General features: G+C 53.6%; 4 protein-coding genes across 4 annotated transcripts; 3 read left to right on the forward strand and 1 right to left on the reverse strand.

The window, feature by feature from the left end:
* The first annotated feature begins 9849 nt into the window (after nt 1-9849).
* On the forward strand, nt 9850-10692 carry TMEM203 (transmembrane protein 203). Its single transcript, XM_044992759.1, has one exon. The coding sequence runs from the start codon at nt 9929-9931 to the stop codon at nt 10343-10345; it is 417 nt and encodes a 138-aa protein (XP_044848694.1). The 5' UTR covers nt 9850-9928; the 3' UTR covers nt 10346-10692.
* Nucleotides 10693-16173: 5481 nt separating this feature from the next.
* On the forward strand, nt 16174-41533 carry TPRN (taperin). Its single transcript, XM_044993095.1, has 4 exons — nt 16174-18363; nt 38133-38319; nt 38907-39037; nt 39661-41533. The coding sequence occupies exons 1-4, from the start codon at nt 16174-16176 to the stop codon at nt 39721-39723; spliced, it is 2571 nt and encodes an 856-aa protein (XP_044849030.1). The 3' UTR covers nt 39724-41533.
* Nucleotides 41534-45711: 4178 nt separating this feature from the next.
* On the reverse strand, nt 45712-53712 carry SSNA1 (SS nuclear autoantigen 1). The gene is made up of 3 exons (XM_044992233.1): nt 53583-53712; nt 53114-53313; nt 45712-45948 (listed from the first exon to the last, which is right to left on the reverse strand). The coding sequence occupies exons 1-3, from the start codon at nt 53632-53634 to the stop codon at nt 45847-45849; spliced, it is 354 nt and encodes a 117-aa protein (XP_044848168.1). The 5' UTR covers nt 53635-53712; the 3' UTR covers nt 45712-45846.
* A 750-nt stretch (nt 53713-54462) lies between these two features.
* ANAPC2 (anaphase promoting complex subunit 2) lies at nt 54463-77817 on the forward strand. Its single transcript, XM_044992231.1, has 13 exons — nt 54463-54607; nt 56624-57246; nt 59088-59220; nt 64842-65016; nt 65215-65334; nt 66104-66221; nt 71193-71374; nt 71575-71716; nt 72650-72725; nt 73381-73584; nt 75123-75252; nt 76251-76486; nt 77253-77817. Exons 1-13 carry the CDS (start codon nt 54521-54523, stop codon nt 77463-77465), a joined length of 2439 nt encoding a protein of 812 aa, XP_044848166.1. The 5' UTR covers nt 54463-54520; the 3' UTR covers nt 77466-77817.
* Nucleotides 77818-139930: the final 62113 nt, after the last annotated feature.

The following is a 139930-nucleotide window of genomic DNA, read 5'->3' on the forward strand; positions in this document are numbered from 1 at the left end:
TCGGAGCTCTCACCCCCTCACCCCTCTGCTCCAGCCCTTAGCCCCCTCCTGCACCCCAGCCCCGCCCCAGAGTCCGCAACCCCAGCCGGAGCCCTCACCCCCTCATACCCCAGCCCTGTGCCCCCACCCACACTCTGAACCCCTCCGCCCGCCCCCATCACATGAATTTTATTACAGGCACCAGTACGGAGATGAGGTGTCACACACCACCTCCATATTGGTGCCCATAACAAAATTCATTCCGCACCTGCGTGGTAAAAATGAGAGGGGGCACTGGTGTGGGAGCAGGGAGCCGTCCGGTGCCAGAGGCTGCTCTAGGCTCAGGCAGAGCCAGTCAAGCCCCTGCCCTGCTCTCCCTGGGGCTCCCAGCAGGGAAGCAGCTGACTGAGCAGCCAGAGCTACTCTCTTGCCCCACCTCAACGCAGCACGCAGCCAGCAGGGGGTGCTGCTGAGCAGCTGCAGCAGGTTCTTGGAGTGCCCCTGGGGCTTCGTGGGAAGCAACGAACCCAATCTCCTCCCCATAGCAGTGGAGATTGAACCCACTGCCTCTTGTCCTGCCCTCTGTGGCAAGAGAGAACAACTTTTATCCATCTGTTTTCTGGCAGCCTTTCAAGCATTTGAAGACTGCTATCACGTCCCCTCTTTTCTAAACTAAACGTACCCGGTTCCTTCAGAACCTTGCTCACCTGCCTGGCATTCCATCCCGTTGATCATCTTTGTTGCTCACCTCTGGATCCTCCCGTTTCTCCACATCCTTTCTATACCCTGGTGACCAAAAGTGGACACAGTAGCCCAGCTGATGCCTAACCAGCACTGAGTAGTACTCGATCATCTCCTGAGACCTGCTCTGTTAAAGCAACCTAAACTCGCAATTGCTTTTTTTGCAACAGCATCGCATTGCTGACTCATGTTGCGGTTGTGATCCACCACGGCTCCCAGAGCCTTCTCAGCAGTGCTGCTGCCAAGCCAGTTCTCCCTGTAGCAGGGTGCTGGTGCAAAGGCACCTAATTAGCCCCTGCTCAGCCAGCCCCAATCAGGGGAAATAGATTGGGGCTGGGGAGAAGCCTGGTGCCTGGCCGTTAGAACGGGCTGTACCTGAGGGTTCAGGGGCTATACAGGCTGGCTGGCAGCCAGAAGGGGGAATGGCCAGGGGAAGGTCAGTCTCCAGGCTGAGGGCAGACTCGGCGGCAGAGGAGATTGTCAGGCCTGCGAGCTGTATATCACTGGTGGTTGGAAAATGTGGCGCTGAAGAACTAGAGGCCTCTCTGAGTTTTATTGGGGCAGCCAGTGGGCCCCAGGAAGAGGGGCGGGCACAGGACCTTGTTACACTCCCCATTCTGTATTTGTGCATTTGGTTTTTCTTCCCTAAGTGCAGCATCTTACATTTGTCTTTGTTGAATTTCATTTGGTTGTCTATAGCCCAGTTCTCCAATTTATTGAGATCCCTCTGAATTGTAGCTCTAGCCTCCAACGTGTTGGCAACCCCCCTAGCTTTGAGTCATCTGCCAATCTGATCAGTGTGCTCGCTAGTCCTACATCCAGGTCATCAATAAAGATGTTAAATAGCACCGGACCCAGAACAGATCCCTGTGGAACCCCACTGGAGACCCCCCTCCAGCCTGACATCATCCCATTAATAGTTACTCTTTGTTTGCGGTTCTTTAACCAATGATGTACCCACTTAATGGTAGTTCTGCCAAACCTGCATTTCTCCTGCTTACCTATCAGAATGTCACGTGGGATTGTATCAAAAGCTTTGCTGAAGTCCATGTACATAAATTATGTCCACCGCATTCCTCCTATCCCCCAAACCTGGCTGTTTGATCAGGTAGCAAGTTACCAGGATGGCTCCCACCCACTTCCTCCCACTTATGTGTAGCCAGGAGATTCTGACAACTTCATCTGGATGATTTTGCAATTGCCATCTATGCCTTTGTCACAATGATGCAGCGTGCTCTATATTTTAAACCCATCTGGAAACCGAATCTGACATAAAAGTCAACCACCTGTTTGTGAAGTATCTCACTGTGGGATCTGCCTGTGTGAGGCCTGGTCTACACTATGCGTTTAAACCGGTTTTAGGAGCATTAAACCGATTTAATGCCACAACCGTCCACACTAAGAGGCCCTTTATATCGATATAAAGGGCTCTTTAAATCAATTTCTGTACTCCTCCCTAACGAGAGTAGTGCTAATATCGGAATTGCCATATCAGATTAGGGTTAGTGTGGCCGCAAATCGACGGTATTGGCCTCCGGGTGGTATCCCACAGTGCACCACTGACTGCTCTGGACAGCAATCTGAACTCGGATGCAGTGGCCAGGTAGACAGGAAAAGCCCCGCGAACTTTTGAATATTTCCTGTTTGCCCAGCGTGGAGCTCCGATCAGCACGTGTGGCAATGCAGTTAAAAATCAAAATAAAGAAAGAGCTCCCGCATGGACCATGCGGATGTGATCGCTGTAAGGGCAGGCAAATCTGTTCTATCAGAGCTCCGTTACAGAAGACGAAATTCAAAATCATTTTTAAAAAATCTCCAGACAGACGCCATAGCAGGGACTCAGCGCGCTGCTGCGTGACAAGCGTAACGGAAAGCCAAAGAATCAAATGGACGCTCATGGAGGGAGGGAGCGGGGACTGGAGGACTCAAGCTATCCCACAGGTCCTGCAGTCTCCGAAAAGCATTTGCATTCTTGGCTGAGTTCCAAATGCTTCTAGGGTCAAACACAGTGTCCGCAGTGGTTCAGGGCATAGCTCAGCAATTTACGCACCCCACCCCCACCCCCGGAAGTGAAAGGGAAAACAATCCTCTCTTGACTCTTTTACATGTCACCGTATCTTTACTGAATGCCGCAGATAGACGCGATGCTGCAGCAGTCAACACCAACATCCTCGCTCCCCCCACCATGGGTGGCTGATGGTACAATATGGCTGATATCCAGCATCATCATCAGCCTTTTGGCAGATATTGTAGTGCAAAAGGACTGGTAACCATGCTGACTAGCATCCGTGAGGTCGATCAAGGGCGCCTGTGTAAAAAACTCCTAATTTTTCCTGGTAGATGGTGCAGTATGGCTGGTAACCGTCTTCATCATAGCAACAGGGGGCTGAGCTCCATCAGCCCCCGCCCTTCATGTGTAAAGAAAAGATTAAATTGTCCCTGGACTAGCAGCGGGATGCTGGGCTCCTCTCCCCCACACTGCTTAATGTCCTGTCTGGGCTATCATAGCAGCTGGAGGCTGCCTTCCACTCATTTCTCACTAACAAGTCCTGCATTCTTTATTACTTCATCACACAAGTGGGGGGACACTGCTACAGTAGCCCAGGAAGGCTGGGGGAGAACAGAATCAACAGGTGGGGTTGTTGCAGGAGCACCCCCTGTGAATAGCATACAGCTCATCATTTCTGCGGGATCTGACACAGAGCAGCTGTGCTCTCTGGTTCTATGATACACTGGTTCTAAAGTACACTTTACCCATATTCTAGGCAGGACTGATTCTATTTTTAGATACCAAAAAGGAGGGATTGACTCAGGGAGTCATTCCCAATTTTGGCTTTTGCGCCCCCGACTGATCTCAGCCAGGGGCACTTATGACAGTAGCAGAAGGTGCAGTGAAAAGGACTGGTAACCATGATCATCTTTGTGCCAATTTATGGCATGGTAGATGGTGCAGTATGGCTAGTAACCATCTCTGCTGTCATGCAAAAGCAAATGCATGCTGCTGTGTAGCGCTGCTGAATCACCTCTGTCAGCGGCATCTAGTACACATACGGTGACAGTCACGAAAGGCAAAACAGGCTCCATGCTTGCCATGCTATGGCGTCTGCCAGGGCAATCCAGGGAAAAAAGGCGCGAAATGCTTGTCTGCCGTTGCTTTCCCAGAGGAAGGAGTGACTGACGACATTTACCCAGAACCACCCGCGACAATGATTTTTGCCCCATCAGGCACTGGGATCTCAACCCGGAAATTCCAAGGGGCGGGGGAGGCTGCGGGAACTATGGGATAGCTACGGAATAGCTACCCACAGTGCAACACTCCAGAAATCGACGCTAGCCTCGGACCGCGGACGCACACCACCGATTTAATGTGTTTAGTGTGGCCGCGCGCACTCGATTTTATACAATCTGTTTTGCTAAACCGGTTTATGTAAATTCGGAATAATCCCGTAGTGTAGACGTACCCTGAGACACTTGTCTTCTCTCCTGGAGATATCCCACCACAGGGGCAGTCAGCAGAGGGGCTTGAGCTAGAGTCTGCTAGATATAAATGAGAGGGATTTGCCGACAGGGCATTCTCCGTGAGGGGCTGACACACAGAGGTGGCTCACTGCTCTAAGGCAGCAACAGCTGTCAGGCCTGACACACACACTACACCTAACGTTGCTATGATATAGACCCCAAATGATGCAATGTAATGTACCACTGGAAAACTCACAACTCACTGATCATTAATATTAGTGTGTGGTGTATGTACAGGTAACATGCAAAATTACAAATGTGCTGAAACTATGTTCTTAAAATGGCAGGCAAGCAGGTCATAGGGTACCCCAACCTAGACAAAGGAATGTGGTTCCGCCAGCTTGAATGTGTCTCCAAGGTAAATCAAGAGATACTGGAAATGTGTTTACATTAACATACACAAAGTCATGAACCTACCATTGAGAGGCACCAGCATGTATCCACTGATTGTATACAATATGACTGTATTATAAAAGTGTATTGAATAAAGTCTTTTATGAATGCCTGCGACACACTGGTGACTAATATTGTGAACCGTCTGTGCTCACACTATATGAGGAATTATGGACATTCACTGATATGATGCTTTAAAGCCTGTGACCAAAAACGGGGGAAATGTGTTTTCTCCCAGACAGGATGGAAGGCAGCTACCTTACCTGTCACCAATCCATGTAAATTAAGCATACAATGGAATACAATGGAAGCCCAATTTACATATAAATCAGCAGGGGGGTGGGTAGCACACAGGAAGGGAAGAACAGCAAGAAGCCTTCCTGGCTCTTGAAAGAGACACAATGCATTTGGGGATGATATAAGGGGGGTAAAAAGACATTTAAGGTATCATTCATCTGGGGTATTCAAGGGCCCGGAGCCCTTGAAATCACAGAGTGCTGGGTCCTTCAACCAAGGGGGTTGAAATCTCTGGGAACTAAGTTTAGGTAGGAAACTTACTGAGGCAAAGATTGTAATTTGCTGAAACTAAGTTTAAATCTCATATCTCATCTCAAAAAAGATATACTGGCATTAGAAAAAGTTCCGAAAAGGGCAACTAAAATGATTAGGGGTTAGGAACGGGTCCCCATATGAGGAGAGATTAAAGATGCTAGGACTTTTCAGCTTCGAAAAGAGGAGACTAAGGGGGGATATGATAGAGGTCTATAAAATCATGAGTGGTGTGGAGAAAGTGAATAAGGAAAAGTTATTTACTTGTTTCCATAATATAAGAACTAGGGGCCACCAAATGAAATTAATGGGCAGCAGGTTTAAAACAAATAAAAGGAAGTTCTTCTTCATACAGCACACAGTCAACCTGTGGAACTCCTTCGCTGAGGAGGTTGTGAAGGCTAGGACTATAACAGGGTTTAAAGAGAACTAGATAAATCAATGGAGGTTAAGTCCATAAATGGCTATTAGCCAGGATGGGTAAGAATGGTGTCCCTAGCCTCTGTTCGTCAGAGGATGGAGATGGATGGCAGGAGAGAGATCACTTGATCATTACCTGTTAGGTTCACTCCCTCTGGGGGACCTGGCATTGGCCACTGTCGGTAGACAGATACTGGGCTGGATGGACCTTTGGTCTGACCCGGTACGGCCGTTCTTATGTTCTTAAATCTTAAAGTGTATTTCTACATTTGTTTGTTTGTAACCCTGTCTTTATTCCCTATACCTAGTATCAGTTAAACCTTTTCTTTAATAAACTTTTTTTTTTCTAAACCACCTCAATACTGTGATTGAAATGAGTGGTTGTTAAACACCAGTTGGATTAATGAGCTGCTGTTTCTGTCTCTTTAAAGAAGCTGCACATTTAATAACTGTGAATAATTTGGACAATTGTAATGTCAAGCCTGAACTGAACAAAAGTATTGTCAATGCTAGGCCTCAAACTTCTGGAAGTTTCACAAAGCAAGCCTTGTAAAGTTAGCTTTAAAAAGCAAGCTTTGCAAAAGGAAACAGACTTGTGGTCAAAACGTGCTGCAACCAGATATCTCACTTTGTAGGAGTCAGCACCTTGTGTTAAGTTGTACCCCCCCCCAGGCACAGCTTGTCTAACTCACATTAACCACATTTAAAACAACTGGCTACAAGGAGATAAGTAAACATAAATTATACAATCAAAGCGACACAAGGAGATAAGTAAGCATAAATTATACAGGCAAAGCGACAGCACAGACCACACTGAGAATCTGGCCTACCCTGACTGGTCGGTCTGTTTTAAAACACGGCTGAACAGACAAGATAAAAAGAACAAAGGACTGTGTGTGTGTTGGTCATAAGGGAAACCTGACCCACACCCCTTGAACTGAAGGGATGTGCATTTCTCGACTGTCTGTACCTGGCCAGTGCAGAAAATGGCCGACTGAAGGGTAACGTATTTTTGGGTGTATGCAGGGTAAGTTTATGGAGTAAAGAAGTCTGGTTGCTTGAGCTGAATTGATCTCAAGTCTGTATCGATACTATAGTGTTAAGAATAGTAGTAAGTAGTTGATGAATAATAACTTTACATGTACTTGTGCTTGTCTTCAGTATAACTTGCCATTTACATTAATCCTTATTCAGTGTTGGTCTTTATTCTTGCTTTTCTTATTTTGTCTGTGTTGCCTTTATAATCGAAAATCATTACAAACCTTTTTTTGAGGAATAATCAGTAGTTTTCATTTTTCTTATACGGGCACTACTCAACCGCATTACATCTGTGTTGGGTGGTGGGAACTGGCTATCACCCAGGACACAACTAGGCCCCTGATGCATGTCCCCCTCTTCCTTCATCTCCGCAATAACGGCTGTGTTCCAGGAGATGGCGCCAGAGGGAGACAGTTTTGCGGAAATTTGGGACCAGGTGGGAGGTGCAGGGGATCATTCTGCAAAAACACTAACTGGGCAGTGGAAGCCAGGGTATGACCTGCATGCTTGTCTGCTGGCTAGTGATGTATGGGCTGTGAAACGTAGCAGCATAGCATTTAAGAGACCCAGAGCTGCAGAGCAGGGGGTGATACAACCCCTTACTGGTCTGGGTTGAATCCCAAAATGTCACAGGCTGTCAACTTTGGACCGGGCTCTGGGCCCATCTACTCTCCCTGGCATTTGAAAGGGCAAGGATTATGAGGGTAGAATTGTTCAATCTTTATTTTCTGCTACATCCGTGCTGGAACTGTAGCAGCTGTAGAACTTGGACCTGTATTTTGGCAAAGCTCCTACAGCAAGGAATAGAATCACAGAATCATAGAACTGAAAGGGACCTGGAGAGGTCATCTCGTCCAGTCCCCTCCACTCATGGCAGGACTGATGATCTAGACCATCCCTGACAGGTGTTTCTCTAACCTGCTCTTAAAAGTCTCCAATGATGGAGATTCCACAACCTCCCTAGGCAATTTATTCCAGTGCTTAACCAGCCTGACAGTTAGGAAGTTTTTCCTAATATCCAACCTAAACCGCCCTTGCTGCAGTTTAAGCCCATTGATTCTTGTCCTGTCCTCAGAGGTTAAGAAGAACAATTTTTCTCCCTCCTCCTTGTAACAACCTTTTATGTACTTGAAAACTGTTATCATGTCCCCTCTCAGTCTTCTCTTTGCCAGACTAAACAAACCCAATTTTTTCTATCTTCCCTCAGATCATGTTTTCTAGACTGTTAATCATTTTTGTTGCTCTTCTCTGGACTCTCTCCAATTTGTCCACATCCTTCCTGACATGTGGCGCCCAGAACTGGACACAATACTCCAGTTGAGACCTAATCAGAGCGGAGTAGAGTGGAAGAATTACTTCTCATGTCCTGCTTACAACACTCCTGCTAATACATCCCAGAATGATGTTCACTTTTTTTTGCAGCAGTGTTACACTGTTGACTCATATTTAGCCTGTGGTCCACTATGGCCCCCAGATCCCTTTCCGCAGTACTACTTCCTAGGCAGTCATTTCCCACTTTGTATGTGTGCAACTGATTGGTCCTTCCTGGAGTCCTTTGCATTTGTCCTTATTGAATTTCATCCTATTTACTTCAGACCCTTTCTCCAGTTTATCCAGATCATTTTGAATTTTAATCCTATCCTCCAAAGCACTTGCAACGCCCCCACCCCAGCTTGGTATCATCCACAAACTTTATAAGTGTACTCTCTATGCCATTATCTAAAGCACTGATGAAGATATTGAACAGAACTGGACCCAGAACTGATCCCTGCAGGACCCCACTCGTTATGCCCTTCCAGCATGACTGTGAACCACTGATAATTACTCTCTGGGAACAGTTTTCCCACCAATTTTGCACCCACCTTATAATAGCTCCACCTAGGCTGCAGTTGCCCAGTTTATGAAAGATTTATAATAGATGCTTTTTATTTATAACAGATGCTTTTATCTTTTTGTCCCTCTATAAAATGAAATAAATCAATCTAGAGTTAAGGTTGGTAGGTGACAAAGCCAAAGGTTGGTAGGTGACAAACCCGCTTACCAGGAAGTCCACGGCTAAGAAAGTGTAAGTATTAAAGTATATAAATGATAAGTGAAGTTAAGGTAGGTGATGGTCAGACAAAGCTTTGTAATGGGGCATTAAGGCAGAGAGCACATATCAGCAACTTGAAGGCAAAACTCCTTACAAAAACATTGCAGTTATTGTAAAGAACAGCAATGCAGTACTCCACCCCCGGCCTTCCTGACCTATCAGCCGCTTTCAACATAGTCAGTTGGGGGCAGGTATTTGTACCTGGTAGTGTGGGTCCCTTCTGAGGGCCCTAAACACCACCTTGACCCTTCCTCTCTCCACTGTGTAATAACAGAGCTAATTTAGACTGAAGTAAGAGTCTTGTTACATGCTGCAGAGCTGAAATCACTGATACCTAGGTCTAAGCACTAAAAAAAAACCCCTATATACTCCTCTTCTTGAAACCTTGTCCTGCCTTGGCTTGTGACTCTCCTCCCTGGCTCTTTTCCTGGCTCTCTAATCCAGGGGTGGCCAACCTGTGGCTCCGGAGCCATATGCGGCTTTTCAGAAGTTAACATGTGGCTCCTTGTACAGGCACCGACTCCGGGGCTGGAGCTACAGGCGCCAACTTTCCAATGTGCTGGGGGTGCTCACTGCTCAACCCCTGGCTCTGCCAGCGGCCCTGCCCCCACTGCGCCCCCTCCTGAGCCTGCCGCGCCCGCGCTCCTCCCCCCAGCCTCCTGCACGCCAGCCAGCGGGAGGTGCTGCCGGCAGGTGCGAGGCCCTGGGAGTTGGGGGGGGGGGGAAGAGCAGCTGACGGGGGAGGGGGCTGCTGACGTGTTACTGTGGCTCTCCGGCAATGTAACATTGGTAAATTCTGGCACCTGCTCAGGCTCAGGCCACCCCTGGGCTAATGGATCCTTCAGTGGGTCCTTGGGCGGCTCTGCGCCACCCCCCCGGCCGGGCTGCGCCTTGGGCCCCTCCCCACCCGGAGATCCCGCTCCCCCAGCGCCGCAGGGACCTGCCCGGCCGCCCCCCGCTCGCGGACACGCCCCCCGGCCCAGCGGCCGCGCCGAGCCCTGCCGCGCGCAGCCAGACCGCGGGCTCCGCCGGACCCACCTGTGCGCCCGCCCGGCCGCGCGCCCCTTCCGCTTCCGGTGACGCCATCAGCGCGCGCCGCCGAGGGGCCGGAAGTCAGGGCCGGTGGGCGGGCGCTGCGCTGCGCTGACCCGGCCCGCGGCCTGTCCCTGGGGCTGAGCCGAGCCGGGGCGCGGCGCGATGCTGTTCTCGCTGCGGGAGCTGGTGCAGTGGCTGGGCTTCGCCACCTTCGAGATCTTCCTGCACGTGCTGGCGCTGCTGGTCTCCTCCGTCCTGCTCGTGCTGAAGCTGGACGGCGGCGGCGGCGGCGCGGAGCTGTCCTGGTGGCACGTGTTCGTCCCCTTCTTCGCCGCCGACGGCCTGAGCACCTACTTCACCACCATCGTCTCCGTGCGCCTCTTCCAGGACGGGGAGAAGCGCCTGGCCGTCCTGCGCCTCTTCTGGATCCTCACCATCCTCAGCCTCAAGTTCGTCTTCGAGATGCTTTTGTGCCAGAAGCTCGTCGAGCAGACCAGGGAGCTCTGGTACGGACTCATCATGTCCCCCGTCTTCATCCTGCTCCAGCTCCTCATGATCCGAGCCTGCAGGGTCAACTGAAGACCCGGGGCCCTGGGGCTTTGTACCTCCCATGGTAGGCAGAGGAGCACTGGCCCGCCACTGAAGTATTAACCCCCAACCGAAGAGTTCATCAAGCTTTGCTGCTTAGGTTTTGGCAACTTTCTAGTCATTCTCTTGGGCCATATAAGTCTGAGGTGTGAGAAGAAGCTTTTGTACTGTATTTAAATTATTACATAATATTGGCCCTGGGTTTTCCCAAAATATATATTTATGTTGTGTCATTCAGCTAAGGGGCATGTCACACCTTGTCGTTCATGTTAAAATGTCATGAAATGCAAACATAACCTGCTCGTGTCACTTGTTTTGTAATAAAAATGTATAGGGGATATATAGTAGTCTCCTTTATAAGCTCTCTTCTTTACAAAGCCAGTGGTCATAACCTTTGCCTGGGAATGTGTGTTACTCTAGGGCTGATTATGCCTTGACCAAGAAATTTGGACCATGACAAAAAATAATTGACTATTGCTTCCCATTGGGTTAGTTAAATCTGCCACAGACTTTTTTGCAAAAGTCAAAGTGACATAGCCAAAAAGCAAATGCAGCTGTTGGTGTACCAGTCCCACACAATCAACTTGTGAAAAACTGTGCTCCAACATGTATGCAGGGTTCATGACCTCAGATGGGGGCAGGGAGGAAAAAACACAGTCTTTATAGAACAAGAACTGAAGCAGTTTGACAGGGGTGTTTTCTGTGTAGCTCAGTGTCTTGAATGTAGGTACCACAAGAAACTCCCAGTACAGAAGAGACTCTGAATTGTCAAATAGCCTGACGTTCTGAAGTGTGGGTTCATCCTTTATTCTGCTTTGAGTCTCATGATTGCAGCCAATGGGAATATTTCCCCCATTTCATAGCTACTTCAGTGCCTAGGGTTAGTGGCTATAGAGTAACTGGCTGTTTGCTGTGAATTTGAGATAGCCCATTACTGTTTTTTTTATAGTGTCATTTATTTTGTGTACTCCATTTCTGTTTGGAGGATGGATCATGTTCTGCTCAGCTGTTACGGTGCCTCCCAACTGAGGTTTGATCCTGCACTTTGTGGTTTAGTAACTGTTCCTATGTGCAACTGCCGTGTCTTGGAGACTGTAGTCACTCTTCATATTTGAGAATATAAACCATTTTTGCATGTTCTCAAAATTTTAAAATGTGGTCTATGTTAATTTCCTTTGAATTTGGAGGGGTTCTGCTTCCCTGCCTCTCCCCCACTGTGCTCCTTCAAACGGGGTGAGTGAAGGATACAGTTAAGTTTTGTTGCAACTCCAATTGTTATTTTCTTCTTTTTAAAGTATTTCTTCTGTTCCTCCCCTTCCAGCCTTTTATTTATTTATTTATTTAATTAAACTGGTTCCAGGTGCTTCTAATACAGGAAGCTTTGCAGCTGTATATATTCCCATAGTGTTTTCCAAGGTAGTAACATGCAGGTCATCAGCATCTCATGATCTTTATTTCATACCTGTGAACTGCCGAGGAAGAGTGCTACTGTACTAGAATGTTGCCTTAGTACCCAAGGAAAACAAGCTGAGATTTTCCCACAAGACAGAGAGAAAAAGTTTCATGGGCCTGAACTAAACGGAGAGCCCTGCATTGGACCAGGTAAACCTATCTAGGAATGCTACATGGGAGAGATGGAAAATGACCTATTACATTACACCCAGGCAGTCCTATCCCCTGTGGGGTGGAAGGTGGCTGTGTGGGATTGGACATTGCCAGGCAGTCCGGCCCCCTGCCTTGGCAGAGGCTGTGTGCCCGGCCATTGCACCTCTGCTATCACACCGGTGTAAATGTCCTGCCTTTGCACCTTGCTGTTACACAGTTGAGTCCTTGGCCCAGTGGTGCCATGCAGTCTTCCCTAACAGATCCTGGCTGTATGGAATTCAGAGGGACCCCTTGGTGGTAGTGCTTTGGTTCCCATAGCATGGGATATGCACAGGATTAATACCTTGATGGCTGGATGATCTTGATAAAGCAGAAGTCCAGTGTGGCCAGAAGGTTTCCACACATTATCAGCACTAAACAAGCACTACCTGGTGAGTGCATTTGAGTATGCATGGTGGTCACATTAATTTTCATTCTGCAAACGCAGACTGGTGTTAGCCCCCGCTTCAATGATGCCTACAAGAACCTAACCATCTACTAACAGCCAAGCAGAAGGTTAACCTGGGAAAGTGAAAATAGCTGTATATCATTTGAGCTTTGTAGCATCAGGATGTGGCAAATTATTAGCCCTCCCCCCAGTTCCAACCTCTCTCTCTTTTTGTTTCCTTCAGAGTGTAAGCTCTTTGGGACAGAGGCAGGTCTTTTGTATAGCAGCACCCTGATGTTACCCAAAACAAACACTAAATCTTCCTGCTTTGCAGAAATTTCTGTGCAGCTGAGCGTAATCGGTCTGTGCAGGTATGCAAAAGTCCCTGTGCTCAAGACTCACTAACAGGATCAAGTGCCTCCTGCAGTCAACAAAGGGCTATTTTTCTACCTTTTCTGTAAGAGGAAGTGAAACTGCTCTTGTTTAAGCAGCAGGCTGTACCTGGGTGTGGCTCATTAAAGACTGCAGGTGCTGAAGCAGGTACCAGTACAAAGATCACTTATATAACTTGCTGCAGACACATGCTGTCAGCTCCCCCTGCAACCTCTCATATACGGGTAAGATTTCAGAATGGATTGTACATAACTCCAGTTATGTGAGTCCTCTTATGCATGGCTAAATGATTTCATGAACTCCTGATTAGCCAAAGAAATTTGGTGTCAAGGATAATGCCTTTACTACAACTGGAATGGCAAAGGCTGGTGCTGTATGTTCTGGTGCCTGAATAATAAAAAATGCATGAAAAGTCATAGGCAAATGTTTCCTGTTTTCCTATGTGTTGATTTCCAGCAGCATTTTGCTGACCTGGGGCACAGTAAGACTTTGCCTTCATCCCCACCACAGCTGTTCAGCTCCCAAAGGGTGCCCCTCTCTGCCATTATGGTAAACAGCATCCACTGCTGGAGACATGCTTGCGCCACCACAGGCTTGGCTCCAGGAGACACACCAGGGAGCTATGGCATGAACAGAAGTGAGGCCTCGGGTGGCCTGTTCACACTCTCACCTGTACAGTCAGGAAGCTGAGGAGAGCGCCTCTTGGGGCCTGCATTTCTTTCCCCCACTTTTCGACAGCACAGGCATGTGTTGGAGCAGCCTGTTCCTCATCATGCTGGCCAATCAGAGACCAGAAAATGTGTCTGAGACCCTGTTTTCCTCACCACCTTCTTTTGAACAGAAGAGTGTTGGGTTTTTCAGGCGTGGTGTGCAGTACACTTTGGATGGGCCAGGCTCAGCTGTTGATCGTACAGAGCTAATTCTTACATGCCTGTGCTGGGTTTAAACCTTAGAAAAATGAACTGAGGCCAACATTTTCCCATTGGGATATCCCAAGTCAGGCACCTAAATGAATGGGATGGTACTTAGAAGCGCTTAACCAGGCCTCAGCTCCCTTTGATGGTAATGATACCTCCCATTGAACTCTGTACCTTTCACACCAGGCCAATTACTTAGATCCCCCAAGGTTTTTTTTGGGGGGGGGGGGTGGGATTTCCAGAATCATTTAAGCAAGCTTGGAGCACAAAGTCCCAGTGACTTGTAATGGGGTATGTGCTCCCAACACCCTGGGGTGCTGTTGGAAATCTCACCCCTAACTAGGCACCTGTGGTGGAAAATGTTAGCCTTCATCTTTTTCTAAAGGGCAGTTGCTTTATTTCCCCCTGCAACATGCTGCATACTTACTGCCCATTGTCTCTTGTCCTCTTTTAGTTCAGGGAAATGAGCCCTCAAACGATCGGCCCTGGTGGCTTCCTTTTAACCCCTAATGAGAGTGGGTGGGTCCAGATCTGGATTTACAGAACCCTGCAGGAGGTTTTTCCAACAGCAGAAGAACTAGCATGTGGAGGAACAAAGCAAAGAGCAGGTTGCAGGAGCTGACTCTGCAAGTTACACTCCAGAGGTGCAAGGGAGCATCTCAGCCAAGGAACCTGCAGGATCAGGGCCTTTGTTTGTAACTACTAGGTACTTCAGTGGAGCTGGGAAGGCTGAAGTTAAGGAGAAATGTTCCTTCTTCAGGTCCTTTTGTGCTGGTACAGAGGCTGTGTGCAGAGTCACCACTAATGAGACAGTTCACTCATTTGGTTGCCAACATCCACCTCAGCTTGATTCCTGTTCTGCACAGTCAGAGCCACTGAAAATCTCACCATTTCCCTTTGAAAATAGGCTGCTGGCTGGCAGTACGGGCTTGTCTACACACGGAGTTAATCCAGAATAGCTATTATGCTTTAAATCCACACTCTACCTTAATCTGAATTAATTTTCAAGTGTAGACAAGCCCTTTGAGTGTGTGTTTGTGGGGCCATGATTGTCACAGTGCACGGTCTAGTTTTCTCTCATCTGAAATGTAGCTTTGTACCAGGAAAGAACATCTAATCTATTCCATTTCCTTAGAAGGTAAAGAAGGCTGTTAAACGAGCAATGAATCTTTCCCAGCAATACAACCCAGCTCCTTATGAAATCCCTTCTCTCCAGTTAGTAAGAATCATTAGGATTCTTGAGCCTAGTCGGCACTAGACCAGTGGCTCTCAACCTGTCCAGACTGTACCCCTTTCAGGATTGGTCGTGCACACCCCAAGTTACATCTCACTTAAAAACGATTTGCTTACAAACTCAGATAGGAGAATACAAAAGTGTCACAGCCACCCTGTTACTGAACAGCTGCTGACTTTCTCATTTTTATTAGCTAATTCTAAAATAAACCAATTGGAATATAAATATTGTACGTACATTTCCATGTATAGTACATAGAGCAGTAGGAACAAGTCATCGGCTGTATGAAATTTTAGTTTGTACTGACTTCCCTGGTGCTTTCTATGTAGCCTGCTGCAAAGCTAGGGAAACATCTAGGTGACCTGATGCACCCCCTGGCAGACCTCCGCGGACCCGGAGGGGTCCATGTTCCCCGGCTGAGAACCAGCACTAGCAATCACGTTGTGAGAAAAGCTCTCCGCCAGCACAGCTCCCCCGGTAACCGCTCCTATGCCGGCAGAAAAGGGCTATTGCCGCTGGTGCAGCCCAGCGGGTGAATTCAGCTGTTCCGGCGACAGGGCTGTTTTGCCATTATAACAGCACCTCCGCTCAGGCTGCTGCCAGCCTAGCGCTCTCCCCCCCGCTGGCAGGGCGGAGCTGACCTGGCTCGTGTTTCCCCGCTCAGGAAAGGCTCCCGGTGCTGGAGGCGATTTCCCAGCGAGCCGCAGAGCCCGGCCCAGGGAAGCGGACCCGCAGCTACAGCAGGGCGGACTGTTCCTTCCCTCCCCCCGCAGCCGCAGCCTGCTGGGTCACGGCCACGGAGCCTTTCCATGCGGTGCCCCGTGGGGCTCTCCCTGCCGGGGCGAGCCGGGCGCTGTGCGCAGGGCCCCGCGCCGGGGGAGCCCGGCTGGGCTGGGCTGGGCGGGAGCCGGCCGAGCGCAGCGCCCCCTGCCGCGCACACAGTGAGCGGGGCCGCCGGGCAGCGGGGACACAGCGCAGCCCACGGGCGCCGCGGCTCCAGGCGGGAACCCCTCCGGCCGCGCGCACCTGCCCGGCCACGCCTCTCCCCCGGAACCGGCCGCCCAATGGCCGGCCTGGCCGTGACGGAACCGCTGTCCAATGGGCGGTGCCGCTCGGGCGCGAGGGGGCGGGGCCGCCGCCGCTGTCCAATGGGCGGGCAGGGGGCGGGGCCGCAGGGCGGGAGGCGGCCGGCGGGTGGCCCGGTGCCTGGCAGTGCCGCCCCGCACCCCGCGCCGCGCGCACCATGGAGCCGCCGCTCTCCTCGCCCGGCGGGCCGGCGCTGCCCGTGTGGAAGCGGGAGATCCTGGAGCGGAAGCGGGCCAAGCTGGCGGGGCCGCCCGCGGGCGGGGAGCCGGGGCCGGAGCCGGGCGGCGGGGGCGCGGCGGGCCCGGCGCCCCCGGAGGAGCGGCTGGTGCTGGCCGACAGCCTGGGCCCGCTGCGCGAGAACCCCTTCATGCGGCTGGAGAGCGAGCGGCGGCGGCTGCGGCAGGGGCTGCCCGGGGGCGGGCGGCGGGGCGCGGGGCGGCCGCTGCAGGAGCTGCTGGAGCTGTACAGCGCCGTGCCCGGCATCCGCACCATCCGCGCCGACAACATCCTCATCATCGAGTCCCAGCCCGACGCCGCCGCCGCCTGCTTCGCGGCCGGGGAGGGCGCCCGGGACCCGCCGCCTGCCGCCTCGCCGCGGGGCCGCGACCCGCTCCGGGACCTGCTGGCCCGCAAGGGCTCGGCGCTCACCGAGATCCGCGCCGCCCAGGTCTTCGTCTACGAGCCGGTGGAGCCCGGCCAGGCCGGCAGGGTCAGCCGCCTGCTGCAGAAGTTTGACCAGTGGCCGCGGGGCCGGCGGCGTCGGAGCAGAGACGCGGAGCCAAACTCCCCTGTCAGCCCCCCAGCCCGGCCGGCCCCGGACTCCCCGGCCAGCGCCGCCGCCCCCCGGCCACTCCCGGCCCCGGGCTCCCCGGTCAGCGCTGCAGCCCCCCAGCGGGTCCCAGGCCCTCCGGCTAGCCCCCCAAACCGCCGGGCCCCGGGCTCCCCAGTCAGCACCCCTACCCCCCGTCCCATCCCAGGCCCTCTGACCAGCCCCCCAAACCGGCGGGCCCCGGGCTCCCCAGTCAGCACCCCTACCCCCTGTCCCATCCCAGGCCCTCCGGCCAGCCCCCCAAACCGCCGGGCCCCGGGCTCCCCAGTCAGCGCTGCAGCCCCCCGTCCCATCCCAGACCCTCCAGCCAGCCCCCCAAACCGGCGGGCCCCGGGCTCCCCGGTCAGAGGTGCAGCCCCCCAGCGGGTCCCAGGCTCTCCGGCCAGCCCCCCAAACCAGCGGGCCCTGGGCTCCCCGGTCAGCACCGCTGCCCCCCAGCCGATCCCAGGTCCTCCGGCCAGCCCCCCAAACAGGCAGGCCCCGGGCTCCCCGGTCAGCGCTGCAGCCCCCCCGAGCACCTCCCAGGCCAGCGGCTTCCTGCACAAGATCGGCTCCAACTCCTTCACTGTCACTCCCCGGGGTCTGCGGCCAGGCAGCTGTGCCGCACTCACCAATGGCCCCTTGGAGCCCAGTGCCAGCCCAGGGGACAGGAGCCCGCATGCTAAGGTGCCTCCGGTGCCATCGCCAAGCGTTTCCCTTGCCAGAGACAACACGAGGCCAAAGCCGGAGAGGAGCAAAGAGATCCAGCCACCCCAATCCAGTGCCACCCCCAGCCCTCTCCAGCCGCTCTCTGCATCTGTCCTCAGGGATGGGGGCTCCTTTGAGATCCGCCCAGCCCCCAAGCCAGACCTGGCCGCCATCCCTGCCCATGATCTCCAAGCACAGGCCCTGGCCAATCTGCGCCTGAACTCACGGAATTCCTTCCTCTTCGTGCCCCGCCGTGGCGGGGGACACTGTCTGACAGAGCCTTCAGGGGCCCTGTCACCCTTGAAGCCTGAGTGTGAGCAACAGGGGGAGCCCATAACCCCCCCACAGGCCCCTCAAGAGCTCTTGGTGCCTGTGACTTACATTGATGATGATATTGTGGAGCTGGACGCTGGGGGCCTGCCCCAGGAGATGGGCCCAGATGCAGGACTGAAGGACTCAGAGCAGCCCCAAGAAGCTACCTCAGCCCTGGGGATGGAGGCTTCTGCTATACCCCTGTATAGACCCCATCCTGCCTCCTCTGCCCTGCAGCAGAGAGGCAGCAATACGTTCACCATAGTGCCCAAAAGGAAGCCACCCAACTCTGGGGTGGAGGTCGACAGTGGAGCCAGCAGAACCCAGCAATCAGAAGAGGAAGACAATGAGGAAAGCAGAAGCAAGGGCAAAACCTTGAGGAGCCCTGATGCGCCCCAACTGGATCTTGGGCCACTGCTTAAAAAGCGCTATCCCACCGTGAATGAGATTGAGGTGATCGGCGGCTACTTGTCCCTGGAGAGGTCCTGCATGAGCAAGATGGGCTGTCGCCGCAAAAAGGTAACCTGACGGGAGTGCCAAGGGCAGCTCTGCTCGGAAATGTGACTCCAGGCCGTCCCCATGTGTATCAGGCTCATGGTCCCAGCTGCTGTGTGTGTGGTAGGAAGGCGACAGAAGTGGTAACAGCTTCTGCTCCTGTTAGCCTTGTGAAGCCGGCACAGCCCTTGGGAGACTGAGAAGGGTTCTGTTCCATTACGTGCATCCTCAGAATGGGAGGCAGCCCTTGGGGTGTGCTACAGTCACGTTTCAGAGCAAGACTGCATTTCAGATGTTGTCCTTTAAACAGAACGAATTGAGAACGTTCACGAGAATGAGTAGAAAGTGGAGGTGTGTCAGATGGCTAGGTGGGTTGAACCTAACTTTTTTTTCCCATTACTGCGTGCAGTGGCTAATGTGCACTGTAGCTCTGCACTTCCCTCCATGTGTTCACTACCTAGCTGCTGTTCTGTGTAATGAGGCGACACAAACTTGGCTTCTTGTCTGAGTTAATGAGGTCTTGTTAGTGGCTCAGGGATTAGTAGGGCCACACTAGGCAGAGCTTTGGGATGTCAGCAGCAGCTTAACTCCTCTTGAAATTAGACCCCCCTGTGCCTTTTGTTTAGGATGGAATCTGTGTACAGCTTTGAATAACTCCAAGAAATACACATGCCAGTTTGGACTGCTGTCAAATGGCTTTCAAAGACACAGTGACTGCCAGTTCTTCTCACCATTTGGGAGCTGACTTTGCTCTTGTGAGGCTGGGATTCAGAATCGTGCTTTGTGCATATTTATGCACGTGTAACAGGCATAGTTATATTGATGTAATCGTCTAGACAGAGGAGCAGGCTTGAACTGTTACAGCATCTAATACTAAAATACATTGTTGTATTGCCTAGTAGTAAAGAGCTTATAATGCCACTGACTTGTAGGTTTGAAACATGACACTAAATGCCTTTTGTCTCTACCAAACCAAAGTGGGAATTACAGCAGGAATACATCGCGTTAGCTAAACCTCTAACCCTAACACAGACTTAGAGGGAAATAATCCACAGGGTGGCCCAAGCAGGTGTAATATTTAGAGGAAACTTCTGAACTGGATGAATTGAATGTGGAAAGTTGGCTAGGGAGTACAGCCACTTTGGTCTTTGTCACTGTTTAATGTTCATTGTGCTGGACAGCGTACGGTGGCACAAACTTATCAGCTTACAGAAGACTTAGGAACTTTAAAGGGACCTAACAAAGTTCAATGAATGGACAGCAGAATGACATGAAACTCACTGTTGATAAATGCAAAGTAACATGTACTGGAGGGAATAACCTGAACTATTCAGACACAGAGCTAGTCTCTAAATTAACAACTCAGGAGAGAGCTCAGTGAATATCTCTGCTTAATGTACAGTGGCAGTCAAAAAAGCAAACTAGCTGATGTACAAAACATGCTAGAAAATGATACCTAAAGGCAATGCAGTAGTCTCAGAAGTCAATAATATGCCCTTATGTGGAATGTTTGCAGTAAAGTAAGCTTACGCCCTGCTGCAAATGTTTAGTAGAGGCAGGGGTAGTCAATAGGTGGACCACGGGCCAAATCTAGACTGCCAGATGCTTTTGAACAGTCCTCAAAATCTTTTTATTTACTTATTGTTATTGTCTCTGGAGTCTGGACCTTGACCAAGAAATTTGGACCTTGACAAAAAATAGTTGACTGTCCTTGCCCTGAGGGGTTGAGAACCCCTGAATTAGAGGATGGGGGTGGGTGCCTCAGAGATGGTGATAAAATTGACAAGGCCTAGAGAGACTTACTTATGGTTAGAGACTGACAAGACTGGGATTGAAGAAGAGAGGAATAAAGGGGTCGTGAAAGGGGCATAAAACAAAGCATAGGAGAGAGGGTCAATCAGGCACTCCAGTTTACCCTTTCCTAATACAAGAACAAAGGGACATATGGTGAAATTGAAAGGGAATAAATGTATATCAGGAAATAACTTTCATAATGCATAGCTAGCCTGTGGAACTCCCTACCACAATACAGTATCGAAACAAAGCATGTACAAGGATTTGGAAAAGGACTGAGTACTTATATGGATAATGAGAACCGCCAGGGATAACTTTAATGTGTTAAACTCTCCTGCTTCATGACATAAGCTAACCAGTACCAGAAATTTTCCCTGTGGACAAGCTATTTCATAATCTCTTCCCCCCAGCCCCCTCTGGGGATCCTTTACACCAGGGGTCTCAAACATGCGGCCCACGGGCCGCATGCGGCCCGCGGAGCTCTTCCCTGCGGCCCGCGGAGCTCCCCAGGGGAGCTCCGCAGGGGCCCCCAAGAGAAAAGCGGAGGGTCCCGCCTCCGCCCCTCTCCTGGAGCCTCGGCGCATAGAGCGCCGAGTCTCCGTCCGAGCGCCTGAGCCCCGCCCCGATCCGAGCCGCGTGGGGAGGGGGCGGGGCTGGGAGCTCTGGGCTGAGCGCTGCGCTCGGCGTGGAGCTCCCAGCCCCGACCCCTCACCACGCGGCTCTGAGCGGGACCGCCGGAGACGCGCTCGGGTAAGGGGGGGGGGAAAGCGGGACCCACCGGGGCCGGGCTGGGGGGGGGGAAGGGAAGCGCTCAGGGCTGGGGCAGAGGATTAGGGTGCGGGGGGATGAGGGCTCTGGCTGGGGCTGAGGATTAGGGTGCAGGGTCCTAGTGCCTGCCCTCCGCCAGTACTGGCAAGGCAGGCTTCCCTTACCCTGAGCCTCTCCAACCCCAAACCCTCAGCCCCAGCCAGAGCCCTCATTCCCCCCGCACCCTAATCCTCAGCCCCAGCCCTGAGCACCCCCACATCATGAACCCCTCATCCCCCTGCACCCTAATCCTCAGCCCCAGCCAGAGCCCTCATCCCCCCACACCCTAATCCTCTGCCCCAGCCCTGAGCACCCCCACATCATGAACCCCTCATCCCCCCGCACCCTAATCCTCTGCCCCAGCCCTGAGCGCCCCCACATCATGAACCCCTCATCCACAGCCCTCACCCCACACTCCAAACCTCTTCCCTAGCCCTGAGCCCCCTCGCATCATGAACCCCTCATCCCACAGCCCAACCCTCTTCCCTAGCCCTGAGCCCCCTCGCATCATGAACCCCTCATCCACAGCCCTCACCCCACAGCCCAACCCTCTTCCCTAGCCCTGAGCCCCCTCCTGCATCATGTACCCCTCGCCCTCAGCCCCACAGCCCTCACCCCTGCACTCCCTCCTATCCCCAAACTCCGTCCCAAAGCCTGCACCCCCACCCCCTGCCGCAGCCTGGAGCCTGCATCGAGCACAGAGCCTGCATCCAGACCCCCTCCCCCACCCAAACTCCCTCCCAGAGCCTTAGGCAGTAAATCTAAGTGCGTGTTTTGTCCTTTGAGTGAGGTGCATTACTGAGTGTATATATTTATTAAAACTGCGCGCGCTTAGGGGAGGAGGTGGAGAAGAGACAGGGCAGGGGCGGGGCCTCATGGAAGGGGTGGATTGGGGGTGGGGCCAGGGGCAGCAAGGGGGCGTGTCAGTGATGCGGCCCTCGGGCCAATGCACTAGTCCTCATGCGGCCCTCGGGGTCATTTGAGTTTGAGACCCCTGCTTTACACCTTCCTCTGAAGCATGTACTGCTAGCCACTGTCAGACAGGATACATGGCTGTACAGATCACTGATCTGGACTGGTCATTTCTGTGTTCCTATGAATGTATGTGGTGTCTAGATCTTGGAGGTTTCTGCTGTTGACAGTTGAGTTATCAGCGAGTTTTGGCTCTTTGCTTTTGATGACTACAAACTAGCAGTGTATCTGAACAAGAGCAAACCTCCATCTCTGCTGCTAACTTACCAGTAAGGAGGTTGCTCACAAGACAGTTGTGTCAACTTTATCACTTGCAGTTTATGGAAGAACAATTTATTTCTTTAGATGCATAAGCTCCATTCCTCGGTGCCACCCATAAACATTGACAAAGGACTGGATGTAGCTAGAGCCACCTGAGCTCTCACCCTCCTTACCAGGGAAGGGGGGAAATGTGCTTTGTACTCTGCCCAGGAGGTTAACAAATCCAAGCTGAGGCTGCTGCAAGTCCCAAAATTTGAGCCCCTGTCAACAGCTCCCTCTCATTTATATTGAAGGAGCGCAGCACCTCTGATCTCAGCTCTGGCTGTGTATTACAGGGGGGAGAGTGCATCTCAGCACCTTGTGTACCAGTGGATTCCTCACCATGGGCTATGGAGAGCTGTATTTTCTTGGTTCTTGCTGCTTTTTCAGGAGTCCTGGCTTTCCATGGACTGGAGGTCTGTAAAAGCAGTAGGAAATAAACAGAAAGAACCAGCTTAGCTGCTGCTTCTGCGGGACACATAGCTACATAGGAGTCAACCGGAGTCACCTTGGGGGCTGGTGCAAGAAGGGCAGCATTGTGTACAAGGAGAGAGGCCTGAGCAGGGGAGAGGAACAGAGCAGTCAGCAGTGGGAGATGTTTCACCAAGGCCAAAACTATTACCACGCTAAAAGTACCCAGATATGTTCCCAGTATTCCCCTCGCACGTAAGCAACTACTGTTGCTGCCACAGGGCTGTTACTTTTCATTCAGAGTCGTGAAGGTTGGGGGTGGTGTATACTGTGGAGAACCCTTAATTATACAGCAGAGACCTATAGATAGAAACAGAAGCCCACACCACTGTCCTCTCGTGGTTTAGAGGACAGGTTGTCTCAATATAGTCCCTTTCCTGGCAGTAGTTTGGTTCCATGTCTAGCATGCGCCTTCTCCTGGTCCCTGTAGTGCTTTGAACACGTCATAGATCTGCACTGTGTCACTGGTGCCTGTGGTAAGCATTCCTTGGCACCATGGGCATGCATGTTTGCATGTCCAATGTCATGTCTTCTCCCTTTGTAGGAACTTACAGACTGATCAAATTGCCTCTTGATCTTTTCTTAGATCTTGAGCTCTCTGCTCCTCTCATTGTCCTGTGGATCTTGAATCATTTTTGTAGCTCCTCTCAGCACGCTTTCCCGGTTTTCAACACACTAGAAGTAAGGCTGTTTTAGTCATGGGTATTTTTAGTAAAAATCATGAACCGGTCACAGACAGTAAACAAAAATTCACGGCCCATGACCTGTCCATGACTTTTACTATATACGCCTAACTAAAACCTGGGTGGGGGGGCCGCGGGTGCTCTGCGGGGAATGGTCCGGGAGCACCATGGGTGCTGGAGGAGGGATCCCGGGTGCTGCGGGGGAGGGCAGTGGCCTGGGACCCCCACTGGTGCTGGGGGGTTGGCAGGGCTGGCAGGGGCTCTGGGTGTCCCTGCAGCTCCTAAGCGGCAGAGGGGTCAGGGGGCTCCACAAGCACCGGCTGCGCAGCTCCCATTGGCTGGGAGCCACAGCCAATGGGAGCTGCAGGGGCAGGGCCTGCAGGCGCCCGCGCGCCCCTCCACCTAGGAGCTGCAGGGCCATGCCAGTGGCAGCCGGGGAGCCCCCCACCCTAAGGTCTCCCTGCATCTCCCAACCTCTAGCCCTGAGCCCCTTCTCACATACACCCAAACTGCTGCTGCTGGCCAGGGGCTACCCAAGCTGGGCGTCCCCTGAGCCAGCACCAGCCACTGCAGAAGTCATGGAAAGTCACAGAATCCAAGACTTCCTTGAGAGACTCGCAGCCTTAACTTTAAGGAATGGGCACAAGGCCTGGACGTGGTTTCTAGGAATGCAGGTAGAGTGACTTCCTTTTTAACAACTTATAGTAAACGTGATCACAGTGAAATTCTGCTTTTCCAGTGAATGGTTTGTGTAGGAAAAGTCCTTCTCCAGGAGCGGAGCCTCTCTCTGACTTTGAAGTGATATATTTTTTCCTGGTAAACGTGCCCTTCCGTGTGTCAGCTGTGTTCGCCATACAATCTGACAGAGCTGTTTGTTTAGTGTTAGGTTTAGTTTAATGAGTGATACTGAAGCAGTAAGAATGGGGCCTGCATTACAGTGCCCGCTGTGGAATGTGCAGACACAGGCATGGATCTGCAGAGTGCCTAGAATCTCAACAGCCTGGGTCCTGCTCTGACGTGTTTTACAGTCAGATTTGTGATTAGCTGGTCTCGTTCCACTTGCTGGCTGCTAGGAGACTGAGTACCCTTCCTTGTTGCCACGCTGTCATCCAGGCCCAAAGATGGCAGAGTGCAGTGCTCAGCTGAGAATTAGACCACCCTTTCTCTTCCTGCCCCAGACTGGGGGGCGGGAAGGGGGGATTTACCCAGGGGCTTGTTTATCTGCAGTTCTGTTTTTCTCCTGATTCCATAGAGCTTGTTCTCCTGAAATAAAGGCTGAGGCCTGTGAGATGACCCTACAATAACACATGTGTCGTTTTGGGTGCCGCGAATGTGCAGGATCTGGCACACGCGAGTTGTTTCCTGTTCCTGTGCACGGGTCCTTTAGGCCTTACCCAGGCAGTTCCGAAGTGCAGCAAACGATTTTAGAGTTGGATGTTTCAACCCCACTTGGCTCTACTTGAGCCCTCATGGCTTTAGGATGCAATGTACCAAAGTGCCACGTGGCAAGTATCCTCCATCTGAAACCACAAGTCGGGCTGTCTGCTCATCCAGCCGGCTCACCTGTGAGAGGCTATGGCGAGGAGCAGACTGTGTGTGCTGGCTGAGAGGGGAATTAACTAACTTGATTATTCTGGCAGGCCGGGGGGCAGAGGCTTATGTGGTGGTCTCCTGTCCTTAGCAGGTGGCTTGTCCTTTCAGTATAGGGTGTCTCAGCATGCCTGGGGCCTGGAAGTGGTACAAGGACCTAAACAGACTAGCGGGCTGTTCCGAGAATGGCAACTTCAGGAGGGAGAGCTGGGCTTCACTGCAGGGTGTGGGCCCTCTGGGCTTTGCAGGGAAGGGAGGGATATTGAATATCAAATACCTAGGAGATAGTGGGGTAAAACCTATCCCCAGTGAGCTCATGTGACCCAGTCTCTCTCTCAGGCTGGTCATCTGCCAAAGCCAAGATACAAATCTAGGTTTCTCTCAAGCACCTGATCGTTGTGTCATGTCTGTGCTAGTTGGCAGCAAGGATTGCAGGCTGCTTAAGAAAGGGGGAGGCCTCTGTGGGAGGGGGATGCTAGTCTTGGTTTGAAGTTTTCCTTTTTCCTCTGGCTGCGAGGCTGCCTGTAGGTCGTGGTGTAGAACCTGCTGTGTGTTCAGAGATTCGTGTCTCCAGCTCTGGAGCTGCGCCCTGAGTCTTAGGAGGTGCCTGGTCCCCAGTGAGCATCCAGTGCGCAGGGGTACTGTTGGAGCGCCTGTCTCTAGCTGTGCACCAGGCCATTTGAGGCTTGGTAAGTGATGAGCAGGACTCGGATGGTTGGAGAGCCAGCAGAGGTCTCAGCGTTAGTGTGGCTTGCTCTGTTCTGCTTTGCATAATGCGGAGCTTGCGGCATTGGATGAGTTGCAGCCAGGTACAAATACAAGAGTGAGATCCTTCGGCTATGAAACTATCTAAACCCAGTGCTTTCCTGCTGCTGCTTGTGAAGGGCTCTTCTTGGTGATAGTCTCCCTGCAGACATGCATGTCACATTCCAACCTGCTGCATTTTCTAATGTCACTGCGCTGCTTAAAACGTGGTATGCAAATATCCATTTAGAATTAAAAGGCTATTCAACAAAAATGCTCCCCTTCATGGAGTGAGGAACAAGCATTTTAAGGACCATGCCATGTAACCCTGCTCAGAGCAGGTCTGCCCAACGGTGCTTCGACAGTCAGTCTGCCCTTCAATTGCTCTACCACAGTGGTTCTCAGACTGGGGGTTGGGACCCCAACGTGGGTTGCAACCTCATTTTAATGGGGTCACCAGGGCTGGCGTTAGACCTACTGGGGCCAAAGCCCGAGCCCCACTGGCTGGGCAGCAGGGCTCAGGCCAGGGCAGCGGCTCGGGCGGGTATAGGCTTCGGTCCCCTCTCCTGGGGCCATGCAGTCATTGTTGTTGTCAGAAGGGGGTTGTGGTGCAGTGACGTTTTAGAACTGCTGCTCTACCAGGTACCCCCAGCAGAACTGAATCAGTGGGACATGCGGGAGCTGTCGTCCCGGCCAGGTGCTGGCAGCCACAAATGAAGCACCGTTGTGCAGACCTGCTCTGAGCAGAGTTACGTGACATGGTTCTTAAAACACTGGTGGCTTCCTGGAGTCCTTCCTGCAGCTCGTAACGCCAGTGGAGCTGAACCGTTGTTAGCAGTGTTCCCTCCAACCCTAGTGTACGTGTCCCCCTCTGCATGATGGCGCCTCACTGAGGGCGATATGAAATGTGACCTGCTCCAGGAATGGATTCCTACCATTGCTCTGCTGCCTTGCAGGCTCCAGTAAAGCTGACTACGGTTCCTGTTACTGCTGGGAAGAACACACCTACCGCCTGCAGGGACAAGGCGGTGATAAACACCAGGGCAAGAAGTGGATTGTAAAGCGGAGTGATGAATGGGCTCTGTGGTCAAAGTCCTGTTTCAGGAGAGATCCAGTCCCGGGTGGGCAGACTCCTGCTTTGCTGATCTCTGTCATCTTAGCCAGTAACACCAGCTGTGGGTGTGTAACTGCAGTGTAGACACCCTCTGAGTGCCTTTCCCAGACCCAAAGGAGCGCTCTGCGTCGCTTGAAAGCTTCTCTCTCTCACCCACCTCGTCCCTCTTAGTCAGTAGTGAGCCAGATGCCTTCTCGCAGGAGCAGCCGCTCTCCCCACTCTGCGCTAGTGCTGCTGTTCCTAGATTGTGATGAGAGATGGGAGAGTTCATGAAACAGGCACCATGCTGCAAACCACAGCCAGCCCCTGGCTCTTGGGCCTAGGGCACAGTGGGAGCGGTGCACTCTGCCTTGGTTGGCTTGGAGGCTGGAGAGGAGAGGAAAGGGGGTATGTCGCTGTGCTCGCTCCCCTCTGCCAGAAGGAGGGTTACTGCAGCCCCAGGAGTAGCCTTGGGAAAACACCCCTCTAATAAGGAGCAATTAAGATGACTGTCTGCGTTCTATAAGAAGGGCTCTTGCCCTTGATCTGCCCACAACGCCCTTCTCTCTGCCTGCCCCGCGAGGAGCTGTTACACTAACAGGAGGCTTCTCTTTCGCACGGGCAACTTGTGATGCTCACTGTGGCTCAGCAAGACCCTGAGGCAAGAGCTGGCTTGGAGTGGGGATTGAAAGGCCCTGGGGCTGCTGGATTCCATCTAAAAATATCTCTGATCTGTGTCCTTAATCCCTGTGCTGGATCAGACCCTCCCGCTGTTGGAAGAGGTTGGCGCGCCCGCTTCAAGTGCTCCATTTAACTTGTTTTTTACAGAATTTCTCTCCAGTCCCTGGTACCGGCCCTCCCCAGGGGGCTCAGAATCCCTGCATTGGCATGAGTGCAGGCAAAGTAGGAACCTCTTCCTTGCCATCTGCGCATGTAGGAAACAAAGTCAGAGGTTCAACAAAACCCATAGCTCTTATGTCAGCAAAGAAAACCTGAATGCAACTGCTGCAGGGCTGTCTTAGTCTGCGGCTAGCTCCAGTGTGTTGCTGCTGGTCAGCCTCTACAAGTGCAGCAGGGTGAACACTGACCTACTGAAAAACAACCGTTATAAAAGCCAAATTCCTGCTCCTGTGCAGTGGGATGAGGACATGCTACTAAGCTGCAGTATAATCCCTGGGCGGGCCGCATGTGTGTGGCTAGCTGTTCCTGGAGAAGTGAAACCTTTATCAGCCGCACCTTATGTCTTGGGGGAGATCCTGGGTAAAGATAAAGACAGTTTGAATCAATGAGATTCCTGGTCTGCTCTCAGTCCTTTTCATTTGTATTGGGCATGCCACAGGGAGTGCCATTCTCTTGGCCGAGAGCCGAGCGCTATTAGCCTGCAGTCAGCTGAGCGAGGCCTCTCACAGGTTCTGTTCTGAGACTCACCGCTAGATTTCATAAGCAAACGCCTCAAGAAAACCGTATGGCCCGCGGCTGAAGCAGCAGGTCTGAGGACACACCTGGGAGCTTCCAATGCAACTTGGGAGACTCATTGCCTTCCCCATTAGGGAAGCATCTTTTTGTTTTTTTTGTAGAACAAACATCCAGCACATCGATTCTGGAAACTCTCCAGCGAGATTAGTCTATTATTGCCGCTCTCTAAACCTCTTTTTGAGGGAACCCTCTTTCAAAATGCTGAGACCCCGGCACCTGTCTCCTTCAGTTCTGAACACTAGGAGAAGCTCCTTTACAGGATAGGAAGGGGATTCTGTTCCCAGTATTTCCTAGAACACAGGAGGCCTCTATTCCATTCCAGGTCTGAGAAGGCTCAGGCTCATCTATAGATGAAAGGTCAGAATGGTGACCCTCTTAGTCTCCTTCACCGTAAAGGAGCTGTTTGGGGTTGTGTTCTTCCTTATACCCATCAGCCCAGCACACGTGGAGTACCTCAGACTGGTCCACAAGTCAGGATCCTCCTTTACCGGTACAGAGATCTCCACTTCAGGCCTGTCTATGGCATCAAGAGTCTTGGGGCTTGTCCGCACTTGAAAGTTCATTTGGATTAACATTGGGTGTGAAGTGTTGGTGCCATAGTTATTCCAGAATAACTCCATGTGTGGACAGGCTCCTGGCCAGGATAGCAGTTCACTCTGCATTTGGATGAGATCTGTTGTTTGGAAGTGGGGAAGGGGAGGTGTTGGTGCAACTTGCAGACATTACCTACATTAAACGGGTAAGTTACTAACTCAGCTGCTGAAGACATTGGTGCAGTTTCCTTCCTGCAGATCTGCAGGGGAGTTAATCATTCTCCCGAGGCGTGGTGAATAGCTACGCTGCCTCACGCTTGCCCGATGGAGCTGTGAGGCTGTTGGAACACAGCCTGGGCTGATGATTGAGAGTGTGCTGAGTTCTGGAAGAACTCCTACTTCCTGATGCCCTCGATGCCTCTCTCCTTGCACTGCCTCTTCTCACCCGGAATTTGAAACTCTTCCCTTACGTGGAGTTTAATATTTCGAGTCCGGGTGCCTTCCTCCCATCTGCCATGTGCTTCAGTGTATTGATTACACCGAGCAGCTTTGTAAGGGGAGATTCTCTCGTTGAGCAGCATGGCATGGGAACCGGCGTCTGATCCTACAGACACTCTCCTCTGTCAGCCGCCCAGCGCTCCCTGGCATGCTAGCCAGGGTAAATTTTGGGGTTACTCTATGCAGGTAGAAACACTGACGCTCAACTGATGGGGCCAAAGAGTGTTAGTCACTGAGCAGAACTTGCCTTGGCAGACTCCTGTGGGATGGCATCATAGGAGCCTAGCACGGAGTAACTAACTTCACACTCGCCCCTTCCCTGCCTCAGCAAAGAGTAGGACAGGAAAATGCTTGTCCAGCGTTACTGGTAAAATAATCCAGGAAGAGCCCTTGCAGGGCCCTGAAGTGGCTGCTGGAGGTGCGGGCCTAGTGATGCAACCTGCAACCTGTGATGGTAGAACCGGTTCCAGGCTCCCCTTTCCCCACATTACTGTGGGCTTCCACCAGCTAAGACACGGAGCCTGGGTTTTCAATCTAGAATGAGATTGAACCATCTGTCCTGTCTTCTGTGTTTGAATCTGGAAGGGTTTAAATCTTGTGACAGCTGTTCTTAGATCCCCCTTCTAGTTGGGCAAAACCCCTTTCCAAGAAGGTAGAGAGCCATACTCTGGATGGCTCTCCTGGGACCATTGCAAATGCTCTGCTACCACAGGGCTGCTCCTAGGGATGTAAAACTCCCGGCTTCTCCAAGGCGGTTCCAGGCTTCCATAGATGAGGTTCTACCAGCACTTGGCTGCTCTATAATCACCATACTTGTGTCATCACCTGTCATGGTAACACAACCTCCCTGAGGCCTTCTGACAAGTAACCCCGGGAGGACTAACCTCAGTGTCTCTAGTCTGCATGAAAACCTTCTTGGCATGTGTCACAGACCAGACCCTGGGACTCCATGCCCCAGCCTCATAACCAGTCTCTTGAGAATGACCTGTTTAGTGTGCTGGGTCCTTTCGGCACCAGCAATCCCTGTTCTCTGCAGCGAATCCCGCCCAGCTAGGCTCCTGCTGGAGGCTTGTACTGTGCTCCTTCCAGGAGCAGTGCTCTCAGGGAGCATTTACCATGACACAGGCAGCCTTTTCAAAACCAAGGTACCTGTTTGTTAGTCACCTGGTTACATAATGTGATTGCCTGTCTGTGCCACAGAAGGACTGAGGTTAAGTCATAGTCCATCCATAGTCAAACCAGTGCCATCGTGAGCTGGCCAAGCTGTGATGGACTCCATCTCCTGCTCTCTCCCTTGTCAGTCTTCTCAGGGTTTTCTGCTGTTAGGTGTGGCTGGTTCACTCATTGGTTGTTTTTCTCGCTGGATGCTCTGTTGATTTGGGGTCTGTTTCAGCCAGTTGTTTTGTGACCCTGTTCATTCCCTCCAGACAGCCAGGTGACACCCCAGACCTCCTGGCAGCTGCGCTGTTTAAGTAGGAAACTTAAACTTTTTTCCACAATGCAAAGTGCAGAGGGAAACTGAGGCACACCTAGGATTCGTACAGATACTTGAGAAAATTCTCGTTTTGTCACAGGTTCCGGTGTGATTCACAATGGGACTGCATTGTCCCTGGCTGCTGAGCAAGTAGGTGGCATGGCAGGCTGGTGTCAGTGAAGGCTCCCATGTAGTTACATGCCCATACGTACAGAGCTGTCTGTTCTCAGATGCTTTGTTCTCGGGTTTGGCACCTGCCCTTGCTCTGTCACGCGTTGCCATCCAGCTGGCAGGAGCTGACACAGTGTTGAAGTGGGGAGTCTGGAACTGAGAATTTGGATCAGTACCTCCCCCTTCGGTTCTGTTTGTACTGCACCTCTGAACAGTCCGGAGCCCCTGTCCATCTGCAAGAGAAGGCTTCGTAGGGGAGTAGGTGCAGAAAGCCAGGCTGGAATCGTGGTGGTATCTGGACTTTCCATGACATGGCTCCAAACGGCTTCCCCTGCAAAAAGCCCAAGTAACAGAATACACTCCCCTGCTGCCACAGCTCTGAGATAATGGACAGCTTTCACTGCAGACCTGCTTGTGAGACTGAGTCACTGCCCTGCTTAGCACTGGACCAGGTGGGTGAGGTAATAGTCCAGTAAAAGATAACTTCTGTGGGTGAGAGAGACGAGTTTTCCAGCTTGCGCAGAGCTGACACGGCTCTGCCACTGCTCAGCACTGTCAGTACCGGTGAGGGATTGTGGTTCCTGCCTCTGGAGAAGCATGTCCCATCCTCCGTCCCATCCCTGGACTAGCAGGTTTAAACTAGCTGACTAGATTTCAAAGCAACCCTAAAGCTTCTTCAGACGTTATCTCCTGAAGTGTTGGCCTGCTTCGGAGCAGCTGCTAGCTGTCCCTGGTTAGACCTGGATTCAGAATCCCATATGGAGCTGTGAGATGTAGTAAACGTGCCGAATGTTACGTTTTGTGCAGCCCATGCAGTGGACTGGCGAATGCCTGAGCAGACCGTAAAGCTGAGGCTTGGGCAGGGCGGCTGTGACACACCCTGCCTAGAATTAACACTGAAGTGTGGTTGGGACCCTGGTGCGTTCACCCGTTCAGCACTGCCCCAAACCATGGGGCTGGATTTCTTCATAGATTAAAAATTGTTGTTGGATCCATGTGTGTCTGTTATGCTGCCTGCAGGCACAACCTACGCCTCCTTGGGATCAGACTGTGCTCTGTTCTCAGTACTTTGGAAACCTTGGCGAGTAAACAGGTTACTTGCCATGGATACAAACGTCACATGGCTTACCAGCACCGTGTGCCTCCCTGAGAGCCCTGCCTCATTCTCACCACTCAGTGGCGGACGGCTTCCATCCCTGCATGAAGCATTACTGCTCAGACATGTTTCTGTCTAGGACATGGCGTTTGTGGCATGGGGCTGGGTAAAGTAATTGGTGAAATGAAACATTGAGACATCAGCACCTGCAGTTAAGATATAAGAGTAGAACTTGAGTCAGCTACACCAGCTGTGGAGCACCGTTCTGCTCCCTTCTGCTAATGGTGCCTCAGCAACAGGGGGTTTCACAGCTGAAATGCACAGACTGGTGCGCTCCTGTGCCTAGGCCCTGAGTACATTTGCCCTGGGAATAGAATGAAGCAAGCTGGCTGCTGGTGCCTTTCGACTTCGCTTCTGAAGCCTGCGTATCCCAGGCAGAGGCTAGCTAGAGGCTTTCCGTTGTGATTCCACGATCTAGAATCCGCTTCCTGCATCACTGCTGTGTGTGTGAACACCTTGTGAAGAATGTGAGCTGTTCTCTCCCCAGTCCCACCTTTCCTGGGGGTGTAAGGCTCTGAGATAAGCCTGCACGGACACTCCCTTTTTTCTTTCTAGCCATAATGTAGCCATCGTGAGCAAACTGCAGAAGGATAACTTTATTGCTAGACACCTGCGGCCAGGGGGAAGAGATCACACTGTTCTTGGAAATACTGTCTGCAGCTCCCAGTTTAACAAATAGATTTACAGTCTCTGCTTTAGAAGGCCCAGTAAGACTCCGGGGGCCGGCAGTGCTGTACACTAGAGTAATCTCTGCTCTGTGCGCCAAGCATGCTGCACACCCCAGCCTACCTAGTAGTCATGGTATGGTGCTGTGCTGGCTGAGTGCTACCCACAATGGGGAGCTGCACAGGGGGCTCCTCTTTTGGAGAGGCCAGTAGCAGGGTCAGGGTTGTCTCTTGCTCTCATCTGTTCAGTCCTGTTTCCTTGAGCAGCAGCTGGAATGCGCTGAGCACAGGCAGGCCGCCTTGGCCGCAATAGGGAACTGCCACCCCTGTCCCGCCTCTTTGGTTCTCTTCAGGGTCCCAGAGACTCTGGCTTTGCTCATTGCACCTGCTTGACGCACAGCCCGTCTGTGAGAGCCCGTTCGGAGCACATGGAGCCACTTTGCCTACACAGGTGAGCTTGAATCTTAACCTCCCCTATCCCCAGTGACTTTCTGCGGGGCTACCTGTGCTGTGGCCACACTTGCCCTGGAGTTGATCCTGCTCACTGACCTTCCATAACAGGCGTGTGGGCAGGAATCCAACGCCCTGGGTTGGAGGAAGGTCAAAGCAGCTAGGCTGTGCCTGGCTGCCAAAATGCTGCTCAGCTGGCCAGAAGCAGAAACATGTTGCAACACGGGAAAGTCCCAAGTCTGGTAATGACTCCCAGGAGCCGATGGTGTGAATGCAGGTGCCTGGGGAAGTCATTCTGCTCTTAGCCCTTAAGGGTGAATGTCAGGCCCTGGCCATCAGGCTGCTTGCATGTGTGTACAGTGAGTGCCCAGCATTCCCTCAACCTCATCTTCCACTTACTGGCTGCTGTTTCCCCGGGGTCAGGAACCCTTCTGAACCCTAACAAGGCTCTCTCCCAGCGGAATCAGCCCTACCGTTCCTTGAGCCTAATTGTGAAGGGCCCCACTGCTACCAGCTCCATCCATCTCCCTAAGACCATCTGCTTCCTGGAGGATTTGAGTGTCCCTCCAGTCCACTCCGTCTCTGAGGACTGCCCCACCACAGGCCTGTATCTCGGCAGTTCTCGCACATGAAGCTGTGGCAGGGCAAGTGTAGCACTGGGGTGGGAAGCAACAAGCGAAACCAGGTGCTGCTGGTGTGGTGTGTGCGGCGATTGCCTCTCCTAACTGATAGGGCTGTAAGGGGTGATTGGAAGTGGCTCTCCGAGGACCGGATTCTTTGATGGGTGAAGGTTCTGGCGCTCTGCCAGACGAGGAGGGGTATTAACCGGGTGTCCTGCCCAAATTCCAACTCTGATCATTGGGCTGACTTAAACTTCCTCTCCTTCCATTGGGGTTGGTGCTCTCTGCTCTCAGTTCGGTGGGGGAGCGTTGCCCTGTGTGGCTGTGCTGCTCACGGGCGAGAGGAGGAAAGCTCGCGTCTGTGGAGCTTGTCAGCTGCTCTGGCACTTCCAGAGCGGAGACGCTGGGGAGCAAGGGTCAGGATTACGTCAGGGGATCTCATGGATTAACTGAGCTGGAGGGCAGGGTTTAGGGGAATACACTGGGAACTGAATGAGCTTGTTTACATAGCACTGTTCGTGGGTGAGCAGCTGCAGCGCCAAGCCCAGTCCTGCGCAGTGAGGCCACTGTTTGTTCTGCATGGGTGGCTCGGAGCTTCTCAGCGGGGTTGGAGGGGAGCCCCTCCGGGTTCCGTAATGTGGCTCGTTCGCCGTGCATTGCTAGTCACCCTGCATGCTGTAACGGACACTAGTGAGGTGGCATTAGACACCCTGTCTGCGTGGAGGTCTCTCTCTGGGGTAACTGCATTGTCTGTGTTACCCTAATGCAGATGGGCCGCACCTGCCCCAGTGGGGCTGGGTCATGCGGTAACATGGCAGTTAGCTGGGGCAGCCTGCCCGTACGAGGGGTGTGGTGTGCACCACCCTCGGTGGGCTCCAGTGCAGGAAGAGAGGAACCCCCAGGCTCCCAAAGCAAAGGTTGGCCAGCACCGTTCGTCTTGCAGAGCAATCCCTGTCTGTCGCTAGGGCTCAGCTCCGAAGAGTCCTGCCGCCTGAGGTGAAGGGGAACCAGTCAGCCTAGTGTCCAGTCCAGGCAGTCCTGCCGGACGCGCCTGCCCACCCCCAGCCTCAGGGCGGCTCAGGAAATCTTCATGTTCTGCTGCTTTCCGCTTACTCCTTGGGTTCTGCCCTCCGCATGAACCCGCTCTGCCCCCCGCGCTACTTACTGCTCCTCGCCTAATGTCGACTATGCCCCCGAGGTGACGCCCTGGGGCCCTCCCTGAAAGCGCCCCAGGAACAGCCCCGGTCCCCGGAGTGCTGCAGCTGTGGGTGTTCTTGGCCACTGTTTCCTCTCTCCTCAGTGTTCTTTAGGCCACTTAGGGCACCTTCAGTCTTGCACAAAGTGGCTTGGCACCTTGGCTAGTCTGTCTGCAGCTGTTCTTTCAACATGGAATTATGCTCGGATTTGTTCAGCTGCCTTCCAACAGAGTCGGTGTCCTGTCCTTGCCAGCTCCAGGTTAACCGCTGGAGCCTGGCACCGCTCCTCCCCTTGGGATCCAGCATGTTCAGGAGCAACGCTGGCCAAGCCTCAGGTGCTAACTCACTGGATCTCTGAGCAGCCGGATTGTGGGGTAGGGCTCTGGAGCGTCTTAGGATCACTGAACCCAAATGTGGGATGGAAAATGCCCGTCTCCAGGCCAGTGCAGGATTGTTCTGGGGCACAGCTCCTAGTGTGGGAACTGTGGTACCCCGCTGTGCTATCCTGGATCTACTCGGGCCATCTAGTCCGTCTCCTGCCACTGCCAATGGCCAAGTGCTGAAGCAGGAGGGTTCCCATCCCTTCCCAAACATCTGCTTGTCATAACTGGCTGAATGTCAATAGCGGATGTTTTATTCTAGCTCCTTCCTTTTCCCATGCCCCAGTGAGAGGCTATCTGGTCCCTGCTCAGGGCCTCCTTTAGCACACCTGTTTACAATTGCTGTTTGTGCCTGGGGAGACTGGGTACGTGTTGCTGGTTAGCACGGGGACCAGCCTCATGATGCCAGACTCTGGGTACACCAATGCCATCCCCTCCCCTTCAATACCTTCACCCCCAGGCTCCAGGGGTCAGTCAGCTATTTTGGGCAGCCGTGATTCCTGTGCTGTGGGGCGAGGTGGAGGGGCTCCCCGTGGACAAAGACCTGGCATGTTTGGTTCTGACCTCACCGCTCCCACGCCCTGGCTGCAGGTGGCATGTTAGGGTGCAGAGGGGCACATCAGACGTGGAAGGGGCAGCAGCTGTTGCAGGCTGTGCTCAACTATCCCCAGCAGCAGTGGGGTCCCCAGGGGACTGACGCCAGCTAGTGGGGGTTCGGGTAACCCCCAGGCTGCTCTGCCCGGGGCGGGGGCAGAGAATCGGGAACTGGAACTGCGGGTTGGTCTCACCTCTCCCGGAGGCTGGGGGGGTGGGTGGGGAGCCATCCGGTGCCAGAGGCTGCCCTAGGCTCAGGCAGAGCCAGTCAAGCCCTGCCCTGCTCTCCCTGGGGCTCCTTCAGCCCAGCAGGGAAGGGGTAACAGGTGCTGGGGGTGCTCCTGGCCCATATCGGAGCTGCCCTGGGCTGAGGGGAGGCAGTTGGGGGGAGGCACTGCCCCCCCTCCCCCAATAGCTACAGAGATGATTAGAACACTTCAGCTTAGAAACCTGAGTGCAGCTAGGGAGCTGTCCTTGTGACCAGTCTCCGGGCAGGTTGCCCTGCTTGCCTGGAATGGCTGAGCGGGGATGGACTCTCGCTATCAGCTGGCTGCCAGCTGGTGCCTGCTGCGCTTCCAGAGCGGCATATCCCACGTAGCTTCCCAAGGGGCAGAGCCTCTGCTGGGCGCACTAGCCTACGAAGGCCAGGGCAGCCTGCCCTCCATGGAGTGGCCCTCATGCCACCGCAGCTGGAAGCTGCTTTCTCCATTCTCAAACCTTGCTGGGAAGATGCAGGTGCCTCTGGTGTCCCGTGCTGGCTCAGGCTAAGAACGGGAAGGGCAAGGCTGGTGTCGTGGGAGGAAAGGGGGGGTGCCAGCCTATCGCCTGCTCTTACTGGCTAGCAGTAAGGTCCCCTCCTTGCCCCCATGGCTGCTATGATTGGGGCAGGGATCTCAGCTGCATCCGGGCCTCTCTTTTGAGATCCCCGCCCCATGAACAGCTCTGGTCATTGCTGCTGGGAGCAGGAGCAGAGATAATTGGATCAGACTCTTAGTGCTTCCTCTGCTGCCCAGAACTGCATTGGGGAAACTGACCAGAGCCGCCTGTGGGCACGTTGGGGACCAGCCGTGCAGCGGGTCTCACTGGGTTCTAGCCAGCAGTTTGGCCTGGCAGGAGCTGCCAGCCTCCCCTTCCAGGCAAGGGCATTGTTGGGCTCTGATTGCGAAGGATGTGGCCATTTCCCCATTGCTCACTGGGCTGGCAGAGCCAGGGAGCTCCTCATCCTGCAGTTGGACAGGCCTGTGGGGCCTCAGCTGCCACGTTGGGGACAGGGAGGGTGAGAAGTGGGGGAGACAGGTACCGTTTGGTGGGCGTTACCCTGGGGCTCTGTTCATGGCTGGGTCCTTTTCCAGCCTTGCTGTGGGTCCTGCGTGTGATGGGGCAGTTGAGTGCCTGGGTGGAGACGAGGTCCCAGGCTTCTCTGTGGTGAGTTGCCCTGGATGTGGCATGTGCAGTTGCTGTGAGAAGGGGTTGAGGGAGCTGTAGGTGTCTGTCTCTGGAGTTCAGACCCCTCTGTGGCCGGGGGTGACTCTGTGCTGTGGGAGCTGAGCCCCCTGTGCGTGGGGAGGCACTTCCTGATGTTTGGAGCAGGGGGGCTGCTCCCTTGTGTCGAGGCAGGGCCTGTGGAGGGTGGGGGGGGGGAGTCCCAGAGGACTGGGTTGCTGCAGTGCACTGCATGCGAGCCCCCCGGCCAGAGCAATCTGTAGGGGGAAGGGATGCTCCTTGCAGGGAGCTCTGAAGTGATGCTGGGATTTGAAGGGTGGGTTTGACCCAGAACCTGTTTGGTGCTCTGGGGCCTGGCTTGATCTGAGGGCTTCCTCCTTGGTGGTACCATGACAGGCGAGGAGCCCGCGCGCGCTGAGAGCCCCTGGCCCAGGGAAGGGGAGCGGGAAGCCCAGGAGGGGACTCTGGGCTGCACATCCTGCTCCAGTTTGCTCTCTGCCCTTTAGATAGTGCTGTGAAGCTGGGAGGGTCTGTGGGCGAGTCGGGGGTCAGGTGCATCTTAAACCAGGAGCAAAGTCAGAGCACCTGTCCTGGCACTTTGCTGGCAGCAACCAGGCTGAGCCGGGGTGGGTAGTGGCGGCTCTGTGGCCTGGTTCCCAATGCCTCTCCTTGCTCTTCTCCAGATGAAGATCTCTTTCAGTGAGACGAGCCTGCAGACCACGTTTGAGTACCCTTCCGAGAGCTCGCTGGTGGAGGAGGAGGAGGAGGAAGAGTCTGCCTCAGAAGTGGAGGACGACGAGGAGGACAAGCCCCCTTCCCTGTTCATTCCACGCCCGACCTGCACCATGCACGCCAACGTGCCCAGCTCAGGTGAGCCGGGCAATCTGTCACCAGCCTGTTCCTGCTCCAGACCTGCCTACGGGCAGGCTGAGCTGGCAGTGCTGGCGCCTGGGGACACCAGGGTTTAGGCAGCACCCACTTGGCGTCGGTGCTCTGCAGCCAACCCAGCAGGACTGACCCCGCCCCCAGATCAAGGCAGGTTGGGGAGCAGCTATAGGCAAATGGCTGCAGGGCTCCGGAAGTCCCTGAGAGCAGCCTAGCAGGAGTGGGTGTTAAAAGGAATTTAATGTGGACAAGGCCCAAACAGGGGGAGGGGAGTCCCAAGCTCCTCCCCCTTGAGTGGATTGTGCCGTGTCAGCGCTTGCCCTGCTGCTCCCCCTCTGGGTGTAACTGCAGGGACATCTGCAGCCACTAGACCCGGGCAGAGCCCCACCCTAGGGGCCCAGGCCTCCACTAGCCCCCCTGACAGGAGCCTGGCAGTGAATCCTCTTCCCGAGTGGGTTGGGTGACGTGCCCAGAGGAAATCCCCCTTTTGGGGGAGGGGGGGAGCAGCTGGCTGGCTGCTGGGGTCCTGCTCTGGTCAGTAGCTCGGACGTGTCTGTGTCTCCTCCATGCAGGTTTCTCCAGCTACACTCCAAAGCACTCCGTGGAGTTCAGCAAGTGGCAGGAGCAGGAATACGAGGAGCAGCCTGCCAGTGCGGCCGGGCCCCTCCTGAAAGAGGCCAATCCCCCGGGAAACCAGGTCATGGTGAGCGTTCTGAGCAGAGGTGGGCGGGAGTGAGTGGGGGGTATGTGGGGTCACGTGCCCCCCCCCCGATTGCTCAGTCACATTGTGTGGCGGGGGCCCCTCCCTGCAGGGCTGGTGAGCTGCGCTGGGCAGGCAGAGGCAGGATGAACAGCTTGGGGGGGGGGGCTGCTTTCCAGGAGGGGCAGACTGCGGGTGAGGGGGGCGTGACTGCTGTCCTGGGGTTGTGCCCACCTCACAATCAGCAGGCACGGGTTGTCTGTGGTTCAGAGCAGTGCTTTCCTGAGCCCATTTCTTGTGGTCCGGCTCTTGGCCGAGCACTGAAGTGCTGCCGCCAGCTGGGACGCAGAGGAGAGGGGGAGATCCTTCCGCGCCGAAACACTGCGTTGTGGAGCAGAACCAAGGGTCAGATGCTTCCGCTGCAGCCAGTGGCCTCCCGCTGCCTGTGTGCATAGGGGAGACTAATGCAGCTATCAGCTTGCGTGCCTCCCTCTGGGGACTGATAAAGCACGTTCAGCCTAGAACTGGGGCCTGGCCATCGGCCACTGCCGTCCCAAAGCATGGGCACCCCCGGCCATAGGACTAGCAAGGCTTCCGCTCCCCAACTCCTCTCTTCTCTCCTGTAGCTTACCCCGGCCGATCACCGTGGCCTCTCAGACTTCAGCAGTGAGCCTGCCCTGTACTTCTGACTCCTGGGCCATTGCACCTGCAGCACTCCTGCCGAGCAGAGAACCGGGCAGCTTCCCCTGTGTTCTGTTCTCAGCGTCCTCGGCTGCGCTTCGTGGGATGGAGACTTTCTGAAGCCCCACAGAAACGGGCTGCTGGCCCCAGCCCACTCCACCTTGTCCCTGCAGGGGACTCGATGGCTCTGGGCATTTCGGGAGAATATTTGCACTGGATTCTGGGGGACACCTGCTAGTTCCAAAGTAGCTGACGTGTTCTGCCAGTGGCCTTACACATTCCTCCTTCAAGAGCAGCTGCCAATAGACTTCTGAGAGTGACTTAGTAAGAGCAAGTCTCTAGCTCCTTTCTCCAGCCAGAGTGGGCTCTAGAAAGGCTTGGAGACTCTTCTCAGTGTGGAAAGTCTCTGCGGTGTGAGCACTGAGGGATCTCCAGGGCCGTCTGCGAATCGGGTTAGCAGTTGGACCCAGGAAAGCAGCTGTGGTCTGGGAGCTGCATGGCAACAGGAGCCACTGCTGCCACTTTGGTGTTCAGCTTGGAGGCTGTTGGAGGTTAATAGCTAAGTCCCAGGCCAAGCATGTTTCTGGGCCTGATCCGCAACTGTTGTGGGCCAATGAGGCAGCCTCGTTGGCCGAAAGGGGTGGTGCACACACTGGGGGTGAAGTGTGGTAGGAGAAGGGGCAAATTGTTCTCTGCTGCAGATCAGTAGGAGAATGATGGATAAAAGCTGGAGTGTCCCCAGCCTACAATGCTGGTTTGCTCCCTATGGGCAGCTGGACCTGCATAACTTGGCCCCTTGAAAATGTTCCCAAGCACTGGCGATAGCTTTGATCTTCCTAGCTCAGCTCTTGGTGTCCCAGGCTCTAAGCACGGTCACTCTGCTGTGGTTCGCCTGTTCTCCACGGAGCTGTGGTTGGCTTGTGAACCTGAATGCCATGTCCTGGGCCCGAGCCATGTCCCGTGCCTGTGCTCCCGGCCCCGGGGCAGACTCAGAATGGAGAGCTCACCTGCTTTCCAAGTCAAACTGCCCTGTTAAATCTGCACCTGGCCTTTCTCACTCCTCTGCTCCAACGTGCAAAAGGGCCATTCCTCTGCTTGCTTCCACAGGGGCCTGAACAAGGAATATGCTGTTCTCTAGGGGGTTTATAATTCCCCTTCACTAACTGGTAATGCAGGCCAATATGCAATGCAGTCTGCTAGGCTCTCACTGCTGGTGGACAAGTCTCTAGTACTGGAGACTCGGGGTCAGAATAGCGCTCTCTGTAAATGACCAATGTTCGTGAGCTGCTAATGGGACTTGTGCTCCTGGGATTAAAGGAAATGTGGCCAGCACAGAGCTAGCCAATTTGGGCATTGTGAACGGGAGGGCGGTTTCTGAGCCCGCCACCTCCTCCAAAGGACCACGCTCCTGTCTTTTTTTGATTTAAATCTACTGATTTGTTTGTCTGACTGTGTCCAATCAAGTTGTCTCTGATTGTGTCTGAATGGAAAATCCTTTGTGTACCTTGCACTTGCCTTGATAATAGTGTGTACAAAGCAGAAGGGGAGGGTGTGTGTCTGTCCCTCTGGCATTCATGGCCAGAGGTTTGGCGGTGCCAGCCCCCTGCCCCCAGTGACCTAACTGGGAACTGCTACTTCTGAAAACTCAACTGCTCCCCTGACACTTTGCCAGGTTTGCTGGAGGAGCCTGGGACCCCCCCCCCCATTTCTGCCATTGTAACACTTTGTGCTTCCAAATTGGATGAAAGGACCCATGTGACTCTCACGTGTGGTGGTGCCTGGTGATTTGTACTTTGGAATTACAGAAATTCAAAAGAACTTTCTTGGTGGTTTGATAAATGGGATAAATTTGTAAGTATCATGGCAGTGAGCCAGGCCTCGGTGCTGATGGTTGTCCCTGCTAGCCAGGGTGAGGTGTTCAGTGAAATACACACACTGCTGAGGTAAGAGCAGGAACCTGAGACTCTCTTCATTCTCAAAGGGTATTGGGGAGGGGGGGCAGCATATGCTATTGTCAGTGGGGGCCCCCAAGCCATTTAGGAGGAGGAGTGGGAATTCTTACCGGATGCACCCTGGTCCAGCTGCCAAACCCTAAGCCTGCAGATGTGCAGGTAATTAGCCACCTGCTGTGCTGCTGGCAATGGACAGCGGAGCCTTTCCCCATAGGCCAGAAGAGCAGAGGAGGGTTTTGGGGGAGTTAGTGACCTGGGGAGGATCTTTGAAGGGGCTGGAAAGATCACCAGGCCGGACCTCCAGAGCTGAGTTCAGAGCCCCCTGGTTCCACACCTGCAGCGCAGAGGGTCTGCAGCTGGTGCCGAGAAGGAATGCGGGATGACTGGTGAGCAGGGTGAGGAAAGGAGCAGATTTACCTGGCCCAGGGGGGAGAAAAACAGGAACTGTGGTGCTGGCCCAAACCCTGAACTTGCCTCCTTTGTGTCACACCCTCCAACTCTTCCCCTGTCTCCTGCTTCCCACACAGTCACTCTTCACCGTGTGGAAAGGGGAGTCCCACGGAGAGCTGGGACAGCATAAACCAGTGGCTTTCAAACTGGGGTACATGACCTCTGGCCAGGGGGCATACAAGAAAAATCCTGTAACGGGGAACACCACATTTTCTTTTGTAAGGCTTGTGCCTATGAATAGATAGGGGCCGCTGCAGCAGACTGCGTTATTTGGAAAGGTGGATGCAGCCTAAAATGTTTGAAAACCACTGGCATAAATCAAACTGCATTTAATCTGTAGTTACCAGGGGTTCTCAAACGGGTGGTCGGGACCCCTGAGGGGGTCGCAAGGTGTCAGCCTCCAGCCCAAACCCAGCTTTGCCTCCAGCATTTATAATGGTGGTAAATAGATAAAAATGTGTTTTTAATTTATTAGTGCCGGGGGGGGGGGGGTCGCACTCAGAGGCTTGCTGTGTGAAAGGGTCACCAGTAAAAAAAGTTTGAGAGCCACTGGCTATAGGGCAGGGGAGCGTGGCAGCAGCATTCCTGGTAGCTCACAAATGCTTGGCTGGAACAAGGCAGATGTTTCTGCCATGGACCAAAGTGTGACCCTGTTGAAATCTCGTTCAAACGGAACCCCCTGAGGAGGTGCTTTCCTCCTCTTCTGCTGACCAGAGCAGTCCTGCTGGAGACCGTTCCTCGGTGCTAGTCCTTGGAACTTCCCTGGAGCTGCAGCTCAGCAAAACCTCCAGCTGGGGGAAGGAAGTTGCTTAGTTGAATTTTAAGTTAACGCACTGACCTGGCCCTGACTCCAAGTCTGACCGTGCCAGGAGCCCTGTCAGCCAATCACCAGTGCTCTGCCCGTGACTTGCATGCTGCTGTTTTACAGGTACGAACAGATCCAGTGACTCCAGGCGTACTCAGGGCAGATGCACAGGGCGGGGCTCCATGCCTAGTTCCCCCTCTCAGCCAAAGTCTTGTTTCAGGGAGGCCTTGAGGCTACTGTACTTTGTCTAGAGCAGGGCTTCTCTCCTTTTCTTTGAGACCCTCCTCAACATGCTATAAAAACTCCAGTCCCCCCCCCCCCCCCCCCCCCGTGGGGGAGGGGGTGACTCAGGGCTCCGGGCTGGGGTGGGCTGTTGGGCATAGGCATAGTTTGACTTCTATTGGGGGGGGGGCAGGGGCTACTGGGGCTTGGGCCAGCTCCACACAGCAGGGTCCAGGGAGGCAGCACCACCTCCACCCCGACTCACCTCAGCAGGCCACCCAGCCTGTCTGGGCTGCGTGTGGTGGGGGTTCAGCTCAAAAAGTTTGATGAAAACTGCTCAGGGTGCAGGGAGGGGGTAGCTAGGGGCTGTGTGAGGACAGGGGTGTAGCTCAGGGTGCAGGGAGGGGGTAGCTAGGGGCTGTGTGAGGACAGGGGTGTAGCTCAGGGTGCAGGGAGGGGGTAGCTAGGGGCTGTGTGAGGACAGGGGGGTAGCTCAGGGACAGGGGTAGCTGGGGCTGTGTGCGGACGGGGGTTGCTAGGGGCTGTGTGCCAGGAAAGCTCCCCTGTGGTCACTGCTCCCCAAGGGCTCTGCCGGCCCCAGAGTGGGATCCCCCTGCCTGGGCAGCTCTTACCAGCTGCGTGAGCTGAGGAGCAGCAGCACCCCTGGGCCCGAGCAGCAGCTGGGGAAATGCCATGGCTGCCTGCTCCATGACACCAGCCAGAGCAGCAGCTGCCAGACTCCAGCTTCCTGCCTTTGCCCTGGCCAGGGGCTGGGGAGTCAGGGGTGTGGAGCTGCCCCTGGGCCTGCCTTGCTCTGGCACTGCAGTGTGCGGGGAGGCAACCAGTGCTCAGGGGGGTGCCAGGGCTCAGGGATTTCAGCCCCATGGGGTCCTACAGCCCCCCTGAAAGGGCTCATGGTCCCACAGGGGGCTGCAGCCCCCCTGTTGGGAACTGTGGGTCTAGACTCCCCCCCCGCTGGTGAGGAGGGAGGTGGTGAGCTAGGGCCTCTTGGGAGGGGGAGGTGCTGCCTCCCCTCAGAGCTCACCATAGCTCAGAGTGCTGCTCCCGCCACTTGTTACACACCTCGGAGCTCTGGGCTGTGCTCTGCTGCTGCCACCTCCCAGCCAGCCCCAGTTTCTCCAGCCCCTCCTCTCCTGCTGCACCCCTGGGAACAAACTGTGCCCCTGCTTCAATCCCCCCTGCCCCCCGGGCAGCTGGGCTCTTCCCCCATTCAGCCAGTAGCAGTGCGGCTGCTCCACTCCTCCCTTTGCAGAGCACATGCCACTTTGCCTCTGCATGTGAGTGCCAGCTTGCTGCTGGCACGTGCCCACTCCCCTGCACAGAGGAAACTGCTCCTGCCACAGCAAACCATCCCGTCTTACTCCTGAGGGAATTTGATGCCAAAAAATTAAAAATTACGTATTGTAAAATTCTGCAAATTTTGTTTGTCAGTAAATAAATGTGTCTCCAGTGTGGCAGGTGGGAGCACAGACCGCTGGCTGCATGGAGGTGGGAGATCACCCTGAAGCCCTCACCTCCCCCGGTACAGGGACTCAGCAGTGAGGCTGAACCTGACCCTGACCCAGTGCAAGGGCTGGGCCTGCCTCAGAACCACCCTGGGGCCCTGCCCCTCTGCGCCAGCTGTGGGTGGGCAGGCTCAGCCCAGCAGGATCTAAGTGTGGAGGGGATCCAGACGTGGGGTGAGAGGTGTCTGTGTGGGGCAATCTGCATCCTGGCAGCTCAGGGAGATCTGGCTGCACAGGGCCTCATTGGGGAGTTCCAGGCGCAGGAGCAATGGGACTCCGCAGGGGCTCTAGGTGAAGGTGGTTGGGGCTCAGTGGGGGAGTCTGGGTGCTGGGGGAGTGGGGCTTGATGGGGTGGGGGTCTGGGTGAGTGGGGTTTGTATGAGTGAGGGTTCGAGGGGCCTGCTTAACAGGGGAGCCCCAGCTGCTGCTGAGGGGACACTGCAGGCGGGGCTGCTGCTTCCCCCTGCGATTCCCCTCCCCCTGCTCTATTCCACCCCCTTCTTTCCCTGCTGTACTCCCTCTTCCCCACAGCAGGCGCTCACTGTTGCACAGAAAACAGGAAGGCCCCACCCAGCACACAGAAGGGGAGCCCAACTGGCAGTAGGACCCGGGAGGTGGCATTCAGCTGCAGATTCAGCAGAGCCTAGAGGCAGCCTCCTTCAGCTCTGCACTTGCAGAAATGGGGGGGTAGTATCAGGTAACCCTGTGCCTTGCCTCTGGTTTGGGGGGGCAATCTCCCCCAAAACTGCCCCCATTCTCTGCAGGGGGGCACAGGACTTCTGTGGGGCGGTGTTTTCTGCAGGTGCGCAGTCATGCAGAATCCCCCCAGGAGTAACTGAAAGGGAAAGTGCTAACATCCCAAGTCACATTTCTTCCCAGGACTGCCCTGCCCGAGGCTGCTGCTTATAGGCACAGTTGCGCTCCCACAGCATCACGACCCCATTAACTGGCACTTGTTACACACCCAGCCTGAGTTTTGCTGGATGTGGTTGAAGTGGAATGGATTCCCACCTCGCACTGAGGCCATTCTGAAATGAACACTTACAGTTGCAAAATAAAGCCTTTATTAGACATTGCTTCCACTGCAAGCCCCTAGATCAGAACGCCAGTGTGGGCCAGAGTCAGAAGGTGCTGCAGCTCCCTGGAGTGACTGCCAGGAGGTTTGAGTCCAAATGCTCAGCTCTCCTTTGTGATGCTACTTTTCAGTTCTGTGGCTCTGCTCAGATTCCCAGCTTCCTTCTTCAGGACATTGAGCAGCGTCTGGGAACTCTCCAGGATCTGGGGGATGGGAAACAAGTTACTTCATTTTATGGAAACAGCATTTCTCTTAGCCTGAGCCAGATTTTGAACAAGTTGCCAAGGGAGTGGGTGAGTCTCCAGCACTCTGAGCCTTTAACTCAAGCCTGGGTGTGTCTTCCTAAGAAATATGCTCTAGGTCAGACCCACGTTCCAGGCTCAAGGAATGTTCTCTGGCTGCGTTACGCAGGTCAGACTAGATGGTCCCTTCTGGCCTTAGCATTTAGCAATATTAACAAAGGCAATTTGTTTAAAAACAGTTAAAAATGTAACTGGCAAACACTGTCGTTTATAGATGTTAAGGCCAGAAATGACCCCCGATCATCCAATCTGACTTGCAGCATAACCCAGAAATTCCTGCATCAAATCAGTAACTTGGAGTTGAACTCGAATGTATTTGTTAGACATCCAATCTTAGGTCCGTGGCTACTGAAGTATTTCATATGAACAGGAATAGCTTCACCAGGAGAACCAGAGCCTCACTGTTCCTATGTCTCAGTAGCTAGGGCACACTTCTGGGACATGGGCGATGCAACTTCAAGCCCCTGGTCTGATTCAGGCAGCATAGAGATTTAACCCAGTTTCCCCTACAAACTGAATGCTCTAACCACAGAGCTCGTGGGCAGAGAGCACTTCCTCCTCCTTGGTTTTTCCTGAAAAAGGACTGACTTCTCCTTATTCATAGGCTGACCTAGCTTAAAAATAAATCATCATGCATAAAAATATTAAATTTCCATTGTGAAGAAATTTCTAAACATTTATTCCTCATTTTAATAATGCACTTTTCTGAGCACAAACAAAACCCTGATCTCCCCCTGCCCCCCAGAGTAATTGTCTTGATTTCAATATGTAACTGAGTGAGATCTGAGGCTGTGTAACCGCAAGCCGTGGCCGCTGGACAGTTCTGAAGAGCCTGGGCCATGCCCTCCGTAGTCCAAAGTGTAATTTCTGTGCAAACTGATGTGACTGGTCAGTTCCATTTGCAAGAGCTCCTTGAATAAGAAACTGGATTTGACTGGCTACAGATTACAAACATCTCTGATCACCACAAGCACCATATCCCTGTGACTGTTAGCCTGAGGGGTCATTACAGGTGGAAAGAAAGCTGTAGGAATAACCTACAGTCCTGGCTGCCATGGGTGGAGTCATACAAGCCTGGGAACACTGGCAGCTTTGAGATGGCAGCTCTGAGTTCAGAAGGAAAAGAACGGAGCTATGCCAGCTCCAGAAGGTGTGTTCTCCCATGGAAAGGGCAGAGTACCCCTTACAGCTGTGTACAGCTCCCAGAAAGACCACACAACAGCTAGCTGAACTACTGCTACTAAGCAGCTCCGATATATTTAGCCATTTTCCTGTTCACATATTGCCTGAGAAGAAGCTAGATTTTCTGTAGATCTTTATTACTTATTTATGGTAGTGCCCAGAACTGCAGCCAAGGGCCACGGCCCTATTGTGCTAGGTATTGTACAGACAAATCACCAAGCAGACCGTCCCTGTCCCACACAGCCCACGGGACTGACAGGATGCAACAGGGGCTCACAAGTTTTAAATAACTTGTGACAAAATATCAGCTCTGTTTGCAGAAAACGGCTTTTTGTCGTTTGGTCATAAAGAAAATGCTCAGTAGACTTAGGGGTGATGTGGAGCATCAGTTTGCACAGAAATGAAGCTTTGGGCGAAGGTGGGGCATGGCCCAGACTCCTGAAAACTGTCCAACAGTCACAGGGATGGAGCTAGCAGAGATCTGCCAAGTATTTTGTCACCGACGTCCTCAAATCTCAGTTACTTACTGAAATTCTGAGCCAATTACACCGTGTGGATGGGAGTTTTACCAGTGTCTCACCAAAGTGTATTCTTAAAATAGGAATAACTATGGTTACAGAATTCACTCTCTCAGGATAATGTTTATCAACATTTCTATTTGCATGCATGAATTTTTCCAAGCTTCAGCCTTTGAGGAAGGGGCTGGGAGAGGACAGCCAGCTACAGCCTGGGATTTGACAATGACACAAAAGGAGACAGCAAGGCGATGAGGCTAAGACAGCAGAAAGTCGTACCGGCCAGTGGAGACCAGAGGAGGAGACAGTGAGACAGAATATGCTCTAGAGGTCTGGTTAACCGGACAGAGCTCAGGACATGCAAGGCTGGGGCAGAAACACTTTTCATTATGCTCAGGAGCCATACACCATGCCCAGTTTGCTTTATATATAGAAATTAGATGCCAATTAATAGCTAAAGCAACTAATGATACAGACCCATTCAGGGCTTACCTGACAGCCATGTTGCAGAGACGCTCACCCCCCCCCGCCCCCATGCCAGTGGCTAAGGAGAGGGCTGGGATTCCTACTGGAACCCTCCCATGACCGACTCCACTCGTCACCTCTAAGAAGTGCCTGTTCCTGCTCTAGCAGCTGGAAGGCAGAAGTAGCCCTCTTTTTCCACCCCTGGCTGCTCTCTGCGGGAGGGAAGAGGCGATCTTCCTCCTCTGCCCTCGCTATGAGCCTGCTGTTACGCTACCCCTTTGCCACTCCCTGGTTTTGGGTGCCCTCTGTGTGAACAGCAGTGTTCCAGCTTTCCCACTGGCCCCAATCATTCACATTTCCACTGCTCCCCAGAGCGTGAGAAACCTTAGCCACGAAACTAACCAGAACCTAGTAATTTTCATCCTGTTGCCCCCTTGGGGAGCTGGAGCAGAGGCACTGGAGCTATCTGTCTGCACAGCCAGCACACAGCCCTGGCATGGGGGCAAGGTAAAGCATATGGTGAAGAACTCTTTTTAAAATGGAAGCTGAACTTCCTCAGCAGTAAATGGCACTGTTCTTCATTAGCAGGGTTATTCCGGTCTGGTCGGAGCTGGAGGCCACCGGGAAGGGGCACCAGACATACGTCCAGTAAGAGCAGTAGGGAGCGGGACAGAATACACATGCACCAGCAGTGATTGATGGCAGCAAGTAGCACCTCAGTTCCCCCAGGGGTTTGGTTGTTCTAACCCTTCAGTTAGTGTTATGAGGGGAATAACGAAAAGGGGAAGACAAGGGAGGTGGGGAGGAAGAAGTCACTCAGTCATAGTGCAGGGAATCCGGTGTGGGACTTTCCTGACATCATCACCCCGGTGCCTTCTTGAACCTGTCCGGCAGCTGCGGAGGCTTCACTCTCTAGCTGGCTCCTCCCTGCAAACTTTCTCAAGGGTGGGGGGGAGGGGCAGCACTGCACGGGTACTAGTGCCCTGGGGAGGGGTGGGGTCTGGAAAGTTCTGGGTCCAGGAGTTGCTGGAGGAGAGCAGTGGCCCAGGCTAAGCCCTATTTTACCTTCCCCTGCCTGTCCCCACCACTGCAGAACTATCTGCTCCAACTGCTCTCTGCAGGCTGCCCCGCACACTTGAAAAGAAAAGGGCCTCACTCACTCCTCCGCCCCCCCCATTTTTATCAGAAGTCATTTTAATACAAGGAGAAAGAACAGCCCCAGAGGGGTGCCCACTGGCCTCACCGTGGGAGCAGCCTGTGCGGAAGGAAAGCTCAGCACAGTATGCCTTGAACTCTACTACTGAGCCTTCAGCCAAGGTTTTTCAAGCCTTGTCTTTTACAATGTTTGAGTATCTATGACAGTAGCAGAGTGCTGGTAATTGACACACCCAAAGCGTCATTCACCTTGGAGTGAAAGCTGCTGGTATTCAGCCCCGCCCTGTGCACCTCTCACCCTTCCAGAATGTGAGATTTCTATTCCCAAAGCTCAAACACCAAACACCACGGCAGCAGGAAAGGTCGTTCAGGTGACACTTCCCACACAACACAACCACAGAGCCTTAACTCTGCCTTGAGGTGTTCCTTAGAGAGATCACAGCACCTTACCCCTCCCTAAGCTTTTGCCTTGTCTAAGACAGCAGCAAGCACACCCTGGAGCCGTGAGGCTGTCCTAAGTATAAGGAGGGTTCAAAGCACTGTATGAGTAAGAGCCCTTATCGGGAGCTGTGCTGGGCCCAGAGACCATCGCAGGTTTTGCTAGGGATGGATAAGGCACTGTGGGCCACGCATTGAATGCCAGTGGGAGAAGGTGGTAGACAGGGATGAGAGAGAAATGCCTGCACAATACCCTGTACCCTAGGGGGCTGTGCACAGGGGTTGGAGCCAGGAGTCTGCATGTTCAATTCTCCTCTTCCATGGCATGCTGCTGCTAGTTCTGTTCCCTTCAAAACCCTTATTACTGGCCAAGGCCCCGTATCTCTTCCCTGAGGCAGACAGAAAGGTTACTTAACAGTAACTGTTCATCTTCAAGAGTTGCCCCTGTGCATTCACACTCATGGGCTGGCACTCCCAGGCGCAAGCTATGGACCGCTCCTCTAACTGGTATATAACGAAGAGGACAGGTCACCTGGGAACAGGTCTGGACTGTTTGGTAAGTGGGGCACAAGCAAACAATATGCGTTTTAATACGGCTAAATGTAAATGTATATATCTAGGAACAAAGCACGTCAGCCATACTTACAAGATGGGGAACTCTATCCTGGGGAGCAGGGACTCTGAAAAAGATTTGGGGGTTGTGGTGGATAATCAGCTGAACATCCTAGTGCAATCCCTGGATGCATGAAGAAGGGAATCTCAAGTAGGAGTAGAGAGGTTATTGTACCTCTGTATTTGGCACTGGTGCGATTGCTGCTGGAATCCTGTGTTCAGTTCTGGTGTCCACAATTCAAGAAGAATGGTGATAAATTGGAGAGGGGTCAGAGAAGAGCCAGGAGATGATTAAAGGATTGGGAAACCTGCCTTAGAGTGATGAACTCAAGTGCTGAATCTATTTAGCTTAAGAAAGAGAAAGTTAAGGAGTGACTTGATTACAGCCTTTAAGTACCTACATGAGGTACAAATCATTGATGACAGGCTCTTCCATCTAGCAGAGAAAGGTCTAACATGATCCAATGCCTGGAAGTTGAAACTAGACAAATTCAGACTGGAAATAAAGTATACACATTTTTACAATGAGAGTAATTAACCACCAGAACAATTTACCAGGGGTTGTGGTGGATTCTCCATCACTAACAATTTTTAAATCAAGACAACGTTTTTCTAAAAGCTCTGCTGTATGGATGATTGGGGGGCAGTTCTCTGTCCTGTGTTACACAGGAGGTCAAACTAAATGATCACAATGATCTCTTCTGGCCTTGGAATCTATGAAACGTCCTCTGTCAGCCTGGTAAATTGTTCCATGGATAATGACCCTCACTGTATAAAAGGTATGCCATATTCCCAGTCTGAGGTTAGCTGCTGATGCTAGATGAATTCAGATTGGTCAGGCTGGCCACATGTGGTGTGGTGTTGTGCTGAATCTCGGTTACACCACATGGAGGGGTCTCAGATATTCCAGACCCAGCACTTGAGCCCCTAGCTGAGGTCAGTGCTGATGCCATGGCTGGAATTGATGGCTTAGCCCCCCTTGCTGCAAGTTTCAGTGCAGAGGAAGGTTTTTCCCAGTGGTGCACAGAACTCTGACCAGCCAGTGGTTCAACAGCCATCTGGGCTTCTCCCATGAGGTGTGCCAGAGCCAGCAGTCCTGGTGGGGAGGTAAAAGCCTTATGGGTGGCACACTGGGCCAGGGAATGAGTTTTACAAGACAGAAATTAAGCACTGGACCCAGGCATCCAACTTGGGAGATCCACGGGCATAATGCACATGTTATAATTGCACAGAGTTGCTGGCTCCCTTAAGGGGAGTCTGAACTCAGGCTACCCCTGAGGAGCTAGTTTAAAGGGAAAGAGACAGTTAACTGAATAAAGAACACCTGTGCCTCATAAAAGATCATTGGAACTCAGCTGCAGAAAGGTGCTGACAGAAAGAAACTCTCATAAGAAGAGGTGTGCCGGAGTCCACAGGTGGGCTGGGCAACCCCCGAGGTCCAGGGCAGAGATTGGATTTCAGGTTTATTTGTTTTTAGTAATGTAGAACCACAGCAGGGGAATTTTATCTCACGCTCTCTTGGCCTTTGTGGAGTTCTGAAGGGCCCTGAGAGAAGAGCAAGCGAGGCAGGGAATGCCTGCAGTGCCAACCCTAGGTCAGGAGGGGGTGCTACATGGTAGGCATGCCCTCTGACAAACCCCTTTTGGGGGTCCAGCCCAGACATAGTCCTAGTGATGGTGCAAGCCCAGAGGCTCTAACATTAAAAAGTTGGGGAAATGTCCCTTTTCTGGGACACTACAAAACCATACTATTTACCTAAGAGCCAAACTAAAGTTACACGTACGTACACTTTTGGCAAACTAAGCCTAATGGGGTTAGGAAAGCAACAGCCATGGCAGAGGGTTGCTTCTACTCTCTGTGGTGAGGGGGAAGGAGTGGAAGCAGCTAGGGGTGCATTCCCTGGGAGGTGGGTGCACAGGAGCCCAAGGGATATGGCTTTCAGGAGGGTTCCACCTGCCCATCACTAGGCAATACCATCCCATAGCAGGAATGCATGAGGCTCTCAAAGAAAGAAACCTGAGGTTGCGGAAGGGCACTTCAGGTGGAGCTGGAAACATAAGCCCAACCTCAAACCCCAAGTCTCACCCAATCTGCCTTCGGAAATGAATGTGCTTATCCTGTCTGTTGCTGTTATTCTAACCAACAGGCCACACTGCCCTTCCAGAACCAGGAGAGTCCAGGAATCCCAATTCCCAGTGTTCTAATGCTGACCAGCAAGCCACCCGCAACACAGTCAAGTGGCAGAGGGCAGTGGTGTGGGTCTGAAGGTCCCATGTTCAAACTGTGCAGTGCCTGGTTTTTGCAAGTTTGTGGTTTGTTTTTCTGGCAGCAGTAACCCTCTGTTGGGAGAGTGATGGAGAGGCCTTAGCTGGAACGTTTCCCAAGGTGGGAAGTGCCATGCCCAGGGGGAAGGTCCCGGTGTGTGGCAATAAACTCAACTTACTTTGGCAGAGCCGTTCGTAGGTGATAGTGGGATTTTGGCCGAGGAAGGATTTGAACCTAGTTCTGGTTCAGCCACAGCACAAAGCCCTGCTTTCCCCTGGGTCTCGATTACAGTTTAGGGCTTGATCTAGACGTGGGGCCTTACTAACGGCAGAGAGAGGCCCTGCCGCTGTGCTTTCGCAGGAGCACACAAGCCCCCAGAGCGTAAGGGGCTGCCTTGGAGAAAGCCAATCCCCCGGCCTCCGGAGGCCAGATACCTTCGTGTAGGCCGCCTCGGTCTCGGCAATGGTTTTCTCAAACTCGTTGCGGGTGGCCATCTTGCGAGCCAGGCTCTCGTTGACGCGGGCCAGTTTCTCCGTCAGGAGCCGGATGTCGTTTTGCAGCTTGTTCTTCTCCTCCTCCTCCTGCTGGATCTGCTGGCTCAGCTCCTCCCGCTTGGTGCACAGCTCCTCGATACCTGGGGCAGGAGGCGAGTCAGGGCCCCGGGCCGCTCAGGGCGCAAGGCCCGTCCCGCCAGCACGTGCCCTGGGCGAGGCGGGTCCTCGGGGGCACCGGCTGCATGGAGGGGCTGGGCCAGGCAACCCGGACCCCCAGCCCTTCCCCGATGCTGCCTGGGGATCCGCCCTCCCCGGGCTTAGCTACCGGCCCAGCCCGGGCCCGCCACTTGCAGGCGCTGGGTGCCGCGCACGGCGTGTCCCGGCCGCTGCCCCGACCCCCCGCGCTCACACTTCACCAGCTCGTTGTTGTAGCTCTGCAGCGCCGCCCCCTGCTGAGTCATCGCGCCCCGAACCCCCGCGCCCGGCCGCGGCTCCCCGGCCTCCGCCCCGCCTCCAGCCCAACCGCCTCCAGCGCCCGCCCGGCCCCCAGCCCCCAGCCCAACCGCCTCCAGCGCCCGCCCCGCCCCGCCTCCAGCGCCCGCCCCGCCCCGCCTCCAGCGCCCGCCCCGCGGCTCCCCGGCCCCGCCCCGCCCCCAGTCCAACCGCCCCTCCCCGGCCTCCGCCCCGCCCCAACCGCCTCCAGCCCAACCGCCGGCAGCGCCCGCCCCTCCCCGGCCTCCGCCCCGCCCCCAGCCCAACCGCGTCCAGCTTCCGCCCCGCGGCTCTGCGGCTCCCCGGCCCCGCCCCGGCCTCCGCCCCGCCCCAACCGCCTCCAGTGCCCGCCCCGCGGCTCCCCGGCCCCGCCCCGGCCCGGCCTCCGCCCCGCCCCAACCGCCTCCAGTGCCCGCCTCCCGGCTCCCCGGCCCCGCCCCGCCCCGGCCGCCTCCAGTGCCCGCCCCGCGGCTCCCGGCCCGGCCTCCGCCCCGCCCCGGCCGCCTCCAGTGCCCGCCCCGCGGCTCCCCGGCCCCGCCCCGGCCGCCTCCAGTGCCCGCCCCGCGGCTCCCCGGCCCCGCCCCGGCCGCCTCCAGTGCCCGCCCCGCGGCTCCCCGGCCCCTCCCCGGCCGCCTCCAGTGCCCGCCCCGCGGCTCCCCGGCCCCGCCCCGCGGCTCCTCGGCCCCGCCCCGCCCCCAGCCCAACCGCCTCCAGCGCCCGCCCCGCCTCCAGCCCAATTGCCTCCGGCGCCCGCCCCGCCCCGCAGTCCCCGGCCTCCGCCCCGCCCCAACCGCCTCCCGCGCCCCGCCCCGCCCCGCCCGGCCTCAGAGCCTCCTGGCGCGCGCGCGGGCCCGGATGGAGGCGGCGGGGCCCGGCCCGGAGCTCTCGGCGGCCTGGCACGCGCTGAGCACCGGCCTGGTGCCGCCCGCCGCCCTGGGGCTGGTGAGTGAGAGCGGCAGGGCCGGCGCCGCGTCCCCCCAACCGGGGCCCGCCGGCCCCCCGCCATTTTCTCCAGCCCCCCCCCCTCCACCCCGGAGCTCCCCGAACGAGCCGCCCCAGGCCGCGAGCTGCGCCGTGTGACTCGCGGCTGCTGCCCGGACCTCGCCGAAGCCATGTGGTGCCGGAGGAGCGGGGTGTGAGCGGGTCGGGATGGTCCGGCTGGAGGCTGTTCGGGCTCCAAGCTCCTGGGGGCAGGGAGGGTCCCCGGGCCTGGACAGCCCCGGGCACAGCGGGGCACCAGCTGCTCGGCCTCTCGGTGCTACTGCAGCAGGAATGTTTCTTGTTAATAGCTGAGCAAACCACTGCAGAAACGAGCAATCCGGAGCGGAGCTTGCCCTGGTCAGAGGCGCAAATATCCAGAATTTGCCAGGTTCGGTAACTAGGCTGCCTTGTCTCTGCTGTCCTAGGCACGGCCACCTCCTTGTCTCCTTTCAGGGACAGTATCAGAAATACAGAGCACCGGTTTTCTCATGTGTGTCCCATATTTGTGTCTGGGGTTTGTTAGTGTACTGGCCTGGCTCTTCTCAGAAATGCTGTAATTTCGTGATCTGGGAGGCAGGGCCCTCTTTAGGCCAATTCCACCAATTCCCCCGAATCGGGCCCCGCACCTAAAGGGCCCCGTGCCCAGTGGCAGAGCCACCGGGGGGTGGGGCAAGTGGCCAAGAATCCCTTCGCTGGCTAGAGGCTCCTTTTAAATTTTTACTCACCTGGCAGCGCTCCGGGTCCTCAGCGGCAGGTCCTTCACTCGCTCCGGGTCTTCAGCAGCACTTCAGCGGCAGGTCCTTCAGTGCCACCGAAGACCTGGAGTGAGTGAAGGACCCGCTGCCGAAGACTAGGAGCACCGCCCGGTGAGTACAAGCGCCACGTGTTTTGTTTTTTTTTTTAACGTGGTGTTTGTTTGTTTTTTTTTAGTCATCCCTGCTGGGGCCCCATCAAAACTGTTCTAATCGGGCCCCGGGCTTCCTAAAGCCGGCCCTGCTGGGAGGTTTGCACTTGGACACATTGCTAGCTCATGGCTTGTCGGCAGCAGGTGGGATCATAGAGCCCCACCCTGGGAGCTCCTGAGCATCCTCAGCTCCTTGCAGGATTTTTTGGGGGGGAATGCCCACTTTCACCATGCTGTTTGTTTTAGACGAGTAAGGTGTCCTGACTTTTTCTTTTTCTAATAGGGCATCACTTGGACAGCAGAGTTAAGGTAGTGCCTTTGGCTCTCTTATAAGCGCAAACTTAACTCTGAATTTCCTGGGTCTCTAAATTTTGTTTATATCCAGTTGTTCTTGAAAAGTGACAAACCAGAGAAATGGATGTCTGCCTGCATTCTAACAACATTCTTATGTGGGAATTCCCTTAGTTTGTGTTCCTGCAAAGTCAAAGATGGTCACAAGAGGGTGTCCACAGGCCTTGGGATCTCCACAGTAGTTCTGAGAGTGCCCCTATTTTTAGAATCTTCTAATTTGGGAACCAGTTCACTTTGCTTTGTCTAGAAAAATTCATCTTGTTTCTAAATCTAATCTGCCAGTTCTGAGGCTGGTCTAAGTATTTCTGCTGGTTTTAGAGGGGACATATAACAGAAACTTACATGTGCCATTATTAATGCGGACTGGCTGCCGTTGTGGCTTCCGGCTCTTAGATAAATAGGCCAATCAGCTTATGACTTCCATGGCTGCTGCCAGCAAGGAGAGCAGTTGATGCTAATTGCAGTGTTCATGCTTGTGATGTGGGCACCTTTCCATCAGGAGCAAGACTCAGACCCCAGCCTCTCCAAAGAGGGAACACCAAACAGCAGCTGGTTGGTAACCTACAGTCAATCTGACACATGTGACCCAACTACCTACTGATGGCAGGCTCCATTCATATCCTGCTCCCTGTTCTCTGAATTGATCTCTCCTGATTTGCAAAGTGCAGCGTTAGTAATTTGTTGGTGCCCATGCTTGTATTTAACTTGATTTCTCTCTTTAGGCAGCACCCAGATCCAGTTCAGTGGGGCTACTGAAGGACAGTGATTTGAAGGCTGCTGTGGAAGTGCTGCAACGCTATGGCTTGCACTCTGTCCTAGAAGAATGGTTCACTGAAGTTTTACAGACAGACCTTCAGGCAAATATAGCTCCTGAGTTCTGGAATTGTATTGGCCAGTATGAAAACACAGCCGAAGAACCACAGTGCTCCTTGCTTCTCCTGGATGCATTTTGTCTGCTCAAGTGCCGCCTAGACCCTTATCTAAACAGCTTGGACCTTCTGGAAAAATGGACCAAAATGGGCTTGCTCCTTGGAACGGGCTCCCAGATGCTGCGAGAGAAAGTCTACACCATGTTCAAAGCCATCCTCTTCTTCACCACCACAAAGACTTTCCAGGAGATGATCCAGCAGTTCTACAGCCGCACCTTCAAGATTTACATGCGGCAGTGGAAGAAGGGTGAAGACAGAATGAACGCGTGCGAGAGCAGCATGAGTGAAAACGAACAAGAGAATGATATGGAGGATGGAGGAGGAGACGGACTGCAGTGTATGGGCTGCAGCAGTAAGAAAGAGCAGTGCTGGTGTCCCACAGCCATGGAGCAGTTTCAGCAGCTCAATGAAATCCTGTGCGTATCTTAAAGGGAGGGGTCTGTTAGACAGAATGAACACACAACCCGGATAGGAGCCCATCATAGTTACATAAAAGCGGCAAAGACTTCAGTGGCACCTTATAGACTAACAGACGTATTGGAGCATGAGCTTTCGTGGGTGAATCCCCACTTCGTCAGATGTATATAATGGGTATTCACCCACGAAAGCTCATGCTCCAATACGTTTGTTAGTCTATAAGGTGCCACAGAACTCTTTCCCGCTTTTACAGATCCAGACTAACACGGCTACCCTTCCGATACATAGATTTTTAAGGCCAGAAAGGACCTTTATGATCGAGTCTGACCTGGGCAGCACAGACCAGAGAATCTCACTCAGTGGTGCTTGCATCAAGCCCATGATTTGTGGTTGAGCATATTATTAGACAAACAGGTTCTGCTGATGCATGAGCATCCCCTGACCTGGACACGGGCTTTGATTGGTGTTTTTTAAAGGGAGAGTGTTTCTAAGCGAACGATTTTCTGTCCCCCCCAAGTTAAGGTTCCTGAAGAAGTTTGTCACGTTTAATATGGAAAAATAGGAGAAATACATGTGGTGGTACCAAGGGTGCAAAGCACGGTTGCCCTTCATTACTCCTCAGATATGTATGGAGAAGGCCTGAATGAGGGGTTTAAAAACAGACCTGCTTGTTTCCCCATTAGAAATATCAGATCTTACTGGCAGTGTTTGGCTGGAAGCTGCTATAGGGGATTGGAGAACTAATGAGGTTATACCATCACAGGAGCGAATAGGACCTGAGCCCTTGGGAGGGTAATGGATTCTTAGTCTATTTAAAATCTCTTGGTTTTTATTTTTGACGCTGATTTATTTTAAGCTCCTGACAGGCCCCTGGGAGAAAAGATTTGCTAAAGAGCCAGCCCCCTCTCCCTTTGGTTGAGGGATTTGAAAGCTCCCACTCCAGTTCTCTGATCCTCTGTGCTGATAGGGAGCTATAGCTGGACATTCTGTCTGTCCCTAAGATTACTCACACAGGAATTAACAGTGTTGTATGTGTAAAAAAAATCTAACCCCCAACTTGATGTAACATTAACTGAACTTTCGTCTTTGTATGAAACCAAAAACCAGGAAGGAATGAAAGGTCTAGGAATGTGACTCCTTACCTTCTCTGCCTGGCTGGGAATGGAAAAAAACCCTTTGTGTTATAAGTTTGGAAAGGAGTTTCTTCCTTTGTAGCGTTGTTTGATGAACTTTCTGATGGCCAAAACCTGTGAAATGCTCAAAATGTTATAAGTAACATTTAATTGTATAGAATATATGTATTTTGTCTCCAGATCTGCTTTTCCCCAGTAGACTAGTGTAACAATTTGATATGACTTGGACTATATCACATTATACCATATCCTATTGTTTGGAATCCATGAGTTTTATATTGTCTCACTAATTTTCTTTCCATTAATGTCTGATGTTGTAAGTTTTGTTCTAGTTGCCCTATTTTCTATTTTTTTTCCTTCCTAAAAGATAAAAACCCCTTCCCAAATAAACACCCTGCTTACTGAGCAAACCCAATCCCCCTCAAGTCTGTGGCCCCGTTATCCAGCTAGACGTTTACACAATGCCGATCACCTTGGTATTTGAGCACCCAAGTACCGTACGATGTTGACATCTGGCAAGGTTAGAAGTGCTCCTCTGTCTGTGCTGCTGTCTATGTGGAGAGAGGCCAGTTCCTAATCTGACACATGCTAGCCAATGTGCAGTACAGACCTCTACCCCTTCCCTCCCCTGAACCCAGTTACTTTGCACTTTGTTTTGTGCTTTCCTGTCTACATGTTCTGAACGAGGCCACTGTTTATGTCTGCAGTCACAGGCTGAACTTGCTGGAGAGAGTGAGTGCTAATGCTGTCACCACCATCTTGCACAAGATGATAGAGGAGAGGATGGAGCGCAGATGCAGGGGAGAGTATGAGCGCTCGTTCCTGAATGAGTTCCAGGAGGTAAGGCCCACAGCAACCAGGAGCTGTTCTGGTGGCGGCATGTGCTTGTTTCTGTCACAAGTTAAAGGGTTGATGTCAAAATGAATCTCCTATTTGAAGAAATCCTAACTTGACCTGCCAAGCCCCCATAACTGTTGACATAGAAGCCTGTGGAAATTTCCCATTTCATAGATTCACATAGTTTAAGCCTGGAAGGGACCATTGTGATCACCTAGTCTGACATTCGGCATAACACAGGCCATTACAATTCATTGTTTCCTCTGTATTAATAATTGATTCAGGGTTATGCTGGAGGTCAGAGGAAATAATCACAATTGTCCCTTCTAGCATTCAGAACATAAGAACGGTCATACTGGGTGAGACCAAAGGTCCATCAAGCCCAGTATCCTGTCTTCCGACAGTGGTCAATGCCAGGTGCTTCAGGGAGCATGAATAGAACAAGAAATCATCAAGTGATCCATCCTTGTCGCTCATTTCCCAGCTTCTGGCAAAGGCTAGGGACACCATCCCTGCCCATCCTGACTAATAGCCATTGATGGACCTATCCGCCATGAATTTATCTAGTTCTTTAATGTACCCTATTATAGTCTTGGCCTTTATAACATCCTCTGGCAGAGATGTTTAAACTCTATGAATCTATGTACTGAGCCCAATACTTGGTGTTTGGCTGCAGGATAATTTCTAGAAAAGCATCCAGTTTTGATCTGAAGACCTCAAGAGATGGAGAATCCACCACTTCTCTTGGGAGTTTAGGGGCAATTTTTTAATGAGAGTGATTAACAATTAGCACAATTTCTAATTTGAATTGTCTGGCTTGAGCTTCTAGCTATTGGTTCTTGTTTTGCCTTTTTCTGCTAAATTAAAGAGACCTTTAGTATCTGTTTTCTCCCCATAAAGGTACTTGTACACCATAATTAAGTCGCCTCTGTCTTCTTTTTGATAAACTAAACAGATTGTGCTCTTTAAGTCTTTCACTGTAAGGATTTTTCTCCAGCCCTCAAATAATTTTTGTGGCTCGTTTCTCCATCCTCTCCAATTTTTCAGTAGCCTTTTAAAAATGTGGATCCCAGGACTGGATGCAGTATTCTAGTATTGGTCTCACCAATGCCGTATACAAAGGTAAAATCATCTCCTTGCTCCCACTCATTCCTCCCCTGCTTATACATCCTAGGATTGCATTAGCTCTTTTTGCCACGGCATTGCACTGGGAGCCCTTGTCCACTATGACCCCTCAGTCCTTGTCAGAGTCACTGCTTTCCCATATACAGCCCCCTATTCTGTAGGCACAGCCTGCATTCTTGGTTCCTAGATATATAACTTTGCACTTGACTGTATTAAAATGCATTTTGTTTGAATGGGCTTGGCTTATGAAGTGATCCAGATCACTCTGAATGACTGCACTGTCTTTATTATTTACCACTCCAGTCTTTGTCATTCACAAATTTTATAAGCATTGGTTTTATATTTACTTCTAGATCATTGATGAGAACGTTAAATAGGGTTGGACCCACCCAATCCCTGCAGAACCCCATTAGAAGCTCCCTGTCACAGGGTGACTCCACCTTGCAAGAAAGGGAGCAAGGTTGAATGCACCTGCTGCCCAGTTGGGTTTAAGGGAAGGTACCTTGAGTCTTATAAAGGGGGAGAGAGCTGCAGAGAGGACCCATGCTGCTGATAGTGTGGGGGCAGAATGAGGGCAGCCGACTTCAGCAGTGTTATTGAGCATGCTCAGTACAAGCCAAGTAACAAATTGGGGGGGAGGGCCCATGATCCTGCATGTCCCCTCATGTTGCCCCTGGACTAACAGCTGCATAATCTGGGAGCATAATGTAGTAAAATCTCATTCTGTGGGCAAGTTACTGATGGAAAGATAAGGGCGACATCATTTGATTTGTAAAAATCTACAGAATCCTAATTTCAATGGTGTCACCCTCTCTGGCAACGCAGGTGGGGACTCACTGCCCCTCAGCTCCCAGGTCCAGGTCCTCCAGTTGATGGAAACAGTGTAATCAGAAATGGGTTAGGTTGGGTATTGTTCAAAAGCCCTTTCTCCCACAAACACAATGGAACCAAACATGGCAAACCTAGAACAATTATGTAGATATATATTCAAGAAAATGTTTAAAAATCAATGTTTTTTAAATTATAGTTTACCACAGGGATGCATTGTTCACATAAAGATGCTCATCTTTGGTAAACCTAGGAAAGTTAGCCTTGACATGTAGGATTGAAAACATTTATTCATCAGTCATCATCAGTGTTGTCTCCATCTAGGGCACCATTGTTAGACATGATGTCACACTGATCCTTGTCCATGCTGCACTCACACATCTCTGTGTGAGGCAGGCTGCTGGCCAAACGTTTGCAACCTCTGGTTTTCGCACGAGCATTTGATTAGCTAAATAATTGATTCTGGAGTGCATGGTATTCACACGCAACTGGTGTGATCGGTCCATCCTCCAGGACCCATCCATGTCTGATGGGGAAGGTAGTTTTGGATGTGTTCAGCCATCCCAGAGTCATTCCACGGCTTGATAATTTGCCCTCTTGATAGCAGGTAAAAATGCATCCCATGTTGGTTGGCAATTTTTCTCCTTTTCTCTGCTTCTTGCAAAACATCCACCAACATAACTCTGCAAGTGTTGTAATGTTGGTCTTCAAATGGTAAACTCATCACATGAACGCCTCCAGTGCATTTATGATCTCATCAGGCATTCCGAGCACCTTCAGAGCAAGGAGAGAGTCTTCAGAGACTGAATCAAATGCTTTCTAGTAAGATAATATGGTCTTTCCAGCCACCCTTCCAGTAGTGCCACATCCTGGGCATGGAAACCTGGCAGTGCAGTGGCTTTTTTTGGTCTGAGTTATAGGAAAACATCTCTGAGGGATATACAGCGATTCTGTTCCCCAGCATCAGGCACAAAAAGAATCTTGCGGGAGTCTTGAGTAACATCTCACAGAGAGCACTAGAACATCTGAATCTTGTGCAAAAATTTGGAGTTTGGTAGCACCTCTCTCTGTGGCATTGATGGCATGCAAGATAATTTTAGTGTCAGCCTCCTCATGGGAATAACAAAGAAACTCCATAGAACAGTGGGAGGTAGAAGCTTTATTATGCCATGCGATGACATTCTTCGAGAAATTCTTCTCATGCTGGAGTGTTTTCTCCACAGGCTGTGGTTAACTTGTCCTTTGTGTGGGTATGAGACAGTTCTTTGTGATGTTGGAGATGTTCGTGGAATCAATGATTTTGTATTGGACTAGCGTAATACCATGGAGTCTCTTCTTTCTGGTAATATTTTTAATTGATTCTACTACATACATGTCAAACACAAGGTGGACTTCATCACGGGTCCAGTATTTTCTATGTAGCCTCATAATGAAGTGTTCAGCCAAATCTCGGCAGGTGTTAACAGTTTGTGTGTCGAGAGCTTGTACCTTAGCCATACCATCTATGATTGGTATGCTGAAAGGCCTCTGCTGGCATAAGGTATCAGTCACATTGTCAGTAGGTGCTGGCTTATGAAAAACATGCAAGATGTGCATTAGTTTGCTTTTTGCCTGGTACATAAGTATTGTTCTGTTGTTTTCAAACATTGATTGTGGCACCATGGAGAACTTGTATTTCCTAAAGTCTCACGTAGATCAACATCACACTGAGATCTGGGCATGACCAGGAGATGAGCAAACAATGACCTGTCTGCAGTCAGTTCTGTAAGAGTCTCTGCCACCTTCACTCTGATTTTATTCTTGCATTCGAGCACAGCTGTAGTCTGTTCTTGATTGGAGCCCATAGATTGATGGAGCCTTGGATAATTCTTTGGGTTTTGAAGGCTTCTTACAAGTCATGATCCAAAGTAACCATTTGACTGACATCTTTAGCTGTCTCATCTCTGAAGACTGCTTATGTCATGATATTAATAGGCTTTGGTCCATCAGATGTGGATGGATTGCAAGTGTGAGTAACCTCATCCTGTAGCTTAAAATTGCCCCTTCTTGGCATTTAACAGCGTTTAATGAGTCTGGATGGTGCATGGTTGCTTCTGGGAAAAACATCCCAGCCATGCAACCACTTAAACTTTACTTTCCATGCTATGCTCTTGCTAAGTGACTGCTTCATTCAGTTTCTCACCTGACTTAGGTGCTGAAAGTAGGTGGATGCCTTTGGGTTCTGGTTTACCACAGAAGCAGCAGTGTTCTCAGAGTGCATGCCACAGGACCTGGTATAAGGCGAGTCTCACCCACAGCTGGCACTTTTACCAACATCTTCAGCTATTTCCTGATGCTCAATGTATTTCCTCTCCAACTTTCCCAAATTCAGTTTACGGACACATTTCTTATAGCATGTAAGGTGCCACTGAGTCTTGTGTTTAACCGAGTCTTCTGCCATGGTATGCTCCAAAGATTGAGGAAGTCGTCAGTACTCATTGTTTCCCCATTGATGCCTAAAAATGATCAAGACCAAAGTAAAAACAAGGATTTTGTAATAAATTACATTTGGGTTGTAATTAATTGTTATGTAGTGTATATTATGTAACTGCGCATATAGCATGTGAATGGATTCCAGTAATTTCTGGCTGGATGCTGACAACTTAACCAGTGCCTCATTACAACTCTTTTGGCATAGTAAAGAAGGCTGATAATCAGTACTACCAAACTGCTTCTTTTTTGCTGATGGCTCCATGTGGACAGTAAGGAGGGTGATAGGGTTTGTTGTCTGGTAGGAAATGCTACAGCCATCCCTAGTGCTGTCCCTGGGGATTCCTGCTGGGGAAGAGCCATTCATTCCAGGATGGGCATCCCCATGACTTTGTGAATGTCTGAGGAAATGTAGATCTTCAGCAGGTGGCAACTTGGTGCTGCAGCATTTGGCAGTGTACCTGGGGCACATCTCAGGAGGCTAGGAAATGCAGCTCCAGTTAACGCCCCCTTCATAGGGATACACGTACTTCAACACGCGTCTCTCTCTCATATGCAGGTCTTGGAAGTCATCTTTGCTGCAGGTCTGGCTATTGACTTGCGACGATCTCGTAGGGTACATGGTTAGTGGCTGGGCTCAGAATATAGCATGTCTGCTGGGCACATGAGATCTGTTGTGTTAGTAGGAGTGGTTTGTGGGATCTGTCTCATGGTGTTTCTGTGGTTTATTTCAAATTTGGCTGCATCTGCTAACTCACTCTCCCGATGATGCTGCCTCTAGCTGCACTGCTGGCTATTAGGGACCAGTGATCTCTAGTCGGAGCTGGGTCTGGACCATGGCAGAGGGCAATGCTCTTCTCAGGTGGCTAGCGTGGAGTTGCGTGCCCCAGGAGCCTGCTGTGAATGTCATAGACTCCAAGGCCAGACGGCACCATTGAAATCAGCTAGTCTGACCTCCTGTATAATAAAGGCCAGAGAACTTCCCCAAAATAATTCCTACAGAAGACCTTTTGCTCCAGTCTTGATTTAAAAATTGTCAGGTGATGGAGAATGCACCATGACCCGTAGTAAATTGTTCCAGTGGCTAATTACTCTGACTGTTAAAAATGTACACTTTATTTCCAGTCTGCTGAAGGTGTGTGGGATGGTGGCTGGCACGGTTGGGTTGTGTGGCTCTCTCTATTGTCCCTCTTGTTGTGCAGTGGATCGAGAAGGTGATTGGCTGGCTTAGCAGAGTGTTCCTGCAGGACAGCTCCATGGCCAACTCCACCCCAGAGGCCAGCAGCACCCTGAAGCGCTGGAGGTGCCATGTCCAGAGGTTCTTCTACCGCATCTATGCCAGCATGCGCATTGAGGAGCTCTTCAGCATCATCCGTGGTGAGCACGACCCCTGCGTGCTGCCCAGGCCGTGTTGACACTCTCCTCTCCTCTCCTCTCCTCGCCTGCCAGCCCAGACCTGCTTCGTGGCCATACAATCCTGCTTTCCCCTCCCTATGTGCCCTGAGGCATCTTGTGCTCTCCCATTGCCTCCTTATGGGGCCTGGCACCCTCTCTGACTGCTTGTTTGGTTTGTAGATTTTCCAGAGTCAAAGCCAGCTGTGGAGGATCTCAAGTTCTGCCTGGAAAGAACCAATCAGAGGCAGCAGCTGCTCAGCTCCCTGAAAAGCGCTCTGGAAATGCGGCTTCTCCATCCCGGTGAGTGTTTCATCCCTTGTGTCTCCCCCAGGGACTGGGCATGGGCCCGGTCCCTGAAGGGGGTGTGTGAGTGGGGATATCCTGAAGAGCACCTCTGCCATGGCAAGGTGAGCATGTGGTAACCATGTCCCTGCCCCCTCCGTGCTAGTGTAGGGGGGAGGGATAGCTCAGTGGTTGTGAGTTCAATCCTTGAGGGGGCCACCTAGGGATCTGGGGCAAAATCAGTACTTGGTCCTGCTAGTGAAGGCAGGGGGCTGGACTCGATGACCTTTCAAGGTCCCTTCCAGTTCTAGGAGATTGGTAGATCTCCAATTATTACCTATATATTACCTTTAGTGCGCTCTTGGATATCCGTGTGTTGTAGGAATGCTCTGTCCCACACCTCAGGTTCCCCTTTTCTCTGCAGTGCCGCAAGGAACCGAGTTAGAAGGTTGTCTTTGGTCAAAGGCTTCTCCAAAGTGCTGCATGGGCTGAGCGCTCAGTCCGGGCTGAGCGCTCAGTCCGGGCTGAGCGCTCAGTCCGGGCTGAGCGCTCAGTCCGGGCTGAGCGCTCAGTCCGGGCTGAGCTGGTTTTCAGTAGCTCCCATGCAGCTTCCCTGGTTGGACTCTGCTGCCCAGACACATGGAGCGCTGTCCCTCCATCTGACCAGGGCACTGCAGCAAGCACCTCTCCTCCACCTCTCTGGATCTAACTAAGGCTCCCTTAGGGCCCTTCCTGGGTCCGAGCTTTGCTCTCTGCTCTGAGACTCTGCCTGTTCTTCCCCCTTTAGGAGTCAACACGTCGGACATCATTACTCTCTACATCTCGGCCATCAAGGCCTTGCGAGAACTGGACCCCTCCATGGTTATCCTGGAGGTGGCCTGCGAGCCCATCAGGAAGTACTTGAGGTAAGTGTGAATGGGACAATTTAATGAATCTTCTGATCTGCCAGTAGATTTCAAAGCTGAAATCTAACCTATCAAACTGGCAGATCTAGTTTAAATGTAGCCGGTAAAGGGATAGAATTTAATTAGGGTAACCCCTTTTTAATGAGTCCAGGGAGCGCTAGCTTACTAATTTTAAGTATCAGAGGGGTAGCTGTGTTAGTCTGGTTCTGTAGAAGCAGCAAAGAATCCTGTGGCACCTTATAGACTAACAAACGTTTTGCAGCATGAGCTTTCGTGGGTGAATACCCACTTCTTCGGATGCTTGCATCCGAAGAAGTGGGTATTCACCCACGAAAGCTCATGCTGCAAAACGCTTACTAATTTTAAGCTCTAGGTTCTTTTATCTTGTACAGTATTTCTCAAATCAAGACACTTGGTTATTCTTAGCCAATTAACAGTTTATTAAATTCACAAAAAACCACATCAGTAAACAATCATCGATTAAGCGTAGATACAACAAACATTCTAGGCATTGTGATAGACCCAGGCCAGTTGGGAACAGCAGAATAGAAGGGAGAGATACTGGCCACTGGATAAGCAGTTTTCTGTTCTCTGAGTGACCAGAGCAGGGGCTGCTCCAGGTTAATGAGAACACCTGACTCCAATTAACCTGCTAAGAGTCAGGTGAGGCTGTTAAGCACCTGACTCTAATTAAGGCCCCTCTGATGCTATAAAAGGGCTCACTTCAGTCAGGCCAGGGGGAGCCAAAGGAGAGGACGTGCGTGTGAGGAACTGGGAGCAAGAGGCGTGCAAGAAGCTGAGAGTGAGTAGGCAAACTGCTGGAGGACTGAGAAGTACAAGCGTTATCAGACATCAGGAGGAAGGTCCGGTGGTGAGGATAAAGAAGGTGTTTGGAGGAGGCCATGGGGAAGTAGCCCAGGGAATTGTAGCTGTCACACAGCTGTACCAGGAGGCTCTCAAGACAGCTGCAGTCCACAGGGCCCTGGGCTGGAACCCAGAGTAGAGGGTGGGCCCAGGTTCCCCCCAAACCTCCCAACTCCTGATCAAACACAGGAGGAATTGACCTGGACTGTAGCTTCTACCAGAGGGGAAGATCTCTGGGCTGTTTCCCAGCCCACAGAGTGAATCTGTGAGGTGAGCAAATCAGCCAGTAAGCGCAGGACCCACCAAGGTAGAGGAGGAACTTTGTCACAGCATGTACAGAACACACATGCAGTCCTGTGATTAACACAGATCTATTTTGGGGCCCAAGCAGCTGGACTTACCATCTCAGGCTATTGACTCTTTAGCACTCTAATACTTTTGTCCCATTTCCAATAATTCACGAGGGAATAAGGACGCACTTGACTTAAGGCATGACTAGGAATGGGATCCCTGCTGCCTGAATTGTTTGGTACGAAGGGGACTAATTTAAAACATCAAGGGCAGTTTCTTAACGTTGTTGTGTAAGTTTTTCTTAGGCCAGTTTGCTTGGTTTTATAAAGGAGGAATACGCATATAGCATTAGTTAGTTAAAATCCAAGGATGTTTATTTGAGGTCTCATTAGAAAGAACGTAGCCCCAACAAAATGGCTCTATTAGTCATGTTAAAGATCACAGCGAAATACAATCTCTAAATGAAATCTCATCACTTTGTAATCCTGGTAACAGTTGCATCGGGAAATGTCAGTTTGGTCATGTGGCTGGTACAGGTGTCACTAGCACATCTGGGTTCTGCAGCGTATTTGTGGGGTTCAGTCAGAACTCTAAGTCCTGTGACGCTGGAGGAAGGCAGCGGCTGTCTAACAGCGTCCGTAGAGGACTTGACCATGCCCAGTTATCTACACTGGGTAGTCCCAGCACTTCCTTGCTATTTGTGGGGGTGTCTCTGCCCTTTTGTGCACCTTCTTTAATCTCGCTGGATGAGGGAAGTCACAGACCCCAACATATTCAGGGATACTCCCTTTCTGTGGCCCCTGCATAGAAGGGGGTGGTAAGTCTACAGTGCTGCCAAAGATCCAGCACCAACGTAGGGAGGGTTGGGGAAATCGCTCTGGCTGGGTGTCTGAGCCCTTGGCTATGCTACACAGTTTTGCCAACAGAACAGTGGAAGTGTACACATTACAGTGCTCCTCCCACCAACAAAACTCCTGCTTTGCCAACAAAATAAAACCACCTTGACAGGAGGTATAGAGCTTTTTGTGGCAAAGTTAGATCGAAAAAGCGTCAGTGTAAACACTGCATTCATTAAATCACCGTTACTGGCCTCCAGGAGGTATCTCACAATGCCCACCATGACTGCTCTGCTCACTGTTTTGAACTCTGCTGCCCTGCATTCAGCTACACAGGCATGTGCCCCTCCCCTTTCAAAGCCCTAGGAAGCTTGAAATTCCTCGGTGTGGAGAGCTCACATAGCTACTGCCCAGCTGAGCATGCGGGCTCCTGGCAGCAAACACATTCCTGCCTGGTCTACAGGGAAGGGGGTGGATCTCCTTGGTTTGTGGGGAGAGGAGGCTGTGGGAGAATCAAAACATTAATGCAGAATCCTGCTCTCTGGGCTAGGACCACAGCAGCAGGCAGGCAGCATGGGCTGCTACTGGGTGTGGGTAAGAGACTCGTGCTGTGCGGAGCGGGGATGGAGGTGGGGGGGGGGGGCTGATGTCAGGGTGTCCCCCTCCCCCTGCCGGTGGTGGTGGGGGAACAGAGGGACACCAGCTCCTGCCTCAGGATTGGCTGCTGTCTGAACTTAGAGACAGCGCCCCCGCGCACGCACGCACTCACTCACTCACTCCCTCTCCTCCCCCTCAGCAATGTCAGTTTGGTCAGTTTACCAAGTGCTACTTTAAAAAGTGATTTACAGTATGTTACTTTTCGGGCACCCACAGCAATCATTATTAGGTTCATAGCACAGTGCAAACAAACAGTGCCAGGCTCAGCACACTACAGCAACACACATTACTATGGCTCAGTGTTAAAATACTCCTTCAAGGCCTCCCTCAGCCGAATAATCGCCCATTGGGCTCCTCTTGTAGCCTTGTGTTCATAACACACATCACAGTACTGAAGAGCAGTGCAGGATTCATGCTTTCTGACAGAGATGGCTGGGCTGCAGGTTACCAGGGCAGTTGAAAAGCAGCTGGCAATCTAGTAGGATGCCCATGGAATGATGGGATTGAGAAACCTTCCTCATGTGATGCTGTACCCACCCCATGTGGCATTGCAAACCCGTCCCAATGGCCAGTTGTACAGTGGGATCGCTACCCACAGTGCACTTCTCTCTGTGTGATGCAAGAGATGCTATTGTGGCGGTGCTCTGCTGATACAAGAAGCACAGTGTGGACATGCAGCAGCGGTTTAATTACAGTGGTGGCTGTACATCGGTGTAACTTGCGTTGACAAAACTCTGTAGTGTAGACAAGGCCTCGAGTCAGGCTCAGCCTGTCCGTCTTCCCTGGAGTCTGCTGTACTCTTCTCTGGGTTGAGGTAAAGGTCTCCAAGCTAGGAGTTCTGTCTGTCGCTTCAGGGCTCACTCCTGCAGTCCCCTGCTTCGGGCAAACCTGCACCTCCTGCCCCTGCTAGCTACATCCTCCTCCCTATCATACAAGACTGACAGGGCCAGAGGGACAGAGCCAGCCCCTACCACCAGGACTTCTCTGGCACTTTCCTCTCCGGTCTGTACGCCCCGTCAGAGTGTCCATGGGAGCGTGGCTAGTTCTGGGCTCCTGCACAGTGACCTCAAGTTTTACACGCTGTTGCGGGTTAGTTGGAGGAGGGCAAGTCTGTTGTTTTTATTGGACGCTTCCTAATGGCTCTCAGGTTTTAGCTGTTTCTGTGCTACTTCCATCGATACCCAGTAAATGGTGCTGATGTACAGTAAACTCCTCTGATCCTTTTCTTGTTGGAGGGTTTTTGTTTCTTTCATTTCAAGCATTGTACTGCTGTATGACCCAGACTGTTAACTGGAATGACCCCCTCTTTAAGCAATGGTGTTTATTATTGCAAAGCTATGCCCTGGTTCGATGCTCATACCTTTCAATATTCTGTTTTGTGCCATACAACTCAGAGATTGCAAGGCCAGAAGGGACCATTGTGATCATCTAGTGTGACCTCCTCTCTAACACAGGCCAGAGACCTGCCTCAAAATAATTCCTAGAACAGAGCTTTTAGAAGAACATCCAGTCTTGACTGAAAAATTGTCAGTGATGGAGAATCCACCATAACCCTTGGTAGATTGTTCCTATAGCTAATTACTCACTGTTAAAAATCTACACCTTATTTCTAGGTGAATTTGTCTCGCTCCTAGCCATTGGATCACGTTAGCTCTTTCTCACCTAGATGGAAGAGCCTGTTATTAAATATTTGTTCCCCATGTAGGTACTTAAAGACTGTAATCAAGTCATCCCTTAACTGCCTCTTTCTTAAGCTAAATAGATTGAGCTCCTTGAGTCTGTCACTATAAAACATGTTTTCTTATCCTATAATCGTTCTCATGGCTCTTCTCTGAACCCTCTCCAATTTATCAGTATCCTTCTTGAATTGAGCACACCAGAAATGTACACAGGATTCCAGCAGCAGTCGCACCAGTGCCAAATACAGAGATAACATAAGATTCCCCTGTTTATGCATCCCAGGTTCATATTAGCTCTTTTGGTCACATCATCACACCGGGAGCTCATGTTCGGCTGATTATCCACCACAACCCCCAAATCTTTTTCAGAGACACTGCTTCCCAGGATAGAGGCCCCCACCCTGTAAGCATGGCTACATTCTTTTTTCTGAGGTATATACATTTACATTTAGCCACATTAAAATGCATAATGTTTGTCTGTGCCCAGTTTACCAAGCAATCTGGTCCTCTTCGTTAGTGACCTGTGCAGTTTATAATTTACTACTCCCCCAGGTTTGTGTTTGCCAGGTGTACATCTCATGCCAGGCTGGGCTGTGCTTACTCCTTTGCTGATCCCGCCCCTTTCACCTCCTGCTTTCGGACAGGACCAGGGAGGACACGGTGCGTCAAATTGTGGCGGGTCTAACGGGTGATGCCGAAGGGTCTGGTGACTTAGCCAATGAGCTCTCGAAAGCTGACCCAGTGACGCTGGAAAATGGCCAGGAGAGTGACGATGACATCTCGGAGCCAGAGGACTGGCTGCCTGACCCAGTTGATGCTGACCCAGGTTAGACACTAGGATCAGAGCAGCTGCAGCTACCCCCATCCTGACCTGAACATTCCACAGCCCATGACTTCCTCCTTGTTCCCTTTTGTGGTGTTGAGTGAGCGCTGCTCGTCCCCAGGCCTTCCATGGGGCAGAGCCTGGGGAGATGGGAGTGGGGGTGGGCTCTGTCTCTCATGTTCTGGTCTGGCATGTCTTCTTAGGGAAGTTGAGTTCCAAGCGCCGCTCCTCGGACATCATCAGCCTGCTAGTGAGCATCTATGGGAGCAAGGATCTGTTCATCAATGAGTACCGCACGCTGTTGGCTGACCGTCTGCTGCACCAGTTCAACTACAGCGCTGAAAGGTGAGGCCTGCACTCGCCCCCAGGGTCGGCACGGGAGATGCCCCAGCCAGGCAGTCCCAGGAAAGGCCTTATCTGATGTGAGGCTGTCTCTGCAGTTCTGGGTTCCCAGCCTGAAATCCGTGATCTCACCCACTGAGCTGTGGCTGTCTACTTGGACACTTGTCATTGGAGGGAGGCTGGAGTGAAATGCCTCTGGCTTTGTGTGGCTAGCGCCAGGAAAGCAGCATGGGCCATCAGAGGCAGGGAACCTGGCAGTGTGGGCCAGGATCTTTGGACGGGAAGGTCAGCCACAGAGCTGAATCCCTGGCCTCTCAGTCTGTTACAGGCCGTCCTGGGCCCAGCTGGCTGCACAGCCTGCCCTGTGTAGCCCTGAGACGCTAGGAAGAGGACGCTGTGCTGCTCAGCGAGGGAAGAGAGTTGGAGTCCAGGGAAGAGGGCAGGCTTTGCCCCTCCCCAGGATCCTCTTGGCTCCCTCACATCAGCTTCAAGGGCCCTGAAGGCCTGCAGAGGCTGTTATGTGGGGAGGCAGCATTGCCCAGTAGGAAGAGCATGGGACTGGGAGTCAGGACACCTGGGTTCTGTCCCCAGCTCTGCCTCTGACTTGCTTGCTGATCTTGGGCAAGTCACGTTGGTTCCTCCACCTATGGAATGGGGCTAACGAAAGCCAGACGCTCTGGCATGAATGGCTGGCAAGGGGGCCAGGTGTGCTGCTGTGTTGTTAGTTAGGGATGGCAAGGGCAGGTACAAACTGCCAGCCCAACGGCAGCAGCCTCAGGCTTGGGGGTGAATGCCCTGGATGTGGGCGTGTCCCTCCTCACTCAAATGCCTGGTACCATCCGCCTGAGGTAGCCACTCCCGGCTGTGCTCTGTGTGGGGGACTCAGCTTCTCTTCCCAGGATCTTGCTTGTGAGCCTCTGCCTCTGTCGTTTTCAGGGAAATCCGCAACGTGGAGCTGCTGAAGCTGCGATTTGGCGAAGCCCAGATGCACTATTGTGAGGTCATGTTAAAAGTAGGTTCTTGATGATCCAGTGCCAGGGCTTGGTTCATGCTCCACAGCACGTCTCAGGGTGTCACAGAGAATGGCAGCCAGGGGTGGCCTGTGGGACGCTTGCCTTAAATCTGAGTCCATCCCTTGGAGAGGGGCCTCTGGGGGTATTGCAGAGTAAGGGGGTGCCTTTTGGAGTGGGACAGAAGCAGCGTGGGGAATGGGAGGGGCTCCCTGGGACTCTGGGTGAGAGATGGAGGGGGCTCCATGGGGAGTGGGAGTGATGTGGGGGGTCCCAGAACTGTGGTCAAAGTCCTTCCATATTTTGAGCCATTGAGTGGGTTGGGCTGGTGAATCTGGGGCTGTCATCCCATCTGTCACTAGAGCAGGTACAGTAGAGGCAGCAACTTGGCTGCAGGTGTGGGGCGATCCCCGCTTCTTCCTGGCGGTCTGTGCTAAAGCCTGTCTGGTGTTCTCCTCAGTGGATAGTGGGGACAAACGGCCATCTAATGTCCACATCCTCCCCTGCCATGCCCCCTTCTCCAGCTCAAGTCACTTCTCCTTTGTGATGGCCGTGACCTCTGGCCTGCTGTGGGGCCCAGCCCTGGCTCTGCCTCGGAGCCTGGCCAGGAGAAAAGCAGGCACTTTGAGCTGGGTGCTGTGTCCTGCCTCTCCCCAGGATATGGCTGACTCGCGGCGCATTAACACCAACATCCGTGATGAGGAAGAGAAGCTCCCAGAAGAGGAGAGGCCCCCATTTAGCCTTGTTGCTGTCATCCTGTCTAGCGAATTCTGGCCGCCGCTGAAAGAGGAGAAGCTGGAGCTCCCCGAGCAAATCAAGGAGGCCATGGAAGCCTATTCCAAGAAGTATGAGAAGTTAAAGGTGAGGGAGCCCTGTGCTCTGTCTAGCTAGGGCAGGGGATGCCTTGCAACTAGCACCCATGAGAGAGAAAGCAGAGTGGGGCTCCCTCACCCTTGGCTTTGGAGAGCCTGTTCCACCAGGGGCTGCAGAGCGGGCTGAGAAGCTGGAGGCAGCACGGTGGATAATTTGAAAGAGAAATGGCTGATTGCTGCCAATGCTGTGTTCTTGGCCCTGCCAAGGTGCTGTTTCTCCCCATCTGGTTCCACTTGTTGCCTGCATCCCTGGCAATGTACATCTCCTCCTGGGTCCTTAGGCTTCTCCCTTCATCTCCAGCAGCCTGTAGCCCTTTGTGGCACTGTCCATGCCCCTTAACCAGACCTGAGCCGAGGTGGAGGCTCCAAGTCCCTTCTCCTCTGTGTAGAGATGAGGGGTTCTCATCTCTGTGGAGCCAGCTGCATGGACTTACCCAGCCTGCTGCGTGCCAGGCAGAGCAGAGAGCAAACGTTAGGAAGACCAAAGAGGCCTGCTGGCTGAAGCCAGCCCTGCACAGTGGCAGTGGTTTAACAGAAGGGGCAGTTTTATCTACATGTAGCAAACCTGGAGCAGCTGTGTGTGTGGATGCTCCCGTATCGATTTCACACAGCTTAGAACAGTTTAGCTGGTGTGAATATATTCTACAGGCACAAGCTAAACCAGTAGAACCTGTTTAAAACCATTATAAATGTTCACACATGAGTGCACCAGCTTAGCCAAAGCAACTGAATTCAAAGCAGTGAGAGATGTGTGTGCCCGGAAACGCAGCTGGTTCCCATAAGATAACCTCCACGCAGCGGCCTCAGCGTGGGGACAGCATCTCATGAATTCAGTCCCCACTGCCCACCCTCTTGCTATCTGCGATCCATTTCTGTCTCAGGCTGGGAGTTGGCTGGGGCCGGGGGCGGGGAGGGGCGGCGTTCCTGGGATCATTGTCAGGCCAGCCAGCGCGTCTGTGTCTAGTCTTCCCCTAATAGGCCTTCGCTGATGGGGAGGGGAGATGCACATGGTGTGGGGTGCCAGTGCCCTCCCCACCTCCAGGAGACTGTCTAGGGAGGAAATGCCAAATAGCCTCTGTCCAATGGTTTACGTCCCTGGCCCAGTGGGCAGAGCTCTCAGCCTACAAGGTGATGCCCATTTCCACCTTGCAGAGGCTGTGTCACTCCTACCGGAACCCTGCTCCCATTGAATAGCGCTTCTGGACAGAAACGAGCCCCTCTGCCCCAACTGCCCTCAGGCCTTCTTCCCAGTCCAGCCCGAGGAGGAGAGCAGTACTGGGTGACGCAGAGCCAGGGTTGGAAAGGGAGGGGCAGGGCAATGGCCTGTATGGGGAGGTGGGGGCCCAGAAGGCTGAGCAGCTGTTGGGGACGGGTAGCCCAGGGGGGCTGTGCCTGTGTCTGGTGGGAGAGCAGTGGCTGTGTGGGCTGAGCGCGGTGCAGGCCGCAGGGAATGGCAGTCAGTGTGATAAGTCAGTGAGTGACCTGTCATGCATGTGAAGTGTGAGCCGCTGCTGCTGCTTCTTCCAGGCCATGAGGACTCTCAGTTGGAAGCATCACCTGGGCCTGGTGAACCTGGATGTGGAGCTGGCGGATCGCACTGTCTCCCTCTCCGTGTCTCCTGTGCATGCAGCCATCATCCTGCACTTCCAGAGCAAGAGTGAGTGAGGCCAGGTGGGCCCAGCCACATCACTGGTGTGTTCACCACTGCCCTCTGCTGTGCAGGTCAAGCCACTTCTGCTCACACAGACCTAACACTTCGAGAGCAGATCCAGAGCCCACTCGATCTGGCCATGGTTCCTCTACTCTTAGTGCTGCTCCGAGAGAGGCCTGTTCACCTGCGCAGCAGCTCAGCGCACAGCCTGCTTTCAGGAACACATTGCGCAGTTACCCTCAGCTACTCCTGCCCACTGGCAGCTCCTCCCTCAGTTCCCGCCACATCTGCCTGCCCCCTCCCTGCTCTCACGCCCTGTCCCCCAGCTCCCTTCCTCTGGTGGTGCCAGTTCAGTGCCATCCCAAGTGCACAGAGACTGCCGCAGTTCCCTCTGAGTAGCCTGTTCAGTGACTTTCTAGGTTGGGGATATTTGGAGGCCTGGGTTGGACGACTGTTGAGATGAGGGGACGTGATAGAGGAGGTGAATCTGACTCTTGTATTCAGTGAAACTACAGAGCAGTAATGCTGGCACTGGTGAAGGGAAATCCTTTCACACAACGCAATTAGCCCGAAGAACTCATTGCTACAAGAGGTTAGAGAAGCCAAATGCTTAACAGGCTTCAGAAAAGGCCTGGCCATGGATATGGATAACAAGAACCTCCACTGTTGCATTAGAAGGGCTAGAATCCTGCATAGGCATCTAAGCTTGCCCTTCACGTACAGGGTTTGGGAGAAACATGATCCCAGAATAGCCCACCATGGGGATTCTTGCCCTTCCTGTGCAGCCTGGTTCGACGGGAAGTTGCTGCTGGGGACAGGACATTGGGCTAGAGGGAGTGCTAATGTGATCTGCTCTGGCAGTGCCTGTGCTGATGGTATACACGCTCAGGCCTGTGTGGTGGCAGTGTTATCTTGATGCTGGGCTGGGCATTACTGGATTGAGTCCAACTCCCATACCAGGGAGTGACTCTACTCCTCCTTGTGGTGCCTGTGGTCTCCCTCAGGTACGTGGACGCTAGCGGAGCTGAGTGAAGTGCTGAAGGTTCCCGTGACATCGCTGAGGCGTAAGATGACCCTGTGGCTGCAGCAAGGCGTCCTCCGTGAGGATCCCCAGGGCACATTCACAGTGATTGAGGAGGAGCAGAAGGATCAGGTGGAGAAGGTGGTTCTGATAGACAGTGATGAAGAAGGCGACTCTGCCATGGCATCACAGGCTGACCAGAAAGAGGAGGAGTTGCAGGTACTTTCCTGAGCACCTTGGGTGTTTCCAGAGTGGGAAGATCCTTGCCATTCCTTTGTGTGGTGGTTTGTTGCTCTGTTCCAGTCACTCCCAGTTAGCAGAATGACCAGTCTGGGGTGAATGGGGCTAATGCTCCCACCTCAAGGCTGGGCTGTGAGGCACACGCTAGGAGCCAGCCATACACCGTTTCTCCAGTCTCTGGAGGGACTCTGCCCCAGAACCAGCTGCGTTCAGAGGGTCCCGAGAATTCCTGAAAGCAGTGACAAGCCAGCTCCTCTGGCTTGGAAAGGCCACTGTCCAGCCAGAGGTGCCTTGGGCCATGCCCTGGGCTCCACCATTCTTTCTGGGTTCCTAAGAAGGGGTGTGAAGTCCAGCAGCCACAAAGCATCCTGTTGGGGTCAGGCATTAGGGATTCTGTGGGCACTGGGAGAGGATAGAGAGAGCTGCCATGGAACATGGAGGGACTCAGCCTGCACTTGGCCACTGGCAGTTGTTAGTGCACTGCCGGCCAGAGCTTGTTCTCCAGCGTTGTCCTAAAACGCCTAGTGCTACTGTTAGCCATTGACCATGCAAAGGGTGGGTCTGTATGGCTCCGATGCAGCAGAGTGCAACACATGCACGTTCAGCCCTGCAGATCCCTTTCATGCAGTCTCAAGGTGTACATATGCTCCCAAAGTCTCTGTTCCCTGATTTGTAGTGAAGCATGTGGGATGCCAGGGTTGGGGGTGTGGTTGGGATTTACCCCTGCCTTTGTGTCCCCCTGCAGCTTTTCTGGACGTATATTCAGGCGATGCTGACCAACCTGGAGAGCTTGTCCTTGGAGCGGATTCACAGCATGCTGAAGATGTTTGTGATGACGGGTCCGGTGGTGACAGAGATTGACATCCAGGAGCTGCAAGGCTTCCTCCAGAAGAAAGTCCGGGACCAGCAACTCATCTACTCCGGTGGTGTCTATCGCCTGCCTAAGAACTGCAGCTAGCATGTGAGCCTCCCCACCAATCCCTGAGCACGGTGCTCCCTTGCAGCCATTCTGCCTGCATTCAGCACCTCCGTTAAACTTGCTTCAGGTGACATCCAGGTGCCCCTGTTAAGCACAGGCTCTGCCTCTCCGCTGGGTCGCTGTGGTTTCTGGGATGCTCTTTCTCCCCACTGGCTGCCCTTTGTGTGGCGGTAGCTCAGTAGTACTCTGGACTGAAGCACAGTGCGCCTGGAGAGGTCCTTTGAGCTGGGCCAAGCAGAGGGGCTGGTGCCAGCAAGCCCATTTTGTCCTGTATTTTGGTGTCTAGGGTCCATTTCCCCGGTTAATAAAAATGCTAGCCGTGTTTCTCTTAGAATGCATTGACTCCTTCTTCCCTTCTCACCCCCCAGCAGAGCCCTCTGGAATCCCCTCTCCCTGGGCTGGAGGAGCTGGTACGGCCTGAATTCCAGTGTCTGCAGGCCAGGCTGCTCTCTGCTCTCACCCGGGCCTCCACACAGCCTGTGCTGGGGGAGATGGGCTCTTGGCTGGAAGAGCCATCTGGGTCCTGTAATGTGTCTGGAGCAGCCTCCTGCAGCTGGCTGTGGTGACTGAGGCCCCACTTAAGGCACGTGTCTTGGCATATGCAGAGGAAAAGTTCCGTGCAGGCTCACCACTCTGCAGGACTCTCCCAGGGAGCGTGGGGCTGACCATTCAAACCGGGGGGGCGGGAGCCATTTCAGTCTGCAGCGGCCGTTGGCCTATGGCACTGGGTAGCAAGGGAGCAGGCATTAATTGGCCAAATGCGACCCTACGGTACAGATATTGGGAGTCACTTGGTGGTGTAGGCTGATCATGGGGAGAATCAAATCCAGAACTGTTCAAACAAACAGCTTCTTGGAATCCTGCTGTTCTTCTAAAGTGTGTCATTGTGTATGAAACCCACTCCAGGGGCGTGTGAGCAAATGAGATCGGAATCTAGAAACAGCAGTCTCAGTTGGGCTGCATTGTGAGCATTCCCGTGGGCCTGCCTCCCGCGAAGACACAGAGGGCAAGGCAGCCACAGTCATCCCTCCATTTCCTCTTACCACCTGTGGCAGCAAGATGGCATAAGCAGTGTCCTCCCGCTACCCTGTGGCGGAATTTTCTTGCAGTTTCTTCTAATTCCTTAGCTAGGTTTAAATCCCAGAAAAATTCCCCGTTAAATTATTTTTTCAAAAATTAAAATTAATTGATTAAATTTCTCCTAGGTTCTTTGCAACATGATCTTAACCTAAAATGGTAACTTCTGTGTCCTTGGGGGCTTCACACACTGTCCTCCTTGCCCCAGACTTATTCCACTCTCACACAGCCATAGCTGCTGTCTTCTGTCTTGGTGAGAGTCATTTGGTAGAGTGCAGCTCGGTTTCCATTCATTTCTAACAGGACAAGATAATCCAGGAACACTCACCTGAAGTTGTACTTTGGCTGCTTGAGAGAGGAACTGTAGACCCCAAAGAACAGCCAATGACCGATAAGATGGAACTGGTCACTAGGGACACTGGCTGGACCAGCTAAAAATCCTCAGTGCCATTGGACAAGGATCCAAGACCAAAGACCACCTTGGTACCTGCTACCACTGTGGCACTGAAGGCCAATGCCACCTCCTCACCAAGGCCGGGGAGATCTGATCACTGGGCAGAAATGATTTCTGATACTGATTTCCCTCTTCCCACAAGGAGAAGCTTCAGCCCTTCCTCTCTTCCCAGGAACTAAGCTTGCTCATAGGGCAGGGTCAAGTGATTCCAGCTCAACTTCCAGCTCAGTACTGAAGAAATACAAGACACCCTCAGTGCCCACACCTGACATTGGGCAGTTGCCCTCCTTGACATCAGCACTGGCTGATCGAATGTCGCTATGTCTCTGGCACTGCCTTAGGCATCAGTGGTGTCACACTCAGCATCGGTACATGTCTTAGACGTTTGCCTCGAAGTTCAGCACCACTGCTCTTCTCCATCACCCCGCTCTAATTTCTGGTAGAGAACTTTCTTCTCTCCTTTCTCACAGACCAGGGAGGCCTCTCCAAACTAGGGACACTCACTTCAGAGCCCCAGGTTATCCACCGCAGTGGCAGTGGCTCAGCCTTATCATAACCAGCCTTGTCCCTACAACAGCCCATCTGGGCCCTGTTGGACATACTGGGGACTTCCATCCATGAGCTGAATTCCTTCTGATCAGTCACAAAAATGCAGCCCGTTGCACTCTCCTCCTGCATCCATTGCCAAACCCCCAACGGCAAACATGGAAGAGCAAAGACAATCTGCAAACAAAGAAGAGGCATGTCTTGAGCCTCCATCATCTCCCAAAAATCCATCATTGTCTTCTAATGAGGCAGTCTCCTCAGCTCCTAATGATTATAGAGCCTTCTAAGAGCTGCTGTCTTGTATAGCTGAGATCCTCAAAACAGAAACCTCAGTAACAAGACCAAGCTCACAATCTTTGACACATTACATTCCTCCTCAGCTGCCAGAATAGCATTGCCAATGAACCATCTAAAACTCTGTGGGAGACACCAGCAACGTTAGTCCCAACTGCTAAAAAGGCAAAAAAGTACCAAGTAGCACAAAAGGATTTTGAGCAATTTTGCACCCAACACCGGGTTTATTAGTGGTCTCTGCAGTTCCCAAGGAGGCTGCACAAAGCAGAGTGTCCTGTGGCACCTTTATAGACTAACAGACATATTGGAGCATGAGCTTTCGTGGGTGAATCCCCACTTCGTCGCATGCATGTAGTGGAAATTTCCAGGGGTAGGGGGGTGTGTGTGTGTGTATTATATATATGTGCAAGCAAGAAGCAGGCTAGAGATAATGAGGTTAGTTCAATCAGGGAGGATGAGGCCCTCTTCTAGCAGTTGAGGTGTGAAAACCAAGGGAGGAGAAACTGGTTCTGTAGTTGGCAAGCCATTCACAGTCTTTGTTTAGTCCTGAGCTGATGGTGTCAAATTTGCAGATGAACTGAAGCTCAGCAGTTTCTCTTTGAAGTCTGGTCCTGAAGTTTTTTTGCTGCAGGATGGCTACCTTTACACCTGCTATTGTGTGTCCAGGGAGATTGAAGTGTTCTCCTACAGGTTTTTGAAAATTGCCATTCCTAATATCTGATGTGTCCATTTATCCTTTTCTGTAGGGACTGTCCAGTTTGGCCGATGTACATAGCAGAGGGGCATTGCTGGCATATGATGGCGTATATTACATTGGTGGACGTGCAGGTGAATGAACCGGTGATGGTGTGGCTGATCTGGTTAGGTCCTGTGATGGTGTCGCTGGTTTGTCTTGCATAGGAGGCTTCCGGGTACACGTCTGGCTCTGCTGATTTGTTTCCTTATTTCCTCGTGCGGGTACTGTAGTTTTGAGAATGCTTGGTGAAGATTTTGTAGGTGTTGGTCTCCCTCAGACAGAGACCAAAATCCCTCAGACAGAGACCAACACCTACAAAATCTTCACCAAGCATTCTCAAAACTACAGTACCCGCACGAGGAAATAAGGAAACAAATCAGCAGAGCCAGACGTGTACCCGGAAGCCTCCTATGCAAGACAAACCAGCGACACCATCACAGGACCTAACCAGATCAGCCACACCATCACCGGTTCATTCACCTGCACGTCCACCAATGTAATATACGCCATCATATGCCAGCAATGCCCCTCTGCTATGTACATCGGCCAAACTGGACAGTCCCTACAGAAAAGGATAAATGGACACATCAGATATTAGGAATGGCAATTTTCAAAAACCTGTAGGAGAACACTTCAATCTCCCTGGACACACAATAGCAGGTGTAAAGGTAGCCATCCTGCAGCAAAAAACCTTCAGGACCAGACTTCAAAGAGAAACTGCTGAGCTTCAGTTCATCTGCAAATTTGACACCATCAGCTCAGGATTAAACAAAGACTGTGAATGGCTTGCCAACTACAAAAGCAGTTTATCCTCCCTTGGTTTTCACACCTCAACTGCGAGAAGAGGTTAGTTCAATCAGGGAGGATGAGGCCCTCATTATCTCTAGCCTGCTTCTTGGTGTGTGTGTGTGTGTGTGTGTGTACACACACCCCTATACCTGCCCCTGGTAATTTCCACTACATGCATCCGACGAAGTGGGGATTCACCCACGAAAGCTCATGCTCCAATACGTCTGATAGTCTATAAAGTGCCACAGGACTCTGCTGCTTTTACAGATCCAGACTAACACGGCTACCCCTCTGATACACAGAAATCAGATCTCTTTGGGAGGAAAGCTAATTTGTCAGTGCCACTTCTGCCAAGAATAGCAAACTACCAAGCTCAGTGTAGTAGCGAGAGGGCCTGGAGCACTGGTCCTGGTGCATGATCTGAGGCCTGAACCAGAGGCTGTGAACCAAAGTCAGGCCATGTATTAAAGAAGATAAGCATCTGTACGTCAACTTGGCAAAGTTCTTGCTAGTGTACTAGGCAGTAGATATTTACATAAATATATTCTAGCTAGTACACATACATCCCAGTCTAGTACAAGATACAATGGTTTGACAAAATGATGAATAGGGATATTTTGTCCAAGATATCAGGAACAAGGAGAGGTAACAAACATGTCATGAAACCCGCAAGGTGGTGCATAAATTGCTTATCGCAGTTGTTTGTCTCAGTCTGTGTGTGAGGTACCTCGCCTTTACCCTTTGTGTGTCCTACAGGACAGCAGAGACACTCACTGCTGACTGAGCCACTCCTTGCTACTGGGCACTCGTGTTAGTGAACCTGTAACCATGGAGTCGGGGCACTAAACTTGGCTGAGTGGCTTTGTCACCAAACTGTGCCTGTGTTTTTTCTTCTCCCCAGTTGCTTTCTCCACCTTCTGAAATAAAAAAAAAAATGGTCTGCAATACATTCCAAGAACTTGTTGGATAATCTGTGCCCTCTTGTGTTTTTTCCAACAGCTGCCTGGGTAACTTGTGTCCCCCATCACCACCAAGTCCTGGGCTTTGGATGATTTTGTTAGTTTAAAAAAAAGCCTCATCCACCTCTTCTTCCTTGTTGGTAATCTAGAGTAGACCCCTATGCTGATATTACCCTGGTTTTTTACCCCTTTTATCCTTTCCCAGAAGCTTTCAACAAGTCTGTTTCCATCTCAGTCTCAGTGCAAGTGTGTACATGTTTGATATACAAGACACCTTCCTTTTTTCCCTGCCTGTCCTTCCTGAGCAAGCTGTACCCTTCTGTACCAATATTTTAGTCATGTATTACCCCACTAAGTCTCTGATGCCAACTGTCAGTTGTTTTATTCACTAGTATTTCTGTAGCCAGTCTTCCACTCCCAAAGGGCCTGCAGTCCTCCTGCCTTGCACGGGAGCTTGGCCTGAGCAAGGAGTGGAGGTTTGGGCCATATTGCAGCAATAGGAGATGCTACTGTGCCCTCCTTTACTACGTTCCCACCATGGCTTCTCCATCCCAGCCCAGGACCCAAGCACCATCTCTCTGTGGGCTGTCCCCTCAGTTACTTACCTGAAGCTCAGGCCAAACAAGGTCAAGGTGTAGCTTATTATTTTTCTGTGAATAACTGTAATCACCATCTGCTACAAGTCCAAAGTGGGTTTGTCCCCTGCTCCCCACACTGGTCAGCTCCAGCCATTAGCTGCTTCATGCAGCAGGTAAGATGCTGGTATCATTCTTGTGTATACACCACCTGTGTGTGTTACTGGGTCACGCTGTCCCTAGTAATAGCAAACCGCATCGTGTGCAGCTCAGACAGGAGCAAGGGGTCCACCCTGGGACCCTGCAGTAAGAAGAAAAAGTGTATTTCAGCATGAATTGAAATGGAGCTTTCTGGGCTGGGGTCTGCAATGTCTGAAGTGTCCCCTTTGCAAGGAGGAGGAGGTGCCCCCCCCGCCCCAACTGCCTCCTCTGTGTCCCTGGGGCAGCTGTCACATGGGCCATGAGTGCCCTGAGCACGTGTGTTGTCCCTTCCCTGCTGCAGCCACTCAGCAGTTCCCCCACTGGCCACCTGCTGCATTGTGGGGGAGGAGAGCGCTCCGCTGCTGGGCAGTGCGAGCCCTACGGCCAGCAAGGCAGTGGCTCCACTGGTTCTGGCCAGAGCTGGCGCTAGGCATAAGCAGACTGTGCTTGGGGTCCCCTATTCACTATTTATTAGGTGGGGTGGGAGGGTGGGCCCAACATATTCCTGTTTTGGGCCCCTGGTGCGCTAGCACTGCCTCTGGTTCTGGCGGAGCCTGGGGCAGCCCCTAGGACAGGATGGCCTAGGTTACAGCTCTGTCTCAGGGAGTGTTTTCGCCCGTGTCTGGCTAGGAAGTTGCAGCCTTTGGCTATAGACTTGCTGCTGATGCAGGCTTGTGTCCCCTCAGCATGAGACTGCTACGCGGCGCTGTGTGGGGTAACGGCTTCCAGCTCTGCAAACCCGAGCTGGAGCAGAACGCCGTGGCTGCATCTCGCTGGGACTGTGACGCCAGTGCCCTGGGATCTCCAGGGGAAGTTCAGCGTGTCACTTATGACCTATAAAGCCCCAATCCGTCTGCCACTGGCCTTTCTGAGGAATTCTCCCCCACCCTCCCCCGGGGCCAGACAGCCACAGCTGCAGCCCCCTCTTTTGTGAGAGGCTCCAGTTGACGGGCAGCTGTGAGGGCTCCTGTGCTGTGGAATTTGCTCCCTGCCTTGGTCAGTTGCAGAGGTGATGTTTGTGGGGGACATGGGGGTGGGGTCAAGTGCCCCCCCCCCCAGATTGGCCTGCTGGGGGCAGGGAGGGAGAGGGCCTCTGCCGTCTCTCCCTGCGCCTCCCCCACCCTCTGTACCTTTGGCTAAATTGGCTGCTCTCCCCGGCAGCCGGGCGGGGAGCAGGACAGAGCCGCATTTGCCTGAGAGCGCCTGGTGGGGAGGCAGTGGGGGCCCGCTCCCTGCCTGGGCTCTGCTGCGGGGGGCGGGGGGGACTCCAGCTCACTCGGCCCCTGGCCCCGCAGCGGGGCCTGGGTGGGGGGCAGCCGGCTGCTGGGGACCGAGAGAGCGAGCCAGAAACAGGCTGGGGACGGGGGGAGGAGAGGGGACTCTGGCTCGCTCACCTAGAACAACATTAGTGGGTGCTTGGCATCCACCAGCCACAGCTGTTACTAATCGGGGCACTGCCAGGGAGAGCAGCAGGTGGGGCCTCGGGGAGGGGATGAAGTGGGGGTGGGAAGAGGCAAAGCGAGGGTGGGGCCTTGGGGGAGGGGGCAGAGTGGGGGTGAGAAGAGGCAGGGAAGAGCCTCGGGGGAGGGGGCAGGAAGAGGCAGAGCGAGGGTGGGGCTTTGGGGAGAGGGTGGAGTGGGGGATCAGGGAAGGGCAGGGGGGTGAGGCACCCCCAGGGAAAAGGTAAACTCAGGCCTATGGGGTCACTTGCTCCGCTGGGGAAGCCCAGCCGTTCCCAGCGTTGCATTGTCTCACTTGTCTCCTGGTTGATCTGGTTTCTTAATGACTCTTCATGCTGCCCAGACAGGGAGGTGACGCACACGCCTGTGTCTCTTAGCCTGACACGAGCGCAAACTTAACACACACATACACACACACACACACACACCCCAGGTAGCCATGCAATGCGTAGGGAAAACGAAGGCATACACAACATTCCCCCTTTGTCACAAGTCATGTGTCCATTGCTCCATTATCTTGCCCGGGGAGATTTGATGTCAGACTGACAGGACAGTAATTACCTGGGTCATCCTGGCTTCCAGCCTTCGGGAGCTTCCTCAGTCTTCAAAGACTTATTGAAAATCAACATTAACAGTCCAACAAACTCCTCAGCTGCCTCTATATGGAGGACACTGGAATACCAGTTACAAGTAAGCACCCTTCATTTATTGTGACATGCTGCAGTGTCAGGGTGTGGCGGGGGAGGGGGTTATTGTGACATGCTGCAGCCTCAGGTGTATGCGTGTGTGGAGGGGGTTATTGTGACACGCTGCAGTGTTGGGGCTGGGTGGGGGAGGGGTGATGCTGAGATGTTACTTTGTCAGCGTATGTGTTTGTATCATTGTGAGATATTGCAGCGCCAGTTACTGTGAGATGCTCTATAGTGTGTGTTGTGTTGTGGATGTTGCATTGTGGGTATGTAGGGGGTAATTGTGAAATGCAGCAGTGTCGGTGACCATGTTGTTTAGTGCGAGATGCTGCAATGTCACTGGTTTTACTGGTTATTACAGTGCTGCATTTGGTAACCGTGTGTGTGCGGGGTGGGGTGGGATTATTGGGGGTGCTTCAGTGTAGACGCGAGTCTGCGTTTGTTTGAGCTGCTGCAGTCTCACACTGTGTGTTGATTATTGTGAGAGAGGCAGAGTAGGGGCCCGGGTTAAAGTGAGGTGCCAGGCTGAGAACAGGGTGTGTATGTGCGGGGAGTGGTGTTGTGAGGTGTGGGGGCTGGGCACGGTGTATGGTTAGAAGGGGTGGTGGTGTGAGATGGGGGGTGGTAGTGTGAGGTGTAGGCTGGACACAGTGCAAGGCAGTGGCTCTCAACCTCTACAGACAACTTTCCCCCTTTCAGGAGGCTGATTTGTCTCGCGTCCCCCAAGTTTCACCTCACTTAAAATCGACTTGCTTCCAAAATCAGACATAAAGATACAGAAGTGTCCCAGCCACCCTGTTACTGACACATTGCTGACTCTCTCAGCTTTACCGTAGAATTCTAAGATAAATCCATTGGCATATCAATATTGTACGTACATGTCAGTGTACCCAGAGCAGCATAAACAAGTCAGCGACTGTCTGAAATCTTAGTTTGTACTGACTTCACTAGTGCTGTTTATGTACCTGTTGTAAAACTAGGCACATATCTAGCTGTCAGTGTACCCCCTGGAAGACCCCCAGGGGTCTGCGTACCCTTAGATGAGCACCATTGGGGTGGGGGTGCTTATGAGATGTCGGGCTGGGCACGGGGTGGGGCTGCAGAGGTCTCTGAGGACCAGGCTGAGTATAGTGGGGAGGGAAGGAAAGGGTTTTTTTGAGGTGCCAGGCTGGGTACGGAGTGGGGGGCAGGGAGGGTCGTGGTGAAGTGAAGGTTGGATACGGTGTAGTGGGTGGGAGTGGGGATTACCATGCGATGCAGGGCTGTCTACTGCGTTCTTGTGAGGTGCAGAGCTGGGTAAGGTGTTGGGGGTTGGGAGGGGTTCTCATGCCAGGCTGGGCTGGGTACAGCGGGGGTCATGGGGGAGGGGTTATTGGGGAGGCAGGGCTGGGTACGGGGGGAGTCATAGGGGGGAGTGGTTCTCGTGCCATGCTTGGCTGGGTACAGTGGGGGTTGCAGGGGAGGGGTTACTGTGCGATGCTGGATACGGCAGAGGCCACGCCGGGCTGCATAGTGTGGGGTGAGTGGTATTGTGAGGTTCCATGAGTAGGGCCCTACCATTTTGGTCAATTTTACAGTCATGGATTTTTAAAATCAGAAATTTCATGGCTTCAGCTATTTAAATCTGAAATGACACAGTGTAGTGGTAGGGGTCCTGACCCTTAAAGGAGTTGGGGGGGGGTTGCAAAATTATTGTAGGGGTGGTCGTGGAACTGCCACCCTGACTTCTGCGCTGCTGCTGGCCTCGCGCTGCCTTCAGAGCTGGGCAGCTGGAGAGCGGCAGTTGCTGGCCAGAAGCCCAGCTCCGAAGGCAGAGCCGCGGCCAGCAGCAGCACAGGAGTCAGGATGGCGCGGTGTGGTATTCCCACCCTGACTTCTGTGCTGCTGCCTGCCCAGCTGGGCCCTCAGTCAGCAGCGGCCTCTCTCTGGCCACCCAGCTCTGAAGGCAGCGCAGAAGTCAGGGTGGCAATACCGTGCCCCCCCCTAAAATAACCTTGTGACCCCCCTGCAACTCCCTTTTGGGTCAGGACCCCCAATTTGAGAAATGCTGGTCTCCCCCATGAAATGTGTCGTTTAGGGTAAAAACCCACAAAAGACCAGATTCACGGTCCGTGACGTGTTTGTCATGGCTGTGAATTTGGTAGGGCCCGATCCATGAGAAGTGCCACCTGGAGTGGGTTGCTCGTGAGAAGTCCAGCTAAGCAGGCTGTGGCGCCTGCGTCTGTGTCCTTACCTGGGCACTCCTTGTGTCTGTGCAGTGTCAGAGAGGTGCGACTGCCCGGGCATGCCAATCCAGGCAGCCCCTTCAGCGATTGTTGCCACGCTGGCCTTTCTCAACGCGTGCGCCCTCGCCATCCTGCTCCTGTCAGCAGCCTTCGTCCTACGCCCGGCTAGGGGGCAAAGGTGAGTGACTGCTACAGTAGTCCCGCATCATCAACACTAGGATGGAGCCGGTAACGCCATGTGCCCTACCGCCACCCACTGGATGGTGCTGGACGCTGAGCCCACGGCGTGCCAGCACCTTGAAGACCCTCGATTGGCAAAGTCCACTGGGTTCCTATTAACCATTCCTGGCTGAAAGGAAAGGGGCCGGTGACCCAGAGTCTTCCCCAGGCAAAGTTCTTCCGTCACAGCAGCCCGACGGTGTGTATTTCTGGGAATTTGCATCACCTCCCCATGCAGCCCCTCTTTGCTAATGAGTATATTTTGTTTTTAAGGCTACCTGACAAGGAAGCTAACAACTCCCCTGCTGTCCCGTAAGTCACACACAGACAGGGTTAATGGCAGTAAGTATGGCTGGAGCAGGGGAAGGAGAATGCTCTGTCTTCCCAGGAACTGTGATTTCAGGCCCTGGCTGCAGAGTCCAAGCTGGCACAGGCTGATGGAAAGGGAAGGTTGTCTCTGCACAGAGAGAATTGCTAGAGCATTGGGCGAGGGGCTGACTTCATACAGTCAGGCTGCAGGTAGTAGAGATCTTTAGCTTGCGATCTCAGGTCAGCGCCAAGCGTCTGTGGTGTTCAGTGAACAATAAATACCTCCAGAGAGGAAAGACACAGTCACATCTTGCCCCTCTCCTGGGGGCCTGGCTGGGATGATTCCCTGCAGCACACTTTCTAGTGTATTGTTTCAAGCCCCAAGCAGTGGAGCGTGTGCGAAGAGGTTATCCCTGTCCTCTCTGTCAGGAAGTTCTTCCCCAGTTCACATTGTCTTGCTTAGTTCTAGCCCATTCCTCCTAATCAACACCTCTTGTGTCCCCAGCTACGTCCCCATCAGCCCCTCTGGGGTTCACACCTTTCAGGTGTTTCTCACTTCCCCTCTAGGCTGTCTACACTACAGCTTATGTCGGCGTAACTTATGTCACTCAAGGGGGGGAATAAACCACCCTCCTGAGCGACATAAGCTACCCCGACGTACGTGCCAGCGTGGACAGCACTATGTCGAACGGGAGAGCTTCTGCTGCCGACAGAGCTACTGCCACTCAGGGAGCCTGGAGTAGTTAAGCCGACACCGTCGTCTTAGAGCAGCTACGTTAGAGAGCTTCCCCTGAGTCATTGCTTAGCAGCCGAAGTTACTTGTAGTCTTTCCCCAGAACTGAGTCCCTGCAGCACAGTGCGCTGGGGCGTTTCAGCTGAGTGTACTCCTCCCTACTGGGAGAGTGTTCGGTCCGTTCAGTTATCGCAGGTCACACAGGATGGACTGCGGCTCGATTTGGGGCAGGGCTGTGGTTTTGGGGCTAGGCTGGGATACATTGCATCGTTGCTTATGGGGTTCTCTATAGGGCTGCTGAGCCAAATCCCCCTTTGCCCCAGGATCGGGGAGAAGGAATAGGCTTGGGACTGATACTTGTCTCCCCGTCCGTTCTTCTTCGAGTGATTGCTCCAATGCATTCCAGTTAGGTGTGCGCGCCGCGCGTGCACAGCATCTCGGAACTTTTTTCCCTAGCAACCCCGGCGGGCCGGCTGGGCGCCGCTATGGCGCTAAATATATACCCCAGCCGGCCCGTCCGCTCCTCAGTTCCTTCTTACCGCCCGTGACGGCAGTTGGAACTGTGGAGGGCTCTTCGTTCTCCACAATCCCTAGCGTTTACATCTCTCTCTTGTATATAGTTAGTTTGGTAGTTACAGTTTTAGATAGTTAGTTAGTGTAGATAAGGTGAAAGGGGGGGGGTTCCCCTTTTACCTGACCCGGTGCGGGCTCATGCCCAAGGCACCGGGCTTTAAGCCCTGCGCGGCGTGCCAGAAGCCGATGCCCATCGGAGACCCGCACGACGCCTGTCTCCGTTGCTTGGGCGAAGGGCATAGAACGGACAAGTGTTCGATCTGCTTAACTTTTAAACCGCGGACCCGGAAGGAGCGGGACATCCGCCTGAAGCAGATCCTAATGGAAGCCTCGCTTCGACCACCGGCACCGTCCGCGCCGGCACCGCGAACTGACTCGGTGCAAAGCGCACCGGCGGCACCGAGCCGCTCCACCTCCGCGGTGCCGCCGACGCAGAAAGCAGCTAAGAAGTCGCGGCACCGTTCGCTTTCGCCTACAGGAAAGCAGAGACTGGCGAAGGCAATAGCGCAGGCTAGCGCTGAGGCCTCGGCGCAAACAGCTGCGCGCCTGGCAGCTCCTGCGGTGCCCGTACACAAGCCGCACACAGGACCCTTGACTCCGGCGCCGCAAGGGCCGTCGAGTCCGGCGCCGCCACGCTCCCCGGTACCGTCCGAGGTCGAGCCCCGGCTGCCGTCAACGCCGGAGACATTCGCCTCCGCGCGAGAGCTCATCAAGCTCATAGAGGCACCAGGCCTCCGGCCCCCGGCACCGCCAGTGCGGGCTGTCGTGTCGGCGGGGAAGCCGGCGAGAATGACCCGGCCACCGTCCCTGGACAGGCCGCATGGACGACGCCCCCGGTCCCGGTCGCGCGGCAGATCTCCATCCAGACGCTCGCGATCTCGGCACCGCTCGACTTCGCGGTACCGGTCGCCATCACAACGCCGGTCGCAGTCCCGGTACCGCTCGTCATCGCGGCACGATCCAGGTCGCCATCGCGTCGGCGCCATCAGAGATCGCCGTCCCGGCACCGTTCCCGGCACCGCGACTCGCGCGGACGTTCATGGCACCGTCGTTCTCAAACAAGGTCAAGCTCCCGGCACCGGTCGAGCTCCCGACACCCGTCGAGCTCCCGGCACCGCGGCGGACGTCACTCCCGGTCGCCGTCCCGGTACCGGCCGGAGCAACCTCGCACTTCTTTGCCTCCCGGGGAAGGTCGGCCCCATTCGGCACCACACTCTGTGAGCGCTTCGGCACCGCCATGGCCTTCTCGACCCGAGTCTGTCGCTTCTGGCGCGGACGGATACGGACTCTTGCCGCCCACCCCACGGCACCATCCTCAAGGGGCACAACCGTGGGGCTTTTGGGTTCCATGGGCCCAGTACGAGGCCCAGGGGGTGCCTTTTCCACCAAGGCCCCCCGCATCAGAGCGTAGAGTCCCAGAGGCGACGGTATCCAGACCGGCCCCTTCGCCACCGGCGGCGGATGCTGTAGCGTCCGAATCCCAAGGCCATGTGCAGCCCGCACCCTCCGACGGACAGGTGGCAGGCCCCTCTTCGGAGACGGTCGTCCAAGGGTTGTCCTCCTCGTCCTCGCCTGATGAGGCGGTGGCCGGTGCAGCAACTAAGGAACCTCCACCCATTGACGTGAGAGCTCACCAGGACCTCCTTCGTCGTGTGGCGACGGCAATGGCCTTGCCCATAGAGGAGGTACGCGAGGACGAGGACCCCATCACGAACGTGGTCGAGGCTGACACGCCGGTGCGAGTTGCACTTCCGTTCGTCCGGACGGTGCAGAAGAACGCCACCACTATCTGGCAGACGCCAGCGTCCGTGCCCCCTACAGCCCGGGGGGTTGAGCGAAAGTACTCTGTCCCTCCCACGGGGTATGAATACCTGTATATGCATCCGACCCCGGACTCCTTGGTAGTCCAGTCGGTTAATGACAGGGAGCGGCACGGTCAACCGGCTTTGGCGCCCAAATCGAAGGACGCGAAACGTATGGACCTGCTAGGCCGGAAGGTCTATTCTGCAGGAGGCCTGCAAATGAGGATTGCCAACCAGATGGTACTCCTCGCCAGGTACGTCTTCGACATCCTGACGTCCCTGGCGAAGTTTACCGAGCTCCTGCCGTCAGCCTCCCGACAGGAGTTCACGGCCATGCTGGAGGAGGGAAGGAGGTCATCTAGGTCCTCCATCTCAGCCGCTCTCGACGCTGCGGACTCGGGGGCGAGGACCTTGGCCTCAGGAGTCACGATGCGGCGTATCGCCTGGCTGCAGTCTTCCACCCTGCCGCCGGAGGTCCAATATACGTTGCAGGACCTTCCCTTTGACACTAAAGGGCTGTTCTCTGAAAAGACGGATTCCAGGATCCAGTCTTTAAAGGACGGTCGTATCGCGATACGCACATTAGGCATGCATACGCCAGCAACGCAGCGTAGGCCATTCCGTCCGCAGCCCTCCAGACCGGCCTTCCAGTCCCGGTATCGGCCTTACAACAGCCGACGTCCGGCCCAAAATCGCCGTCGACCGTCCGGCAACCGCCGCAACCAGGGCCAGGCCGCTTCAAAGGCCCCTCAGGGCGCCAAGCAGGCCTTTTGATGGGACGCTCGAGGACGGCCCATCACTCTCCCAACCGGATCCTTCCCCTCTGTTTCACAATCGCCTTTCCCATTTCTTTTCGGCGTGGTCCCGGTTAACGTCGGACAACTGGGTGCTCCAGACAGTCCAGTCGGGATACCGCCTGCAATTTGTTTCGCCCCCGCCTTCCCACCCACCCTCCCTGTCCCTCTTCAGGGACCCCTCTCACGAGCAATTCCTCCTACAGGAGGTCCAGACTCTGTTGAGCGTGGGTGCCATAGAGGCAGTGCCTCAGGACAGAAGGGGCAGGGGATTCTACTCCCGTTATTTTCTCATCCCCAAGGCGAAAGGCGGGCTACGTCCTATTCTGGACCTTCGAGAGCTGAACAAGTACCTGCTCAAGCCCAAGTTTCGCATGGTCACTCTGGGGACCATCATTCCCTCCCTGGATCCGGGAGACTGGTTTGCCGCCCTCGACATGAAGGACGCCTACTTCCATGTCGCGATCTATCCTCCGCATCGTCATTACCTTTGGTTTGTGTTCAACGACACCCACTACCAGTTCACGGTGTTGCCGTTCGGACTGTCCACAGCCCCGAGGGTGTTTACCAAATGCATGGCGGTGGTCGCCGCAGCCCTCCGACGTCGTCAGATGCACGTTTATCCGTATCTCGACGACTGGCTGGTTCGAGGCCAGTCCCGGCAACTTGTGATGGGCAACGTGGCAGAGATCCTGTCTCTCTTTCAGCGGCTCGGTCTTCTCATCAACACGGAGAAGTCCACTTTGATTCCGACGCAGCGGGTGGAGTTCATCGGAGCGGTCCTCGACTCCACGACGGCCAGAGCCTGCCTCCCTCGCGCTCGGCACCACACGATGGTCTCCATCATCCGAGACCTCGTCGCCTTCCCAACCACGACGGTGCGCTCCTGCCTCCGCCTCCTGGGCCACATGGCTTCGTGCACGTGTGTCACAGCATACGCGCGGCTCCACCTCCGCCCGTTCCAGTCTTGGCTCGCGTCGGTGTACCGCCCTCATCGAGACCCCATCGATATGGTGGTCACGGTCACCAGGACGACCCTCGAGTCCCTCCGCTGGTGGCTCGACCCGGACGTAGTGTGTGCGGGAGTCCCATTTCACCCTCCTCGGCCGTCCGCTACTTTGACCACGGACGCCTCAGCGCTCGGTTGGGGGGCCCACCTGGGCGATCTCCACACGCAGGGCCTGTGGTCGGTCCAGGAGCTCGCCCTGCACATCAACGTTCGCGAGCTACTCGCCATCCGCCTGGCCTGTCGCACCTTCTGCGCCCGCCTCCAAGGTCGTTGTGTGACAGTATTCACGGACAACACCACCGCGATGTTCTATGTGAACAAGCAAGGCGGAGCCCGCTCCTCCCCCCTCTGCAAGGAAGCGATGCTCCTGTGGGACTTCTGCGTGACCCACTCAATTCACCTGGAAGCGTCCTTTCTTCCGGGAGTGCAGAACGCGCTGGCCGATCATCTCAGCAGGTCGTTCCTCTCCCACGAGTGGTCTCTCCGTCCAGATGTCGTCCACACAATCTTCTGGAGGTGGGGGTTTCCCCAAGTAGACCTCTTCGCCTCCAAAGACAACAGGAAGTGCCACCGGTTTTGCTCATTCCAGGGTCGCTCGCCAGGCTCCCTGTCGGACGCCTTCCTTTATCACTGGAGGGATCGCCTCCTCTACGCCTTCCCTCCCTTTCCGCTCGTCCACCGGGTGCTCCTGAAGCTTCGGAGAGACCGGGCCCACGTCATTCTCATCGCGCCGGCCTGGCCGAGGCAGCACTGGTACACCCTGCTGCTCGAGCTCTCCGTTCGGGAGCCCATCCCCCTGCCGTTGTGGCCGGACCTCATCACCCAGAACTTCGGCAGACTCCACCATCCGAACCTGCAATCCCTCCATCTTACAGCTTGGTGCCTGAGTGGCTGACCCACGCGGAGAGGGGCTGTTCTGCAGCGGTTCAACAGGTCCTGCTCGAGAGCAGAAAACCTTCCACTCGTTCCACTTACCTGGCGAAGTGGAAGAGGTTTGCACTCTGGTGTGATCACCGAGGTCTTAATCCATTCCTGGTACCGGTCCCTACCATCCTGGACTACCTCTGGCACCTTAAAGAGCAAGGTCTGGCGGTCTCCTCCTTGAGGGTTCATCTAGCAGCGGTATCCGCCTTTCGTCCCTCCGTGGAAGGTCGGTCCATCTTCTCGAACCAGATGGTTTCCCGTTTCCTCAAGGGCCTGGACCGCTTGTACCCACCGGTGCGGCGCCCTGCCCCGACCTGGGACTTGAACCTCGTGTTGGCCAAACTAATGGGTCCTCCGTTCGAGCCTCTGGCCACGTGCTCCCTGCTCTACCTCTCGTGGAAGACGGCCTTCCTCGTTGCCATTACTTCAGCGAGGCGAGTTTCTGAACTTCGCGCTCTAACGGTTGCTCCGCCATACACGATCTTCCATGGGGACAAGGTACAGCTGCGCCCTCATCCGGCCTTTCTCCCGAAGGTGGTGTCAGCATTCCATCTCAATCAGGAGATCTTCCTCCCGGTGTTCTTCCCGAAGCCGCATGCCTCGCCTCGGGAACAGCAGCTACATACGCTCGACGTCCGTAGGGCGCTCGCCTTCTACATTGAGCGGACTAAGTCCTTCCGGCGTTCGCCCCAGCTGTTCGTCGCGGTGGCTGACCGCATGAAGGGAGATGCGATATCCTCCCAGCGGATTTCCTCCTGGGTCACTGCGTGTATCCGGACCTGCTACGAGCTGGCTCGGGTACCACCAGGCCGTGTCACTGCGCACTCGACGAGGGCACACGCCTCATCTCTGGCCTTCCTGGCCAACGTCCCAATCCAGGACATCTGTCGAGCGGCCACCTGGTCTTCGGTGCACACCTTCGCCTCCCACTACGCGTTGGTACAGCAGTCTCGAGACGACGCAGCCTTCGGCTCTGCGGTATTACACTCCGCCACGTCTCACTCCGACCCCACCGCCTAGGTAAGGCTTGGGAATCACCTAACTGGAATGCATTGGAGCAATCACTCAAAGAAGAAAAGACGGTTACTCATCTGTAGTAACTGTTGTTCTTTGAGATGTGTTGCTCCAATCCATTCCAGACCCGCCCTCCTTCCCCACTGTCGGAGTAGCCGGCAAGAAGGAACTGAGGAGCGGACGGGCCGGCTGGGGTATATATTTAGCGCCATAGCGGCGCCACTCTAGGGGGCGCCCAGCCGGCCCGCCGGGGTTGCTAGGGAAAAAAGTTCCGAGATGCTGTGCACGCGCGGCGCGCACACCTAACTGGAATGGATAGGAGCAACACATCTCGAAGAACAACAGTTACTACAGGTGAGTAACCGTCTTTTGTAATCGGCAGCACCCTGGCTGGCTTCTTGGTGTACAGGGGTTCGGAGCTGGTGGAAAGATGGGTTTGGGCTGGTGTCGCTGACACTGAACGCTGCAGCTCCTCTTCTCCACCAAGGACCCCTGCCTCGCTGAGCCTCCTGCTCCAGTGAATTGAGGAGCTTTGACTAATTCTCCCCCGGGGACCCCAGCAGAAATGCCGGTTTGCCTCTAGAAGTAGGTGCAGTTGGGGTAGTTTTGGGGGCCTTTCGAATTTTCTGTGTGGCTTTTGTTTGGTTTCTCTTCAGACATTTTGAATAGTAGGAAGCCTTTAAATTTGGGCTCTGTCGGCACTTTGTCCTTGCCAGGCCTACTTTTCCCTGCTGACTGATACCTTGCTAAAAGCTCTGTCTGCAGTGCACTTGGCAGAGATTCGGTGCAGTGGGGAGATGGTTTAACACTGCTGCTTTCAGTTTGCTTTTGTAGCTGCTATTCACGTTCTGACTGAAAGATGACGTGCCAGGCATAGAAACCTGACTGATGTATGGGGCTGGGAGCACACTCAAGGCTGGGAGGACACACAAGCCTGATTGATGCATGGAGTGGGCTGGGTGCATATAAAACTTTCTCCATCGGGTGCTACGCTTTCTGTGAGCTTTTATCCTGTAGCAGATGATCGCTTGTGTACAGCTTCTGGAAGAAAAAAGTAGCTGGATTTTTACTGTCATAGGTCCATCCTCTCCACGCCCAAATCACAGCCTCAAATAAGCATTAAAAAACTCAGGCAATTAATACACAACAGTATTATCGTGAAAGAGTTAAGTGTTACTGCACATGCAACATGCCTGAACCAAACCCACAAAGGCAATTAAAAGTTGAGCCATCTAACAGTACATACCCTCTACTTCTGCCAGCACAGACACACACCTGGCCATTACCACAACTACTGTGCACCAGAGCTCATGCACCACAGCTTTCACTCTGTCTCCCGGAGATCCCAGCCTTCTTCCATCACCCTTCTCCACACGAGCCATGACCAGGCTGCCTCCTCCCAACACAACCAACAACAACAAACACCCACAACTACTAGTGTTGAGAAAAATGTAGCTAAGATAGGGGAGGTGTTCAAAAGGGTGAAAGTGGGGCAGAGTTAAGGTTGCAGTGCATGATCTGTGGCGTACTGCAGTTGTAGTAATGGTAAGTTGTGTGCTGTAGTGTATAGGAATTGGCTGGATTCCTTTTAATGGTTTGGGAGCCCTCTCTGTCTTCTATTGCAGAAGTCCTGAGAACCTGAGAGAGCCGCAGTGGAAGGCCTGGAAGTTTGTGTGTAGTTAGTAAACACAGTTATTTAGAATCCAGCAGTGTGCGTGTGATTTCTGTGCATTGTTCATATTGTGTAAAGAACGAGGACACGGCGTGCTCGTGGGTGGAGGAGCAGAGGCCGTGTCCCAGTAGGTGGCTTAACAATTATTTCCTTAGGTTTGTGTCAGGCATGTGTGTGTAGCAACCCACACTGCTTCAGCCAAGCTTTTGTGTTTGTGTTCAGGGCGGCGCCAGGGGGCTTATGCTTTACAGATCAGATCCTGGTCCCAAAGAGACTAAATTCTCCTTAGGCTTTACAGAAGTATTGGAGCAGACGTGCGTCGGACGAGGTGGGGATCCACCCACGAAAGCTCCTGCTCCAATACGTCGGTTAGTCTATAAGGGGCCCCAGGACTCTTGGCTGCTTTTACAGATCCAGACTGACACGGCTCCCCTCTGACACTTAGGCTTTACGTTTCTTTTGCATATCTGCTGCCCTGAGAGCCCCGGGCAGTGGGGAAAAGTCTGAGGGGATGGGTGGGGGGCATATGGCGGGTCAGTGTGAGACATTTGCCGTCTGAGTAGGGTGACCAGATGTCCTGTTTTTAAAGGGACAGTCCCTTTTTGGGGACTTTTTCTTGTGTAGGTGCCTATTACCCCCTCCCCCCCGTCCCGTTTTTTCAGAGTTGCTATCTGGTCACCCTACTTACGAGTTAAGTGAAGTACCGAGCTGTGAGGGACCCCTCTCGGCCAGCGTGGCTAGGCTCATGGGGAGCTGCCCCCCAGAGCCCGAGGGAGGGAGGTGGGAGACAGGAGTTCCCTGTGACTCTGTCACACTTCTTATCCCTGCTAACTTGGCTGAGCTGGCGGCCTGCGTGTGTGAGGCCCTTCAGCTGGCAGGAGAGAGAATGGGATGGCACGACAGGATGGCAGCTAGGAGCCTGGTGCCTGCTGGAATGGGTTCTGCCGCCCCATGGGGTGCCAGCAAGTTGGAGAGCAATAGGTGTGACTCCCCTTCTCCCTGCTGGGTGCGGGCTGGGGCGCTGAGACCTGTGTGTGTTGTTTCAGACCCCGTCCCGAGAGTGTGTACATGGATCCCAGTGAGCTGCACCCAGGACCCAAGTGAGTGGGAAGAGCCAGAGATGGGGAATCTCCTGGGCAAAGGATTTTATAAACGTTGGCGTTTGTCATTTCCTGCTTCTTTGTGATGGATACAGAGGCCCAGCGAGGCCCATTCCAAAAAGGCAGGAGAGTTTGGGTTTTCTTTTCTCTTAGCAATATCCTGAGTGTCAGTCTGGCCTACCTGACTGCTGGAGGAGCCGCTGGCTGGTGGGGGAGTGGGGTGCAGGGTGCCATTGAGGATGGGCAGAGGGGGCACCTGCCCCCCTTGAGTTTCATACCACCCCACAGCGGAGTGCAAACAGGACAGCGAACAGTTGCTCCGCACTCTCGCCGGAGGAACCCAAAGCTCTTAGTTGTGGGCTGAGATTATGAAGTTGCTGTTGGCACAGGGCTGTCCCCGAGCAGCTGGACCAGCAGCTCCCCTCATCCCCTGGCTCCAGGCTATGGGAAACGTTTCCCCGGCTGTGTCGGCTGCTCCGTGACCAGGCGCGAGCGAGCTGTGTCTTGTGTAACTGGGGGGATCTGCTGAGCTGTGCCTCCCTTGGAGGGGCTGCCCCACTGGGATTGGGGTCAGGGCTTGTACGGCTCTGTCTGCCCCAAGGATCCCACCCCTTTGCTGTACGAGTCTAATGAGGTTCCCAAATGCCCCATCCGGCTGGCTGGCTGAGAGCCTGTGCGCTGATTAGAAACCCACTTTGATTTCCACCAGGCTGCACCTAGCACCCAGCTGCTAATTCTCCTGCAATTATTGCAGGAAAATCATCTGCAGTTGGGCCTGCCTACCCCCTGTCAGCCCCCGCAGCCAGCAGCAGGGCTAGCAGCCCCGGGACCAGTGTGTAAATAGCTCCTTGTTACCCGGCTGATAGGATGAGAGTCAGGACAGAGCAGTTTCTAGCTAGCCTTGGCGGAGAGAAGAGACCTGTCGGGTGCCGATCTCCTTAAGTCTTTCCCACAAAGCTGATCAGTTTTATTTTCGGTCTAACAGTCAGTGCTTCCCTTAGGGTGACCAGATGTCCTGATTTTTGGGTCTTTTTCTTATATAGGTGCCTATTACCGCCCGCCCCCTGTCCCGATTTTTCACATTTGCTGTCTAGTCACCCTAGCTTCCCTTATACAAGTCAGTTGCTCGGCTCCTGATGGAAACCAGAGGAAATTTTTGTACAGACCTCACTTCTCAATTGGAAAATAAAAATGTTTTCTTCCTTGGAGTAGTCTATGTATTCCTGGGACTTTTTAAATTTTTTTGGCACAGTTCCTGGAGGGCTCTTAATTCTACAGTGTTGTTACAGGCTTGGAACAGGTCTCTTTACTAACTTTCTTAGCATTTCAGTGTGTCATGAAATGACATTGTTTAGAGGGCAAATTTTCTTAATAACATTTAAGACGCATAGTGTCATATTATGTTTTCATTAAAGCATGGTTAAGAATCATCCAGTTTGGTCACCGTAGATACATACTCAGGATTTCTATGTTACATTATAGGACTGAACAGTTTCCAGTGGTTAAAAAAGGCTTTTAGATCAGTCGTTTGTAAATGCAAGTTCAATTTTTAAATCCGTTTTTATGTTTTGAATCTTTACACGTTGAGTACCTTGAACTGAAGTGTGTTTGGATTTGTGCAGGAGAAATATCAAATGAATTGTATAAACAGATTACAATGTTTAAGACTTTATTTCCAATTACTGAGTAACTTTATAGGAAAAGAAAACATATTGCCATTGAAAAAAGGTGATAACATTATCTAGTGGAAATGCCCCTTCAGGTGTCTTAAAGCTGATAGGAAACCTGTGTTGGCCAATCTAATATTTTGTAATATTTTCTTTCCAATTATCACTTTAAAAGCTTTACGTCTTTCCTTTTTTTTTAAGCTAGTACGAAAAGGAATTTGTTCTCTAATTTTTTTAGTTATTCCGTGTTTGAGAGGAAACTCAACTACTTTAGACTGTAACTTTTTAAGGAGAGATGAGATATACAAATTAAGAGTGCATATATTTGCTTGTTTATAATTTCCCAAAAGTTAATATAAATGAAAATTTAAAAAGTATGTGGGTGCTTGAGGGTGATTGATGTGATGTTGAGCAAATATTCTGCATGAATTTTATTTACCAGCTAAAGTGATTAGTTCTTGTATTAAGGCCCAAAACTGGTACCTGAATGTTTGGGATTGGGAATATCATGCTTTATTATCTCCTGATTGTTCTAAATTTACATATAAACTTCAAATATGGCTTTACTTGGGGTTTGTATATATATTTTTCTTTCTTTATATAGGAATTAGATACAGTGCTCCTGTCAGCTAATTTATGTTGTTATCTGCAAAAAAAACCAAAAAACCAAAACCCTAGAGCAGTGATCGGCAACCTTTCAGAAGTGCTGTGCTGACTCTTCATTTATTCACTCTGATTTAAGGTTTCGCGTGTCAGTGATACATTTTAACGTTTTTAGAAGGTCTCTTTCTGTGAGTCTATAATGTATAACTAAACTATTTTTGAATGTTAAGTAAATAAGGTTTTTAAAATGTTTAAGAAGCTTAATTTAAAATTAAATTAAAATGCAGAGCCCCTCGGACCGGAGGCCAGGACCCAGGCAGTGTGAGTGCCACTGAAAATCAGCTCACGTGCCGCCTTCGGCACCCATGCTGTAGGTTGCCTACCCCTGCCCTAGAGTTTTCAGGTGCCTAAGAAGCCCCTGGAATCACTGTTAAAGTTGCCCCCCCCGCCCCAAAATCTGAAATGGCAGCCCTGGGGTGTGTCTCACATGGTCACTAGACGCTCTCCCACAGTCCCTATCCTCATGAATGGGGAAGGTAGGGCAGAGTGTGCATACACAGTCAGGGACTATGTGCATCGGCATGGGGAGGGGAGGCTGGCTTGTGAGGCCTGGTCTTTGGATGGGGACGGGCAGGCAGGGGTGAGCACTTGCATGCAAGGAGGGAGAAATGGGGCCATGAGCCAGTCTCTCAGTTAAGATGTTGTCTGAACTATGAACAAGTTTGCAGGCTCCTGGCTTGGCCCCGATAGCCCATTTGTGGGATATTTCCCACTGGGTGTGGCTTTTGGGGGCTACAATCCGGGGCACTGGAGTTGCATCTCACATATTTTTGCTCTTATCATTCAGGAAACGAAGTCCTCTGAACAAATACGAGCGGCCAAAAATGTAAGCACCTGTGCGGCTTTGGTGGTGCTGCAGCCAGTTCTTAAGGAAGGGTGGGAGGTACCTGGTAGCCTGAGATGGGATATTCAAAATTGTAAAGGGTATTGATGGGTCGTTCAGGCCTCAGGTGCCACCTATAGTTATTAAACCTGACAGGAGGTGGGGGAATGGCTTCTAGATTCTGTGTGCAGCAGAACCTCAGCGTTCCAACCCCCTCGGGAATGGACGTTGTTCGTAATTCTGAACAAAAAGTTCTGGTGGCTCTTTCAAAGATTTACAACTGAACATTGACTTAATCGAGCTTTGAGACTTTACTGTACGGAAGAAAAATGCTGCCTTTAACCATTGTAATTTAAATGAACCAAGCACAGAAACCGTTTCCTCGCCTTGTCAGATTGTTTTTTAAACTTTCCCTTTATTTTGTAGTAGTTTCCATTAACACAGCATTGGACTGTATTTGCTTTATTTATTTGGTCTCTGCTGCTGCCCGATTGCATGCTTCCAGTTCCAAAGGAGGTGTATGGTTGACTGGTCAGTTTGTAACTCTCAGGTTCAAAATTAAATAAAGTATCCACCATTGTAACGAGGCTCAGCAAGACTCCAAGTAGGAGCTCTCCCTATTGTATATAATAGCAGACGCTGGTCCTTGGTTATGCAGGACTGTGTACAGCACAAGAGAGCAAACTAAATAGCGCCAATTTGCTGCAACATCACTGAAATCCAAGAGGGTCACATCAGCCAATTTGATACACAACAGAGTTAAAGAAACTCCGGAAAATGTTGCAGCAGGTTCCCATGGTATCTTCCTGATCTATCTGGAACAAGGCATAGGAAGGTACAGGGACCAGAGATGGTTGAAGCTGGATGGCACAAGCTCACAATCACTCCTGTCATCTGTTGCTGTCCTGAAAGCACAGCTTCCCATTTCTCCCTGAGGCTGTCCCCACTCTGTCAGCATCACTCAGTGTCTCCAGGGAGGAGAGAAGAGTTTGGAAGCCACCAGTCAGAATGCACTCCACCCCTGTAGGCCGGGCGACGGGGCAGCGGAATGGGCTCCCTGGATATGAGCTTTGGCAGCCATTAGATTTAGGGCAAGGATCAGGACACTTCCAAGAAGCAGCGTCTAGTGTAAGGGCCACAGTTTGGGAGGTACAGAAACAGGATTGATGTTTTTGTATCATGAGCTGCTAGCGCAGGGGCGGCCAACCTGAGCCTGAGAAGGATCCAGAATTTACCAATGTACATTGCCAAAGAGCCACAGTAATATGTCAGCAGCCCCCCCATCAGCTCCCCGCCCCCACGCACCCAGCGCCTCCCACCCACCGGCAGCACCTCCCCCTCCCTCCCCGCACCTCTCGGTCAGCTGTTCCATGGTGTGCAGGAGGCTCTGGGAGGGGAGGGAGAGGGGTGAGGGCACGGCAGGCTCAGGGGAGGGGGCGGGAAGGGGTGGAGTGGGGGCAGGGCCGGTGGCAGAGCCAGGGGTTGAGCAGTGAGCACCCCCGGCACATTGGAAAGTTGGCACCTGTAGCTCCAGCCCCGGAGTCGGTGCCTGTACAAGGAGCCACATGTTAACCTCTGAAGCGCCACATGTGGCTCCGGAGCCACAGGTTGGCCACCCCTGTGCTATAGGGAAGTATCCAGTCTAACTCTAGGGACAGCCACTAGGGGGCGCAGAGTCTGGCAGTGAGGTGCCGTTCTCTGGGCTGCTGGTCCCCCGGGGCAGGGCCGGCTTTAGGCCAATTCAACCAATTCCCCCGAATCGGGCCCCGCGCCTAAGAGGGCCCCGCACCCAAACCCTGCCAGTGCGCTGTACCCGGGGTGGCCCAGCTTCCCCAGGGGCAATTTAAAGGGCCTGGGGCTCCCGGGACTGGAGTCTCAGGCCCTTTAAATTGCCACCAGAGCCCCACTGCTGGAGCCCTGGGGGCTATTTAAAAAGTCTGGGGCTCCCCTTGCTTCTACAGACCCGGCCCTTTAAATAGCCCCTGGAACCCCGCTGCTTCCCCAGGGCTCCTGTGGCTATTTAAAGGGCCGGGGTGGTAGAAGCAGGGGAGCCCCAGGCCCTTTAAATAACCCCCAGAGTCCTGGGGTAGTGGGGGGCTCCAGCTGCCTCTGCTGCCCCGGTCCTTTAAATAGCCCCCGGAGCCCTGCCGCTTCCCCAGGGCTCCCATGGCTATTTAAAGGGCTGGGGTGGTGGAAGCAGGGGAGCCCCAGGCCCTTTAAATAGCCCCCGAGCTCCGGGCTGCTGCTGCTACCCAGGTGGGGGAGGGAGGAGGAGGAGGCACTCACCGTACAGGGTGGGCTGTACCCCCTGTACCACACCCCCTGCCTGCAGCCAGCCCCGCACTCCCTGCCCTGCCTGCAGCCCGCCCCTGCCCGCACCAGCCCCGCACCTCCTGCCCTGTCTCCAGACAACCCCTGCTGCACCCCCCTGCCTGAAGCCAGCCAGTCCAGCACTCCTCTGTCTCCAGGCCTGCCAACCCTTTCCGCACCCCCCTGCGGCCCTGCCTGAAGCCAGCCAGCCCACCCCACATCCCCCTGTCTCCAGCCAGCCCCACACCCCTTGCCCTGCTTGCAGCCAGACCCTACCTCCAGTCAGCCCCTGCTCTGCCTCCAGCCAGCCCCATGTCCACTGGTGCCCTGCAGTTCCCAGGGCAGTAATCCTGCACACCTGCTTCAATGAGCGGGGCAGGGAACAGCTTGGACCCACACCTGTGCACACCCTAGGGTGACCAGACAGCAAGTGTGAAAAATTGGAACAGGGGTGGGGGGTAGTAGGATCCTATATAAGAAAAAGACCCCCAAATCGGGACTGTCCCTATAAAATCTGGACATCTGGTCACTCTAGCACACCCCCAGGGAGTGGTGGGGACCCACACATGTGAAACAGAGCTCATTTCTAGTTCAGGCTCATCTTTTTAAAAAAGAACTTTAGGTAGGGTTAACGTACATCCGTATTTTCCCAGACATGTCCAGCTTTTTGCTTCTTAAATCGCCATCCGGGAGGAATTTTTAAAAATACGGACGTATGGTAACCCTATTGGTACAAAAAATACATACTGTGGCACATCCCTTAAAGCAGAACTTTTTACAGGGAACCGGTTGCTAAGAAATGAAAGCCTTTTTTTTACGGTTTTTTTTTTTTTAGTCATCCCTGCCGGGGCCCCGCCGAAAATGTTCGAATTGGGCCCCGCACTTCCTAAAGCCGGCCCTGCCCCGGGGAATGGAGCTGGGGAAACAAGCGACCAGGCAGGAGCCTGACACGTGCTTTTCTGCCCCTTGTTTGCTGGGCCTGGCGCTGCCAGTGATGCAGCCCTGAACTGAAGCCTGTTTGTAGGGTGTGACTTGCAGGCTATGCTACATCAAAGGGAGCCTTCCAGCAAGTTAGCATGGCACTGCCTGTGTGAGCAGAGCTCCCTGGCCGCACAAACCTACCTCACCCATCCAGAGCACAAGGGAAACGCCTCAGAGCCCTGCATGCCCCACTGCTCTCCCGTGGCGTGCAGGGCCTGGGGTGAGGGCAAGGAAAGGGGGTGGCTGGGATCCCCGGAGAACGATGGAGGAAAGCAGGGGTGTAAGGGAACCAACGGGAGGGGCTGTGCAGGGACAGATGCCCTGGCAAACAGCTACTCTCCCTGCCCCGCACCATTAGTGTCTGGTCAATGTAACTGGGAAGAGCATCTGCTTGCCCGCCTCTGCCAGCTGCTCGGTGCGACAGGTCTGACCGAGACAGGGGAGGAAACGTTTTAGACAAACCTCTTGTGACTGCCCTTGGCCCCGCTCTGGGTGGCACTACAGCTGGGCTGCCCCGGGGGCGGTGCCGTCAGAGCCACTCCTGCTGTTAGGTTGTCACGTTTGATCCTCCCTGTGGTGCTGTGGAAATTCAGCTCCTGGGAGTATCTCCTAAGGGCTTTCTGAAGCCTGTACAATACATACAGGTGGGGCGCAAGTCACCAGTGCCCATGCCTGCCTCCCAGCAGAGCCCTGGTTTGCTGTGCCAGTCAGTTCCCCTTGGAGCTGGTGCCATGGGGAAAGCACCCCCTGCTGGCTGCCGATTCTCTGGTGGGAGATGGGAAGCGGCTCCCTGCTGTGCTTGCTTTCCCCCCCGCTGCCCTGACGAATACCGTGGCTCTCTTTTCTGTCTGTTCCAGAGCCCTTCCGGAGCCAGTCTGTGACACCCTTACTGAGCTGAACTGTGCACCAAGGTGAGTACTAGACATGGGGCTTCTGTCCACAACCTGTAACTCTGCCCTTCCACTAGAGCCATGTCAGCATCCATTGCCTTCTTACACAATGTTCCCATTCCTGATATCTGCAAAGCGGCTACATGGTCATCTAAACACATGTTTGCAAAACACTGTGCTCTAACGCAAAACACCACGGCAGACACAATAGTAGGTCATACAGTACTATCTTCAGTACTCCCTGCCGTATCTCCAAAGTCCCACCAACCGTAGTGGGTACTGCTACACATTCACCTAGAGTGGAGCACCCACAGGGACAGCACTCGAAGAAGAAGAGAAAGTTACTCACCTTGCAGTAACTGAGGTTCTTCGAGATGTGTGTCCCTGTGGGTGCTCCACTCCCCGCCCTCCTCCCCTCTACTTTGGAGTACTAAGATTACTCTCCACGGTAGAGAAGGAACTGAGGAGGGTGTGGGGCGCACGCACTCAGGAAGATTCCAACTAGACGGGAGATACCATCTGGGTGCATGCGCCCCAACCAGGCACTGCTACCGAAAATCTCCGATCGACAGCGCCGGGATGCACCGTCACCTAGAGTGGAGCACCCACAGGGACAGCACTCGAAGAAGAACCTGTAACTCTGCCCTTGCTGCTTTCCCTCTGTGTGCTGCTGACACCTCTCCCCAGCCCCCGCTGGCCTAGGTAGGTTCCTAGCATGGTTTGGGGAGGAGATGGCACCCCTGAGTGAGTGTCTGTGTCATTCCTCTTCTGACCTCTTCTTGTAAGGCCAGAAACCAGTTTCCTTCTCTGTGAGGCACTTCGGACACCACTCCAGTGGCAGGAATGTTAAATGAAAGCCAAGTGTATTTGGCATGGGCTAGTCAAACTCCCCGAGCTGGATAGCTTGTTTGGCTGGCACAAAGCTGCAGTGACAAAGGATGATGGAATCCTACGTGAGAGAGACACAAAGTTTCCTCAAAAAAAACAGGAGTACTTGTGGCACCTTAAAGACTAACAAATTTATTGTAGCATGAAGAAGTGAGCTTTAGCTCACGAAAGCTCATGCTACAATAAATTTGTTAGTCTTTAAGGTGCCACAAGTACTCCTGTTTTTTTTGCGGATACAGACTAACACGGCTGCTACTCTGAAACAAAGTTTCCTGTTTCTTAGCCGAAAAGCTGCTAGGGCTTCTCCCAACTTTTCAGGTGGAGTTTCTGAAAGTCCATGTCTCGGAACGGTCTACACCCTCTTCCCTGTCCCGTTTCTTTTTTCTCTATCCCACTTGCGTTTGAGCTGGAAGAGAAGGGTTAACTCAATGCATCATCTAGCTCTTCAAATCCTGCACCGTAATAATGGGGTTTCTCCCTTTGCTCAGCCTTGGTTAGCTTAGATTGTCAGCCGTTTGGGGCAGGGACAGTCTCTGTTGCTCTGGGTTTGTCCAGCATCTGTCCAAGGTTCTGCTGCAATGCAAAGAAATAACACTAATATAACACAAAGGTTTGGGGGCAGTTTTTGTTTTCTCTTCCTCTTGCAATCTTTACGAGGATCCCGATTTACATTTCTGAAAATCCCATTGACCACCTTGGCCCTTCAGGGCTTGAATTGAAAGCTCAGCAGTATGTTCTTTTCCTTCACCCATTTTTGGAGGGGAATAGTTTTTCCCATGAAAATGGAAGGTGGCCTTATTGACAGGTGGACTGTGACACAGCAGAGCCTATAGGTTACTATGTAAAGCTCTCCAGATTGGTATAGAATCTGTCCTTTCTCTCTTTGTACCACTCCTGCTTTTCCTTGATGGTAGCGGGACCAACTCTCTGAAATGCTAATCTGATCCCTGTGCAGGATGTTTCCCAAGTTTTGGGGAATGCTTTGGCTTTTGAGTCAGTTCTGAGAGGTCAGTAGGGGTAAGAGCAGGTCCTGGTGCTGGCTGCAGCCTTTATCCTACCAGCTGCTATTCTGGAAGCAGCAGGAGGCACAGGCTGTGCTGGGTCAGACAGTAGGTCTGACTCTGCTCTCATTTGATGTCATGAGAGTTACTTCTGATGTGCACCAGTCCATTCCAGCGTTCACCGGAGCCAGCTCCAAAGGTTGCATTTTGCAGCCTGCTGCACTGAAGCCAAGGTTATAATTCTTACACCTAGAATCCGTCTGCCAGGGGTGTCGGTGACTTGGCAGCAGCAGGGGCCGGGTTCGATGTCTAGGGGTTCCTGTTAACATTACAAAACAGAACTGGCTCAAGCCTTACCATGGAATCTGGGAAAACTAAACACCACCCTGGGCACTTCTAAGAGGCAGTATTTTCCCACTTGCAAGCACTGAGTCTGCATAGCAAAAGAAAGTGTTTGTGAAAAGGGAGAGGGAGCCCAGTATTAGTTTGGAAAAACGCTGCAATGATTCAAAAGTAAGTGATCATAAGTAACCCTCCCCACCCCAATATCTTGGGCAATAGTCCCTTGCCTCAGTTTCCCAGCTTGGGGTGCAAAAGTCTGATAGACAATGTCCCTTTAACACACCACTGCCCCCCACAGTGGCTGTCCAAAATCAGCAAAGTCCCAAAGTTCTTGTGGGTTCACTACCTGCCTTTGAAGGGAAGGTCTAGCAATGCCCCTGCTGCTGCCGCTTGCTGCGATGCTGTGTTCTCAGGTTCCACCACTCTGCCCACTTCCTAGAGATTGTCTCTCTTAGCGATATCACTGGGCAGTGGGGAACCTCACTGCTACTGCAGCACTGTCCCCACCCCAGGTCTAAGGTTCAGCCTAGTGATCACTGAGCAGAAAGAAACTGACTCGAGTCTGATCGGCACAGTCTTTAAACTCTGGCGGGTCAAATGGTGCACCACCCTGTAAGAACACCTGCCCCACCTGCTTGGACTTTTGCTTGGATTTGGCATCACTGCCTCCTGCTTAGTGAATGAGATTGTCTAGAGAGACCTGCCTCCCCTCAATTAGGCCCTAATAAGTAGAGTTCTGCTGCCTGCTAGTCATACAATAAGGATAACAACATTTCATTACCTCTGCATGCAAGACTAAAGTGAATTTTTACCCAAAACAGCCAAAATGGAATGGATCGCTTTGGCAAAGTCACCCAGACAGAGCATGTGTGTCTATGAGAATACGGTCTGTTCCTCAGCTGTTTTCTTCCAGTTCAGCAGTGGATGTCAGGGAAAACCTCTTTTAGACCCTAGCGCACAGAGGTGTATTCTGAAATATTTTCTACAATTCTCACATTTTCCCCAGCTATTTCCGGTAGGTTCTGTTTCCATTCTGCCTAAGTATCAGAGCGACGAGCTAGGGAAGGTAATATCTTTCATTGGACCTGCTCCTGCTGGTGAGAGACAGACACTTTCATGTTTACACAGAGCTCTTCTTCAGGTCTGGGAAATGTACAGAGCTAAATACAGGGGGAACAAATTGTTTAGCATTTAACACAGATTTCAGGGGACCAGTCCAGGTGAAGTCCAGGTCTGTCAGGGTTGTGGGCAGAACGACCATCTGTGTTTCAAGGAATATGGCACGCCTAGGAGAGAGCCGGGGAAGGAACTCCCAGCAAAGTGCAAGGTGGAACACATGGCTTATTACACCAATCTGTAACCCACTAACCCCCTCTTTTTGTCCTATGACTGCAGAGCTGTTAACGGGCCACTCTACCTTGAACAGTCCCTTGTAGCATGTGCTAACTACTTTATGCTAAACAATCCAGTCCACTTTCAATTTTGCTGTGATGCTGGGAGTACCTTTCCCAGCCCTCAAGAAGAGCTCTGTGTGGCTCGAAAGCTTCTCTCTCAATAACAGACATTGGTCCAATAAACTACATTAGCTCCCCCATGTTGTCTCTCTAATATCCTGGGACCAACATGGCTGCAACTACCCTGCAAGCTGCAGCTCCTGTCGGTGAACAAACCTGAGATGTGCACGGCAGAGGAATGGATGTGTGGGGATTTACGAACACTAGATCAGCATCTTTCCACGTGATGACTTCAAAGCGTTCAGCTGTTACAGCCATGCCTGCCCAGGGGCAGTTGCAAACCTTGGTTGTTAATTTCTCCTAGCAGAACAGCAAGATGGTTTATCTGAAAAGCACAGCCAGGGCCTTGGGCCACTTGGTATTTCTCAGTATGGGTGTATTGCTGTGAATTCGTGTGTACAAGAAAAATGAGAGAGACCAAGGGTATGGCTACACTTGCAGCTGTACAGCGATCCCGCGGCAGCGCTTTGAAGTGCGAGTGTGGTCGCGGTGCCAGCGCTGGGAGAGAGCTCTCCCAGCGCTGCAAGTACCCCACCTCCCCGTGGGGATTAGCTTACAGTGCTGGGAGCCGTGCTCCCAGCGCTGGGGCACTGTTTACACTGGCGCTTTGCAGCGCTGTAACTTGCTGTGCTCAGGGGGGTGTTTTTTCACACCCCTGAGCGAGAAAGTTGCAGTGCAGTAAAGCACCAGTGTAGCCAACGCCCAAGAATGGGAACTTGCTAAGATCCATAGACAGCTTCAAGGGAAGCATAGACTCCAGCTGCTACTGTTGAACCCAGCAGCCACCAGCATGAGGGTAACTCAGAGCAAAACAAACCCCACCTGAATGGCAGAACGTGATGCTTCTCTGGGCACCCGGTGCTGAGAGTCACCTTCTTCCCATTTGTCTCCAGCGTGAGGGAGTCTTGCCCATGCCAGCGGCATGTCAGCTCCCTGACACTGTCAGCCATTCAGACGCAGTCCTGTCTCTTGCCAATAGATGCACCCCAGCCCTGGAGTCCCTTCAGAGTGTCCCGTTCCTGATCACAGGATAGCCACAGAAATTCCAGATCCTCCATTCCCAAAAGGGACAGGGACCTCCAGTTTATCGGTTTTACCATAGACCACTGCTCCTGTATCACGTACAGCACTTGAGTTCATTTAGAGTAGAACTGAAGGACACTTGTTTAAGAAAGAAGAGAGATTCAAATAGAAACAAGTGAGAGTGCTGGCAACCAATGGTTACACAGAAACTAACAAAATGCAGACTAGGGCTGATACTTAATAGTTCCCTGGCCTATCTGATAATGCAGATTCTTGCCCCCAAAGTTCAGTCTTTTGCAGCATTTGCTGGCCCTAAGGAGCCAGCCCTGCTCAGCCAGGTGTCTCCTCAGTGAATGGGTCTTTCTCCAGCCTGTGATATACTGAAGTCAGACCTGTCTTTATTCACAGAGTGATCCCCTCACTGTCATATTGTTCCCCCTCACTGCCACGTGGTTTCGATCTTTATCGTTCTCTTTGATGGTTTTCCATTGACTGCTCCTTTTTCTCTCCCAGACCATACTTTTCAGAATAGTTACATTATTCCTTAAATACAACCCGTACACACATCTCACAATGAGTATTGATAAGTTACCAGCTTTCAGTGGAGACATGCTATCCTTTATGGATAAATGCTATGAAAGTGGTGTAGTAGTTGTAGTGAGTTTGTCAGGTCTGAGGCAGGAATTGCTTGGAAAGAACAGCGAACCCTTTGCCAGCTGGCCTCGATGAAGCTCTGTGCAATACCGCATACGGGTGAAATTTATATATACACGCATCACACACGCAGTGACAGGAGCAGGCACTTTACAGAGCGCCAGGGGGAACTGACCTGTGCTTTTTCCCCCAGCATGGAAGAGGAGCCCATTTACGAAGAAGTGAATTGACAGCAAACTCAACAGACCAATGCTTTTGCCAGGAAAGCCCTCAGCAGGGAGCCTGCACCAGCCTCACCTCCCCGTGGGGACCGCCTTGAAAGCTCTTGGGTCTAGCAATTAAAGCAAGGTGTGTTTCTGGGTCCCGTCTCTGCTCTCCTCACGCACAGGGGGCTGTGCTGGGAACAGCCCTCCACGGCTGCTCGGCAGGTTTGTTTGGAAACCAGGACAGCGGCTACAGAGTCAGCAGGTGGGAAATTAAACCGGCAAACCTTCCAGAAGGAGTGGGGGGAGGGAGAGGCGAGAGGGCCTGACCGTGTGTGCGCACACACCCATGTGCGTGTCCAGGAGGTCGTTAAACTGGGGCCCAGGGAATGAGGCAACGAGCCAGGTAACCAAGGCAGCAGGGGAGGGCAGTAGTAGCGGAAGGCGCTTTCCACAGTTCTGATTGTGCTAATCCACCACCCCAGCCCAGCGTTACCCTCCGAGGGAGCAGCCCCCCCCGGCGCACGCAGGAGGAGAGGTGGAGGCTGGGGCAGGGGTTGGCTTTCCGCCTGCTCAGCACCCACGGGGGGAGCAGTTTGAGCGTGCGGAGAGCCCAGCTGCCCCCCCGTGATAGGAGCACCGGGCAGGCTGCACCCGCAGAAGTGGAGCTTTTCAGGCTCTGGGCCCTTGGCGGAATGTTCTGGACGCTCCTGGGAGAGCCCCACCAGCAGGTTTACTGGACAGTCACGCTTAGAAAGGTGGCCAAGGGGCTGCACCAGCTACCTAGGCTCTGCCTCCCCTGCACTTAGACACCACAGCTGGGTCCGGCGTGTGGGGCTCAGCCTGCAGCTCTAACGTTGCTGTGGAGCTGTTTGGGGGCCCGGCCGGGGGGAGGGTTCCTGAGCCCAGGCCCTGCGAGCTGAGTCAGGCCCCATGGGCCGGCTGTGGGTGTGTAATCACAGCACAGCCCTCCCCTGGGAGGGAGATGCAGCTTTCTGTCTAGGTCCTTCTGCGGCCCTCCTCCCCCCAGCCTGGGAGCCCCTCCCAGGCACTCATGATTTACCCTCCCTCCCCAGGACCAGCCAGCATCTTGCCGAGTTATTTCCTGCTGGGGAATGGAGCAGCAGGGTCGATTAGGTGATTTGGCCAAGGTCCTCCAGGAAGCCTGGGGCTGTGCTGGGAACTGAGCCCAGCTGTCAAGTCCCCCTCCAGAGCCCTGGCCAATAGCACCCCATTCCTAGCTTTGTTACGGGGGAGCCCCTCTCTTTTCGGTCTCCACCACAACAGCGTCACAGCAGCGAAGAATTTGAGACAGCTGCTGATTCAGCTCTGGCTGGGCCCAGTGACACGCAGCTGGCTTACACCTGCCCGACTGGGGCTGGTGCATCTCCGTGTGCAGTGCTCGGGGCTGCCTTATGGGGCAGACAATCACAAGGGTGCAGGACTGCCCCAGCCACACCTCCTCCCTTTGCTCCATCCCCTCCCTCCTCTGACCTGCCCCAACGTGCTGCCCCCCACCCCAGCTAGGGCTGAGGCTAAGTTCTGAGGGCGAGTGAGGCTGCAGGGTTGACACAGACAAGCATGGAGGGTGAAAAACAAACAACTACAGTTGGCAGGACACGTCTAACATGGATTAGGCCATCGCGTCTACAGGTGGCTCAGCAGATACAAATCGCTCTGGTCAGGGCAGGTGTCACTCCAGTTCTACAGAGATGAGTGGAGACCAGATGCATGTTCTAGACCCACTTCCACCATGGCCACCTACATGCCAAGAATCAGAGCCTGCTTCTTCATGGCCTTGCCCCTAGGGTCACCGGTCACACCTGTGCCGGGCTGTGACTAGTGAGATGCTCAGGGGCAGTATTTTACCCCTCGTCTGCACAGGTGTGAACGATGACACAGTCCAGGCTGGATTTCCCATGTGATCCCAGCATGCCAGGCCCCAGGATGGGTATTGATGTGCCCCTCAGAGTGAGAGAGATTCCCCCCCCCCGCCCAGTTCAGACAGAACTACAGCCGGGGAGGGTCATGAAATTTAGTGTGAATCAAAATGTGACATCACTTCCGAGCTGGGCTATTCACGCTACAGGCACCAGGCTCTGGGAAAGCAAGTACATGGGTGGGAGGAGGTTACACAGGAACTAGAACAAGCGCCTGCCAACGCTAGCGTGCGGAATTTGTCCAGGCAAACGGGTCCGTTAGCTCAGGAGCCACGTTCCTGGGTAAGGAGAGGGCCGGTCCGAACTGCTCAGCAGAGGTCCACGTCGTCCTTGCAGACAGGAAGGCAGGGGTGTGGTGTCTCTGGGAGCAGGCCACAGCCAAGTTTCATGTCCCCTTTCTCTGAAGAATTTTGAACAAGGGGGGCAGCACCTCCCTGTTCCCTTCACAGTACCGGTCAATGACAATGCACTTGTAATGCCAGAGGAGCAGCAGGACCATTAGTGCAATGGTGATCATTATTCCTAGGGCAATCAGCAGCTTCTTCCAGGGGCAGCTGCCAGGCTTGGATGAGTCAGGCTCCAGGCAGGCTCGTCCCTGCTCAGTACTGGCCAAACGCACCCCTAGCTTGTGGGGCTGAAGTAGACACTTAACTCTAGATAGGAGCACGGAGCGGATGCTTCCAAGCCTGGGGGAGCCTGCCTCAGCCTGGCACAGCCCTGGAGTCTCCAGTTTGGTCTTCATGGTCACATCAGGCTTCCCAGCAGAAGGAGCCAATGGAGCGTCACGCTAACCAGCCGTTCCAGGTGCTTCCCAAAGCCCTGCACGGAAAAACAAGGAGTGAGGGTCCATCAGAACCCTGACGGTCGCCTCAGCAGTAGTCAGTGGGTGGCTAGGAAGTGAAGTGACACTTCTACATAGGGTTACTTGCCTTGTTTATTTAGTGAGAAATGGGTGGACCTACAAGGACTTTGTAACCAGGTACAAGGAGACCCCAGCCTGATGGAGCTCTCCAGCATGGAGGTTTTTGCCTGGACAGTGCAGGTTTGGTGAAGCTGGATTTTTGCCTGGTTTAAACTGTATGTGCCACCACAATCCCAACTGTGAGCGGACACAGGGCTGCCCATGCCATGCATTTTGTAGGACAATCATTTGGCAGCTCTGCTATGCATTTCCACAGCCCAGCTGAGATCTCATGCAGCCACACCCCAGTGCAGGAATAGCTCCCGTTACAGCTGCTGGCTACCTGGGGCTAGTGTGGCACCTGCTAAGCAGCCACCCAGGGATCTCTTCTCTTGCTGCTGCCCCTTGAGGGTCTGCATGGGGACGGAACAGCTGGCGAGTGACACCAGCCACAAGGCATTTGGCAGCTATGTAGACGCCTCTCCTCATTGGCGGAGAAGGTAAGAAATGCAGCCAGCACATTCTGCCCTCCAGAGGGGCAGGGAAGACCCAACATGTGAGACACTCAGATGGTCCCAGCCCCCATGAGTGGCAGCAGTGCTTTCCCAGAATGTGGGGTGTTCCCCAGCGCTGGCGGGCAGGCCACAGACATGTTCTCTAGAGTCCTGGCTTTCCTTTTTAGAGGAAAAAACTCTTTAGCTGTTATAGCTGCAGAGAAAACCTTCAAAACATGACCCACGTGTCACTGATGACTGCCTGAGTTTGCAGAGTGTCTGAAATAGTAGCTCTGAGGTGTGAACAGCCCTGTTTATATTATCTCAGATGCCACTGAAGATAGGTAATGGGGACATCTGAAGTATCTCCACTCCTCAAAGCAGTGAAGAAAGGAGAAGTTGTAGTTATTCTGAGGATATAATCTAGGAGTCAGTCTAACACCACATGATGGGTTGAAAGGGGGTTAGATTAGCCTTCCAAGTTTGAAAAATGGTGGGTGGAGGAGGTTTGAGAGAACAGTTGCCATTAAGAACCAATCACATTATCCAGAAACAGCCCCAGTCCCTATCCCCAGTGGGTTTTCCTCAATGGACCCAGGAAACCCCCCCAGGGGTTTGCAGACTCAAAAGCTGCGTGTAGAGTCCTGAGGACAGATCATGGGCAAGGTCTCTGGGGCCAGCTGGCTCCAGCAGGGTAAGAGCAGAGACCATCTGCTCAGAGCAGGTCCAGGCATTGCTCCAGGGCAGTCCTCCTCCTGCCTAACGCTGTCCATGCACATCCCCTCCCCCCAATCTGCTGTGCGGACGTGCCCACCCCTAGCCAAAACTCAGAGTAGGGCTTTCCACGGAGCGTCAGGCTCCCTTCTGACCTCGGACACAGGTGCAGTGTGTCACTAACAAAGGTTCCTGCACTGCTCATAGATGCGCACACAGCCTTCTGTTTGGCCCCCGTCACAGCTGACTCCAACCCTCCCAGCGTCAATGGAGCTGCAGCGACACACAGTAAATGCACTGCCTGGTTAGCAGCCGCCCTAGCACCCAGGCTGGTGGAAAGGGGGCTCAGCTGGGTCCAGCTCTGCAGGCCAGGGGGTGCTGGAAATGCCTGGAGCCAGGTTACACTTGCAACAGTGCTTCAAACTGGACATGGGGTTTGCCACCCAAGACAACCCTGTTCCAGCCAAAGGCAGAGTTAAGAATCAGGCCCCCTTGGCTTTTGCTTTAGTGCCAGTGCCCAGCCATGGGGACAGAGTCAGTGGGCGCCTTTGAAAATGTTGGGCCCAGCACCCACTGACTCTGTCCCCATGGAGCAGCGCCCCCCAGAGGGCATCACCCAGCTAGACCCCAGTTCAGAGCTCTGGCAGCGGGCCAAGCCCCACCCCCTGGCAGCTGTGAGAATGTCGCACCCCTCAGCTGTTGGGGAGCAGCACAGCTTTACAAGTGCCTCACTTGTCACCCCTTGGGGGCCAGGCCTAGCTGGCTGCTGGTGCTCATCCGGCAGGATGCCCGTTCCCCCGAGGGGAGGGGACTGTCTGCCAGGCACTGGGCCTGATGCTTTTCTAAGGGGTCGGTTGGTTTGAGATGAGAGTGGCAGCCGTCACCTCCCAGGGGCATTAGGGGCTAGGAGCTCCCCTGTCCTCCCCAGTAAGGGACTCGGCACTCGGCCTTCTCAGCTCCTGGTTTTGCTTTCGAGAGGGGACGCTGGCCCAAGCGCCAATACAGAGTCAGCCCCATAAGGGCCTCACTACGGCTGCCCCCTACAGGCCAGCTCCACTTCTGGGCCCTGGGGGGGTGGGGGCAGCTGGGAGAGTAGAAAGGGGGCAGGTGCAGCAAGCAGCACATTCCTTACCTGGAGGAAAGGGCTGCAGTCTCCTGCAGTGCCACTGTCCCTGCACTGTCTGTCTACAAGCCCCAGCACCTACAGCAGGTGCCGCTGCCCAGGCATTTATTACAGCTCCTGGCCAATCAGGTCTGGCCCCTCCCAACCCTCCCAGAAATAACCCCAGCTGCTGAAGGAAGGAGTCTGCCAGGCTCGGGTCACGTCCCTGGCTGGGTTTCTGTGGTTACAAGTGCTGAAGAGGGCTCCTGTAAACACCAGAGTACTTGGCAGGCGAGTTATCTTCCTTTATCAACAAGGAAACTGAGCCCACCTGTGCAGTGGCCAGGTCCAGAGCAATGCACACGCTGCCTGCAGAGAAATGCTGCAGCCCCATAACCCCAGCAAGTGCAGGGCGCTCTAGGGAGTGGCACATGGGCTGCGACTGTCCTGGCTTTTGTCCTGTCTCTGCCAGTGACTGGCATGCCTGGCCACTTCCCCAGCCTGTGCCTCGGTGTCCCCATCTGTAACCCTGACCTGGCTCTGAGCTCCCTGGCGAAGTTTGCAGGGGCTGTGAAAGCCTCTGATGACAGACGTTTGCAACGGGCTCAGTGCTCACACTATGGCATGAAGGGCCAGAGATTTGAGAAGGCTCAGCAGCCACCATGCGCCTAGTGCGTGGAACCCTGCTGGAAAGTGAGTCCTGGGCACAGAGCCCTGCTGAGAGATGGACCCTGGAGCAGGGGTGGGTGCCCTGGCTGGGCACCAGGACCCAGGAGGCAGGGAGGATGGGGATGTGGCACCCTGCTGGAGATCAGGCCATAGGCATGCAAAGAACACAACAACTTACAAACCCACTTTCTTTCCCCTTCCTGGGAACAAAGGAATGGAAGAGGTGACACCAGGGGCGGCTCCAGGCACCAGCACGCCAAGCGCGTGCCTGGGGCGGCAAGCCGTGGGGGGCGCTCTGCCGGTCACCTTCGGCGGCATGGTCCCGCGGCTCCGGCGGACCTCCCGCAGGCTGCTGCCGAATCCGCAGGACTGGGGACCTCCCGCAGGCTGCCACCGAATTAGTGGGACTGGGGACCTCCCGCAGGCTGCCTCCGAATTAGTGGGACTGGGGACCTCCCGCAGGCAAGCCGACGACGACAGCCTGCCTGCTGTGCTTGGAGCAGCAAAATACCTAGAGCCGCCCCTGGGTGACACAACCAGCATGTTTGCAGCTACTTACAAAGCTACCCATTTTGTCAATTCCTTTTCCCTGTCCACAGACAGGCCCAGATGGGAAAACACAGGAGACGGGACAAGGAGGAAGGAACTGATGTTCCTTTCTCAGATTGGCCATAGGCAGGTGATAGTCTCCAGGCCAGAATCACAGCTCTTCCTTGGCAGGCACTCTGGGGCAGGGCCGGTGCAAGGAAGTTTCGCACCCTAGGCGAAACGTCCACCTTGTGCCACCCCCCCACCCAGCTAACTCCGCCACCCCTGTGGCAGCTAACCCAGCCCCCCACCCAGGGGTGAGCTGGAGCCGGTTCGCACCAGTTCGCGGGAACCCGTTGTTAAATTTAGAAGCGGTTTTAGAACCGCTTGTTAACTGGCTTCCCTGCGAGGGAAGCTTTGACGGGCTCTGCCTGGGAAGCCTGTAATTCCTCCTCCCGGCCGCCGGGGGGCGCTGCGCTGTGCTGCGAGAGCCATGTGAGCTGCCTCCTGGCCCTGTTGCTGCTCCTGCTCTTTGGACCTCTGGCCCTGGGGCTCCGGCTGCTGCGGCTGCCTGGTGAGTCCCCGGCTGCCTCCTGCTGCTCCCAGCCCCCCCCCCCCATGTGAGTGTCTGCGCCCCTCCCCCGCCTTCCCTGCCCCCAGCCCCCTGCCCCTCCCCCGCCTTCCCTCCCCCGCCTTCCCTGCCCCCAGCCAGCCCCTGCCCCCAGCCACCCCCCTGCCTGCAGCCAGCCCCTGCCCCACCCCCTGCCCACAGCCGCCCTCTGCCCGCAGCCAGCCCCTGCCCCCAGACACCCCCCTGCCCCCAGCCAGCCCCTGCCCCCAGCCAGCCTCTGCCCGCAGCCACCCCCTGCCCCCAGCCAGCCCCTGCCCTGCCCGCAGCCAGCCCCTGCCCCCAGACACCCCCCTGCCCCCAGACACCCCCCTGCCCCCAGACAGCCCCAGCCACCCCCTGCCCCCAGCCGCTCCCCCCATGTGAGTGTCTGCGCCCCTGCCCCTCCCCCGCCTTCCCTGCCCCCAGCCGCTCCCCCCATGTGAGTGTCTGCGCCCCTGCCCCTCCCCCGCCTTCCCTGCCCCCAGCCAGCCCCTGCCCCCAGCCACCCCCCTGCCTGCAGCCAGCCCCTGCCCCACCCCCTGCCCACAGCCGCCCTCTGCCCGCAGCCAGCCCCTGCCCCCAGACACCCCCCTGCCCCCAGCCAGCCTCTGCCCCCAGCCAGCCTCTGCCCCCAGCCCCTGCCACAGCCACCCCCTGCCTGCAGCCACCCCCTGCCCACAGCCGCCCGCAGCCACCCCCTGCCCACAGCCACCCGCAGCCCGCCCGTCTGCATCACCTGCCCACAGCCAGCCCGTGTCACTCCCTGCCTCCAGCTAGCCCTGCCCCACGCCCCTATCTGCAGCCAGCCCCACATCCACTGGTGCCCTGCAGTTCCCAGGGCAGTAACCCTGCACACCTGCTTTAATGAGGGGGGGGGGCAGGGAGCAGCTGGGACCCACACATGTGCACACCCTAGAGTGACCAGACAGCAAGTGTGAAAAATCGGGACGGGGGTGAGGGGTAATAGGAGCCTATATAAGAAAAAGACCCAAAAATTGAGACTGTCCCTGATCACCACCCACACATGTGAAACGGAGCTCATTTCTAGTTCAGCCCCATCTTTTTAAAAAAGAACTTTAGGTAGGGTTAAAATACATCTGTATTTTCCTGGACATGTCAGACTTTTCTGTTCTTAATCACCTCCTGGGAAAATATGGACGTATGGTAACCCTATTGGTAAAAAAATACGTGCTGTCGCACATCCCTTAAATCAGAACTTTTTATAGGGAACCCGTTGTTAAGATTTTGGCAGTTCATCACTGCCCCCACCCAGGGAGCCCCCCCCATGCAGCTAACCCCGCCCGGGGAGCCCGCCTCCATGGCAGCTAACCCCACCTGGGGCGACTCCCTCCCCCCTGCGGAAGCTAACCCCGCCCGGGGAGACCCCCGCCACAGCAGCTAACCCCACCTGGGGAGACTCCCCCTCTGCAGTAGCTAATCCCGCCTGCTCATCTCGGCTCCGCCTCCTCCCCTGAGCACGCCGGCGCCGCTCTAATTCTCCTCCCCTCCCGGGCTTGCGGCGCCGATTGGAGGAGAATCAGAGTGGGGGCTGTGTTTTCTCATCCGGGCATGTCAGCAGAACCAAATCTAGGACTGGCTGGGGTTTGTGGGTAAAAGCCAAGAAATGCCCAGGCCTGAGGTTTGGGAAGCTTATGTTCTTCTTGGCATGACTTTGATGAAATGGTCAGAGGCTTTCGCTCAAGTTTCAGGGCAATAGCTCATAGGCCTTAAGGCTGCTTGTAGGAGGAAGAGGTCTCTGGTACACAGGCTTATGTTTCAAAAAGCTGAAATTTTCCATGAAACAAAAAGTCTGAAAAATTTTAAATTGGGACCATCAAATTATTTCATTTTGATAGTGTTAAAACACTGATATAAATATTAAATATAATATAATTATGCGTGCATATAGTCATTATTAATATTATTTTGATAGAAAAGTTGAATCAAAATGATAAAGCCACAGTGAAACATTTTGACACTATCAAAACAAAGCAAGAAAGTCAAAATGACTTTTTTCTGTCCAAAAGTTTTTCAAAAGAGACATGTTCCAGTGAAACATTTAGATTTCAATGGAATTGCATTTTCTAATGGAAAACTATTCCATCAAAATCTTTGGCCAACTCTTTTAAGGGTCAGTTTCACTCCTATGTGCTTACATGGGACTTAAATGGTGCTTCCGCCTTGTGTGGGGTGAATTGCACACTAAGAGCTGGAAAAATGATTGCTAAATACCCTTTTAATCTCCGCTCTGCAGGAAGGATGGGTATCATGTGCCTAGCATGGGAAAGATTATGTCAATGCAATGGTTCAGTGGTAAGTGGGAGGCTGGCTGTTGATGGCTGAGTTAAGCTCTGAGCACTCCAAGTATGAATTTGGTGTCTCCTGAAGTCTGAGCAGACTCGGACTGAGCTGGCTGCTTGCTTGTCTGTTAATTAAAAGTGCGGCTCTCTCATTCCAGCCAGCCTGCCCCCTGAGTTCTATTTAGCATTACAGCAGAGTGTCTCCTTTTCCAATCAGCATCCTTTCCCTCTTTGCTGGGCTCAGCTTGACCCGGCTATTCTTCAGGTCCGTTCCACTCCGGGTGTCTGCGTGCCAGTGCACCGAAGCTGGAGAGCTGTTTCCCATAGCAGTACCCCTTGGGGGGCTGTGCATGTGCCCTCCTCACACTCATGCTGCCAGCCAAGAGTGTAAAAGAGCGGAATCTCCCAGTTCTTTCACGTTCCCTGTGGTCAGTAGCTGGAGCTTCTCATGTTTTCCTTTTGTGACTTGCTTAGAAAACGCTTTCTAAAGGCTTTTTTTGTGTAAACAGTTTAAAAAAGTTTTGAGTCAGTTAGTGTTACCTGTTATATGTTTTCGTTCATCTTATTTTTCTTTTGTTTCTATTGAGCTTTGGCTCAGAACCAGGGCATGCTGAAATCTGCTGCAGTTCAGAATGTCCTTCTGAATAGCACGTAGTCCTCTGCCAGGTGCAAGTGGAAAAGGTTCTCTCTTTGGTCCCAGCGGACAGATCTCTCCTTCACAGGATCCCATTCAGTTTACTCTGGATTCTCTCCTTTACCTGAAAGAGAGAGGCCTTTCAATCTATTCAAGAGGGTTCACCTGGCTGCTCTCTGTGTTCCATCTGCCCCTAGCCAGCAGGTCTGTGTTCTCCAACCCTATGGTGACCAAGTTCTTAAAAGGTTTGGACAGGCTTTCCCCACCTATTGAAGATCCAGCTCCATCCTGCGGCCTAGACATAGTCCTCTCATGATTGATGAGGCCCCCGTGTTGCCTGCCCATTGTCTGAGCTCTGTTAATAGCTATTACGTTGGCTAGGAGGGTTGATAGCGGATCCTCCTTATATAGGTTTTTTCAAGGAAACAGTGGCCTTGCAGCCACACCCCAAATTCCTCACTAACATGAGGAATTAACAACATCAGTTATTAATTTACTTGCCCACCTTCCTTCTGAAACCTCATTCTCACAAAGATGAAGAAAAACTCCATACCTCATGTTCGTAGAGCAGAGCTTTGTCCTGGGACAGAACTGAGAAGTTTTGATGATCTCCTCAGTTCTCCAATTCCTTTGCAGAAAGGATGAAAGGGAAACCTGGTACCCCTCTGAGAATTTCTTACTGGATTTCCTTCTGCATTCATCCCTGTTGTGACATTGTTAATGTCCCTCTACCTCCGTGAGTCTTAGCACACTCTACAAGGGCTCAAGCAGCATCAGCAGCTTTCTTGGGTCATGTCGTCATCAGTGACATTTACACCTGTTCAGGAACTGTTGTTCTTTGAGACGTTTTGCACATTGTCCACTCTGCAACCCACCCACCTTCCCCTCTCCATTGGGGTCATGGCAATGCTGGCTTCCAGTGTGAAGGAGCTGAGGGTCTCAGGGCAACTCTGCCCCTTTCTGCTGTCAGCCTGCAGCACCAGCATGTGGAGGGCGCAGGTGCTGCTCTGGGGAAAAGTTCTCTGGCTTCGGTGCCCTGATGCACAGACCCATAGAGTGGAATGGAAACGTGTAACGGAGCAGGTATGTACTGGGTTTAACCCAGCTCCAGTTTTCCTCAAACACAGATCATGACTGGCCAGAGCAGAGGTGCCATGGGGTGCCATGGAAGCTCTCGCTCAGGCTTTCAAACATCATAGTGCGTCTCACAGCCTGAGCCTGCAGCACCAGTGGAGAGTGGGACAAACACACGGGATAGAATTGTGCCAAGCAGCCACCTCCAAACTCCAGCAGCCTCTGAGCCCCTGTGTCCCGCTGCAGCCACGTTCCCCTCCCCACCACACTGCTGCCGTGGGCCCACACCTAGAAGGGGAGATGGGAGTCATGACTCCTAGCCGGGCTGCCGCTGGCCCTTTGCATACAGCACTTGTTACTCCAGGACGATCTCTGGCTGCCTGGCCCTGCTGAGCGGTTCGCAGGGAACCAGGAGTTACTGGGGGGTGTTTGCCCTGCCAGGCTTGGAGCAGGTTTGGCCCAGCAGCGGGGGAGTGCAAGGCAGGACTGAAGGGAAATGAGCTCTGTGTGTGCTGGATTCGCTGGGCGGGTTTGCTGTTCTCCTGCCCTTTAGGGCAGTAAGGCAGGTGTAACCTCTGCCCAGCCCAAGCGGCTCCATGCCCAGCGCAGAGCCAGCTCTGCTCCACAGGGTGCACGGCGTGGCAGAGGAGGCCAGTCTGTGCCCCTGCGGTGAGTGGCCCATCGTGGCAACTGCAACAGGGTACAACTCAGGGCAGCCCTCGGGGCTCCCCGGGCTCGTACCAGCGTCTGCAGCCCCTGGCCATGGAAGAGGCAAACTGCCCTTCTCCGTCTCTGAGCCAGCACAGGCTGGGACCTGGCCCGTGGGGCCTGGGGGCTGCTCCCAGAGTTCTGCAGCAGGACTGGGTCCCAGCCTGCGAGGCAGCTACCGCCAGCGACCCACTTCCAGCCCGAAGAAGGACCTTTGCCTCCCCAGCTGCTGCTGTTCAAAACAAGTCTCCAATGTCAATATTGCCTCTCGGTGACCTCACTGCCAGAACACGAGTTATATAAAGACACTTGACATTTCCCCCGCTACCGCCTTTCTGGCCGGTAATTTGTGCAGTGGCTGTGGGGGGAGCAGGCCGGGCTATTTACCAGGGGCTGCCTGAAAAGCTGATGCTCCCTGGCCTGCGTCCTGCCTGTTTGCTATGGATTGATTCCCCGCCCCCAACACAGCTAGTGGCTGGGGAGCCGCTGTGGCAGGCAGGTAAGGGCCGAGGCAAGCAGGGCTGAACCGAAACATCCCTCCCCTGAGAGGTGGGGGGCCCAAGTGCAAGTGTAGGCATGGGTGGCAAGTTTGTAAAAATTTTGGTGGGGCCCAGAACCCGCCCCCAACTCCGCCCCCCCCAACTCCGCCCTCACCTGCCTAAGGCTCTGGGAGGGGGCTCGGCGGGGGAGGTCTGGGGTGCAGATCCTGGGCTGGGGATTAGGGTGCAGGAAGGGTGCTGGGTGCAGGCTCTGGGCTGGGGCAGGGGGTGGGTGTGCAGGAGGAGGTGAAGGGTGCAGGCTTTGGGATGGAGTTTGGGGTTGGGAAGGGGTGTGTGGGAAGGGGGAGGGAGTTTGGGGATAGGAGGGAGTGCAGGGTGAGGACTGTGGGGCTGAGGATGAGGGGTTCATGATGCAGGAGGGGGCTCAGGGCTAGGGAAGAGGGTTGGGCTGTGGGGTGAGGGCTGTGGATGAGGGGTTCATGATGCGAGGGGGCTCAGGGCTAGGGAAGAGGGTTGGGCTATGGGTGAGGGCTGTGGATGAGGGGTTCATGATGCAGGAGGGGGCTCAGGGCTAGGGCAGAGGTTTGGAGTGTGGGGTGAGGGCTGTGGATGAGGGGTTCATGATGTGGGGGCGCTCAGGGCTGGGGCAGAGGATTAGGGTGCGGGGGGATGAGGGGTTCATGATGTGGGGGCGCTCAGGGCTGGGGCAGAGGATTAGGGTGCGGGGGGATGAGGGCTCTGGCTGGGGCTGAGGATTAGGGTGCAGGTGGATGAGGGCTCTGGCTGGGGCTGAGGATTAGGGTGCAGGGGGATGAGGGGTTCATGATGTGGGGGTGCTCAGGGCTGGGGCTGAGGATTAGGGTGCGGGGGGAATGAGGGCTCTGGCTGGGGCTGAGGGTTTGGGGTTGGAGAGGCTCAGGGTAAGGGCAGCCTGCCTTGCCAGTAGTGGTGAAGGGCAGGCACTAGGACCCTGCGGCAGCAGACAGCAAATCTGCTGGGAGCCCTCCGGGCAGCAGGCAGGGGAGAGGCGCGCTGCGTTCTGTCAGGCAGGGATGCAACACAACGCGGCGGAGGGGGGGGAACACGCGGAGGGGGGGTGGCAGGCGGGGGCTGGGACCTGCTCCAGGCAGGGTCGCGGCGGCGGGGGGAGACCTGCGGTGGCCGGGGCCGATCCAGGCAGGACCGGGGCGGGGGGGGCGGGAAGAGACCCAGCTCCAACTATTGCTGGAGCAGGGCGCCCAGCCCTGAATATTGCTGGGGCCCGGGCCCCACACAAGTATATAACCTGCCGCCCATGAGTGTAGGTGCTTGGTATAAAGAAGTGAAACAGCTTCAGCAGGAGAGATCTAGAGAGCGCGGCCCCAGAGCAGCCTGAGCCTGTGATCGGGCCCTCTCCTGCAACCCCCAACTCCAAATCCCTTCGCCACAGCCAGCAGAGGGGGGAACCCAGGGCCGGCCGGCGGGGGGTGGGGGGCAAGTGGGGCAATTTGCCCCAGGCCCTGGGCCCCACAGGGTCCCGCAAGCCGCTCCGGGTTTTCAGCAGCACTCGCTCCGGCGGGTCTTCGGCGGCGGGTCCTTCAGTGCAGCCGAAGACTCGGAGCGAGTGAAGGACCCGCCGCTGAAGTGCTGCCGATGCCTCGGAGCGCCGCCCGGTGAGTACGAGCGCCGCAAGCGGTGGGAAAAAAAAGAAGCCGCGATCGGCAGCACTTAGGCTGCTCTGCCGCTGCCGCTTCATTCTTCAGCAGCAATTTGGCGGCGGGTCCTTCCCTCCGAGAGGGACTCGCCACTGAATTGCCGCCGAAGACCCGGTCCTGCCCCAGGCCCCCTGAATCCTCTGGGCGGCCCTGGGGAAACAAACCTTTGCCCTAGCTCAGAGTGCCCAGGTAACTGGTTCAAGATGATAAAAGAGGCACTTCCTGCTCCGGCCATTTGGTGACACTTCATTCCTTTTGCTTTAAAAAATGCCTGGTGGAAATTAAACCAAGCCCTGAGTTTTTGGTTGAATTAAGTGTTTGGTTTGAGCCGAAAGGAAACTGTTGACTTTGATCACTGGCCATTTTCAGAATTTCTGGGTTCAGTTTGACTCTAACCAATTTTAATCTTTTTTTTTTCTTTCCAATTTTTCGGAACTGCCAGTGAACCGCGAAAGCAGTTCTTTGCCCAGCTGTAGGGCAGCCTGAATCAAACCTGGGTGAGGCCTGGCGGGGTTTGACCCCAGAGCTGTGGGAAGTTCATCCAACCTGTAGCTCTCCATGTTCACACCAAGGTGAAGGGAGACTCGTAGCCAGGAGGCAGGGCCCGACCTGCTCCCTCATGTCCCTGTTACTGCATGGCTTGGCTTCAGTCTCTGTGCAGGCTGCAGCCCCTGGGAATCAACTCCCAGCTTCGGCCCCTGACTCTCACCTACTTCGCCTGCCTGAAATCGCACTGCTTGAGCTCTGCACTTTGAGGCAGCAGCTAATGTGCCATCCGGCTCACCTGGGCTGTGCTACCTGCCACCTGGCTCCTTCCCCAGCCCTCAGCCAGGCTCTGGGCTCGGGGGTTCAGCAGGAAAATGTCTGATCCAGCCAGCTGCTTTTCTCTGCTCTAGTCTGACATCTTCCCCCGTGCCAGCTGCAGCCAATCCTATGGCGGAAAGGGGCTGTAATAAAGGAGGCCGAGCAGGCCTGCTTTAATTGTTAGCCTAACAGGTGAAAAGTGGGCAAAGGTTGAGGAATTGTTGCAATGATCTGTTGTAGAAAACTGTGTAAGAAAAGATGGGCTAAGGGGACAGAAGGGTCTATTGATACCCCTCAAGGACTGCGCTCAGATTAGGACTGGTTAACAAGAGGAGCAGAGGATCAAAAATCAATGAACCAAAACTGGAGTGTCAGAAATGAAGTGGACAATATAATGAGAGGATGGATTATTTCACTCATTGCCTTTGGGGGGCCCTTAAAGAGATTTTGGGAGGGAGAAAGACTTTTACTGCGTGTGGCGGAAGGATTGTGGCCGTGTAGAGGGGTTGGGGGCGGTCGCCCCTCTCCAGAGCAGCTGGGAGCCAGGCCGCCTTACTACTTAGGTCCAGTGCGTCGGGGAGTTAGCCTGGTGGGGGCAGGAAATAGTCAAGGGCTCAGGCCCTCAGGCAGGGGCTGAGCAAATTGTTCAATATCAAGCCCAGGCCCTGGGGCAGGGCAGCAAACAAACAGTCAGGCAGGGGCTGAGCAAACAGACGGGTTTAGGAGGCCCAGGTCCTAGCTCCTCAGGCCAGGGAGAGGGGGAGATGCCACCCGTGAGTGGGGTGGCAGGGGGGACGCAGGCCCACCCACTCCACTGCGTCCCAGCCCGGGGCCCTAGCAGCAGCAGGCGACCTGCTGCTGCGTCAGTGGGGATCCTGGCCGCAACACACCGACATCGGCTCTGGGGGTGCCACAGCCTGACTAGAGTCGGCTGCCCCCAGGCTGCTTCCGACCTCCCTCCTCTAGCAGTACCTGCGTCTGGTCGGCGTCCTCCGCAGAATCAAGCACCCTGGGCTCCTCGGGGTACTCGGCGAGTGGTAGGCTCGACAGCTCCTCTGGGTCGCTTCTCATAGGTAGGCTTAACAGCTTCTCCGGGGTCTGGTCGGCATCCAGCCTTGACTGGTACGGCCAGTCCTCGGGGCTGTCAGAGGGGGCAGGAGTCTCCCCAGCGGGAGCTGGGGCACCCGCGTCCAGCCTCTCCGGCGGCCAGGCAGCTTCTGAGCCCTGGAGTTGGGCTTTTGTACTTGCTGTCCTGCGCTATGACCTCTGGGGGGCGGGCACAGGCTCCAGTGGCTCCGCCCATTTTGGCATCCGGAGGAGCTCGTCCCTCTCCGGGGTGGTTGGGAGCCAGGCCGCCTCACTACAGACCCCTTGATACCAGCCCTTGATTCCTCTTGACCATCATCACTGCACCAGCGAGGACCCCACCTGATACATGTGAGATCCTGCTCTGTCTTTCCCTCCCTCATGTGCTCCTTCCTGCCCCTCCCCCCCAAAATCTTCCTCTCTCTCTCTGCTTTTCACCTGATCCTGAAATCAATTATCCTGCACGGCACCAGCATGGAGAGGTGAGACGGCCCGTCTGGCTCTGCTCAGCCTGAGAAGGACCAGTGAAGGAGAGGGACCTGTCCAGACCAACCAGATGATGTCCCTGACTGGGGAAGTGAGCTTAGGTCCAGAGCAACAGCTTTCAAGGCTGATCTGCCAGCCGCATCTGTCCGTGTCTGACCAGGCTCAGTGTAGCCTGAGAACAACCACAAAACCTGTATTTCCCTCACCTTTACTATCTTACTCTTTTCTCCATTTTGGGTCTGTCTGTTGGTCTAAAGCAGGGAAGTGATTATCTTTCCTGCTTCAGAACTGAACAGCAGAATTCACTCGTTCTTCCCCACCAGGAAGGCCCGTTGAATTGAATAAGGGACTTTAACCAATACTCACTGTCTCCAAAAAGAGCTTTGCTAGGTTTTGATTTTGTTTTGCATAAACAATCCGTTTCAGTGCTCTTCTCCTCATTTTGATTCTTTTTCTTTTGTGTATTTTTATCTGTAGTGGGGCGGTGCGGCTCCCCACCGCCCCGGAGGGGGAAGAGCCCGTCCAGTGGCCAGAGTGGGCGGAGCTAGGGAGCTCTGAGCCCACCCCTCAGAGGGTCAGGCAGCGACCCGGAACTATAAAGGCCGGGCCTCAGCGCTCAGTAGGAGCCCAGCTGCTGGAGAGAGCAGATGTCCCTAGGGGAGCCCAAGACTGGGAAGCTCCCGCGGCCCAAGGTGGCCGCCCAGATTGGCCGGGCCTGCTATCCAGAGGAGTTGCCAGACCTGCCGATCAACCCCTGCCCCGACGAACCCATGCTCCTGGATCCCCCAGAGGCTAATGCCAGGACCCAGGTAGGGCTTCAGAGGGAGTGTGGAAGTAGCCCGGGGGCAGCCGACCCCAGTCTGGCTGCAGCACTACCAGAGCCCATGTCGGTGTGTTGCGGCCAGGATCCCCACTGACTAAGCAGCAGGTCTGCTGCTGCTGCTAGGGCCCCGGGCTGGGACACAGTGGAGCGGGAGGGCCTGCGTCCCCCCTGCCACCCTGTTCCTGGATGGCATCTCCACCTCTCCCAGGCCTGAGGAGGCTGGAGCCTATTGTTACTGCTCAGCCCTGCCTGAGGGCCTGAGCCCCTGACTCAGCGTTTGCTGCCCCGCCCTGACCTAGGGCCTGGGCTTGAGACTGTACTACTATTGCTCAGCCCTGCCTGAGGGCCCGAACCCAGACTTAGCGGTGTTGCCCCATCCTGAGCCAGGGCCGGGCTAACCACATTTTGGCCGGCTACAGCAAGGGCTACCGAGGGAGACCCCCTGGCCGGACTAATTCCCTGGAACCAACGGTGTGTAGTGAGCCGGTGTGGCTCCCCACCGCCCCGGAGAGGGTCGAGCCCCAGCGAACTCTTGTACATTATCACTAAATTTATAAACTTTGGCACACATTTTACGGTGTTTGCCATGGTACACATGCAGGTTGCGGACTCTGTATACCTATGCCTGGTTTATGTCAATACCTTTAATTCTTAGGGCTCATATGTGAGTCTGACAGTACACCTCATATTCTTCAGAATTCTATGGTTCTGATGTAATTATGACATAATTATGGTGGATCTTGTACAAGATATGTCTTGTCGGGTGTCACTGGAAAAGTTACAATTTGATGAATATGATTATCTTATTTGTGTGCATGAATATTGACTGTATCTGTATTTCAAATGTGGTTGCACCTGGGTGATACCCACTAAGCAAAATGCCTCCAGTCTAAATAGGTGGCTGTGAAGGGCCTATTCAAGGTAATGGGCCATTATGGAAAACAAGAGGCCTTAGGAGAAGCTTATCCCCCACCTGATGAGCCTTCCTGAGAACGCTTCAGACACCCTATGGATAATGGCTGCTACGACTCAGCAAGCTGTGGAAGGGCATGTGACCTGCCCGCATGAGGACACTGAACTGCATTTTGGGTACCTATATTTTTCCACAAACTGATTTGAAACTGTTTTTGGAACAAGGGGGTTCCCGCCATATGTGAAAGCTATATAAGGTGAGGTGTGACATCATCTCTTGGCCTCACTTCACACACACGAGAACTCCTGGAAACACCTGAGGAACAAAGACTGAACTGGGGGAAGTGCTGGTCCCAGGTTAAAGGGATTTCTAGCCTGTGTATGGAAATGTGCTGGACTGCTTGTACCATCAGTCAGGGTGGGAAATTGCTAATTCAGATCCTATCCAGCTAGGATGTTAGGCTTAGTTTGCGGTTTTGTTTATTTGCTGGGTAATCTGCTTTGATCTGCTTGCCATCACTTAACACAAGGGTTGGCAACCTTTCAGAAGTGCTGTGCCGAGTCTTCATTTATTCACTCTAATTTAAGGTTTCGCATGCCAGTCATACATTTTAATGTTTTTAGAAGGTCTTTCTATATGTCTATAATATATAACTAAACTATTGTATGTAAAGTAAGGTTTTTAAAATGTTTAAGAAGCTTCATTTAAAATTAAATTAAAATGCAGAGCCCCCCGGACCGGTGGCCAGGACCCGGGCAGTGTGAGTGCCACTGAAAATCAGCTCGCATGCTGTTATGCTCCCGTGCGATAGGTTGCCTACCCCTGACTTAACATCTATCTTTCTGTAGTTAAACTTGTTTTTGCTTTATCTAAACCAGTGGGCCTTTGAGTGAAGTGTCTGGGGAAAAGCTCAGCTTGGTTAACACAGGCTTGTTGCATATTCCTCTCCACATTGAGGGAGGGGTGAACTATTTATGAGCTTACATTGGAGCGATCCCCGGGCAGTGCAAGATGGTATAATTTTGGGTTCACTCCAGCAGGGGGTGTGAGCCTGGGGAGCTGGGAAATTGACTGGTGTCTGAACTCAGGTAGCTCAGGTTGGGTGAGTGGCGCCACCTGCTGTTGTGTTGGGTCTATGTCTCCAACCAAGGAGTGTGAGCAGGGCCAGCCCAGCTGGGAGGTTAGAGAGGTGCAGCGGTTCCCACGGCTCCCGGACTGCAGCAGCGTGGCCAAAGGACAGCGCTGGTGCCACCGTGCGTTAGACTGTTACAAAAGGGAGGCAAAGAAGAGTGAGGTAATCAGCTGAACAATCCCCAAAAGGGGAGGTTTGGGGAATTCTTGTTTTATTCTCTCTGTTTATCTTTCCTCAAACCCCCATGAACATTTCAAATAGGGCTCAAATTTCATCTTCTGTGGCTCGCTCTTAGACATTTCAATGAGAGTTTTACAAACTACGTGTTTAAAGCTCCTGTTAAAACTGAGCTCGAACACAGCCGGAACTAGGGGTGGCTCCGGCACCCTAACGAATTACACACGGCCAAAGACGAGCTCTCCCAAAGCTCTTTGGGTCTTGGGTGTTTCATGGGCTGGGGCCAGGGATGCAATATTCAAGCTGTCTGGTCACCAGTGTCACATGCTATAGTCTCTGAGCCCTGTTTGGTTGAGCTCACCTTTATTTATAGATTCATAGATTTAAGGCCAAAGGGATCATCTCCACTGACCTCCTGCATGAGAGAAGCCCAGGGCCGCCCAGAGGGGGGGGCAAGAGGGGCAATTTGCCCCAGGCCCTGGGTCCCGCAGGGGCCCCCACGAGTGTTTTTCGGGGCCCCTGGAGTGGGGTCCTTCACTCACTCCAGGGGGCCCGGAAAACTCTTCCGCTCCCGGTCTTCGCCGGCGGGGGGTCGTTCCGCTCCGGGGCGGAAGGACCCCCCGCCGGTGAATTATCATGGAAGTGGGACCCGCTGCCGAAGTGCAGCTGGGTCTTCGGCGGTAATTCGGCGGCGGGGGGCCCTTCCATTCCGGAACCCGCCGCCAAAGTGCCCCGAAGACCCGTGGCGGGGGGCCCCCCGCCGCCGAATTACCGCCGAAGAGGGAGCTGCACTTCGGCGGCGGGTCCCGCTTCAGTGGTAATTCGGTGGCGGGGGGGCCCCGCCGCGGGTCTTCGGGGCACTTCGGCGGCGGGTCCGGAATGGAAGGGCCCCCTGCTGCCGAATTACTGCTGAAGCGGGGGCCCCCCACCGCCGAAGACCCCGGGCCCCCGGAATCCTCTGGGAGGCCCTGGAGAAGCCAAAGAACCTCCTCTCCGGATCCCTACATGAAGCCCACAACTCCTGGCTGAGCTAGAGAGTATTATTTGGATAGAGTCTTACAATTTTGATTTCAAGACTTCAAGTGACTGCTCCCCTCATAAGTTGTTCCAATGGCTAATTACCCTCACTGGTAAAAATTTGCACCTTGTTTCTAGTCTGAATTTATTCAGCTTCAGCTTCCAGTTGTTGAACCTCATTTTGATTTTGTCTAGTGTCAGAGCTCTTCACCCCACAGGGGTATGTATAAACTGTGATCATCACCGCTTAACCTTCTTTTGGATTAACGTAATACAGCGAGCTTTTTCTCAGTCTGGCTTAAACAGATTTTCCAGACCTTGAATCATTCTTAAAGCTCTTGTTTGAACCCTTTCCAATTTGTCAACCTACTTTTTAAAGTGGTGACACCAGAACCTACTGCCAAATGGGCAGTTTACCAAGTGAGCTGGATCGCTCTGTAGAACTGACCTGTCCTTTTCAGTATTTCCCACTCCAACAATTTTTGTCTCATCTGCAAACTTTGCCAGTGTTTTTAAAAATAGTTTCTTCCACTTCATTGATAAAAATATTGAAAAGCACTGGGGCTGAGAACAGATCCCAGCTGTGGTGATGCACTCTATATGATTTTATGAAAATATGCTAATGAGTGTGAATATAATGTAACTGGAATATGTTTCATGCAAAAGGTGTCTTGTAAGGTATCATTACAAAGCTTATCTACTGAATGTGGTCATCCTATTTGTATGTCTGTATCATTCTTGTATCTGAAACTAGAAATATGAAATACAACTCTGAGGGCCTATTGTAATTATGCAAAGTGTGGGCCATTAATGGTGGCTTGGAATTTTGATGGCTCCCATTAACCAGGACAATTGACTGTAGATGGCTCTGTTTTACCTGTAAGTCTTCCTGTATACGTGTATGCTGGCAAGTGGGTAATGAAGTCTTACAGAGCCATGTGATCACGTCACCTGAACTGGAATCCATCTTTAACCTGGTGCTTTTCCCATTTAGAAGGAGGGGTGGGAACCCAGAGAGGGACAAAGGATTCCTGCCTTGTGCAAAAGCTGTATAAGGGGGTGGAACAGAACAAAGGGGGCTGCAGTCATGAGAAATCTCCTAGCTACCACCCGAGCTGGAACAAGGGCTGTACCAGGGGAAAGGGTTGTGCCCAGACTAGGAAGGCGTCCAGTCTGTGATAGAAGCTTATTGCAACATCTCTGAGGGTGAGATTTTTATCTGTATTCAGTCTTTTTACTGTACTAGGCTTAGACTTGCATGTTCTATTTATTTTGCTTGGTAATTCACTTTGTTCTGTCTGTTATTACTTGGAACCACTTAAATCCTACTTTTTGTATTTAATAAAATCACTTTTTACTTATTAATTAGCCCAGAGTGTGTGTTAATACCGGGGGGGGGGGGAACAGCTGTGCATCTCTCTCTATCAGTGTTATAGAGGGCGAACAATTTACAAGTTTACCCTTCATAAGCTTTATACAGGGAAAAATGGATTTACTTGGGGTGTGGACCCCAATGGGAGTTGGGTATCTGAGTGCTGGAGACAGGAGCACTTCTTAAGCTGTTTTCAGTTAAGCCTGCAGCTTTTGGGGGATGTGGTTCAGACCCGGGTCCGTGTGTGTAGCAGGCTGGCGTGTCTGGCACAACCAGGCAGGGCACTGAAGTCCCAAGCTGGCAGGGAAAACAGGCTCAGAGATAGTCTCAGCACATCAGGTGGCCGTCCCAAGGGGGGTTTCTGTGATCTAACCCATCACACTGGCTTAATCCCACTTCAAACACCCTCACTTACTGTTCCTGTTGAGATCTGTCAGCTTTTTTCAGCCTCTTTACTCTGGGCTTCATGGGTTTTGTGCTCTAGACAAGGGGAGGATTCACACTGAGGCAGGCTTGGGACTTCACAGCTAAGCTAGTGGAGGGTGAGAGAATGGAGGGCAGAGCTGTCCCTTGGGGGGGTGCGGCGCCCAGGACTTAGCCGCTGAGTTTCTATCTGCCGGGGGCTGCTTCCCCTGGCTCCGCCCAGGCCCCATCCCCACTCCCCCCCAAGGCCCTGCCCCCCATCCCGCCCCTGCCCTGCCTCTTCCCTGCCCAGTTCCACCCCCTCCCCTGAGTGCGCTGGGCCCTCGCTCCTCTCCTCTGCCCCCAGCACCTCTGAGTCCAGAGGCAGTGAAACAGCTGATCAGCGGTAGGTGCTGGGAGGGAGGGGAAGGCGCTGAGCACCGTGGGCTGCCAGTGGGCAGGAGGCAGTGGGGGGAGGTTGGTAAGGGGGCTCCTCCTTGGCCCCCCGCTCTCCCACCCCCTACCTCACAAAGTGCAGGGCCCGGGGCGGTGGCCCTGATTCGCCGTTCCCTAGGGACGGCTCTGATGGAGGGGACGCCGACTTTCAGCTAGTGGAGCGTCAGACATCAGTGCGTGGCCGGAGCCTCCCAATGCAGGGAGCAGAACTGTCATTTTGGATCGTTCTAGCAGACGTCCAGTCTCAGTGAGCATGGCTCAGAGGAAAGATCCCTAGCTGGCCCTTGCAATCCTCCAGTCTGAGCTCCTGCATAGCCCAGGCCAGAGGATCCCACCCAGGATCTCCAAAGGGAGCAGTTTGGGTTCATTTAAAAACCAAACGGCTGCTAACTGGCTTCCCCTGCACGCAGCCGGAGAAAATGGAGGCCTGGCCAAGGTGCCCCTGTGCTCCATTCCCAGCTGCTAGAACAGCCCCTGGGGGCTGTCAGAAGCTGGGTGTAAGTTATGCCAGGGACCAGCCTGAGCTTCATCTGGCCTGGGACTTTGGAGGCGGCAGAAGTGATGTGCAGCCACCTTTGACCCTCCCCACCCCACCCTCCCTAGCTGGGCTGGGTGCCATTGTTATGCAGCTACTCGTATGGGCCTGCAGCTCTAGCCCCCAAGGGTGTGAAGGAAACGTGGCACAGTGCTTGCCTGGCTGGAGCACACTGATGGAGCTGCCAGCAGCCAGAGCTCCCCAGGCCAGAAGGGACCATGGTGACCATCTAGTCTGACCCCCTGTGTGACACAGGCCCTAGAACCTCCCCAATAAGTCCTGTTTGAACTAGCGTAGAACCTGGCCAGTTGTTTCAATGGTTAATTCCCCTCCCTGGTGAACAACCAGGGCCTTATTTCTCGTCTGAATTCATCTAGCTTCAGCGTCCGTCACGACAGTTCATGTTTCTCTGAGAGCCCCAGCCTTGGAGCTGAGCAGCTGAGTCTCTCTCACGCTCTCTCTCGTCTTGCTTTAATGGATGTGGAGAACCAGGGAAAGTGCTGCTCAAACTCCAGAAGGCAAAGGAAAAGAACCCAGCGTGATAGTTGGAGGCAGACCCACCCAAAGGGACAGCGAAAGGGGCAGTTTACCCCAGGCCTCCCATTTGAGAGGGCCCCCAATCCGAGTGCTACTGGGACCTGGCTTGCACACCACTCAGGTTTGGCCTGATGGCCTCTCCCTCATGATGCAGGGGCAGCTGGATCAAACCTGAAAGGCGCTTCAACCCCAAACACCAGGTCCCAATGCCGGGAGTAGGACCCAGCACCTTCCTGTCCCCATGACAGGGGCTGCCGCTGCAGAGGGAGTGTGGGGGAAGGCTTGATCTCCTGGGCCTCCCCTCAGGGGTGAGTCTTTTGGACGGGAGGGGGGTCCTCAGTTTCAGATTTTGCCCCAGGCGCCTGAAAACCTCTGTGCAGCCCTGTCTGGGTCCTGACTCAGGTGTTTGAATGCTTGGTGTTGGCAATGCTGCAACTGATGCTTTTGCTGAACTGGTGGGCAGGGGAAACGGTGGCAGTTTAGTTTTTCCGCGCTGAGGAGAGATTATTAAAATGTTGGGCTTCCTTTTGCTGGGGAATACGAGGGGCAGCTGGAATCAGCCAGCACTCGGCAGAGCATCCCGCTGCTGACCACTAGGGGATGCTATTGCCTTTGCATAGCAAGTAGGCACCCAGCAGCCTGCGGAGCAGGAGCGCGTCATGCGGCCAAGGTGCTGGGAGCTGGCCAGGTGTGGCCCTAGGTCCCCCCTTTCATGCTTCTGGAGGGGGTTAGCACAGGGATCCTGCGGAGAAGAATGGGAAAGCCCAGGGGAGCAATATCCTTCCTGCTGCCCCAGCCAGGTGGGGCTGGCAGCGATGCCCCAGGGCAGGAGGCTGCCACAGGGAGACGGGCTGCTAGGGGCTGCCCTGGAGAAGGGAAGCAGAACTGTGAGCCAAGGCCTGGTGTCTGCCGGCTGGTGGGAGAGCAGAGTGGGGCTGCCAGGGGCGGGAAGGGCTGCACCGCCCAGCTGTGCGTGCCAGGGAAACAGCATCCAGAGGAGAGGGGAAGTGCCATCACCAGTGCCAGGCTAGTGACACACAGACGGAGGTGAAATGGGCACTCGCAACAGCAACAACTTCATTGTTAAAGGGGGGCGGGAGGTGGGGAACGTAGCCGGTGTCCAGCACTAGGTAAAGACAGGCTGCAGTACAGTGTTCGTCACACAGCACCCCCTAGTGGTGACACGTTACAATGCAGCTTCACACCTTCTCTTCCCTTCACCCCCCCAGCCCATTTTGACAGTTTTAAAAACTATACAACTATTTTTTTTAAACTAACTTAAAATTCCCATGTGTCCATCTGTTACTTCTCCCTAAGTCATGCTGTTTTTTTAACTACACGGCTAGAATGGGTAACACCATGGTGGCTAGCTTGTCTTTTATTTGCATCAGCTCTCCTGGCAGGTTTAGAATCGGTGAATCGTCTTCCCCTGGTTCTGCACCTGCAATTTGTAGAGTTTGCTCAGTTGATTGAGCAATTGCTGGAACAAACTGAAGATGGGGAAAGATTTGTGTTGAACATCCCACTATCGGGCTCACTAGCATATGATGAGCAGGGCATGGCAGGTGTCCTGGGTTCAATTCCTGGCCAATGCAACTGCTCTTTTCTAGGGGCCCCAGCAGTTCTGTTGTTGGCTCCTAACCTCTTAGCGATGGTCTAAATAATACTTAGTCCTGCCATGAGGGCAGGGGACTGGACTAGACGACCTCTCGAGGTCCCTTCCAGTTCTATGATCGGGCCATGCATTCTCTTTCTTTACAACAGCAGGGGTTCTCCATCCTTTTTCCTCCATCCAGTTTGATGCAAATGTGCTCAGTTAGATTCAGATCTGGCAAGTCTTTGAGAGGAGTTAGTTATGAAAGTGTTCATGAGCTACTCTTCTCTGGTCTGGGCACTTTGGGGCTTGGTTCTTTTCTATTCTTGGAACAGTTGTTCTGAGTTGCCTTCCCATCAGGAGCTGAGCTGGGCTGTAGCTGGTAGCTACTAACAGTGTTGATTGGTGGTTCAGAAGAGCAAGGAATGGATCTTCCTGCTTCAGTATTTTCTTAGCTGTCTGTACAGCCTGCTCAGACTTTCCCTTTCCTTGTGGGCAGTGGAGGCTGCTAGTGATGAACTCAACATCACATTTTATTTGGAATGACTTAAATTCAGTTGTGGTGAGTTGTAGTCTGTTGTCCATCAGTAGTGGTTCTGGGATACTTACAGAACACATTCACCTATTTCATTTCTCAATAACACTGCAACATGTTCTGTCTTTCAAATATATTATTTCAATATATCTAGAAACATAATTCACTACAACTAGGCAATGAGGTCCTCAGAATTCGCATAAATCCGCTGCTAGCCTCTTCCAGGGTCTGTCTGGTACAGGTGGTGTTATCAGAGGCTCTTTGCATTGTGTGGTCTGTTAGTTCTGTAATGTTTGCCTGAAGGGTCTTCATTCTTCATGCCCTTATTGATTCCAGGCTACTGCCCTGAATAACTATCTGTGCTTGTGACAGGGTGCATGCACCCCGCACTGGATGGGGAAGGGTTAACTCCTCTCTGTGGGCTGAGGAAGCCATGCTCCCACGTCCCTGCTGGGCATGCTCCAGGTGCAGCAATACTATGAGAGAGCAGCTCAGTCTGGGCTGGCCGCCGAGGAGGAAGGATGCTCCTTGCTGGCTCTAGCCTGGGAACAGCGGGAACCCCTGACTGCGAAAGCCGGAGGTGCCGAGACGCAGACAGATGCCCAAGTACATGCGTATTCCCGAGAGGGACGAGAGTCACTGGGAACCGCATACACAGAGAACCCTGGAGATCCCAATGATGGCTCAATGGCAACTCCAAGAGACATGGTACAAAGCGGCTCGTGGGGACTAGTTATAGTCCTGCGGGAAGCCGGAATGTTTCACTTGGAGCCCTGCTGGCACAGTAGTGATAAGGCCCTGGGCTGGGACCTGGTGGAGCAGGGTGGGCCTGGGTCCCCCTACCCCGGCCATCACCCACTCCTAGGTGGTGGCCCACTTCCCCTATTGGCCGCTGGGCTGCTAATCCCTGAGAGAGGGGGTAGCCATATTGGTTCTGACCACTAGGCCTTATAGCCCTGGGAGGAGAGACAACTCCATTGGCTCTGACCATTAGACCTTACAGTCTTGAGACCAAGGACCTTCTGGTGGACTTATTCACGGGGTATACTCACCCCACACTGGATGGGGTACCCCCACCCTGTCACAGTGCTTCATGGATGAGGTCTGGTCCCTGCCCCTGACAGAGTTTGTACAGGGCCGCTGCCACTGAGTGGGCTCTGTGGAGATCATCGAGCACAAAACGCCTGGAGGAAGGCATTCTAGTCAGTTAGCATCAGGCTTCCTCATTCAAGCAGGAGAGCGTCCAATCCAATGCATCTCTCATCTTTAATGAGTCCTATTTTGGTGTGGTAGGACCAGGGAGATGGAGCAGAAACTGCAGTCAGCATTGGTTAAGAAACCCTCTGAATTTTTGGTGATCCCCATTAAAATGTTCTGGGAGGGGGACTGGTGGCCCCAGGTTTGGGTGCGTAGTCACAGTGTATGTCTCGAGTGCAGTGTTCTCGTTCCGTAGCTGGGTCACCTGCTCGCGTGGCAGTGGGTTATCTGCAGTGTACTGTGCCACTTGGGCCCACAGTGCCACGTTTTCATCATGGAACTGGGCGCATTGCCTGTGCAGTGCTTGGTTCTCTGTTGCAAGCTGTAATACTTGGGCTCACAGAGTGGGAGTAGTCAGCCTGTTCTGGCATCTCCACTATCATCTGGGGCACACTGAGTAGGAAGTGGCCCATTGCCTCCATGTTCCCAGAGGGTAGATCTTCACCCTGAGCTAGGCTGGTCCAGGCAAACTGTCAGAATCCTGGCAAAGGAAGAGTCTCAGTCCCTGAGGCTGAGGGAAGTGGAGCAGAGTTTGTCACCAACTTCCAGGCAGGGATTGATCCCGAGGATCAGAGACTGAGTTGGGTTTCAAGAGCCAGGTCAGAAGGCGAGGTCTAAATCAAGCTGAGGTTGAAGACTGGAGTTCAAGAGCAGGAATGGTCAGGCACCTACAGAAAATCCATCCTGTTACCTAGACACTTCCTGGCAGGGGTCGGCACTATGTTGCGCGACGGACACTTGAGAAAATTACTTAGTGACCGACATGGGAGCGGGGGCGGGGGGTAATGTCATTTAGTCATTCAACGTTTCTTGAAAAATTACCACGGACCTCAAAATTTTTACCACAGACCCTTGTGTCCATGTACGGACACGTTGCTGACCCCTGCTTCCTGGAACCACTTGGGTTTATGTAGGGCAAGGAGCCATGAGGCTACTGCCTCTCAGACCACTTGCAGAGGGACTTGTTGGGGTCTATGCCCGCAGTGGTGCAGTAGGTTGTATGTAGTGGAGCATAAACTGGCAGCTGCTGCTGGTTGGCAGCTTGGAGGTGTCGTCTGCCTGGCAGCTCTACAGACCGAGGTTTGAAATCTACTGGGCTTTATAGTTAATGGGTCAAAACCTTGGAAGGAAGGGATTGTATTTTTAACTGTGTTTAACCGGTGCTCTGCAAGTCCATACAAAATGCAACGTCTAGGAGACATTCAGGATTTACAGACCTGGCAGAGTCTGCAGGGCAAGACTTTGCTGCTTTGACGGCAGAAGAGTCCCTTGTTCAGTATGTGTGTAATCTGGGGTTGAAGGAGCTCTCCCCTGACATCTAGTGATGAACTAAGGGAAAAGACCTCAGGAGTAGACTATTTGCATAGTCACAGCTACTCTGACCAGCAGACAGACCTGCTTTCCCGTAAGTGATCAATTTTGGGTTAAAATGTACTTTGGTATTGAACGCCAGGGTAATAGATGTTGTTGTTCTTATTGTATGAATAAAAGGCAGCAGACGTGTCCTTAGCATGCCCTTATTGAGGAGTCACCCTAACTTTAACCTCATTGATCACTAAAGCTGAAATCACTGATTTAGGGGTTGAGCATTTGACATGGTACAGAGACAGGGTTTCAGTAAAAAGATGAGGTGGGACCAGAGAGGTTGCCCACCAGGTGAAGTGGTAGACCCTTGAACACAGCATTTCAGCAATGGCAAGCAGCAGCAGAGACACTGACAAGCAGTGGCAGAGACCGCAGTGACAGCGGAGAGCAGAGGCGAAGGAGTCACTCAACCGCCCTTCGGGTCTGGAGAAGGACCAACCCTGGACTCTGGGCCATTGCTGACCTTGGACACCAAACTGTGAGTGTGGTACAGCAAAAGGAGAGGGGAGCGGCATGTTAGAGGAAAATTCATCCATTGGACTTCCACACCTCAAGGTGGGAAACAGGCCAAGGGCATTGCACAAGATACTCTGGGCCAGCTGTGCTACTTACTGTTTGTATAATTTCAACTCATTGTTGCAGTGTTTCCCCAAATCCATGCTGTGGTTTCTTCTAATGATAAAAGTCTTCTTTGGTTGTAGAGGGACTCCGTGTTTGCAATGGGGGAAGTACTGCCTCCTAGAGATGCCTGGGGGTGTGTGTATGCGGGGGCTCGAGCCGTGTCTGTTTTATAATGTTAAGAGGGAACCCCTGGATATTGAACTGGGCCCTTGTTACTGCCGATTCCACCTGGCAGAAGGGTTCCACATGGAATTGTCGTGCTTTTGGGGCACGTTGACTTTCTGGTTCTTTCTGCTCTCTGAGTGCACCCACTTCAGGTGTTTGGCTCTTGCCGTTCCTTATCTCGGTGGG

The sequence above is a fragment of the Mauremys mutica genome, chromosome 18, assembly GCF_020497125.1.
Source record: "Mauremys mutica isolate MM-2020 ecotype Southern chromosome 18, ASM2049712v1, whole genome shotgun sequence".
NCBI classification, from domain to species: domain Eukaryota; kingdom Metazoa; phylum Chordata; order Testudines; family Geoemydidae; genus Mauremys; species Mauremys mutica.

What these genes read in the sequence shown, in the direction of transcription:
- ANAPC2 (XM_044992231.1), top strand. Translation starts at nt 54,521, where the DNA reads ATGGAGGCGGCGGGGCCCGGCCCGGAGCTCTCGGCGGCCTGGCACGCG. An exon ending in CCCAGTTGATGCTGACCCAG is followed by an intron (nt 71,375 to 71,574) that starts GTTAGACACTAG and finishes ATGTCTTCTTAG; the next exon opens with GGAAGTTGAGTTCCAAGCGC. An exon ending in ATTGTGAGGTCATGTTAAAA is followed by an intron (nt 72,726 to 73,380) that starts GTAGGTTCTTGA and finishes GCCTCTCCCCAG; the next exon opens with GATATGGCTGACTCGCGGCG.
- SSNA1 (XM_044992233.1), bottom strand. Translation starts at nt 53,634, where the DNA reads ATGACTCAGCAGGGGGCGGCGCTGCAGAGCTACAACAACGAGCTGGTG. An exon ending in CAACAACGAGCTGGTGAAGT is followed by an intron (nt 53,314 to 53,582) that starts GTGAGCGCGGGG and finishes CTCCTGCCCCAG; the next exon opens with GTATCGAGGAGCTGTGCACC. An exon ending in CCGAGGCGGCCTACACGAAG is followed by an intron (nt 45,949 to 53,113) that starts GTATCTGGCCTC and finishes CCCATCCCCCAG; the next exon opens with ATCCTGGAGAGTTCCCAGAC.
- TMEM203 (XM_044992759.1), top strand. Translation starts at nt 9,929, where the DNA reads ATGCTGTTCTCGCTGCGGGAGCTGGTGCAGTGGCTGGGCTTCGCCACC.
- TPRN (XM_044993095.1), top strand. Translation starts at nt 16,174, where the DNA reads ATGGAGCCGCCGCTCTCCTCGCCCGGCGGGCCGGCGCTGCCCGTGTGG. An exon ending in TGGGCTGTCGCCGCAAAAAG is followed by an intron (nt 18,364 to 38,132) that starts GTAACCTGACGG and finishes GCTCTTCTCCAG; the next exon opens with ATGAAGATCTCTTTCAGTGA. An exon ending in CGCCAACGTGCCCAGCTCAG is followed by an intron (nt 38,320 to 38,906) that starts GTGAGCCGGGCA and finishes TCCTCCATGCAG; the next exon opens with GTTTCTCCAGCTACACTCCA.